Raw genomic sequence first — 120046 nt, forward strand, 5'->3', positions numbered from 1 at the left:
AGACAGTTCTCTTTCTCTTTCTCTTGAAAAGGAAATCTTTTCCTTTGTCTGAAAATAGATCCAGCTTCACAGTGCATGAAACCTTCCAAACGATGAAGATAGTGGGGTTTATGGCGCTTTGTCTGTGCCTGTTGTTGCTGTTAGGAGAACTAAGAGCAGGAAAGAAACAGGAAAGAACAGACTAGATGAGTAATATCAGGAAAAGAAATTAGTCTTTGGAGCCTCATGGATCAAAACAGAAGCCATCCCTGGCAGCCCCCCACTGCCAAAACTCTGCTATGCAAACCCAATACAGTGGGTTCATTAAAAGGTCTGTCTTGGACCCCACAATATTAATTTACAAAATCGGTGTTAAAATTTCTCTATTTCAGGGAAGCCTGAGGTTCAGCAAACCGATTCTATTTTGGTAAAATATCAGGATTTAAGTCTGTTACACCCTAGGGCTTCCCACGATCTTCTAGTTAACTTTCATAATGTAGTCTTTGAACATTATCAGCTTTCTCTGCCAAAGGCCACTTGACATTGCTATTATCTATATGATCCTTCAACATCGTTAGCAGTAAGTCCCCTCTGTGATTTCAGTTAAAGTTGAAGGGCACCGCAGACTGCCTCTCATTTCTGGACTGCATGAATTAAACCATCGCAAATAGTAATATATTGAAAGATCACTGATTTTACATATTATATTTTCATACAAGTGTTCCATAATCCAGGAAGAGGCGTTAATTTAATTTACCAAAACAAACTGAACATGAATCTGTTCTACTTTGCAGAACGCAGGCATATTTACTGAATAATGTTTTAATTACCTTTACATTATTTGCGTATATTTGTTCTGCTTGAACTGCTAGTTGTATCATATTGTCTGGAAGTCAGCATCTTTCTAGACTTGTATTTGTCTGTAGTATGTATGTATGGGTTTTAAAAAGTTAATACAACAAACTCAATCATACAGCTACTGATGCAGTTCTAAATGCTTCGGCATTACTCTTAAAACTCAAGACCACTTCCTTCAGGTGGCATGCTGGCGTGTACAGAGCAGGAACTAGCTAAACTGTCTGTTTTGCACCTTCTTAATCTCTCATTGTGCAATGCAAAAGTCCCGTGCTGAAGATTTGCTCAGTTTGTTCACCTCCTTCAGAGTTAGCATTCTAATTCCCTCTCTCAAACTGGAGGAGAAAGAAAATCAACCAAGGAGAAACCTGAAAATGCCTGTTAAGAATGAATCTGGAGAATAAAGATAAGAGAAAATGGAAGGCAGGGACAAGTTTTCTTCATCTCTGCCTCCAGGCAATTACTTTTCAGTTCCACCCTTGAGAAAATTTGTCAGAAATTATAAGGGATTTGTCTTTTGTTGTAAAAAATTTTGGCCCATGGCTGTAATTTTTCAGTAATAATATATGAATTTTAGCCTAAATTTATATTTGGTCTAAATTCAGCCTGTGAATGTATTTATGTCTTATCTCTGAGGGAGAACTACTTAACTAAGTTATACTCATTTAGGGAAAATTAATCATGTTTGTGAAAGATATATAAGCTCTTTATAATTTTACTGTGTTATCACAATAAGCTGATCTTGATAAGAAAAGTTTTCCACAAGAAAAATTATGCCTACCATAGTTCTCCTACATCTTTCTAGTACATTTGTACTAAACAAGTGGCTCATTCATCAGAATGAAGTACTCAAATCCCGTAGAGATCATTTTGCTAATTTAGTGCTATCATGTGATTAATATTCAATGCTTCTTTTCCTAAATAAAGGATTTCACCTCTTCACACACCTTTTTATTACTTAAACATACATTTCAGGAATCACAGTTGACAATATCATTATTTTGCCTAGGGATCTAGCAGCATAAAATGAACTTGCATAGAAAGTTAAAATATTCATATTTCAATGAGCACATAAAGAAATGGAAATATGGTTTCTAAATGAAGAAGCAGAGAGTGGTAAAACCCCTTAACTTTAAACACAGTACATATCAATTTAAACACTTTAACTACTTGCACTAATTGTTTGTTTTGGTAGTCAACAAATGCACTCCCAGGAGACACAGAAGAACTTCTATTTATTTCAATCCTTTTGTGGCACACCTGAATAGACTCTATACTGGGAACAGCTTGTACCAGCAGTCAATATAGCAATACATATATTAGGATCAATAAGTATCTGTCTTGTAAAAAATGTTTATACTGTGCCTCACATCTGCAGCGCAGGAGTAGAGATACTCAAGATTTATGCGTAGGTAAGAGGCCAAGATAAATAATTGTTCTGATGAGAAAGTTGTCAATAAAATGACAGGTTTTGTAACAATTTTTATTTCTCATTGAGCACATTCATTTCAAGAAGGCTTGCTTTAGAAGGCTTCCTATTTACAGGGTGAATGGTTGGAGTAACAGGAGCCCAAGTTCACTGCTCACAGGGTGTAAATGGGACACAGAGGATTCACAGGTAGGTACCCAAGTTCAGAGTAGGGCCTTAAATCTGAGTCTCCCATATGCCATGAGATGGCTCCGACTACAGCATTATTGACTATTCTGACAAGAAGTTAGAGTAATTCTGCCTTAAAAATAAGCAAGATGAAATAAAACTGAAAAACCTCCAACTTTTTGTACTGGGTTTGGCTGGAGTTAACTTTCTTGACAACAACCTGTACAGTGCTGTGTTATGGATTTGTGATAACACACCAGTGTTTTGGCTACTGCTGAGCAGTGATTCACAGGATCAAGGTCTTCTCAGGTTTTCACTCGGCCCCTTCAAGTGAGTAAGCTGGGGCTGGGCAAGAGGCTGGGAGGGGGCACAGCCAAGACAGTTGACCTGAACTAGCCAAAGGCATATTCTGTATTTACTTATTAAACTGTCTTTAGCTTAACCCACAAGTTTGCCCACTTTGACTCTTCCTGTGCCCTCCCCTATTCCACAGGGAGCAGGCTGTGCTGGTGCTTCACTGCTGGCTGGGGTCAGCCCACCACACTTCTTTTCCTAACAGAATTCACTGAGTGGCTGAGACAAGAGTGACTAAATTTCTAATTCATCAGGTGATTAAAAAAGCAGCCTTAATTTGGCAGTTGAGGCAGAAGTGTGTTCAGTTCAGTCCTTGGAGAAGTCACCGAGTTTCTGCTTCACTCCCTTATCTGTTAGCCAGAGATAACACCACTTCCTATTACGTTCTGCTCCATCTAAAGTAGAGCCAAGCTCCCACAGGGGTGTGGGGCACAGGGCAGTACCAGATCAAAAGCAAGCAGGAGATCAGAAGCCCAGGCAGCAGGGTAAGCAGTACCATACAAAACTGAACACAAGCAGAGGAAGTGCATTTCCCTTTAACAATCATCAAAAGTACCTTCATATATTGAACAGAGCCTTGGGTGACATGGTTTAGTGTGAGGTGTCCCTGCCCATGCCACGGGGGTTGGAACTAGATGATTTTAAGGTCCTTTCCAATCCTAACTATTCTATGATTCTATATACCTCCCCCCTATAAGTACCTTCAGATTACCAGGCACACATACATCTGTCTAGGCACACATCAAGTACACATGATAATCTATTGATTAGTTCTCCATGCCTCACTCAAGTATGGGACCACCCCAGCTAATGGTTTTTGTTGGAGACTTATATACCTGATGTAAAGGAGATTTCACCTGTGCTGTCAGGTATGGGCAGTATCCATAGGTTGTTGTGCAGTTCTGTATGTGGCCAACAAGTGGCCATCTGATCCCAATTAGGAGACTTTTTTCTCCAAGATTTTTTTTCTTATTGCACTTTAAGATACATGGCTTTTCTCAGTTTTTTAAACTAAAAGGTTTTCCACCCATCCCAGTTTAAACCCTGCCAGCAACTAGGTACTGATAATTAACTCTATCCCAAACAAAATCAGGACACAACCAACAAGAGGTTTCTACTTTTACCCAAGCTAACTTACGTCAGCTGCAGCAGCACTAAGCCATGTATTTAATGCCTTGTCTTGCTCTATAGCTGTTTTCCCTCCAGTTCGCATTCAAATTAATCAAAAAGAAGCCATCTAAAGTTAGAGCTATAGTGTCTGGATTAATTTTGTAGCAGACCCCATAAAGATCAGAAAAGACAGTGGTAACTCAAGTGCACTTGAGTGGACTGCACAGATGTCACACCATCTCTTGCTGCAAACAAGACAGCTAAGCAGGCTCATCTTCAGCTTTGTAACTTTTTGACTTTCCAAGGCTGATAGGGCTTTAGCTGGTTATTGTACACATATGGCTAACATTAAAGAGACAGCTGAATACAAGTCAATATGAACTTCAGACTTTTAGAAAGACACGTAATAAAACAGACCTGTGTAGTTAGTTAACTATACCTAACCCTAGGACTGAATACATAGCTGTCAACTCTAGTAACCTCAACAGAAGATAGTGTCACAGTAAGATTACTGAAAATACTGAATGTTAAATGCAAAACAAGACTGGAGTTTTCAGAGCCAAAATCTTTTATTACTGAGGTGTTAAAATGCTAGTGGTTTATTTTATGCAAGTAGCTTATATGAAGCATGGAATATTTGATAGACACTTTGAGCAATTGCAGTAATGAGACAGCAGCATGAGCAGGACCTCTGGCATACAAGGATCTGGAGGAGGTGTCATGAGACTGTTTGCTGCTGTTGTATTTGACCTTATTTTTTCTTATTATTCTGACTCTTTGAGAACTCGGCCCTTGTTTTCCATGCAGCCTCCACTTCCTTGCCTAGAGATCAGGACTTTTTAAATAACAACGGTTTACATCTGCTTAAAGGCAGTTTTATTTGACTTTCTTGTATATCCTGGTTGACAAACAGTGTGTGATAAATCAAGTAATTCAGTAACATCTCTAACTGCTAACAGTTCTCTGTTACTGCTTATATTGATGAGAAGTGTTTTTCACTCCATGGCAGAAGACCTTCTGAAAAATAGAAAAAAATACAATATTGGTTTATAAATTTTATCTGAAATATCATTAATTTTAAGAAATCAGAGTTTTATATATACCTCTTAATGATATTCCTTGTATAAACACCACCACAACTACCCTTGGAAGAATGCAAAATATTATGAAGTAATAAACAGAATGTTAGAGTAAGTAAACAAAAAGGAGAGTAAAAACCCCAGCATGCTTACTTTTCTCATCTTGGGAACCACTATTTCTGATTACTTATTCTGGCTTTATTTTAACCCATGAACTAGGGGGGGGAAGGAGGAAAATCATCATTCATAGTAAAATTAGACTTATGAAAATTGGTATATGTCCTGGGTTCAGCAGTAGCAGTCATGTTTTTCCTTTGTGTTAGCTGGTGCAGTGCTGTGTTTTGACTTCCAGCCTGGGAACAGTGTTGGTGAAGCCGATGTTTTCGGTTGTTGCTAAGTGATGTTTACCCTGACCAAGGACTTTGTGAGGCTCATGCTCTGCCAGGGAGGAGGGCAAGCTGTGAGGAAGCAGAGATGGGGCACCTGACCTGGGCTAGCCAGGGAGGTATTCCATACCACAGCACGTCATGCCCGGGGTGGGGGGTGGAAGGACAGGGGCTTCCAGGTGGAACTCGTTTTCTTGGCCGGTGGTATCGTATTCTCTTCCCTTGCTATTTTCCCTGATCATTGTTGTAGTTGATAGTAGCGGTGGTGATTTGTGTTGTACATTGGTTGCTGGACTGTTCTTGTCTCAACCCGTAGGAGTTGCACTCTTTTGATCCTCCTCCCCGTTCCTCCGGGAGTGGGGAAGGGGAGAGCCCCGGGGGGGGGGGGACGGGACACGGACCTCGATTGTTGTCAGCTCGGCACCACTCACTGGGAGTGAGTGAACAAGTTACCTGACTGGGTTTAAACCACGACAGTTCTTTTTGGCGCCCAACGTGGGGCACGAGGGGTTGAGATAAGAACAGATCTGACTGGATTGATAGTCACTCGTCACAATGCTGATTTATTGGCTCTCAAGGTTGTTCCTCTTGATCTCACAGTTTCAGTCTATTGTATCTTACTTCCATCCGGTATTTGCTGTATTAGTGTTTTTCAAGTGTGGGGCTTGGGCTAAGGTTTTTGTCCCATTGTACTTTATGGTAATGACTTGTAATACAATAGAATCATTGATCATGAAACTGATCTGGCTTATGTTCCCAGTGTGGTCACCACCTTTATACTTTGGGAGGTATATGATGGATGTGCTTAGCAATTGCACATCTTTTTTCTCCTTCTCAGGTGCTCAACCTGTGAAGGAGACATCCTTTAACCCTCCCAGTCGTTCCCCCAGACCATTTACATTTGAGAGTTTTGAAGTTTTTGAATGGCCTTTTAATGCTGTTGAGACTTGTTTGCTGATGGTGATGGGAATCACCATGCTAACACGCATACAGAGTGTGTTTTACCCACTACTGATTTCAAGAGTTAAGCAGATTCAGGTTTGGGTCTTGTCTGGGGTCAAACGACGATGTAGGAGGACCGAGAGATTTTCCCTGAGGCTGGACAGCCATGAGTGGCAGGGTGTGTGGGATAGTATGGGCAAGTATCTAGGTCAGTGGGCCCCTCCAGTACTTTGGAATTTCACTACCAAACAACTGCAAAATCCAGAAGAATTAGTAAAACACTTAAATGAGGTGTGTGGTCATTCTGGCCATACCAGAGATGGACAAATCATGGCAACGTGCTGGGGCTTTGGCTATGCTTACAGGGCCTTGTTCAACACTATCCAGCACCTTCAAAAGGAAAAGAATGTCGGCGGATCTGAGGGCAAAGCGACAGTCACTACTCAAACTTTGGCTGCAATGAACAGCACAGCTACCCCAGCGGCAAGTACAGCAGCCGCTCAAACTTCAACTGCAACAGACAGGGCGGTTACCCCAGCTCCAAGCACAGCAGCTGCACCAACCCCAGCGACAAGTACAGTCGCTACTCAAACCACAGTGATAATCACTGCAGCCAAACCAGAGGACCAATTCGTACCAATATCGGTTGCCCCTGTACGCAAGAGAACAAGCAAAAAGGAGGCAAAAAGGGTGAAGCGAGATGAAGAACCAATGAATTCACCACCCAGTCCAGAATCTGATCAGGAGTCATCATCACATGACGAAGAAGAAGAAGAAGAGGTAACTTCTCGACCTCGGACCTCAACCGAGCTGCGGAATATGCGAAAAGATTTTACCCGTCAACCAGGGGAGCACATCATCATCTGGTTACTCCGATGCTGGGACAATGGGGCCGATGGTCACGAACTAGAAGGTACAGAAGCCAAGCAGCTGGGATCACTTGCTAGAGAAGGGGGAATTGACAAAGCAATTGCAAGAGAGAAAAAGTCCCTCAGCCTTTGGAGGAGGCTCTTGGCAGCTGTGAAAGAAAGGTTTCCGTACAAGGACGATGTTACGAGTCGTTCAGCCAAGTGGACTACTGTAGACAAAGGCATCCAGTCTCTGAGGGAATCAGCCATCGTAGAGATGATCTATCACATCAAGCCGAATAATGGGGATATACCCATAGATCCAGATGAAGTTGAATGTACACGACCCATGTGGCGAAAACTTACATGGAATGCACCGTCATCATATGCCCATTCATTGGCAACAGTAACCTGGAATGACATAGTACCACTAACAGTGGATGAAATGGTTCATAAACTCCGAGAGTTCGAAGACAATCTCACCCCTTCCATCATCTCAGCTGTGAAAAAACTGTCCCAGGACCTCGAACAATTGAGGGACGATCTATCTGATTTATCCAGCTCCTCACGTGTACCAACACACGTCTCAGCTATTAACAAAAGGCGTCCTATTGTTCAAGAGAGGAGATACAGGAGGTATACGCCACAGGGTACCCTATGGTTTTACCTGTGGGATCACGGAGAAGACATGACAAAGTGGGATGGAAAATCTACTTCAGCTTTGGAGGAACGGGTGAGTGAACTGAAGAGGGGAGCAAGGGCCAAGACTGATCGTCCCATGAGAGCTACGGCTTCAGTCTCTGGTGAGCAGTTTCCCAGATGGAATGGAAGAGCTGATTTTACTCCAGCTCCTGCGATAACGAAGAATAATCCCTTTCAACACAACTTAAGTGTCCAACACTGTGACGACCATTAGAGGGGCCCTGCCTCCAGCCAGGTGGAGGTAGGGGACAATCGGATTTACTGGACTGTGTGGATCAGATGGCCTGGCACATCAGTCCCACAGAAGTATAAGGCTCTAGTAGATACCGGTGCACAGTGTACCCTGATGCCATCAAGCTGTCAAGGGGTGGAACCCATCTGTATTTCTGGAGTAACAGGAGGATCCCAAGAGTTGACTGTGCTGGAGGCTGACATCAGCCTGACTGGGAGGGAATGGCAAAAGCACCCTATTGTGACTGGTCCAGAGGCTCCATGCATCCTCAGAATAGACTACCTCAAGAGAGGGTACTTCAAAGACCCAAAAGGGTACAGGTGGGCTTTTGGTATTGCTGCTTTGGAGACTGAGGAAATTGAGCAGCCGTCCACCTTGCCTGGTCTCTCAGAAGATCCCTCTGCTGTGGGGTTGCTGAAAGTTGAAGAACAACAAGTGCCAATTGCGACCACAACAGTGCACCGGCGGCAATATCGCACCAACCGAGACTCCCTGATTCCCATCCATCAGCTGATCCGTAGATCGGAGAGTCAGGGAGTGATCAGCAGGACCTGCTCGCCCTTTAATAGCCCCATATGGCCAGTGCGAAAGTCTAATGGAGAATGGAGACTCATAGTAGACTATCGTGGCCTGAATGAAGTCACACCACCATTGAGTGCTGCCGTACCGGACATTTTCAGTATGAACTAGAGTCAAAGGCAGCCAAGCGGTATGCCACGATTGATATTGCCAATGCATTTTTCTCCATTCCTTTGGCAGCAGAGTGCAGGCCACAGTTTGCTTTTACTTGGAGGGGTGTCCAGTTCACTTGGAACCGACTGCCCCAGGGGTGGAAACACAGCCCTACCATTTGCCATGGACTGATCCAGACTGCACTGGAACAGGGGCAAGCTCCAGAACACCTGCAATACATTGATGACATTGTTGTGTGGGGCGATACAACTGAAGAAGTCTTTGAGAAAGGGAGGAAAGTAATCCAAATCCTGCTGAAAGCCAGTTTTGCCATAAAACGGAGTAAGGTCAAGGGACCTGCACAGGAGATTCAATTTTTGGGAATAAAATGGCAAGATGGACGTAGACAGATCCCCACAGATGTGATCAACAAGATAACAGCAATGTCTCCACCAACTAATAAGAAAGAAACGCAAGCTTTCTTGGGTGCAGTGGGGTTCTGGAGAATGCACATCCCAAATTACAGTTCAATTGTAAGCCCTCTCTATCATGTGACCAGGAAGAAGAATGATTTTAAATGGGGCCCTGAGCAACAACAAGCCTTTGAGCAAATTAAACGCGAGATAGTTCATGCAGTAGCCCTTGGACAAGTCCGGACCGGGCCAGATGTAAAAAATGTACTGTACACTGCAGCTGAGGAGAACGGTCCTACCTGGAGCCTCTGGCAGAAAGCTCCAGGGGAGACTCGAGGTCGACCCCTTGGCTTTTGGAGTCGGGGATATAAAGGATCTGAGGCCAGCTATACCCCAACTGAGAAAGAGATACTGGCAGCCTATGAAGGGGTTCAAGCTGCTTCGGAAGTGATTGGCACTGAAGCACAGCTCCTCCTGGCACCCCAGTTGCCCGTGCTGGGCTGGATGTTCAAAGGCAGGGTCTCCTCTACACATCATGCAACCGATGCTACATGGAGTAAATGGGCTGCACTAATTACACAATGAACTCGAATAGGAAATCTCAGTTGTCCAGGCATTCTAGCAGTCATCATGGACTGGCCAGAGGGCAAAGATTTTGGAATGTCACCAGAGGAGGAGGTGATGCGTGCTGAAGAGGCCCCACCATATAATAAACTGTCAGAAAGTGAAAAGCAGTATGCCTTGTTTACTGATGGCTCTTGCCGTATTGTGGGAAAGCATCGGAGATGGAAGGCAGCTGTATGGAGTCCTGGACGACAAGTTGCAGAAACTGCTGACGGAGAGGGTGAACCGAGTCAGTTTGCCGAGGTGAAAGCCATCCAGCTGGCCCTGGACATTGCTGAACGAGAAAAGTGGCCAGTACTTTACCTCTATACTGACTCATGGATGGTGGCAAATGCCCTGTGGGGGTGGTTGAAGCAATGGAAGCAGAGCAACTGGCAACGCAGAGGTAAACCCATCTGGGCTGCTGCACTGTGGAAAGATATTGCTGCCAGGGTGCAGAACCTGGTGGTGAAGGTACGTCATGTAGATGCCCATGTACCCAAGAGTCAGGCCACTGAGGAACACCAGAACAACCAACAAGTGGATAAAGCGGCTAAGATTGAAGTGGCTCAGATGGACTCAGATTGGCAACATAAAGGTGAATTATTTTTGGCCCAGTGGGCCCATGGCACTTCAGGCCATCAGGGCAGAGATGCAACATATAGATGGGCCTGTGACCGAGGGGTGGACTTAACAATGGACACTATTGCCCAGGTTATTCATGAGTGTGAAACATGTGCTGCAATTAAACAAGCCAAGCGGTTAAAGCCTCTCTGGTATGGAGGACGATGGTTGAAGTATAAATATGGGGAGGCCTGGCAGATTGACTATATCACACTGCCACCAACCCGCCAAGGCAAGCGCCATGTGCTTACCATGGTGGAAGCAACCACCGGGTGGCTGGAAACATACTCTGTGCCCCATGCCACTGCCCGGAACACCATCCTGGGCCTTGAGAAACAGATTTTGTGGCGACACGGCACCCCAGAGAGAATTGAGTCAGACAATGGGACTCATTTCCGGAATAACCTTATAGATATTTGGGCCAAAGAGCATGGCATTGAGTGGGTATATCACATCCCCTACCATGCACCAGCCTCTGGGAAAATCGAACGGTACAATGGGCTGTTAAAAACTACACTGAGAGCAATGGGTGGGGGAACTTTCAAGCATTGGGATACACACTTACCAAAGGCCACCTGGTTGGTCAACACCAGAGGATCTGCCAACAGGGCTGGCCCAGCCCAGTCAGAACTTTTACATATTGTAGAGGGGGACAAAGTTCCCGTGGTGCATATGAAGAATTTGCTGGGGAAGACAGTCTGGGTTATTCCTGCTTCAGGTAAAGGCAAACCCACTCGTGGGATTGCTTTTGCTCAGGGACCTGGCTATACTTGGTGGGTAATGCGGGAAGATGGGGAGGTCCGATGTATACCTCAAGGGGATTTGATTTTAGGGGAAAACAGCCAGTGAACTCAATTGTATGCTGTTGCCTGCTGTGTAATACTTTTATAGCCCATCAACTAGATGTCTGCAGGTCACCAGCGACTGGCCCTGACTTCCCTCCAGCCATCATCCCAACAGAGAATGAACTTTGAACATCATGGGCTGAATGGACTCAGCAGCATTATAGGGATTGGTCCCTGCACTAAGAAAATGATCTTTTCCTCTTGGTCTGTATGTATATGGATGTATATATGTGGGAGATCGATGGTGTATTGAAAATGTGGGATCTGAGCACGATGTGAATGGTATGGAATAAGGGGTGGATAATGTCCTGGGTTCAGCAGTAGCAGTCATGTTTTTCCTTTGTGTTAGCTGGTGCAGTGCTGTGTTTTGACTTCCAGCCTGGGAACAGTGTTGGTGAAGCCGATGTTTTCGGTTGTTGCTAAGTGATGTTTACCCTGACCAAGGACTTTGTGAGGCTCATGCTCTGCCAGGGAGGAGGGCAAGCTGTGAGGAAGCAGAGATGGGGTGCCTGACCCGGGCTAGCCAGGGAGGTATTCCATACCACAGCACGTCATGCCCGGGGTGGGGGGTAACTGGGAGTTACCCGGAAGGACACAGGCTTCCGGGTGGAACTCGTTTTCTTGGCCGGTGGTATCGTATTCTCTTCCCTTGTTATTTTCCCTTATCATTGTTGTAGTTGATAGTAGCGGTGGTGATTTGTGTTGTACATTGGTTGCTGGACTGTTCTTGTCTCAACCCATAGGAGTTGCACTTTTTCGATCCTCCTCCCCGTTCCTCCAGGAGCGGGGAAGCGGAGAGCCCCGGCGGGGGGGGGGACACAGCTGTTGTCAGCTTGGCACCACTCACTGGGAGTGAGTGAACAAGTTACCTGACTGGGTTTAAACCACGACAGTATAAAAGACAAAACTAAGTCATGTTTGCCTGTCACGGGGCAGCTTAACAATTAGGAAATAGCCTCTACCCTTACTGCTTCAATGAGAAGCCTATTCTGATCCAGAATAATTTGCCAGCTGAGTAAGATCTGAGAACGCTTACGAAGAAAGAAGTAGTCTGGGATGGATTCACTTAAAGAGATGCCTTTATGCATTGTGGAAGTATGAAAGTATTTGGTGAAAGCATTACTCTTTTCGTCAAAACAACCACAAAGAATTTGGGTGAAACCTATTGTGTACAGGAAGCCATGCACAGAGCTGCTCCATCCCACTTAGTATCAAACACTATAAACATTTAATTACCTATTAAAGACCATCTAAAACTGTAATTTATTTACATATACCTTAACATTTTTACAGCAGTTGAAGTATTAAATAACTACTAATAAAATACATTCAAGATAAACATAGGAATTTTAAAAGATCTTATACCATAAAGTAGCCTGTTTAAAGTTCTTTGATTGAAAAGAGATCAGTGGAAACTCAGAGAAAAAAGTACCTGTTTGTGAGTTTCTAGAATACAGCGAAAACTGGATAAGCACTTTTCTTCTTCCAGTTAGACGCTACCAAAATCCTTTTTCTACACTGCAGAAATCCCCTTTTAGAGCAACATTCTTGTTACACGTTAGGATGCTTTCTAATGTAATCAGCAACACAACCAAGCCCCATATTTGTCTCAGCTGGAAACACCTGCTGACAAATATTGTAGGAGACATTTCTGAAAAAAATAAACATCTGTGGAAAGGAGCAGACAATTATGCAACAAATCAGATGAGCTTGCTTCTAAATAGTTGGTGAAGCTGATTTGGAAAACTGATCTTCATGCTTCATCACCATCTTATTGGCATCTTGTATACATTCTCCTCACAATCATCACCTGGCAGAAGAGCAGAGGAGTAACTTCAATTTCATTTTTCTTCTAAACTATATAAATTAAGGACTACTCTGCTTCACCATCATAAATATGGAAGTTACAGAAAAGACATATAACTTAGATCGATAGTTAAGTTCATGTATAACCTGACTGTAGTTTTACTTGCTTTCTGCTTATCTTGTAGAAGTCACTGTGCTGGAGAAAAAAACACACCTATTGGTATTCAAGAACCAGTTTTTATGGCTACTACAGGGAAGTCTACAGGTCAGCCTATAAAGAAACTAATTTTGGGATGCCCATATCATAGAAAAGTCACACCAAGTAGGAAGCCAGTATGAGCCAAAGAACTACTGAAGCAAAATGCAAGTTCATTCAAATCACAGATTAAAAAAAAAACAATAAAAAAATTCTAGACCAGAAGTTTAGGAGTTTTGAAGTGCTATTTAGCATGAAAATATTAAATACTATTCAGTAATGTGCAGCCCCAAAAGGTGGAGTAATGAAATTGTTCCTCGAGTTTCACATCAAACCCACTGACAATCAATCCTGTGAACTGCAGCAGTTTTCCAAAAACCTGTTTGTTCCAGATGATATTTTTCTTGTTTGCCTGAGAAAACATACTGAAGAACTTTGAAAGCATTAGTGACGTCAAAAATAATTCCGTTACTTCCCCTTTTATCCATGATTAGGACTGTTATCCTATCCTGCACAAGCAATAGTTTGAAATTAACTAAGAATTAAGTTCTCCAAAACCTTTAACTGGTTATAAATCCATATAATTGGTATCTTTCCAAGTAGAAAAGGAGGAAAATACTGTTGCCCTCTCTCTGGCTATCCCTCAGCTATTACCTTTCCACCTAAATCACACCCACCATTGCTATTCTCACCATATCCTTGCAGAGGCTTCTTCTTCAGCAAAACTGGTAGACAATTCTCCAATTGCCTGTTTAGATGAGAATGCTACTTTACCACATCTCCAGCTCTTTAGAAAGCCCCAAAGTCCTTCATGAGTCCATGGTGAAAACTGCTAATGTTTTTCCTATAGTTCCTCATTGATTACTGGCAGAAGTTGCTAACATAGTTCTCCATCTACTTGAGCATGAACATCAAGCTATTACAGCTCTAAGGAATTAGATACAATCAACTTACTTTTATCAAGGACTAACTGCATGAAAAAATTAACTGTCAATCTCAAAACAACTGTGAAGAACAAAGCAATCAATCAAAACAACTCTAATCCCTCATCATCGTTGTACTATCTATTAGCAACTGTTTTGTCATGAAAATGAGGCATACATTTTCCTTTGTCCTCCTTGTATTTTCCATGCATTTAGATAAACTTTTTCTGTTTTATGCTACAAGAATGTGAAAATTCCCATGCTTACAGAGCAAAGTGTGGAGAAGTGAAGGACATGATAACTGAACACAGATGAGGATGATTATGTGAGCTCTCTTAATCCACCATCTTAGACTAAAACAAATGTTTGTTACTGGGGGCTGTTGGCAGGGAAGTCGAACAGAGAATATGTTTCTCAAAGTGAAGCCCTTCATACTGGAAAATGGCTCCAGACAGCTTAGGAAAGACCAAAAATATGCTAAAAAGTAGATTAATGGAAGAAATGGGAAGTAGGATCAATATTTATGCTCACTGTATAAAGAGGAGCAAAGACCAGACAAGGAACCTATTCACATTACCCCAGACCTCTCGTACACTCAGATATTAAATCAGGAAGCTGAGACTCCCCTTGTCTGCTGGCAGTGCTGACCTGTTGCAGCAAAGACATCAAAACACATGAAAAAAAAACCCGAGCTGAGCTTGGAGGAATGGTGAAACCAACCAACAGAGGCAGGAAAGCAGCAGTTTGACCAGAGGACTCTTTCCTAAGACACACACAGTATCACCAGGTTTAATGTTAGAATTTTATGGTTTAACTTTAAATTAAAAAGAAAAAAAAAAACCCACCCCAAAAACACCTTATCCTGTCCCCTCTCTCTACATAGTACCAGCATAAGATAGAACAGAGTGACTGCTGTGTTAGATTTTTAACACTATGGAAACAATGGAAAAGGATCTTAAATAACCTTGCAGTTAGAAGTACAGCTGCTGGCATCTCACATTTTCCTCCCTGACCGGCAGAGATTTGACAGCAGCTTCTGTGCACAGGTAATAAAAGCAAGCTGGATAACCAGGCAGATAAAAATGTATTTACAGCCCCTTCCCATCAAATACCCATTTCCAAAAAGATTTAAACCAAGCTTATTTATCTTCACTGTATTTTGAAAGAATATTTCATTAGACTGAATTTACTCTTTTCTAACTTGTAAGAATTTTAGAAGAAATAAATCTTTCGAGGAAGAACTGGCAAATGGGTAAGTCATAACTGAATCATGTTATACAGAAATGTAAACAAGCTGACCAAAGGTGGTGAGTAGAATGCGGACGGTAAATGCTTCCTCCATTTGCACTTCTCTTCTGTATTTGTGTTACAATCACACATAAGTTTATTCAGTTCACCAAGTTTATTCAATTTCCTTGTGCTTGCTTTCAAGACATCCTTCCTTCACCAGCCTGCAGGGTAAGAAGCTGTCACATCTTAAACCCTCACCTCCAGATCTGAGTATTTTTGGTGGTAATTGCTGTGTGCTTTGATGTGCACAGTGTTTCTAGCAGCAAGCAGCTCGGAGTCATTTTCTAACACTACCAAATGCAGCCACAGAATACACAACCTGTGGAAAGAAAATGAACAGCTAAATAAGACAGTGTAAAAACTTACCTGTCAGTAGAAATTAGATACAAAGCTGGAAAATCCAGAGGTGTTGTTCCAAGCATTAACTCCAGAGCTAAAAATTAAGTATCCCCCAAAGGGCCCACTTACAGATACAATATCAGAGAACGCTACTTTTGATTGATTACAAATACTAGATAAGACTGTTTGTCAGCAAAAAGTTTTAATAGCAGCACTTTGAAAAGAAAGTATGAAGTATTTATTTTGTGAATGTTGATGGTCTGTGTGTATTGCTCCCTCTAGTGTAAAAATACAAAATCACAATCAGTAAACATTCAAAAATAATGAAGTTTGGTAACAGATACAAACTTTTGCAGGTTTTGCTTTTCATTCTCTACCAACATTTTTTTCCTAAATATTTATAACATGATTTCTCACATTTTAATACAAGAGATTACAGATTTCAACTTAAGTTTCAGCTTCTGATCCATGTCTCTGACACTTCATTAGCAGGAAATGATTATACCAGAGTGGAATAGTGCATATGCAAATCTACACCCTGTAGTTACTGCTGTAACACTCCCCAAGAAGTCAGCAAGGTATGATGCGGTGTCGCCCCCCTTTTTTTTTTCCCTTCACTAAAATAGTAATTTCCACTCCATGATTGTTTTACAGTTATTACTGGTGTCATAGAAGAGCTTGGTCTAAAAACTGCAGTGAAGCACATTCTGCTATACATTTACTCATTCTACTCGCACCTGGTTAGGACCTAGAATTTGGAAATAAAGCAGTTTTGGAACTTGGATTTACTTTCCCAAATAGGGAAGAAATCCCTTAAAAACACACAGGTCACACTGAAAACTGACAACTGCAAGAAATCATTTTAGACTTTACCTAATCTGAAGAGATTGGGTATGAGACAGCATGACAACAGCCACAGCCACTGCTGCAAGCTCCTCTCAGACAGCATCTGGGAGGACTTCCCAGGACAGGTAATACCACATACATGAAAGAAAAATAACAGCTTTTCATGCCAGTTTTATCAAAAGAACATGCAGTCTGGTTTGTCAGGATGCTTAACAGGTTCTTTTAATCAGTAAAGTTTTCCAGCTCAGAATTCTCTGAAGTGCACCTGTAAGATCAAGGCAGCAAATTCACCTTCTCTAAGAACTGATGGAGCTATCCCTAAAGATAAAAGCCAGAAAATGAAACTGCAAGTCAGAGCAAAATTCAAATGAAAGCTTATCCCGAGACTTGACTAAACAACCTGCTACAGAATAATATAATTAATGCTCTGCTCTTGTTTTCAAAAAAGGAGATAGTTTTTCCCTCTCCTGTTGCTACCATGAGAAGCAGCTGAGAACTTGGGAAGCCATCTAAAGGATCATTTTGCAGTTGTGTATACACCCAACTGTGATTTTATACTTGAGAGGTATCAAAATTCTCATCATACAAGTACCAAATCTTCCAACTCCTACTGTAATTGCAATTTTAGCTTTGTAAGGCCTGACAGATCCAAAAAAAACCCCATTTTCTCTGCCTGCCAGAATGAGGCTGTGAATCATTATTGTTTCACACACACCAAATTTGAGTATATTTGGTGGAATAAGTCTGAAATAAAATCTGATGCAGGCTATTTTTTGAACTCTTAACAGGCAGTCCTAACAGATGACAAATGGTTCTACTGTCTCAATATTGCACAAATTAAGCTTCATTCCCTTCAAAGATGAGCGTGGTTACCTGGCAGATACTTCAAGTCATTACATAGATATTCTACTTCAGACAAACCACAAAACTCGTTTTATTTTTCTACCTGAGGTGGCTGTTGCTTCAATCACAGAAGTGCGCCCCAATGACGGTCCTTACAGGATACCTGCCATCACTACTCCCCTAAAGCTGTGCTTACTGTCCAGACTATTTGCTTGATCATTTCTGAAATGTATCCAACTAATCTCTGATACAACATCCTCTAATTATGAGGAGTCCATTATAGGGAACTGGTCTCAGGTAGTGCAGCTAGCTACAATACCTACCATGCAGAGGGCTCATCAAGGATGATACTGCATGCCACAGCAAGAAAACAATCAGGCTCTTGAACTAGTGCCTCTGTACCAGCTCAGTCACGGAGTAAGAAAATGGGCACTACAGCAAAATCTCAGGGGCTAAATTCAGGACAAAATTAACAGTTGAGAAAGAAATTTTATTTCAAGCTTCTAAGGGGGTATTACAAACAATAGAGAATAAAAACATTAAAAACTATTTAAAAAGTAATTGTCCCTTTAAAATAAAGATTCAAGCAGGTTTAACAATGAAGTATGCTATTCAATGAAGTTTTAAAAAAAGATTTAAAAAGTATTGGTTTTGCTGTATTTGCTAATCCTTTATAAAAAAGCTGGGCATAAATACTTCGTGCATTCATATGCATTATATTTGGTGTTTCATATTATATAACTTGGTACAGTATTTAAGATATCACTGCAAAAGAGTTCAAACACAGTGCATTTATAAATAATGGAGTCATTATAAATCACATTGCAAACATACCTTGCCATTTTCATTGTTACAAATTCAGTATCTCAGTGAAGGTAGGAATAAAGTAGCTACAACAATCAATATCTTGACTTTTTTTCTTTTTAATATAAAAATGCAGTTCTGGAAACCCACCCTCCTTCTTCCCCCTGCCCAAACATAATGCTTTACTTCTTAAAAATAAAAATAAAGTACTAATTCTATATACATCACATGTACCATACAAAAATGTATCCAAAGTTTCTATTGCTACCAAAGTGTTCTAAATTAAAAGTTACATAAATCCCCTCATTGGAAACAGAAGATTACAAGTTACCAAAAAAACCGAATTACACACAAACCATCGAGTTTTTTTATACAATTTCCAATACATTTTTCTCCCAAACCAAGTTGTCTTCTCATATGCCTGTATAAAAATGCGTATCAATATATTTGTCAATTTTATTTTTCATTATAAAGCAAATTAATACATTTTCTACAATAAATAAAACACAGGGAGGCACAAATATAAACAAAATTAAACCAATGGGAGATAAATGGGATACGGCTTTGAAAGAAATAATGTGCTTGCAGGCTTTAAGCCAGGTTTGTTTAAAACAAAAACAATCAAGTTATTTTGGGCAACAATGGAGTGTTTTTGGTGATTTGCAAGTGATGTACATAGTATATTTTTTTTTGATGCCTTTCTCACAAAGTACCCTCCAAAATAATGCAAATTCCTTTCTTAAAATACATATTTGTAATTGTAAATTTACATCAATCTTAAATATGTGGTACTTTGTGCAAAGAGCAACGATTTACACAAACATTCAGAAGTCTTTTTCAGAAGCTACAGACCAAGGAAGAAATGATACAAAGCAGCACCATATTGTATATGATTTAGGCAAACATATATTTGATGCCATTTTGATATTAGGCTTGAAGATTCACTAAACACCTTCAGCTGGAAGATGGCGCTTAGGTAACTTAACCTCAGAAAGAAAGAAAGAAAAGTAAAAAGCACAGAAACAAAATCCAACTCCCTCCCCAGCAAAATTAAAAAAGGAATTAAAAGAGCTACTTCTAAAATCAGAATAAGTTAAGTGTTGAATATACATTTATGTACAATTATGAACACTATGAACAAGACATTTTAACAGGTTTAGTGGAAAATCCTCCGAACTACAACACGGTAAAATCATTAATCAATATGGCAATGGTGATTTAGGAGATTTACTCAACTATTTCAAGTTTGCAGAACTCAACCAACTGAGCCAACAATTAAGGGGTTGTATCTTCAATACATTCTTTTAGAAAAGGGGTTCATTAGTAGAGTTCAAGTCTGTGTGGTATGTTTCACGCCTTCATAGAATCTGTTAGTCAATATCACTGAAGTCACTGACTGGTTCTCCATGGACTCTACTCAGGTGATTCATAGCACGATCAAAAGCAATTCTTACTGCCTTTCGTATGCTTGAGTTACGTCCTTCCATCATTTTTAACTTGTCTATGGTCTCATCTATTCCAAGGGGAACCATTTTGGATTTGGGAAGCCACTGCCTGTAAGAAAAGGTAAAATCAGTGTGTTAAATATGGAGTAAAAGAAAAAAGTTTGTCCAGAAATGTCAGGGCTGCTATATTGCATTTTTCATATCACAGATCAGCTTTTACCATCTTCAATAAAGTTATAAAATTCCTTTTAAGATAGTACTTACTTGCCTTAAGTATTTTAAGAACACGAGATATTAAGCCTCTTCCATAAAACAACTAATACACTGCAATTCAGTGATAGTTAATGATTGCTATTAAGGGTGAACTGAAAAAAAAATAGCATGAAATACTGATGCAGTTTAAGTACAGGCAGAAGGATGTAACAATGAACAAAGCACAAGACTAATTTGACACAGTATTATGTTCTGTCACTTCCATTATTACCAGGAATTTGCAATGATTAATTTTTGTCTTTTTGCCTTAAGACATCTCAATTTGGATTTATGATGAAAGCTAAACTGTCAAGGAAGTTCTGCTTAGTATGCTTTTACCCTGCATCATGAAATCCTACTAACTTTTAATTTAATTAGGAGTACTTTCCTGGTTTAAGCTCTGTGAGTATCACTAATTACTGGGCATAGAGAAGTGATAATGAAAAAATCTCTGTACTCCTTCTAGTTAAAGCTTTCTAAATGTTTAATCAAAAAGTATGAAAAAAATAGGTAAACTAGTAAGTATCTATTAGAAGTATGTTATTGTAGCCTGCAACTGCAACCTTGCAAATGGCGTAAACTGTGTTACTGTTCAAAAACTTCAGTCTGGGAGTCCATTTGGAGCCAAACTAACCGCAAATCAGACAGTAAAGGCTGATATAAAACATTTTTTCAAAGTTTGCTTATTTTTTACCCAATAAAACTGTCTCTTGAAATACTATTTTTTAGTAAAGTACTCTAAACTACAACCCTGTTGTACTGAGCACACACACTGAAACCAAAATAACAAAGAGTCAGTACAAGGATATAGACAGAACAGTAAATAACAGTAACATCAGCATGGTAAGCAGCAGTCTAATCATTGTTAAGTTTTGCTACAGATCAGAGGGAAGTTTCAAAGAAGGTATTTTTAACAGAAAGCTTGGCAAATCCTTCAGATGCACGTGTCAAAGAAACAAATATGACTATTTAAAAAGGTAATCCACAGGTGATAGAAGCTGGTATCGTGGACTGAAGATGACCCTGCAAGTGAATGAAAATCATACACGTGGGTTGAGGAGTAGGAGAGACAGAACAAGAGTTAAGAGTGATGAGTACCAAAATGGCCAAAATAATGAGAATAAAAGAACCATTACCAAAAAAAAGTAGTGGGAGGGGAGGAGGTGAAAGGGGCTGGAAGAGCATTTAGCCTTTCCTGTCCATCTATGCTGAGTATCCATTAGAGACAGATCTGCACAGTATTTGCAAGATTTAGAACCACCTACATATGGCAATGAATCAGACAGGTTTAAGGTGCAGAGGACTCACAAGATCAAGTAGCAAACACAGGAATCATTAAGAAAGTGGCTAGGGGAGAGCATGCATTACACTTGTGATACCAGCAAGAGAATAATGAGAAACAGAATACTAAGTATGTTTAAACTTGGATGATCTCCATGAACAAATGCAGAAGAATGAAGAATTTCATGGAATCCTGCACAACTGAACAAGAAAGATCATTAAAAAGTACTAATAAAAAAAAAAATGAAGAATAAGCCAAAGAATACTGATTATGCCAAAGGACCTATGGAGACAGAAAAGCAAACCTCAGGCAAGAAATTATTTAGGTGTTAGAGTACTGGGGACAGAGAGAGTCAGGGAAACAGCAGCATTACTAGACATTTCATCAGCTGAAGAGGAAGATGGCATCTGAAGTTGTAAACAAATTCAAGAATAAAACTGAGATATAAAAAGATTTAAAGCTAGCTTAATCTGTGTGGAAACAGACTGAAGAGAGATTAAGAACACAGGAATGAAATACATAATTCGATGAAGGGAAGAAAAGAGAGTTGATGAAAAGCTTCCATATCTGGAGGGGGAAAAACCTAAACCAACAAACCCAGACAAACACACTCAAAAACGGAAACAGCAGCAACAAAAAAGGTAGCACAAGTGAAAGAATATTTTATTGTCTAAATTATCCCTTCAGGCCTCACACAGCATATTCCTGATACTGAAAGAAATTGAAGAAGGAAAGGTTTCAAGAAAAAAATTAAAAAGGGTCAAGAACTTCAAATGAGAGTGTTTATTAATAAAGGACTTTAGAGGTTAAGAATTTAAAGAAAATGCACTTGAGCAGACTGGGGGGGGGGAAAACTGGTGTCATTTGGGAAGCAATGATGAAGGCTGATACAGATAAATACTTTTACCTTTAAAAAAACTGTTTAGCCAAAGACACAATTTTATTGGGTCAGTAAGTGAAAACAGCTTGTGTATCAAACCAAAAGACTATTTAACAACTTATATTTTCTTCCGAACTGACCATAAAAAGGTATCTTTCATTAACGATATACCTTGGTCAAAGAATAGACTCAAATATGATTTTTTTCCTTTACAGTTGATACTTCTGTAGGAAAGATATCCATGAAACTATAATGTCTCAATTCTTTCGGGATAAAGGTACACGCTTTTAAAATTTTAAGTCACTACATCAAACAATACATTTCAATAACATACCAACTTCTTTTATTGTCAAAAAATAGCACTAAGAATAGTTTCTCATCAGATTTGGTCTGCATTTGTTCTCCGATTTTCAGTACATCCAGAGGTGGCACTGGTATAGTAACACCGTTGTGATGGCCAGCAACACGAGGCATCTTAGGGTCAATAATCTATGAAAGAGAATAAATGACAGTTCCTGATTTTTTTTAACTACATCATTTATTTTAAGGAGATATTACAAATAGTTAAGGGGAAAATAATCATAAACTGAGCAGCTACTGCATATAAATTGGCTTTGTTTTACACACATACCTTTTTGACATACACTGAACAGGTATATTTAACTGAAAAACCTGTCTCTACAGAAAATTTGGGGGTCTGAATTTCAGATACCTTAAAGAAACAAGCTTACCTTAAGGTATAAGTATCTGTTTCTGCAAAGTACAAACCCCACACTCAAAAATGGAGCAGAACACCTTAAAAAAGGGACAGACACCCCCCCCCCCCCCCAAAGGTATCTGAAGTAATTTCCAAATATATTGCATATCCAATTTAATGACTCCATTTTTAGCAAAACATGGAGTTATAGTCACAAATTCTTTCTAAACAAAGGTTAGAGGAGGGTGGAAGATGCCACTAACATTGAACTAATAATCACGCTAATGGAAAAACTCCTTTGTAGGCAGATCACAGCATAATTAAGTGCTCAGCTTCCACCAAAGAGGAGCTATGTTACTCCATGTTTGTTCCACCCACCTCCTACTCTCTAAACTTCCATTTTTTTTTCTGTCATCCAAACTGGCACCAACCTTAAACCATGGTAAACTGATTACGGGAATTAAATCAACAGAAAGCTAACACTGTGGAGAGTTTGTAGAAATCAGGAGAACTTTCTTCTCTTGACTGAGGTTTAATTCCCTGATCAACTCATCACACACAAGAGAAACACCAGTGCTGACACAAAGGAGTAGGCAGAAAAGGAGACCGTTAGTCATGATCAACTAAAATCTAATACTAAAGTGCTAACACCATTCAAGAGACAGCCAAATCATTAAATTTTCAGCATGACCCAAGAGTGTTCGAGTCACCCACTGAGAGCACTTAAGTGCTCTAAATCTCACCTCCACAGGTTTTAACCTGACCCTGTACAATTACATTTCCTGATGTTCCCAGCACTTCCTGATGTTCCCATCACACATTAGAAGTCGTAACTGTCCAGTCTATTAGAAAAATCAAGCCAGTGTATGCACTGTTTCTGTAACTCCAAACACCTGAAGCCAAACACTTTAACAACACTTTTCTGCAAGCTTTAATGTAAGTAGAACTCTCTATTTCTCCTAAAATAACACAGGCACAATAGCTTTCAGTTTCCAGCATGACATTCACAACTGGATACAATCATTCAATTTATTCCGAAGATAGCAAGCTTTCTGTTTCTTTAATGAACTGCTAAATCAGAGTATTTCTATACTCATTTTCCAACAGAAAATATCTTATAGCAACATCACCAACAAGATGTCTGTCAAATGCTTATTCAGTAGATACTTTAAAACAGTAATATATACTGCAGAAATAAAGACTACCAAGACACACGTGCTGGTTTTGGCTGGAGTTAATTTTCTTCATAGTGGCTGGTATGGGTCTCTTGTTTTGGATCTGTGCTGTAAACAGTGTTAATAACATAGGGATGTTTTCGTCGCTGCTGAGTAGTGCCTACACAAAGCCAAGGCCTCTTCTGCTCCTCACACCAGCCCCCCCGCGAGCAGGCTGGGGGTGCACAAGGAACTGGGAAGACACGCAGCCAGGACAGCTGACCCAACTGACCAAAAGGATATCCCATACCATATGATGTCATGCTCAGCATATAAAGCTGGGGGAGCAAGAAGGAAGGATAGGACGTTGGGAGTGATGGTGTTTGTCTTCCCAAGTAACCATTATGTGTGATAGAGCCCTGCTGTCCTGGAGATGGCTGAACACCTGCCTGCCATGGGAATTGGTGAATGAACGCCTTGTTTTGCTTTGCTTGTGCACACGGCTTTTGCCTCACCTGTTAAACTGTCTTTGTCTCAACACAGGAGTTTCCTCACTTCTACCCTTCCAATTCTCTCCACCATCCCAACGGGAGGGAGTGAACAAGCACCTGTATGGGGCTTAGTTGCTGACTGGGGTTAAATCACAACAGGCATTACGCATCTCAGATGATGGGTACGGAAGTAATTATTGACTCAACATCTCATATTGCAATAATTTTACAAATGATGCACAGTTAAGAGGGCAGAACAATCTACCTTTATTCAACCTGAATGGGAATTTATCAACTGGCTTAAGTTCACACATAAGTGTTTCCAGACCAGAAACAGTATCACTAGTGTACTGATGAGAAGCAGCTTACTTACCAGAGCTGGGTAAGAGGGATATCCACTGCATTTGGCCCATACTACTTTGAGAGGCTCAAGAACAGATGTTGCAGCATCAGTTGAAATCCACATACTGCTATGCCCAACTTCTAAGAATAAATAATAATTAAATATAATATTAAAATGTTAAAGAATGAAACCTCTGACCAATCTTCTGCACTTGTCATCAATATCTCATGATCATCAGAATCCAAGTATCAACACCACTTTCCATGCACATATAAAATAGCAATAAAAAGCAGATACATTCAAAATATCTCTTTAGATGATACTAATACTTTAATCCAAGCCTAAAGATAACTAAGTTTTCTGGAAACAGGCTATCTTAAACCACCTTAATTTTCAGAAAGCCAGTGTTCACCAACTTCTAATAATCCTTCCCCTTTGAAAAAAGCTCAAAAGAAAACATAAAGTTACGGTACTTCAAACAACCAGTGTTTTTTGAAACTACCACAATCCTGTCAAAGCCGCGATGGTACTGAAGATTCAAGTTGCATGGTGTGTTTCCAAAGTGCTGGATACCATAATAGGACTAGCACCTAGTAACATACAATCCCTGCCTGGTATACCTTTCTACTCTTACACAGAAGTTCCGTTCTGCATTTTAATTTTTATTCCTTTATTTATATTTAATTGGCCTGTCTCTTTGCCCAGCCCTTTCCTGCAGCAAAGTCAGAAAGACAAACAGGGTGGCAAGGAATCAGCTGCTGGTTTCTTCCTTCTCAGGAGGCAACAGAAAACTGAGTTTATATTACTTATTGCTTCTACCAGAATCCTCCATTTTCTTCTCTGTTGTCACCACTGGACTGAAGCATGAGAGAGGTTAAAGACTTTCAGTCAACCAGAACTGCAATTGGCCCCTACACACAAAGTGATATGGTCAAGAGATTGGGTGGAAGACAGTGAGTTATCCCATCAAGATGTAACTGGGGTGGATAAAGTAGGAAGAAGGCACTGAAAGTTCACAGGCTGTAAAGATGAGATGGCACTTCTTGTATACGTGGTACCGAGATTCAGTTCAAAGGTGGCAGTCGCAGGGTTTTTTAGCAGTAAGGCAATACTTGATAGAAGTAACTCTCTACTTGCCAAAATATGATTTCTTCCTCAATTCTTCCCCATCTGCTCCCATTTAAAATGGGCAATGCTTATTTACGATGAAATGGGGCATGCAGGTATAAGTTCTGCCTCAACATCACAAAAAAAAAGTACAGGAAAAAAAGTGGTTTGAGACCTTTTAAGAGCAGGAATAGCAAGGAAAAGGTGCTTTAGGTGATTACAAAAAAAAGAAAAAGGTCATTCTCCACAATATATTCTAGGGTAATTCTCAGCCATAGGCTAAATCAATTCAATTACAATTTATTTTTGATCTATAATCATGTGTTAGTTTTGTCTGGGATAACTTTCTTCACAGTAGCTAGTATGGGCCTGTGCTGTTAAGTATCATCTGCTCCTCCTTATAGGTGCCTATAGAATGTACCTGAGAACAGAATTAAAAGAGATCAAGAATTCTGAAAACAACAGGTATAGGAATTCTAAGTGGAAAGTGCTAAATGTAAGAATACCCAGGACAGAAAGTGGAAAAGGTAAAGTCCTGTGTAAGAGATTACCACGCAGATAATAAGGATCCTAAACGTGAGAGTAATGAAGCAGCAGCTGAATACAGATTAGCTGCAAGAAAGAAAAACAAAACTGATCATCTGGGGTCAAACGAACAGACTAAGGCAAACGAAGAGTCAGACAAAACCACTAGAAACACACAGAAGAGTCCTTGAACAAGGAACACTCAGCATGAGGGGTGAAGAGTTGTAAGGTCAGAAACTAAAGACAGGCCTGCTACATGGCTAGACGCTACAAGGCTGACACCTAACTTCAGCATGGGACTACTGCATTACACAAAGACAGTTCTACTTACGGAAGAGACGACCTACTTAAATCCTATCATGCAATTAAAATACTGAAACAGGTGGAAAATGTATCAACAGAATGTAGTTATTTCCTAAAATGTGGTAACTTACTATCCTCTACATCACTAGAAATTTACGCTTCTTTCCAATTTCAAATTTTTCCTGAATCAAAGCAGACTATGTCCTACCTGTCTGCCAACATATTTATGCAGAACAGTATCTGAAGACTAAACTCTACACCAAACATTCCAATGAAGAAAATTATCGAGAGAACCACAAACAGTATTTTAGGTAAAATTTTGCTTGTATTACTAAAGGAGCTTGATCACTTTAAATGCCACTTCTTAATAATAATAAAAATAATAAAGGATCAGGTACTATTTTCTCTTCAAAATCTTTAAAGAGTCAAAAGCAGAAACCAGTAATTTCTGCAATGCTATCAACACCACTTTCAGAATGCTCAAGGTATTTCACCGGCAAAAATCAGAATGTTGGAATCTGTCAAATAAATGGACAGAATTATTATTATACAATATTACAAAGAATACTGTTATTTATAGTTACCAGCTGCAATTCTTGCTGCTTTGGCATAGTTTCCATTTTCAATGCATGATATTAATTCACTTCGGTCTTCCAGTGTGTGCCTTCGTATAAGTGCAGGTTTACCTTTACCACACTTTGGTAGGCTGAAACTACAAAAGTATTATTAAAATCATTACTTGGTAATTAACATGGTTCACTATAACTCAAGACTTTGAAGAAGCATTTAAAATTCATCAGTACACAGTAAAATCAGAGCAGCAAGCTAACAAATTTTATGTAACAAAAACAACATAAAAGCCACAATCCCAGATTATTTTCATGCACAGAACTGCCTGGTTAACAGCAAAAGACAGTATGAAAATGCACCTCAGCTGCTGTACAGGTTGTACATGCACAAGTAAGATAAGCTGTTTTCTCTCCAGTGTTAAGAGTGGATACTGGCCAAATGAAAACATACTCCCTTTGCTCAGAGGAAACAATTCCACTATATAGGAAACATGACTATTTTCTCTTTCATTTTTCACTACAAATTCATGTCTTTCAATTGTGCAGTATCTATACGTGAAACAGGAAATGTTATCTGCAGACTTGAGTTTTCTCTAAGACATCACAGAATCTGAACAGAAATCAAATCTACTAGATCAAATCCTCAAAATACCACATTTATGAGAGATACAATATTAAGCTGTCTTTGTTTCTGAAAGCCTGTTTAACGTGAGTGAGCTAACACCTTTAAACAGTTCAGTGCCAATCTTGAACACATGAATAAAACCTTCCTTTGCCCCCCTGCGTAACAGATTGACCCTGTACTCCTGTTATGTCCCATCCTCATAGTCTAGGACTAGAGATCGTTACTACCTTTCATGCACAGATCAGAGTGCTTTTGGAAGATACGGATATCACCATTGGTGTGGAGAAAAATTTCAATGGTGGCAGAGGTGACCATTTTGACAGTTCTGTCTTTACCAACAGACTTCACAGAGACAGTCAATAGCTGGTATACAGCTACTATCATCACTGCAGTAAACAGCCAGTATTCCAAACCAGAGACTGATAAACTGCAGTTTCACAGCTACTGAATTTACATTCCCTTTGCACAAGGCTCTGCTTTGCAAACTGCTTCTCCCCTCTCCTCACTGAAATAAACACATTATTTTCAGTGATTGGGATTAGGAAGGTAAAACAAGACACTATATGCACAAACGTGTATGTATCTATACAGAGCAAGAGAAGCACAGTCAAGTGTAGCTGCCTAAATCTGCAGTAAGGGCCCTGGGTTCAACAGAAGAATCCAGCAAACCTGAAAGGTGTCTCTGATTTGACACACAACTGAGAAAATGGACATGTACTCCTTTTTTTCTCAAATTTATGCAATCCTCCAATGTGGGTCCACAAGCAGTACAGAAAACTGGCATTTTCAGTCTCAAATTGTATTTCAGGTTTACAGCTTTACCTTGAGTTACACAAAAGACTGTTACTAGATGAAATACTAGATTCTGATGCACAGCGGCGACGAGGTTCAACTTTTCTTCCAGGAGTATCATCTAATGCTCTCTCTTTACTTCCATCTCCAAAACCATTTGACAGACCTACAGTGTAACACAAAAATAAACTACATCAAACTTGAAACCACACCATTTTTACTAAAACTTTTCTGTATTCACACATTGCATCATTACTGTTCTGTACTTCAAGAATTTTGATGTGAAGAAATAACATAAGCATTCACCAAACATTTTGTTTCAGAACACAGTATTATAAATAGGAGGTTCCTGTAATCCAGATTTTAAAGACAGGATGAAAATAGGTAACATTAAAAAAAAGTGAAGATCATAATATGTGAAATGCCAAATTGAATATCACATCAGTGTCTGTATGTCATGTTTCCGACTACTGAGAGAGGCTGCAGAAGCCGAGTAAAAAAAACCCTCAAAACCAAAAGGAGGAAAAAAAAAAAGTTACAAACCAGTCAGATTTACCAAGTCAAGACAAGACTGCTTTGAATACAATGCTACAACCATAAGTCAAAAAATACTGAAAATCCATTTCAAACACTGGAAGAGTGGTAGGGATTCCCTCCTGATGTTATCTACTTCTTCCTGGAAGTCCTTCCAGTTTTGCAAATTCAAACTGACATTATGTCTTTTTTCTGTGATTAATAGCCAATAATATGTACATTACTATTTTTTATTATCCTTCCCCTGGCACAAGCTTAAGTACATCCAAGGCTACCGTATTTTAGTTTCATAGTTGCAATGAAAATGTAAAAATAAGGCTTTTATGATTACAAGATACTGATTTCATGGGCTGCCACCAACCCTGCTCTGGGTTTGCTAATTCACAAACAGTACAGTTCTTAAGCCATTCCCGTATCTGGTTAAAGAGACATATTAAGAGGTTTAAGATCACATTCTGAAGACTTTCCCAAGGAGGAGGGGAAGAGGTGTGGACATCAGAACTGAAAAAAAAAAGGAAGAATCCAACACAGACTTGAGAGTATTAACAGAAATGAACTGGGATAAAGGCAATGGCAGTAGCCTGCAATCAGCTACTGCAAGCTGTAGACTGCAAAGAAAACAAAATTTTAAGATGAATTCTCAGCACATTTGTTTCCTTACAACAAATAAAAGTTTTTACTTAAGGCTATGACCAGCAGCATGCTTCTAATACTGGAAGAAAGAGCAACCCATCCCAGATATCCTATCATCAGAGTCTTAAAGGTCATCATGATCATTGTTCATTCAGACACAGTCAAGCAAGCATATGTAACTTCATGTGTCTTTCTGTAGGGCATTATACTATAATTATGGCAGAACTCCCTTTATTAAGTTCTAATTCTTCCAGTCTGTTTGCTAGGAAGACCTCTGCAAAGAACACTGACAACTAAGGAACTTGAGCTTAGCAAGTTACTTTGTATGATCTAGTCATATTTCAGGGCATTTACCATACAGTGATTCAAGGGTTTTCCCACTAATGCCTAGGAGATCTTCCATTTGGATTATGAACACAGAATTAGATTTTTAAGAGAAAAGGGAGAAGCTATACAACAGTCTGAAAGATTTATAGAGAAGCATTCTCTTTTACTGTCAATTAGCTGACACTGAAAATATACATTTGTCTATTTTGTAACTCCTGTATATATTTGTATATACAAATTATATATTTGGAACTCCTGTAACTCCTATGAAAGAAAGAAAATGATAAATCTAGAGTTGTCTTGAGCATTCAAACCTCAAACTACATGGTATTGATTAATCTTGTTCTCATTCTCAGCAAGCCAGTACAAATAACTGTAAATTGAGGAGTTCAGTCCTAGACTATGCTGAAGGACCTGTCAGAACAGATTCTGCTTTATGAGAAAGCTTAAATTTGCCTACAAACTATCGCAGTACACTTCATAACGCATCTGACATGAAAAGCTGAAAAAACATTCTGCTAATACAAAAAGAAATCTCCTGCGTCTCTGCAAAACTATTTCTTATTCTCAGATACCCTGTCAGACCTATTTTTCAAGTGAGGTGTAGAAACTGCTCTGTTTTCAGCCTGCCACAAGCCAGAGACATGTTACTCAAGTTTCCATTCAGGCCCTTAGATAATATAAATCAGCTATCAGCAGAAACAAATTAGATCAGAGATTAAGTTTTAAAGAGAGATCAAACAATTACTGCTACCAGAACAAGAACACAGTGCACATTCCCAAAGGACTGAGGAAGTAGAAATACCTGTTCATTCTTTTAAGATGATGTATAAAAAGCCATAGGTATGCCAAATATGACATAGCTACATGTCTCTATGTACACTGTTCGGTATGTATATTCAGAGGAAAATAAATAAGTAAATAAAATTAAGGACTAGCTTCACATTTTGATTGGTTCCATCAGTTTGACTGTGCTGCTGCTGAAATGGACATTCTGGCACTCTCAAACCCCTGCCAATGGTTTCTTCTCGTCCTCACCATGTCAGTACCAAGAAATATGTATTCATGGTAATGAACTAGTTTTCAGCAATGCACTGGGAAAAGCAACCATGTGGTTGCTTTGATTGCTGATGTTGAGGAACAAGCAATGCAACAGAAACATGCAACTACAGCAATGGAGACACTACTCTCCAGTGGTAGTCCAGTCTTATATTAGTTTAAACATAACTTATGAGTGTCATTATTTCACTAATGTAGGATTTTAACATTACAGTAGGCAAAGTTTTTTTCAGTCTGTAGAATGGTTACTAACAGTGGTGTCCTGGTTTAGGCTGGGATAGTTAATTTTCCTTCTAGTACCTACTGCAGTGCCGTGTTTTGGATTTAGTATAGAAATAATGTTGATTTCACACCGATGTTTTAGTTGTTACTAAGTAGTGCTTATCCTAAATTAAGACTTTTGAATCTCTCATGCTCTCCCAGTAAGGAGGAGCACAAGAAGCCAGGAGGGAGAGGAGACAGGCCACCTGACTCAAGGTAGTCAAAGGGGCATCCCATACCACAGCACATCATGCCGAGTGTATAAACTGCTGAGAGTTAGCTGGGAGCCATGGATAGCTACTTGGGGATGGGCTGGGCATCAGTCAATGGGTGGTAGACAATTGTACTGTGCATCACTTGTCTTTCTTGGGTTTTATTCCTCTCTGTTATCTCCCCTTTCACACAATTATTATTACATTTTACTTAATTTCAACTATTAAACTGTTCTTACCTCAACCCACAGGTTTTACCTTTTTCTGATTCTCCTTCATATCCCACAGGGGGAGAAAAGTGAGCCAGTGGCTGCATGGCACTTAAGTTGTCAGCTAGAGTTAAACCATGATAAATGGGGTTAAAAAAAACCCAACTTTTTTGACAAATAAGGAATATTAAAACGAAAAAGGATCTAGAGCTGCTCAGACACATCTCTCTCTTGCTTGTGGAAGCATGAAAAACAAAGAACATGCAGGCTTATTAGCAGGAGTAATTTTTGTCAACAGCAAGCCCTGAATAACATGAGCTTATGCAATCCACGTGACTCAAGTTTATACAGTCCACTTTTCATAAATTATAAGCAACAGGCACTATTTTAAGAAAGAAAGATCTCAATGCTTATTTTAAGCAAAACACACTCATATCTACTCACAGATGCAGCAGCTCCCAAGCAACCACACAATGAAAAATGTAAGTGCTTTATGTTATCACCAGTGTGCAAAAAAAAAAAACACCCCAATATACTACATTTATATGCTAGAACTGGAAATCTGTTTTTTGGTTTTCAGATCATTAAAAACCTCTTCCCATGAATCATGAAACACCAAATCTCCTGTAGCTACTAGAATAAATGAGGTTAAAGAAGATCCCCATTTGCTTTACGGAATTTGCGTTTTATTGTCTCAACAGTTATTACTATTAAGGTCAAACAAAGAAAATCTGTACTAGAACTAACTCATCCTGTTTTTGCAGACAAGTAGCCTGGGTAAACTTGCAACAAACCTCTATGAGCAATATCCATTTTCCAAAAGCTCATGATTTTTAGATCTAATGAGCTTTCATTGCAATTGTGAGAGAAACTTTATTAGGCCAAGTACTGAATTTCTTACACATACTCAACACCCCTGATTGAGAACAACTTCCCTCGAAAAACAACCCCAAACATCAAACTTTTTCGTTATTTCAAACAGCAAAGTCTGCTATCAATCTTCAGCGCAGGGTTACTGCCATTTCCAATCTTCAGCTCTAGACTGCAATTTACAAAGCAAGTTTCCTGCCGTATCAATCATGGAACATAACACACATACCCATTTTAAAAATAAAGAAACACTAACAAATCAATGTAAACTTACGAAAAAAAGTACACCAAAGACGATCAGCTTGATGTCTTTTCACAGGTTTCTCACTGCCCTGAAAACGGTATTTATTGGGGAAAGTTTCAACTTTTTCTCAACAGAAACAGTTTGTTCTTAAACTGCAATCAGAACTTTCACTGACTACCTACCAAGCCAGTTAGAATCTTGTTGCCTACAACGAATTAAAGGAAACGGGAAATGGAAGAAAGACAGCAGAAGTTTGGAAAAAAAAAAATGACTGAAGAACAAAACTCAGGACAGTCCAAGAAGCAGAGTGCCCCATGAAAGCATAAAATGCTGCCACAGAACACAGAATTGTGCGCTGCAGACTGTAACTGCATCTTGCAGTTCTGCTGAAACAAAAATAAAGCAGAACTGTGTAAAATTATTCTAAAACAATTCAAACTTTATTATGCGTAGCTTGATGTAAAACTAAGTATTTCCAAATGTCAGATGAAGTGCTATATTAAAACCACAGCTGAAGAGCTGAGAAGTAATGAAAACCCCTAAATAATTTCAACCACTAGAAAAGTGGGAGCATTCAAAAATGACTGCACACAGCGCACCAGCACTCATATAACACTGTTTAGGCTTATTTTCCCAAGCAAGGACTAATCAAGTCTGACTTCTGCACTTACCCAGCACCAGTGACATTAGTCTTCATTAAAATATATATATATGCATATATAAAAAAATAAAATTTATTAAAACTACATAAATGCATAAAAATAGGTGAAACATTTTTGGTACGCTTTACTTCTCCAAGGAAGATTAAACTGCTTTTTGGGGAAAGGAAGAGGATGTAGATCAAACATTCTTGACTAATTTGCTCTCACAGAACAAGTTCTGGGAGTAAGAACACTGGGACTGGTAAAAATCTGCGACCAATTTGTCACATACACTACAATACGTATAACTTCATAACTTACGGAAATGGGGCAATATATTGAATGAAGAGCATAGTTTCATATATGTCAAAGACTTCCTCCAACAGTGTTCATATTTTTTTGTTTTGTTTTAAGGATGGCTGGTGTCTCCAACATGATCCAAAATAATTACTTCAAATGTAATTGTCTTTCTGCGCTCCAAAATGATCACTTAATTGAATTCCACTCCATGTTGAGGATAACAGAAAATAATTAGGATCCAAAGAGATAAATACCCAGCATGATATTAGTTAATATGAGAACCTGGAAGACAGTGAAAAAGCCATTAAGTCTCTCTGAAAGGAAACAGAGATTTCAAATCAATAAGCCATCCTTACAGCAGTGTCCAGAGACAGTAAGAACGACACAAGTGTTCCATGTATTCTAACAGTAGTACTCAGGAAAAGGTTCAAAAGGGGCAAAAGCCGATTAAAAGTTTCACTTTGATTCAGCCCTCTTTCTTGAAAAGGAAAATAAATGCAAGTCACTGAAAGTACAGAACACAACCTCCATGGGCATGATATGCAACAAGAACATGGTTTTGAAATGTATCTGAAAATCCCTCCAGTAAGAGTAAGTAGGAGGATGACCCTAATTTAAGAGGATTTGTATATACAGGTACGTACAGACAGGATAAAGGAATACTCTAAGGTAATAAATAATCAGAAGTAAATGCATTCTTAAATATGCAAACGTTTGAATGTGCATACTGCAGCGACAGAAAGGCACCTGCAAAGCTTTTAGAAAGTCAACCTTGGCGTAGCCCTATAAATGTCTACTTCCAACAGTAAATTCTGAAGTGCAGTAAGAATATTAGACACAAACCTTTTCAGAATACACAGATGAATATCTGAGCGCATCCAAGTTTACAGTTCTTAAAACAGTCTTCAATACGCAGACAAAACAGGAGGAAGTTAGTCACAAAAACATAAAAGTTTGGTGTGAAGAGTTCCCTTGGAAATAAAGCTTTTAAAGCCTGCTCAAAATGTGGTCATGGAAAAAGATAGCAAAGAAAACAGTGTGAGCCCACGACGTGGCACCTACACACTAAACAGCATCAGCTTTCAAGATACGAAAAACTTCATCTTTGTTGGCTGAAGTAACACATACTGAAAACAGTTTGGTGGCTCACCAAATAGTCAGCTTGACATATTTCAACAGAATGCCTAAGAATTCACACTGTAACTGTTAATTGTCCTTAAAATCTGGGAATAAGAAGTGTCTCTGGCTAATGAGAAGAGTCTTAAAACAGCTCAATCTGAATTGTACAACAGAAAGGAAAACCAATCAACTTGAAATAGCTACAGCTTCCACAAGATAAGGATAGTCCATTGCACTCCAAAAAGAGGATCACTGTATTGCAGGACAACTGTTTCAAGAGATTTTAAAATATACAAGTGGGAGGCAACACCAGTGGAGGAGTCTGAAAATATTCCAGAAATATCTGAAGGGAAAAAAAGTGCATACAAGCAGAAATATTTCTCAAAAAATCCCCACAACTTCTTCCAGAGAGCACCAGCTGTTCCGGTGGTACAGAAAAAAAACTGATTACAACAGCAGAATAGAAGAAAATACCATTAAAAAGTGCAAGAACAAAACTCGAGGAATCCAAAACTAGCTTTACAAACTGAATTCTTCAGTCAGCTCTAGTTTATATGATTTATGACATGTAAACCACACACAGGTGATTGTAAAATACAAGACTCGCATGCCTGCATTGCACACAGATCAGTGGTGTCATTGAGGATCCAAGGAATATGATTACTATAGAATGTCAGTAATACTTAGGACCATTTATTTCTAATTATCTTGTCAAAGACTACCGTTTTCCCAAAACATTTTTCCTAAACCATGCAGTGACACAAGCAGTGAAGATCCTTTAGAAAAATACTTTTACATTTTTCATTTGAAGATGTCTATTTTCTCACCCATCAAAACCTAATATAAATTAAAAGAAAGAAAATGAGTTATTAAAAACTTAAATCAGTAAAGACTGTTTTTGCTCTCAACTTATATAATGAAAAAGCATGATAATTATCTGTTATTGCATCAAAACCCTAGTGCCAAGCAGTCTTTCAGAGCAGCCCAGCAAGCCCTACAAAGGCAGGCTACTCCATTTCCTAAATAGAACTAACTTCTTTTTCTTAGTTCTCCTGTATTTGTGAGAACACACATACTGGGCATGGTATCTGAAAGAAAAGGAAACAGATGGAACGGTAAACTTCATAGCTCTTTCATATAAACATATTCAGCTATCCTACTCTCTGAAAAAGGAAACAATTTACCATTTGCCTTTTACAGCTATTTAGAAAAATTATTTTCTTATTTGTACCTCATTCTAGGGCAGAGAACAGAAATGGAAACTGAAGTTGCCAGCTAGAAAGAAAGATTAAGGAGATCTGCCACTGTTGAGATGACATTCAGGACAACACAGTAAAGTGCAAGTCCTTGAATTAGCAAGGACTGTAAATACAACTGCATTTTTGACCAAATTTCCAGACCCTTCATACCATGAGAGGTGTTTCGTATGGGAGATGAAAACTTCAAATAATTCAGTATAAAAGATCCAGTTCTTACTACAGCCATGGAACAGCCTCTTTCTATGACAGCTTGCACTGTACTTAAGGAAGTGCACGATCTGACTCCTTTTAGTGACTGTAACATCACACTAAATATTCATACCAGCCTAGCAAAAATTAACAGTGCTTACAGTCTTAAGACTGTCTTCCTGGATTCAATGAAAAGAATTGCAAAGACAAAACAAGATGTTTCACTGCTCATGCAGTCAACCTGCCAGTGCTTGAAGTGTTTCCAAATGAAGATAATCAAGTGCTATTAAACACCAGCCTGGCTTTGCTACCTTTAGACAGCACTGAACACAGTTAAAATAAGGCTGACTTTCAGTGTCACATCTTCATGGCTAATCAGATGAATCTGTAGAGAGGGTTTGTTTTTTTTTGTTTTTTTTTTTCCCCTTCAGAACTCAGATATTTATATCTTCAACAGAAAAGAAAAATAAAAAATTAGTCCTTAGAATCTGCTTTTGTCTCCATTTTTTTCCAATTACATGCTGTTAGAAAATAATTTCTGAGTAAGAGCTGCATTATTATAGCTTGGAAGGCAGGGGAAAAGGGAAAATAAAAGGAAGAAAAAAGAAACAAAAAGGAGGAAAGGAAGATGAAAGCAATGTTAGGATAGCATGGCCTGATAGTCCATGTGGCAGCATGACCAACAAACATTGTTTAGGTGGCAACAAAATAAAAGCAACTTTTTTCAAGTATTTTACCTATTCTTGGGTAATAGATGTTTCTTTATATGGGACATATGGGACACCTTCTTAATGCGCATATTTCCTCTATGCAAACTGAAGAAACTATGTCTGGGTACTATGAAGGAAAACACAGAAGAAAGCTATTAAATGTCCCAAAATACTGGGCTACATGTATGATATAGTAAAAGAACACATACTACCATAGTTATTCTTTACGAAGGACCTCCCTTGAAGCATGTAACTACATAATCTATTCTCATCTTCTCGTAGCAGAATAAGCCTTACGTCACCCGTACTTTTGATTGTCAGGTTCAGTGCCTTAAGTTAGCATTGGAGTCACTGGATCATTTTTATGATCATTCATCTCTTAAATCAGATTCGTGGGTGATTATGTGGGGGTTGTACTAGATGACCCTTAAAAGTCCATTCCAACCAAAACTCTTCTATGATTCCATGATATTGCAAACAGGGCAAACATACGGGTGATCTGATCAACCCTGGCTCCTTACTTACTGCATACAAGGGTCTTCATGATAGCCAAGCCTGTGAACTCGAAGGTAGGTCATCTACACTCGGTCCCAACACCACAACAAGTGTGTTCTTAATTTATAAGCATAATGTGGATCTCCTAATTCACTGGTTTTTTTAATACACTCAATAAATCCCACAATTCTGTTTACCATATGTACTACAAAGAAAAATTAGTGATAAATGTCACAGATGAAACAAACAGGGGACTCTGACATTTTATATTTTAGAAAGCCAAACCTGAGCCAGGAAATCAGCTAAGCATTCAAAAAAATGAAATGCCAATGAAATGCCAGTAAAAGACTCCACAATTCCTACAGATCAAGAAAAACAGAAGGGCATCTAGAAATATAATGTTACTATTACAGAAAATTGAGTTGTACTGATCTTAGAACAAACAGCAACTGTAAGTTGGGTGTTAATAATTAAATACCTTAAAACCAGCCCAAAAGATAGTACTTCCAATGGAAGGAACAGGTTTAATACCCAGCAAAAGTTTGTACAATACTGACACATACTAAAACTTATGCATGCACATACTTCACAAGCCTTGAAAAAGGACAAACCCATTTATCTAGTGCTTCACCAAGCTCCACCATTTTCAACTATGTTGCTCAAAACTCCTTCTATACTAATAATACAAACCAAGAAATATGTGAAGGATTTTAATGGTGAGGAAATTAAGATTCTTTAGAATCTTTAGATAAATCTTTACAAGTTCTTTAGATAAATAAAACCAAAAGGAAACTTCATTCTCTCAGATGCCATTGCAACTGCTGACTGGTATAAAAAAGTTTCCTTCCCCCTCTTTCTGCCTTTCACACTGATTTTATTCCACATATATTATAAAAATCCTCTGTTTCTCAAAATCTTTTCAAAAAATTAAATTGGCAAAAAGCTTTAGTAGAGCCGCCAGAATTCCTGTCTGAAGCTTGAGTAGGCTAAATGCAAATAAAGAAATGCAGCATTCACCTTTTTTTTCACCTTTATCTCCTTAATTTGCTTTATTTTCTTAGCAAATGGTCAAAGTTTCTCAGCTTTTATCATACCACTAAAAAACCCCCAAACAACCAACCTTGTCAAAACCGAACAAAAATGCCGTAAAGTCCCTCCCCAGTAATTTTGGTAGTGTTCTAATCAAACTTCCCTTTCTCATCCTCTTTGTACTTACAGGCTGCCATGCAGCCTGGTTTTATCTCACAACTTAAGTTCCTGTAGTCCCTGTGTCTCTACACTGACAAATTTAACTAGACAGGGTAATTCTTTTTAGGCCTTCACCATCTCCAATACTTTGTTTCCATACACACCTGAAAGTTCTACATTTTCAAACTTCCTGAAGGCAAGCAGCTGACATTTTGGACAAGTGCTTAAGTAATTAAATTTCACATCAGATTTTAAAGGAAACAAGAACCTAAAAACACACAAATAAAACCAAGCAGGAAGAATAGTTTCTAGAATGCTGCACACATGAAGCCTGACTTCTAATCAAACTGCCTGTGCTCCCAAAAGACAAAGATTTATTAGAAATCAAGTACTGATGAATTAAAAAAGAACTGTGTTCCATTTTACCCCAGATATGATCTCTATCCTTATCCAACCAAATAAAATTAAGTAAAATGGGTCATTACTACAATATTAAATTCTGTAAAAATGCAACTGGAATTCATACACAGGCTACTTGCAGACAGATCTTAAGTGATGTCAAATATTTTGTTGCAATGAGGCAGAAGTCAGCCCAACATTTACTAAGATATTCAATATGGGCTTGCTGTATACTGACAACTGCATGCACAATATATATTAAGAAATTATAAATTCATTTACCCCACCCAAAAAAATGGTGCTTTTTACTCTAATTCAGTGATTTGTGAGTTAAAACTGTTTAAATCTGTTTCAGTGCCTTAAGAAAATCTGTGTAGCTGGAAGCAAGAAAAATACTAGGTAAATGATGTTTGCTGAAATTGTCTGTTAGAAGGTATCAACACAGGAAATTTCTTAAGTTGATGAAAGTTTAAAGTGACTGATACAACCAAGAACATGTACATTTAATCTGAACCTAATTTAGCATTTTACAATGCTCAAAAGGTACCTTAAAACAGTAATTTGTTCCACGAGTTTGTCTTGCCTTTACACAACTGACAAGAGGCAAAATTTTAGATGGTTGATATGATCTACCTTTTATCCATTAATAAGTTTTATTTTTCTCAGATGTAGTAATTGCGCTGACTACTTTCCTGACAAAAACAATTAATTTCTGTAACAAAAGAGCAGGGGAAGTATACAATGGGTATTTTGAAAAGGTCATTGAACTTGTCACAGTTAAGATCTGGCATGCTTGAACTTAGCATCATAGAATCATAGAATAGTTAAGGTTGGATAGTACCTTAAGATCATCCAGTTTCAACCCCCCTGCCATGGGCAGGGACACCTCACACCAAGCCATGTCACCCAAGGCTCTGTCCAACCTGGCCCTGAACACCACCAGGGATGGAGCATTCACAGCTTCCTTGGGCAACCCATTCCAGTGCCTCACCATCCTTACAGAAAAGAATTTCCTCCTTATATTCAATCTAAACTTCACCTATTTAAGTTTGAACCCGTTACTCCTTGCCCTATCACTACAGTCCCTAATGAAGAGCCCCTCCTCAGCATCCTTATAAGCCCCCCTTCAGATACTGGAAGGCTGCTAGGTCGTCTCCACACAGCCTTCTCTTCTTCAGGCTGAACAGCCCCAACTTTCTCAGCCTGTCTTCACACAGGAGCCGCTCCAGTTCCCTGATCATCCGCGTGGCCCTCCTCTGGACTTGTTCCATGTCCTTTTTATGCTGAGGACACCAGAACTGTACACAATACTCCAGGTGAGGTCTTACAAGAGCAGAGGAGAGGGGAAGGATCACCTCCTTGGACCTGCTGGTCATGCTCCTTTTGATGCAGCCCAGGATACAGTTGGCTTTCTTGGCTGTGAACGCACACTGAAGCCAGCTCATGTTCAGCTTCTCACTGATCAACACCCCTAAGTCCTCCTCCACAGAGCTGCTCTGAATCTCTTTGCTGCCCAACCTGTAGCTGTGCTGGGACTGCTCCGACCCAGGTGTAGGACCTTGCACTTGGCATGGTTAAACTTCATGAGGTTGGCATCAGCCCACCTCACAAGCGTGTCAAGGTCCCTCTGGATGGCATTCCTTCCCTCCAGCCTTATTAACCGAATCACACAGCTTGGTGTCATCGGCAAACTTGCTGAGGGTGCACTCAATCCCACTGTCCATGTCAGCGACAAAGACGCTGAACAAGACCAGTCCTAACACCGATCCCTGAGGGACACCACTCATTACTGGCCTCCAGCTGGACACTGAGCCACTGACCACAACTCTCAGCGTGCACCCATGAGCCAGTTCTTCAAGAATCATACATCAATCTCTGACATGACCAAAATTTCCTCAGTAAAAACAACCTGTCTTCTTTTTGTAATTCCTAGATACCATATGCTGCAAAAGTAAAGATGTGTTATATATGTGCTAATGTAGCAGAACACTATGAAATTATATTTCAAGGTTACATTACACTACTGCTTCATATGTTTTAAGCAAAGATTCATATATAAAGGGAGGTCAGAGTATTAAAGTGAACTGCTTTCTGTCCTCCAGAAGGTTAAAGTCATGTTTTGGCACAGTCCCCTCTTTGGAAAAAAAAAAACACACCCCCCCTCCACTCCAAAAAAAAAAAAAAAACAAACCCATACCCCCCACAAAAAAACCTTCCAAAAATCAACCAACAAAACAGAAAAGCCAACCAACCAAAAAAACAAAAAAAAACAACCAACCCCCCATACTCCAAAACCAAACCCTAGTATTTTAATAACCAGTACCATATAGGATACCATACCTACTAAGTAGTATGCCAATGGATCACATATGTGTATTTCTCAAAGCTTAACTGGTGAGCACATGAACCTCAAATGTAATTCAAGAGAGTATAATAAAAGGCAGTCTATAAGAATAATGAAGTATCGACAAACTAGGTATGGTTTTACTTCCATAGGTAAGCTTTAGTCTTTCTTTGAATTTCTTCAGATAATACGTACGAGTGACGTGAAAGGGGGAATCACTGAGAAGACTGAGTAAGGTGAGGGACAAATCAACCAGGCATCCTTGAGTAACGGCAAAACCCCCACAGTGGTTATGAACAGGTAAGGAAATAAAAAAGATGTGAGAGAGCAGCTCTTACCACTTTAAAATTTCAATGCTTTGTCTGTTAAGCAAAGTTCTTATTATTTTTTCCTATTCCATTAGAATTGACAATACTTAGTATTCATACAAGTCAAAGAAAACTGCAATAATTCATTGTCAACTTCAGTGATTGCTCATAAAGTTGCTAACTCTAAGAAGGCTGAAGCATGCCTCTTCCATCATGGAACTGTTTAGGAGGGAAAAGTGCATGTCTGCTGAATTATTCTGAATAAAACCATTTCTTTTACCAGCAGAATGAAAATTTTCTGAAAATAACCAAATGGGGAAAAAATGTATTACTGTATACATAATTTGATTTATTTTTCTCACAATACAGACGTCTGCATGAACTGACACCGGCTTGCATATGCAAAACCAAAACACTTCAACTGGTTTTAAATCTTGGAAAGCGCCTGACGTTTCTGCTGATTTCCTGCTGAATAGTAGCTCAAAATAGCTGCCAACTGCAAACTGCTTGAGCTCAAATTGCTTGAACAAGTCCGAAAATAACACGCAGAATAAAATCTCCAGTGTGAAGCAAAATGTCTGGTAGCAAATGGAAAAAGAACCATGGGATAAGCCTGATAAGGTGACAAATCTGTATAAATCATATATGCCTAAACCCCCACGTATTATCAAAGAATAACTAGAACACTTTCAGATTAACTTAATTTAGCCAAAACGTTTCAATTCACATACAGAGTCTCTTCTGAACAGACAAATACAACACCCCCTAAGTATTACTTCTATATAAAATTAATTCTGTGCTAATCTTAAACTGGTCTCAGGAAGAGGCAATAGAATTTTAATTAAAACAAATTCTTTCAACTTATTGGATTTTATTACTATGTAACAGAAAAACACACACACACAAAAGAAAAGCCTAGAAATTCTAAAATGGGAAAATTCTAAAATTAGAAGAAACATGGATCCATAATAGTTTGGTTTTTCTGTTGTTTTTCTGAAGATAATAAAAAACATATTTGACCCACATACACCAATCCCAGAGACAGAAAAAGAACAAAATGATAGATTTTAAATGTATTCAGAAAACTGCTGGGTTTTCTGGGTTTTGGCAAAAAGTCAATTTTCCTGCACAGTAAAATACTTTTTCCCCAAAGAAACAATTCACATTGCTTAAGATAAAAATTTCTAGCAATTAGTACCAATTCCTGGTGTGATCTAACACAAAATGGTTCACACTGTGTGTGATAAAATGCAACCTGTATAAAAGTACAGAATGAAATCATCTAGGTAAAGACTCACAAATTGGAATTCCAAAGCTTTTTATATCATTAATGAAGATTAACTCTTTTCTATCATCACACTACATTCACATGATTCCTACTTCAGACCTGAAGTACCAGACTGAATCCACGTGCTCCTTCCAAGCTGTTAGGAAAAGGAATGGAAACTGGGGCTTTCCAATGAGGCGAAAGAAACAAAACAAAGTAATCAGCAAACTTGCTGAGGGTGCACTCAATCCCACTGTTTATGTCACTGACAAAGATGTTGAAAAGGATCAGTCCCAACACTGACCATGCCCATGGCAGGGAGTTTGGAACTAGATGAACTTAAGGTCCTTTCCAACCTGAACTATTCTATGATAAACAAGAAGCTGCCCCCACCGCCCCAATCTTACTTATCTTTTCTTATGCTACGATACCAGCATTAGAATAATCTACCTTCTCACATGATCATTAAAAAAAAACAACCAAGCAAACAAAAAATAAACCTAACAAAAAACCCCAACCAAACAAAATAAGCCTAAACCAACCACCCCACCACCTTCTCACTCAAACCACAAAACCCAGCACAAACACCACAAACAGCTTTTGGAGCACATGTTCACAATTTAAATTTATCTTTCATTCAAAGACACAAAACCCCACACACTCTTTTCACACCTGCAGATGGGTTATCAACATGACAGTGAAACAGAGTATTTCTTTCAAAGATAATATAAAAGTCATAGCAATGGCCATGGATAACATTAAGGAAATATACTTAAGTAATTTCCTTATGCTGCTGTTTCTCCTCAAAGAGGGTTTTATTCAAACTTCTCCAATAAACAGAACTATGGCTCACTAACAAAAGGTATAATTAATGTCTTCAGCTGGACTACAGCAATGTACCAAGATAACCTTTTTTTTGTTTTTGTTTTTTTTTTAGAGACGTCTCATTAAGAGCATAATCTCACACTTATATAATTCAACTTTATTTAAAATGCACAGACTAAAAACCAAAAGAAATGCAGGAAATGTTGTTATACTCTTGGAATTTAACACTTCCATAAAATACATGGGTATATAAAGCACCTTGTACACAGTCACCAATTTCGTAACAAGCAAATACGCTTGGAGTAACACTACAGCAAAATAAAGTCAGGCACGGAACAAGTTATTTTCCATGTTCCTCCTTACAAGAGTTCTAGTTTTGGCAACATATATGAAGTTTCCATGTAACTTCACCTGGCATTTCCAAAAAGCAGCTGATTCACCTTTCCTAATGGTTTCAACAAAAGGAAACAGAAAGCAGTTTAAGAAAAAAATCACCTACCCATATATATAAATGGAAGATTTCATAGTTTAAGTGTAAACTATGAAAAAGCACAACTTGGTTCACTAGATCTAATTGTATAGGGCCAACAAAAATGAATCAGTAATTTTCTGAACTGTAACTACTCAACTATGAGGAAAAGCTGTTCAGGTGCTAGAATCTGAAGATTTACAATGATGTCAAAATATTAACAGGTATCTTAAATTTTGAGAGGCATCCATTCAAGTAAGTTTTGTAACATTTACCTGTATCCAAGCGCTTTACAGGGGACTCATCATCAACCTCAGAATCTCCACATGCACTCCTTGATCTTTTCCTTGGGTGCAGAAGTGTCTCCAACCTTGGAAGGACTACAGACAAAAAGGTTTTGGTCCCTAGCTGTGGAGAAGTTGGCTGGGTTTCAGTGTTCTTTGCAGACTTTTGGGGGCTTATACTTTTCGATTTGCAGAAGAGAATGGATGTACGTCTGTTTACATCAGTTGATGACTCAGCTACAGCAGAAACAGTCGACTCATTGAGATTACTGTCAAGTAAGTGTTCTGGAGTGTGTCCATTTATTTCTTTCTGAATGGAAGTGCTATATAATTCATTATCAAATTTTACTCTTTTGTAAAGCTTACTCTGCTCTGGATTGAGTTCTACTGGTTTGAGGGTTGGTGGTTCTGAATTAGTCTCCAAGTTTGAAGGAAGAGGTAATGCATCTGATGGTTCAAGTTTAGGGGGAGATTTATCTCCTGAAAAAATTATAAATAGAGTGTGATTTTTGAAAACCTGTAGTTATAAAGTCTATTATAAAACTCACTACAAATGTGCAGCCCACCAAATAAATTGTTGTTTGGAAACAAAGCATAACATTTTAAAAACAAACCTTGTCTAGCAACAATCTGTCCTAGTTAGTAGTTTCTACTTTTATACTGGGAATGTAACAGGGATAGAAAAGTAGGTGTTTATAGCTGGTGTTAAAGAGTTTACACCTAGATAAGTACTTTTTTACTTCTCATGCAGTTATGTTAGTTTCATTAACTAAAAACTAAGAAATCTCTTCTTTTAACTAGAAAGCTGGGGTTGTGGATGGTTATCTGTTAAATGCAATTATACTGCCATTCAAGTACATTTTAATATACACCTTTATTTCACCTTAACAATATTCACTTTACCTGCCTAAGACACATTTTTATCAGATAAGCATAAACTCCACACCATATCTGTAACCTGATCTACGAGAATGAGCTAAAATGCATCATAAAATCTCCAGAAAGTCAAGACTTGAAAAGCTTTTCTACAGTTGTGGCTAGACGTTTTATCTAGCAAAAAGAGGGAGAAAAAAGGGGAGGAAAAACCCCACCACCTCCAAAGTCCTGCAGCTTCACTAGCCACTAGCTGGCAACTTGACAATGCAGACTTGATAGAAGAAGTCAGAAAAACCACCCTCTACCATTATTTCTCCTTCCCTCTCCCCCTCTTTTTTTAACATGATCACTGCCTGGTCAATTCCAGGATTTCAGTGCTGGGAAAAGACAATGGAGATATAACTGAGTGTAAAAAACTCGTTTTCAGTTTTCCATCGAAAGCGATGGGAGGACAAATACACATTCTACTGTTGTAGCAGTCCCAAATACAAGTTAAAGGGCTTCCTAACCCATCATTTCCAACTCAAAAAGATGTTACAACCTTCTTTCTAGCTTCCAAAAGAACCTTCTAAAATATAACTTAAGAAAGAAGATGCTTATTCTAAAGTAACTTTCTGAGACCAATGTAATATTTATGCCATCACATAAGATTTTAAAATTTAGTTAATTTTTCTATGCCACATGAAAAAAAAGGTGTAAAAACCCCAAGGGCTTAAGCCCTGTATCTGTAGTGGATTAAATACTATCTCTGTACTGCTTTGGGTCTGGCTCAGCAATGCTTACTTGAAATCAATGACTAAGTGCAGAAAAGTCTCTGCCCCACTGCTTAAGGTCTAATCAAACAAGAGCACAGTTCCTATTAAAAAGAATATTGTTAAAATGAAGTATTAACCATGCTCACATCTTTTGAAGGAACGTAAGTATTAGAATTGGTAAATAATATTTCAGGAAGGCATTCAGAATGAAATTTACAGTCAGATAAACAAATTTAAATACCACAAATTAAAAAAGCATGTAGTTTAGAATGTCCTAGGTGACTCTTCATTGTGAAGAAATTCTAATTTTCTTAAAATTATTTAGGAAATAGTCACAAAAATATTTAGGCATTCAAGCGCTAATTTGATATTAAACCCTAAATATCATAGAATAGTTAGGGTTGGAAAGGACCTTGAGATCATCCAGTTCCAACTCCCCTGCCATGGGCAGGGACACCTCACACTAAACCATGTCACCCAAGGCTTCATCCAGCCATTCATGGGGTTATTCGGGTACCAAATTTTTCACAGAATCACAACTGAAAACATAATCGCTAGAGGGAAATTCACAGCTCTTCTAAAGTCAGCTCCTGTAGAGATCTTGGGCACAGGAATCTACTTCTTTCCTCATCTTTCTTTTTGGCAAAGTGTTTTCTTGACTCCTTTAAGTACCTTCCACTTTCCAATCAGGATGTGAACTAATGACTGTTACTCTTCACTAGATCAGAACTGTAACAGCAATGCCAATCAACTCTGGATCATGCTCTTCTGTTTTAAAAAGCATACTGTCAATATAAGAAAACAGCTCCTGCTCATTTTTGGACTGTATCTTGCACAACAGCTGCAGTGAAAGGCTGTGTCACAGAAAAGCTAGAAGTAAAAACTTCAGTTATCTGCCTGAAACTACATTCCTAAAGAACTATATTCAGTAGCATCATCACTTGAAGATTAAAAATAAAATAAAATATAAATTTAAAAAATCATTAAATGTTTTAAGAATAGTTAGCGGCCTCAAGAACAAGGTAAATGTGTTGATTCACATACACTTCTACTGTTGTCATTCAAATCTCAAGCAACTTACACGTTTGAAAAGCATTCTCTTAGTCGCACTAAGAATTAAAATCCAAGTTGCTGTTTGAATGGCAGTTAAGGACAGTCATTTTATTGATTTGGCCTTTCAGAAATTTTGGGAACATCAAGCTCTACCAGACACAGACTGTTTTATTTATTACCATGCTTCCATTTTCCCTTGAGCTCTTTTGTCCTGCCATTCAAAGCACTTGAAATTCAATGCAAAATGAAACGTATCTCTAACTCTCCTAAAGAAAAATCAATTAGCTTTTTAGAGGCGAGCTGATCATGCAACAGACTCAAAAGAACTTTTTTTTTTTTGAGACTAGATTTTCTTGGCAACATTTAAAAATTAGCAATAAAGATCTCTGCAACTGATTTAAAACCTAAAAATACAAATATAATATTCAACTGAACTATAAAGTTAGGCCTTTCTAGTATACTGCTCTCATTGAAATAAATGGGAATTAGCCAAGAGTTGGTGCAGCTTCGAGACCAGTATTTTAAGGAGGAAGAAAAGCGTAAGGGGAAGGACTGGTTAGATATGGCTGACTTGGTTCTACAACATTAAGTCTGTTAAGTCCTAACAATAGCTAGATTAAAAAAAAACAACAAACAACCCAACAGAAAACACCCCCACCAAAAAAAAACAAACCCAAACAAACTAAATTGACAACCCAAACCTACCCTCCACTGTCCCCAAAGTATGAAGCAGAGAGTAAGAACAGCTACAAAAGACAGTAAAATGGTCAGAGTTTTCAGCATCACTGACCTAGGCTCACATGATCCCCAAAACAAATTTAGTTATTGAAGGGGATTTCTTAAAGTACAAAGATACTTTCCACTTGGGCATTTCCAATTTCTTCTTGTATGAGACTGTCTGTATTTTTGTTTCTTAACACCTAGATTTTTAAAAAGCCTTGCTACTTTGAAATATAATGTAGGGAGATTTTGATAAAAAATATCATTCTCATACTCTTCAAATATTTGTTGCGATTCAGTGGCTATTTGTCCATTGAAAAATTAAATATAATATTAATTTACTACACCTTAATAAACACTATTAAAGCACCTGACTGAAGAAGTTCAGAACAGTACTAGGTTAAACATGGTTTAAATTCTTACCTTCCTCTTCTCCATCTTGTTCTAATGCTGCACCTTCTTCTTCAAAACTTCCAATACCTGATTCTATTTGAGGAGCTTGGTTGTGTTGCTGACTAAGTTTGTTGCGAATAATGCTGATTTCTTTCTTTAACAGCTTTGCTCTTTTGCTCCTCGACCCACTGGATTTCATTGCACAGGTCAGATCAAGTTTTTCTAGCAACTCTCTCAACTGTTCTTCCAAGGACATATGCGCTCTGTTTGCAGGATTCAGTAACCTATCCACTAAAGTGAAAATACATATGATTGAAAATATGTTAGTGCTTTCCAGAATGTTTCCCAGAAAAGTAATCCTAAAAGGAGGAAAAAATAAAATTCACTTGCCACAACTAAAAACATCATAAAAAGCTACTCAGATTACAGTCTTAGTAGCTTCACCATCACCAGTGATGTTGAAATGAATTCCTACTACATAATTACCATTCTTCTTGATCAGCATTTTGCTCAAGAAAGCTAAATAGCAGAGCAAAGAATTAAAAGGTCAGAAGGAAGACATAATTAATCCTTCCCACCCTAACAGATTATTTTCTAATTGTCAAAGAGAAGGCAAGATTATGGTCATAAAAGTGTTAATTATTCTCCTTTATTGCCAAAACCTCAGAAAACTAATGTGTATGTCAAAAGAAGCTATTTTAATTCCTAGTATTACAAGCACATTTGATTTTTTAATTCAGTAGTTTATTTAAGAATGTGCTTAAATGTGTGTGTGTACTGGTAGTTGTTTTTCATGACTTACAAGCACATACAATCATGTGAAAGAAAGCACTCAATTTAAAAACCTTTTTCATGTATCTTGTTAAATTAGCCTCTTGCATTATCAAAATCAGAAACTGGACAATGCTTTTTAATAACAGATCTAGTAGAATAGAAACACTTGTATCTTTCAGGACATTTTTTAACTGGGAGGGAAGGGAGAAACCTACTCAGCAAACGGAACAGTAACAATCTTAAATCATCTGTATGGAATGTAAACACTGTGTGTAATGGAAAATGCAATTTTTAAAGATAATCCAAAAACATCTTACCATCTTCCCAAGAGAAAGGCTGGGGTGACTCAAGTTTAGGCCGTTCAGGTAAGTGCATTCCAGTTTCATTATTATAACCAATGCTTTCAGCATCTCGCCTAGCTTGCCTGAGAACTACACCTCCTTGATCTCGTAACCGCACTGCCGCTCTATAAAATATTGTATCTTTTGCATTGTATTTCATACAGTTATCTATGATAAGATTGAAGTCTTCTTCAAACTCACTGAGGTTTTTATAGCCTTGAGCCTCTAACCGTTTTCGCATGGTAGAGAAATCCATAGGATGTTTAATATGGTCCAAATAGTCTGGAACCTTTAAATAAACATTTAAAACACAAATGGGTAAAATTATCTTACTACAGACAAAATAACATTAGCTATTAAAAGATCCACATTTTAAAACATATTTTGAAACACCTCTAATAAAGAGCTTTGAAGTGTAGCTTATAAATGCACATCTTGATACTGCAATCATTCGCATACCAGCAAAAGTTTACATATTACAAGATTCTGCATCTCAGGTAACAAGTCAGAGCTCTAGTAACAGGTACTGAATTTACACGATTTTGTAATTCTATGGTTGTGTGTATACTATGCATGTATTTATGCATACACACATAAATGCATGCATACATATAATATACAGCTGTACATAGCATATGCAAACATACATACACAAAATAAACAGACATGTATACATGTCTACATGTTATTTATGCACACGTATAGAAGTATTGTGTATGTATGCATACACACACCTACATTCTATCTAGTTTCCCAGGGAATGGAATTTCACCTGAAAATAAGAACGCAGTATCTACATTTCTATTCTCAGTTTATCAACCTTATCACAAAAGATCAATATGAACCACATTATTCCATACATGTATGTCCTAGAAATTATTTTGGTATATGAGCATAAATATAACTTCCTGTTATGAAAGTCTAAGTCATAATGCAAATTAATCAGAATAGAGATTAAAAGGTATCCTGGGTTCAGCTTGTTTTTCTCCTTCCTAGTAGCTGGTGCAGTGCTGTGTTTGCAGCTTTAGTCTGAAAATGACACTGATAACACACCAATGTTTTCAGTCATTGCTAAGTAATGTTTACTCTGATCAAGGACTTTTTAGTCTCATGCTCTGCCAGCGAGGAAGGGCACAAGAAGCCGGGAGGAGGCAGAGACAGGACACCTGACCCAAACTAGCCAAAGGGGTATGCCATACAACAGCACGTCATGCCCAGTATATAAACTGGGGGAGTTATCTGGAAGGCCCATATCGCTGCTCAAGTCAGGCTGGGTATCGGTCAGTGGGTGATGAGCAACTGTATCATGCATCACTTGCGTTTATTGTTTTCTTTTCCTTTTCTCCTTTTAGTTTTATACTCTCTCCCCTTGTTATTTCCCTTAACATCATTATTATTGATGGTAGCAGTAGTGATTTGTGTTATGCCTTAGTTACTGGACTGTTCTTATCTCAACCCATGGGATTTAGATTCTTCTGATTCTCCTCCCCATCCCTAAGGGGAAGCAGGGGGAAGATGAGGGAGAGGAGTGAGCGAGCAGCTGCGTGGTTCTGAGTTACCAGCTGGGCTTAAACCACAAAAGGCAATGCTGCTTCCACCTCTGTGTGCAGTGATTTGCTTCTTGTATTTGTCACCAAGTCCTACATAAACACAAGGAAATACATCTTAAAACATACCTCCTTAAGGTTCACTGGCTGAGCAAATATCCGAGCAGAATCCTTTTCCTGCAGCTGATCCAGAACTGATCGCAAAAGTACAGTAAACGGAGTAAGCTGAAGTTCCAGAGCAACCTGCTCAATCTTGACCTATAGAAGTAGTAATTATCCAATTAAGCATTATTCCTTAAGATACCATTTTAAAGTTGCTTTGCAGCAATACTACAGTACTTCAGATATGAAACACCACAGATATATTTAACTAAATGAATTCAATGCTACTTTTAATATCATCAGTTCACATTTGTTTGACACGTATTTTCAGCTAATGACTTTGTAGGAAAACAAATATTCTCATCCCTTCATTTTAGACTCAACCAGCTTCTCAGAACTGAAATTTGTATTTCACCTATAAATCTATTTTGTTGCCATTTTTAACAGTATTTCTTTTGTTTGAAAAGATGTTACACAAGAACAGCTTCCTATTTCATCAACAATGCCAAGAATAACAATTGTAATACAGCTGTAATAACAAGAATTTAAAGGTAACATTAAATTTCAGTTGCAGTGCCATGTTCAAAATGTAAAAAGAGAATTTGCTGAACATCTGTTAAGTTACACCAGACCAAAACAAAGAGTAATTTCAAAGATGACGTGTTATATAAATTCCAAGAAAAAAATTTAGATAAACAGAATCAACATCTTCAAATACTTGCTCATCCTTCAGAACATTTGTTATTTTTTACAATATTACAACTCCTCTCCAGTTTTATTTTCAGCCTATTTAAAGTTATCAACATTGAAACAGTTTTGTTATAGCAAAAGTAAACTCTTAATGACACATTAACAGTGTGTGTACACATATAATAGAAACATGTAAACAAAGTATACACATACAAACACATGCATAAAATACATTTTTATAAATAACAACACATAATACATATGTATTGCAAGTGATATGTGAATGTTTAAGAATGATGCATGGAATTCCAGAAAGCACTCAAGAATTACAAACTACATTAGCTTGCAATGAACGTGTACAGCTTGCAAACAGTAAAAATGGAATGGTGTTTTTATAAGGACAATTAAAGACTTGTAAGTGTAAACATCTTGCTTTCATAGTTTTCATACAAAATACTATCTTTTTGAACCACCACTTCCTCAAGTCTCTTCTCCCAGCAATGTTAACTCAAGAATGTTGCAGGACACAGATGCAGGTTTAGGGATTAATTTTTTTTTCCATTGTTTTAGTGACACAAGAATAAAAGTGCTACTCAGTACAGGCACAAGTATTAGGAAAACATAAAGAGATGAAATTTTCTATACTTCTTCAGAAACCAAGCATATTTGCAAGTCTAACAGAATGCCTGTTAAACAATTTCTCTGCACAAATGCACACAGCACAGGCAACAAGCAGGAGAAGCTGGATGCCACTGTGATGCTAGAAAGCTATGACCTAGCTGTCACTACTGAAAAATGCTGGGATGAATCCCGTAGCTGGAGTGTGACTATCAGTGGCTACAGGCTGTTCACAAGGGACACTGCCCTGTTGCGTAGTGATGGGTTCAACAATGCAAGGGTCGAGTAATAAGAAGGGTTTCTACAGGTCTGTCAACCAGAAAAAGAAAGTCAAAGAAAGCATACCCCCCAGGAATGTGACTGGGAAACTGATAACAACGGATGAAGAGAAGGCTGAGGTAACCCACCAACTTTTTTGCCTCAGTCTTCACAGGCGCTCTGTCTTCCCACACCTCTCAAGTAGATGGACCTCGAGGAAAGGACTGGGAAAGTAAAGTCCCTCCCACTGTAAGAGATCTGGCTCAGGACCATTTGAGGAACCTGAATATGTGTAAGCCTATAGGAGCTGATGAGATGCATCTGAGAGTCCTGAGGGAACTGGCTGATGTGGTTGCCAAGGCACTCTAAGATATCTGAGAGTCATGGTGGTCAGGTGCAATCCTCAGAGACTGGAAAAGGGAAACACTGAATCCATTTTTAAAAAGGGGAGAAAGGAGGACCCTGGGAACTACTGACCTGTCAGCTTCTCCTCTGTACCTGGGCAAAAATAGGAACAGATCCTCCTAGAAGCTGTATTAAGGCCCTGCAGAGGATGAACTGGTGGCTGAAAAACTGGACACAGGCTGGCAGTGTGTGCCCATTCCTGAAAGGCCAACTATAGACCCGGCTGCTTTCAAAGAAGCATAACCAGCAGGTCAAGCGAGGTGATTCTGCCTCTCTACTCTGCTCTCATGACACTCAACTTGAAGTACTGTGTACAGTTGTAGGGCCTCCAACACAGAAAAGACATGGACCTGTTGGAGAGGGTCCAGAGGAGGACCAGAAAAATGATCAGAGGGTTGGAACACCTCTTCTACAAAGAAAACTAGGGTTGCTCAGGCTGGAGAAGAGAAGGCTTCAGGGAAACCTTACTACACCTTTCAATACTTAATGGGGGTTCACTAAAAAATATGGGGACAAACTTTCTAGTACAGCCTTTTGTAACAGGACAAAAGATAATGGTTGTAAACTAAACCAGGGTAGGTTTACGATACATGTAAGTAAGAAATTTTTTACGGTGATGGTGGTGAAACACTGGAGCAGGTTGGCCAGAGAAATGACAGATGCCGCATCCCTGGAAACATTCAAGGTCAGGTTGAACAGAACTCTGAACAACATGATCTAGTTGAAGATGTCCTTGTTGACTGCAGGGGCATTGGACCAGGAAGGTCCCTTCCAACCCAAACCATTCTGTGATTCTATGATAATTTTATGTATCTTAAACAGGCTGCATGAATGTGTGCATGCACTTTTCTTGACCCTATGTGAGGATTAGAAGACAAACACTGCAATCTTTCTATTGCAAAAACTGTGTGTTAGAATACTTAAACTATCTTTTCTTCAGAAAAGTTTCACCAAATTAAAAATTCCCTTTACCTGTTCTCTTTTTAATTTTTCACGCTTACGTATAAGTTCAATCAACAAACGTGCTCTTTCAAGATCATGGCGCAGCCTTTGCCAGTACTTCAATTTTTCTTTTAAGGCTTGCATTTCTTCATCATCTTCTCTCTAAGAAAAGAATCAAAAGGTTTTCATGACATAAGGAAAACTAACCTGTTTTTATAAGCTATGCTTTATGTAATTACAGAATGTATTTCCAGGAAAAGAGAAACTACTGTCTAATAGCTATGGTACTTGATCATAAGCTTCATGCTGCAACAAAAGAAAACCCCTGATCAGAATATCTTCTAGAGTTTCTCAGCCATCTAGCTGAAAACAAAACCTGTGAAAACCAGGAAGCAATCCTATGGTAAAGGCTATTTACATCAGAAAAAACAATACAGCAAATAGCAACGCAGCAATATAACAAGCTACAAAATAAGATTCAGTATTTTTACATTAAAATCCAAACCACGTGAAGATCATCAGCTTCTTCAGAAGTTCAAGCCTGTTAGAAACAAATTCTTCTTGTGCACAACACAGTCCACCTCCCCCACACCCAGAATTAGAGCACACTTGTAACAGAACAAAATCACTACAACGTCTGAGGACAGGAAATAAAAAGCAGGTTATAGTAACTTTATGTGGTACAGCAAATGGGTAATGCAGTAAACACAACATTTTTAGGAAGAAGTATTTGAATACTTGCAATATTTAGTTTGATTTGTACATACAGAAAACAGAGCCTTTCTTTTTTTTAATATTCTTCGTAAGGAAAAGGAGGATATTGGAATTCTACCTATAGTATTAAAACAGTATTGCTAATTCACGAGAAACAAGGCCATAACAAAGTAGGAGTCCTCATATTAGTACCATGTACACGAAAGAAATATCTGTTCTGGAAAACAAGTACGTTTAAAATTAATATTTTATAAAAGAATCTCAGAAAGAGATCTAAAAATTTGTATGCTTGCCTGTAACTAGCATAATGCAATATCCACTTGATAAGTAATCGTCAGATATTTTTTAAAACTAAAGCAAACAAATAAAAGATTCTCCAAGTTATAAGAAATAGAAAAGAATAAAGATGTCTGAGCACATGAACAAAACCCAGCATTACAAATTGTTACACTCTAAGGAGAAACCTCCTTAACAGAAGGATGATTTAGAAATATTATAGGCACATTAAAGGAAACTTGTGCAATTTTTCAGACGAAAGTTTCCCAAAAATAAAATCACAAAAATTGGCAGTTAAAAAAAGAATACTGAATAGCTTTGTAAGCGCTGTGAGTCTATGATCTGCATCATATTTTATTGCTTTATACACTTTGTAAAATAAAGGCAAGTATCCATGGAACCTATGTTAGTTTTACACAAATCTCTGACTTTAGTGAAGGTGAAAATCCTTAACTATCAACTATCTCTGTATTACAGTACAGCAACCTGGAAACAGCAGCTCGTTCCTCTTTTAAAAAAGTTTGAAAAATTGTAGCTAGAAAATTCTAGTTCCCTTTTCTAATGACAATTACTACTGACAGTTATAATTTCTCTTAAGGGGTTAAGTTTTGACTTAGACACACAATTTAACTGTTGATGCTAAGAACAGTTCAAAGTTCTGACAGAAAAAATAATACCCGTATTTTCAATTCCTTAACATTCTTAGACTGACTGAATTAGAAAGTCTACAGTGCCACTAATTGCTGTTCTCCTACATCCCTTCAGTTCTGAGTACAACTCCCATGTGTGGAAAAGCAACCTGTTAACTGACATTGCTATACAATTTTTCCATAGCTTTATTTTTTTTCAGGACCAGAATTAAGTTGTGGTTATTACTAAAAGTGGAAGACTTGCCCTTTGCTTGCAGCCAGTCAGAGTCCACTCTTTTGCCCTATGTAATTGCATAGTTCATGAAACTTGGGAATTGACCCTGCTCAAAGCTCAGTCAACAAAACCATGCTAGTTTTAGGATGGGTAAAGAAACCTAAATAAGCAAGGAAAAAAAAAGAACAGTTACTCTGTTACAGCAAGCCTTGGGGTAGTTCACTTTAGACTTCAGGATTTGACTACATTTGACGGTATAATTCTCTTAAAAAAAAAAAAAGAAAAGAAAAAAAAATCATTCCTTCAGTTGAACCAGTTGTTTAACCAATTTCATTCCATAAAATAGGCAGGCAGATGCCAATCTGCAGATGTGACTACTAAGAGCACCTTGCCTGCTTTTTGTATGCACATATACTCCCATCTTAAATGTCATTCCATCTTGGAGGTTAATAGTAAGCCTCCAATTTTCTGATACTTTTATGCAAATTAGTGTTGGCAGACACAGTTACAATTGCTGAGGTAAACCCTCTTCACCCTAACCTATTTATTATATATAGTTTAGTTAGATTAAAAGATCCAGGCAAACTGAAGAGAGCATGATGAACTGGTTTCCAATATCTAACTAGTAAAAACTTGGATAAAAATAGTTCCTTTTAAATTTTTTTAGTTTTCATAAGCTTTTTGGCAAGGAAAGTTCCTATTAACTTTCCCGGTAAAGAACTCTTCCAAATCTTTCTGTAACAAAGCCAGGAAGTTTCTTCTGGCAGACAACACAGAAAAATTTAGAAAGAAACTTTGTGGTGTTTTCTGATGGACTCAGTTCTTTCTGAACACCAAGTATTACCTAGGAAAAAAAGCTAAAACTGACACATTTATTAATACTGAGGGAAGAGGAAAATACTTCTATATCTACACACAGAACATGGATCAACTGAGAACCGGTCTTCAGCTTCAGCTCCCCCGATGAGTATGCTACCAGCCTCTGCCTACTAGTAGGAATACTGTCAGTGCACCAACAGACCATCCCTTCCCCCTGGATGTGAGTACTTAGGGACAGCCTCACCCCCTACATGGACTGTGACTGATATCAGCCAAACAAAAATATAATTGGAAACTCTATTTCCAATAGTGATGAAATTGGATCTTGATCAATACAATTAATTTTATGAAGACCCTCTGCTGGCACCTCTATGCCAGTCAAAACCATCTAGCAGCTGCAACTTGTGTTCTTACTGAAATCTTCAGTGCTGATATGACCCTAATCACCAGCACCTTCTACTTTGTTTCTCTCACAGCAGTTTATTATAAACTATAGTAACAGCAGCTTTAAAATCAATCTCATCACAGCAGTAACAAGCTACTATACTTAGATTGCATGCCTTACTTTTAGTCAACCATTCTTTAATTACAGAAAAAAAGGGATATAAATTTATTAGTGTATTTCCAATAGCCTTCCTGAATTTCTAGGTGGAGAGAGAAGTGACAATATAAACCATTCTTTCAGATGGTTCCTTTTTCCTGCAGATGGTGGGGTAGCATATAAGCCAAGATCTTCTTCCCTGGTTTAGAACTTTTAGTTGATAAAACATCACCTCTAAAAGCGTATCACAATTAAGATCTGAAAGACATTCATTAGGAAGCGACCATAAATCATGAACCCTTCTCCCCCCCTGCCAAATTCGTTCTAGTAAACGATATTTAGAGAGGGATCAAAGTCAACCTCCACTAAGCATCCAGAAACCATTTTCAGGGTTTTGGTTCCTCATAGTAATATTTCTTTTCAGTTTAAATAAATAAAATAAAAATAAAATAAATAGAAATCTTCTCTGAATCTGTATTACATCAGTGCTTATGTTCCCCTGACTGACTGAAAACCTATTCAGGTTTCTTGATGTTTTGACCTCTCACATAAAATGAGGTCAACAGAATTTTCCCATCTAGACTGAAATGAGTTACCATCTATATTTCAAAAATTTTGACGCATTCTCAAAACAGCCATGGCACTGCTGTTTATTAAAGTCTTCATTCTGGTTTGGTTTATAGTTGGAATAATGAAGATGACTAATGCATCAAATGCTTTACAGTTATGACTACTTTAATAGGCATTCCAAATACTTACTGAAGATGGTATGGGCAATGTCATACAATCCTGCCATGACACAGCATACTCACTACACTCACTGAAAAGCACTACCAATCTACATATTTTTCATCAATAGAATCATTTACTACTCAGCTCTGCTTGAAGATTGCGTTTTCTTTACAAAAGATAATGTTAATGTAAGTTTTTACAAATAAAGTTTCAGAACTACCCGCATTTTTAATAAACCAGTATAAATAGTTTCCAATTAATTTAGAAGATATTTTCTAAGGAATAGTTCATAGCTCTGAAAAGAAATAAACAGTGTTTGTACAGGAGTGAAAAAAAGGCAAACAGATTCTAAACAGCTCCTAATAGAATCATAGAATCATAATCCAACTTCAATAATAATTTTTTATTTTGGTAGCTACTATTTAAATATTTAGAAATGTCAGTCTCATTAGGCCATCTCAGTATGAAAAGTACTTCCCAGCTACCAACCTTACGTGTATTTTTTTCAGACACTAACTATAGCCTAGGTCTATACTGCCACATAACCCTCAAACTTTGGTGCTTGATTTTATTATTTTTAAGGACTCAAGCTCATTTAAAAAAAAACAACCCAGCAGTCTACTATCTGAATAAAATAATTTCTGCTATTATTAGCTAACTACCAGACACAACTCTTCAGAACAGAATCTTCTCATAAAGGATTATGAGAAAGTTGGGGCTGTTCAGCCTGGACAAGAGAAGGCTGCGTGGAGACCTCCTAGCAGCCTTCCAGTATCTGCAGGGGGGCTATAGGGATGCTGAGGAGGGACAAGGGGTAACGAGTTAAAACTTAAACAGGGGAAGATTAGATTGGATATAAAGAGGAAATTCTTTCCTGTTAGGGTGGTGAGGCACTGGAATAGGTTGCCCAGGGAGACTGTGAATGCTCCATCCCTGGCAGTGTTCCAGACCAGGTTGGACGAGGCCTTAGGTGACATGGTTTAGTGTGAGGTGTCCCTGCCCATGGCAGGGGGGTTGAAACGAGATGATCTTAAGGTCCTTTCCCACCCTAACTATTCTATGATTCTATGATTAAAATATTAGAAATTTAAAGTAGAATACAAAATATTTTACAGAAGTTACAGCACCCCAAAATAGTATTAAAATGGAGTAATGCAGAAGCAATGAAAGAAAGATGAACAAGTGGCCAATTTATATTCAAACTTAATGTCATCTAAAAGGAATCCACCTAAATTCCATGAAAAGGAAGTTGAGCATCTCAGCTCTGAGAAAATACTGAGAGAGATGGGACTGTTTAGCCTGGAAAAGAGGAAGCTCAGGGGGATCTCACCAATTTATGTAAGGGAGGGTGCAAAGAGGATGGAGTCAGGCTCTTTTCTGCCTGTGACAGGACCAGAGGCAGCACAAAGTGAAAAACAACAGGATCTCTCCAAACATCAGAAAGCACCAAGTGCGACCAAGCACTGGCACAGGTTGCTCAGGGAGGCTGTGGAGTCTGCACCCTTGAAGATACTCCAAAGCTGTCTTGATATAGTTCTGGGCAACCTAAGTAGCCCTGCTTGAAGGCCTCCAGAGGTCCCTTCCAACCTCAATTATTTTGGGAATTATTAATTAGGGTTTTTTTGTTGGTTTTTTTTTTCCCCATGAAAAGCTAAGAAACACACACAATGACAGATCAAATAATTAGCAGTACTGAACATGATGTTCTTATGACTACATCAATTAATGATTTAATCAGCAAACAGAAATGCAACTCAAGCAAAAATAATTTTTCGGCTTTAAAAGGGATGGGGGGGGAGCTCAATTTAATACAAGTAAATGATTATAAAATGCATTAAGTTCTAGAGGCTATTTAACAGGAACAGTTCCACTGGAAGTTAAACACCTGGAGAATGAAAAGAACCAAAGCAATAAAAGATCAACCAAAATCTCTAATGTCACTGAAGAACTGCTCGTATTACAAAAACAGGAAGCAGAGGTGTATCACTTTCTGCAAGACACACATCTGGAGTGCCTGTTTCACTGTTTTTCAGCAATTCTGACTGATAAATCCATACAACTTTAACCAGCCTAGATGTATTTTAGCTAGGATGAGTTTTACCTGAACAAAATACCAGCATAAATTTACACTTGTTTATAATTCCACTTAACTATGTCAAAACTAAGAGTGGAAACTGGTCTTTGAACTTCGTCGACAACTGGCTCTTTATCCTGTTACTACTGAACAAGGTGGGTAATAAGGATCTGAATTTGAAGACTGTAAACTAGAATGCCTAACCTCTACTCTGCAAAAATCCCTGGTTTTCTGAGCTGTAACTGTCAAAGATGACATTCACTTTGCACTTTTTAACGTATTTAATGTATTTAATACTAGATTTATTTTTATCTTAATAACTCACAGCACATTGATAAGTGAGTTACAAAAAACTACAATACTAATCAATGAACACTGATATCAGGATAGTTTCAGTGATCGTGTTTTTGTGAAACATTAAGCAAAACCCAACACATACACAAAAAAAAAACAACAAAAAAAAAACAAAACTCTGCAGAAATATTTTTCTTTTCACATCTCAAATTAAAAAGGATTAGATAATGCCCCATTTCCAATACGGGACATATTACTTAAAAATAATGTGAAGAATTTACTCAGTCCTGAATAAGAGAAAGTCTTCATTCTGCTATGTTTCCTGGTTAGTTCTTTTACTCTTTAGAATAAAGATTTTCTGATTTCTTCTTATTAGTAAAAAGTGTGTCACATACCTGTTGTGTGTTTCTTTGTGACTGTAAACTGGACTGCAGCCTTCTCAACAGAGGAACACCATTCCTAGACAGTCTTTTAAGCAACCAGTAACTGTGCACTCGTTCAACAAATTGCTTCTTCCGCTGAATGGCCACCTGATTCATAATCTTATTTAATCTAAAATACGGAAAAACTGATATTGTATTTTACACAGCAAAGCATAAGATGTATTTGTCTGTGGAAATTAAACATCAGATATAACATGAACGCATAACATCAGTGATCACCGTATTGTTCATTTCTTTCAACGACATCCCTTTCAGTACAACTGTTTCTGAGCAGTCAATTACAATCAAATGCATCTGCTCAACACTGCAATTTCTACTATGTACATTACTTTATAAAGCTGAAGTGTATTTTTTCATTATCATTATCCAAGAGCAATCCCAGATTAGGGCTGAGAATAAAGCTTCATGTAAGTTTCACAATAGTTTTCCTATTAAAATCAGAAATAAAACTAAATCCCTACGAAAGTTTTCAGATGATTCCTTGCTATCTTCACACAGAATTAGTAGTTTATCTTAAAGACAATGTACCTTTAAACATTTTACAAAAAAGCATGCAACAAAAAGCTTGTATTATTCATTTACAAATATTAATTTTTTGGTAAAGTGAACAAAAAATATAAACCAGAACACATTATTTTACTCCACACATACAAAGAAAATATCTACAAGAGAAGATGCAAGAGAGGATCATACGAACAGTTAAGCACTGTGTACTGATTAAATAATCAGTATTTTCTCCAAAGTTATTTTTTAAAACATGCAACTATTGTTTACATATACTGTTTACAAATACTCTAGCGAAGTACTGTAAGAAATTCACAACAACCTTGACTCTTAAACAATGACACACTGAATGAATAAGTCACACACAAACATCCCAAGACTTGCACTAAAAAATATGTTTATCTGAAACAGACCTTCAACCCCTGTGCCTGCAGTGTCTTGAAATGACATAAAATAATAATAATAAAAAAAAGTTAATGGCTGTAGAATGAAAAGGTTTTGTCTTTGTATGATATTGCAGGATTTGTCACTGTTGGCAGCACTTGCAAAATTAACACAAGATGTCCTAAGGCACCTACCCTGTTATTGTCAGGGGAATTGTTCATTCATTTTGGGGCAGGGGCGAGCTGGAGAGAGAAAAGGATTTCTCTGAGCTGGACTTAGTAACAGTTACAGAAAGGATAATATCAATGAACAGAATCTGTTAGCTCTTCACTCAGTGTATTACTGCCCACAGCAAAACTCTACAATGGAAGGTATACTTACCAGAGATTCTCCAATCAAATTTAATACCGAAATAGGAAAACTTAAATTCAAGAAGTGTCTCATTTGCAGAGCACTACCACAAGGCATTTAAATAAAAATCACAAATATATACGCATATTAGTACTGTTTTGCTTTTTCCCTTTTAACATTAGGAATAATGTAGTTTCACATGTAAATGGTAGAAGCAGTCAAACACCTTAACAGAATGTAATGCTAGAAGTAAATCTTAGCTATAACACGTTGTACAAATACCTGAAAAACCTGAATAACATTTTTTCAGACAGACACAAAAGTGAGTTCATCCCAAGTTCAAAGTTCACCTAGCCCTGGTTGGCTTTTTGGGGCTGCACGGAAGGTACAGTGCAATAGGTCTTCTCAGTGCTATGCTAACTAGCCACAGTGCTTTCAGCCATCACAGGGCAAAGGCAGAGCAAACACAGGTTTTCTTCAAAATACAGTGCCATTGTGTTCCTTGGTTCTTTAGTGCCATTATTTTTCAACTAGCAACTAAGCCAGTTAGGCATTTTACCTTAACTTAAAGCTTAGAAAGTCTGCAGATGAATTTAGGACTGTCTTGTAAGTCTTTCATTGAAGAGCACAGGCAGGCTCCACAAAGACTTACTCAATGCAAAACAGACCTCGATGTGACCATATTAAACTTCAAACATGACAGAATTAATTATAGAATGCAATCAAACTCAAATAATTAATTTCACATCTCTCTCTTGGAAACAGCAAAACCTACTGAACCGAGCCAAAAAAGCACAGCCAATATACACCTATTTGGAAAGACCAGAGAAACATAACTTGACATGAAGAAAGGTGCCTTGGCTTCATGCCCATCAGATGTGGCAAGACGAAACAAATATCTTTAATTACAGCTTTAAGTACATTTAAGTATATTTGCCCATTCACATTACAAACCATTCTATTCATAGATAATTATAATAATAAAGTGCAAGAATAAGCTTAGCAAAGATATCCACAGAAGATATTTTCAGATTCTCAAAATACAAAGAAGGTAATTTGGAGTGCAGAAATGACCTTACAAGGGGTAGGAATCTACTGCTCCCTCTAAATAAAACCAAATATTGGCTGTTAATATTTCATCTGGAAATCAATTTAGTGGCAATATAGCACTAATCACCCCTTAATTTCTCAAAATAGAGAGGTCAGCGGCTCTTCACAAGGCAAACTATGTACAGAACCTCCAACACTACGATCTTAGTGATATAATAAGGATGTTGTATCTGTTGCTAGCCCCTGAGAATCCACTAACTACAGTGCAGTTCTTTGATCACCTTTTTACTTAGATACTCCCATGTCGACTTTTACTGTTCGAAAAGCTTGAAATTTTGACAGACAATACAACCATTTTGGAGAAATACAACATGATTAACCTGCTGCTGTAGGACCCTTGAAGCAGCACAGACAGGGTATTGATCTGAAGCTCCCACTTTTGACAGTGCTACCGCATTGGGAAAGTGGTTCTCACTCACAAAGATTCACTCAGATGCAGGGAAGGCTGAATACAAGCATGAAATAAGGCACAAATGTATGCACCAGTCTTGAACAAACTCCCTTCTGCTTCCTTAGCTTGAACTAGATTTGTAAATGATGAAACTGAATTCCCTGAGGTCTTAGAAGAGTTTGCTGCACATTCCACTTCTTTTTTTCAAGAGATGTAATTAAAAAAAAATACTGAACTGTAAAAAACAAAAAGTGTGTATTTATGTATTTGAGGCAGGTAATGCAGAGCTGCTCAAAAACTTTATAGTTTTGCAATCCAGGATCTGACTTGCACAAGACACAATTAACCACTACACTACACCACCAAATCCCCCACGCAGAGGCAAGGTTTACACAACCTTGATCACTTCCCAAACTACACAAAACACCTCAGCAAAGGTATTGTTTTGCTAAACTTTGTCCACCTTTCAACATTTGTTAAGACAAAATTCCCAAGAAGCATCCTCAAACAGACCATGTTAAGTGCTAAATGCTTTTCTCTCAAAGCATTTAAGCAATTAACACAATTAAGCTAAACCTGTAGCAGAACAGTTCTTATACTGTCAGGTACTGCAGCCTGAACCATTATTCTGAGGCCTTAAGACAGAGCTCAGCCTGTCTCACAGAATGCTGCTTTTCCCCCAACTTACCAGTTACCTAAAATAAAGTAAACTGAAAGAAGAACTAAAAAATTCTTAAAAAGGTGGCCATGCTCCCACAAAATTCAGTAGCCGCTGTATGTATCTGGTCTCATGAAAGAAGCATTAGGCTTCGGGCTCATGATCACTGCACCGTTTCAATGTTTTGGCACCACCAGTCATGCTTCCTCTTGTTTTTCGGCTTTTTGGGGGCTACATTCCAAGACTACACAGATGTCAAAACATTTTTCATAACCATTTTATTTGTGCCACAGGCAAGTGAGGAAGCCTGTACTACCTCCCTTCCTCAGCTCTGCTGGTATCCAACTGTAAACCACTGTGACACCCACTAAAAACACCATATGGAGGTACCATACAATTCCATGCTTGTATTTAAACAGGCAGAGATCCCTCTTCAGCTGAACCTTTCAAATAGCACCTGCAGTACCCAGCCTCAAACCTTAGTTCAGGCAAAAGTGTAAATTACAGCATTAAAACACTGCATTTACAAAAGCAACAGAAGGATGAGGAGAGGAAACTGGCTCTTTTTGAAAGAGTAAGACAGATTCAAATAAATAAAATTAAAATTAAAGTTAACATGCAACAGCTTTGGTAAGGAACTGTCAGCTGCTCTAAGCTAACCCTCTCCTCAGAGACTTTTGATGGATAATCTACCCTGCAAAGAGTAATACTCCCAATGCACTGGTTAAAGCATTGAGAAAAAGCTGAGTGTTATTCCCTCATCTTCAGAGAAATACATAAAATAATTTTCACCAACATGAAGAGATGTGTTCTTGGCATATTAGCAATCTGACAGCTTTGTTGTTCCTCCTCACAACCCCCTTCCTCTCCCAGTTTCAGTTACAAGTCACTGTGGCAACTACAGCAACTGGTTGCAAGAGAAGTGAAAGCACTATTTCTAGTGACTAAGCTATGCGGCAGTTTAATGTCGGAAAGCCAGCAAAATATAATCAGCCATTTTTCTATTAATCATCACTAACCACTCCACAAACCCCACGCGCTTTCTAACCCCACAGATACCATTTCAGTATTACACTGTATCAAGACGTCTACAGGACCTCTCCATTCACAGGTTCCTGAAATATAAACTGGAAAGAAAACTTCCTTAAGCAAATACATGATTCTGCCAGTATTACAGTAATTTAGGCAGAAGGAACTGAACATGAGCATTTTATAGTTTAAGCAAGACCAAACACCCACTAAATCAAATCAGTTTTTAAACATGAACCAAACATAGTTTAATTACTATACTTGTCCTGAGCCTCCACTTTCATCAATTTCTTATTTTGCATCTTCCTTTACCAATACAGCTGTATTAAAAGCACATGTAAAAGACTAGAAAAACTAAATTATACTCTGTAACATGGTATTTAGTATCACTGAAGTACCAGTTTCTCTTGACCTATAATAATACCCATGAACAACCAAATGATGTTCCACTTCACTGGGCAAATAAAATATCCCTATTTTCCCCACACAGAGACTGCAGGTTAAGTTTTTAAAACCTGTCAGAACAAAACAAAAAAAATCCAAATTGAACAAATTGTAACAAAGTACACTAAATTTCAAGAACACTGTAATGTTCAAGCCTTGTTCAACAAAGTTCCACAGAACATGATGAGGTTCATAGGAAGCAAAAAAGACAAAAAGTACCTACAAACAATTATAGTAATTCCAATGAGACTAACTGGAAGAGAATAATTAGAGAAAAAACAAACAAACAAAAACCAACCAAAAACAACCAAAACCCCAAACCCTAAACAAACCAACCCAGAATAAAAAGCTATGGAAGTATCTATTTTGGGAAATGGAATTAATTTGGGGCCTTGCCAACTATTCCTCCCAGCTCCGTATTCAAAAACGTTAGCTTTCAAACATGAGAAAGCCTGCTTGGACAGATGAAACCCTACTCGTCCCACAGAGATCCTTTGGCAGCAGCTACTTATCAAACAGTATGTGTAAAACTCACCTTTCAACACAGTTTGTTTTTTTTTTTTAAGCAGTGGACAGTTTTGTTGCTGTGCATGTTTTTGTTACTCCCTCCCTCAATAAAAATACTGTTTACTGTATGATTTGTTAACTAAAAAAAAAAAAAAAAAAAAATAATCAAAAAAGCCCCAAACAAATCCTTTCCATCAGCTTTAAAGGCAACACCAGCAGATGAATAACTATATAAAACTGGAGTCCATTTGCATATCTTTAGTTCCTCTTCACAAAGGGTAATGGTAAGGTTTCTTTTATAACTAGCCAAAGTCAGTGGTGTACACAGCAGGGTACATATCAAGTACTGAAAAGGCTGACAGTGATTTCATTTAAACTTCTAAGCAACAGTCTGCAGAATCCTCATGTGACAAATACACACTTTCCTAATTGTAACTGCTTTCCAGATTTTGTATTGAAGATCTTAAAAAATAGGAATGTCCCATTATTGAATCCTTTCCCTCACTAGTCAAATGCAATGTTTAAACATCTTGCAGCTCCTCTTTTAAGTGGCATGTTTTAAAGTTCTAGCTGTTGAATTTGCTTTTCTCTGCTATGCTGAGAATCCAACAGTATATATTTTATCTACTGATACATCTTCTGAAGCCTAAAAGTCTCTCTAGGTCCCTGCTTTTTCTTCTGTATTTACTAGTACTGATAGAGTATTTGATTTTGACTGAACGTGTAGGACGTACTTTTTCTTGCTTCACGTGATTGTGACACCAGGCATGTATTTTTCACTGGATCAAGCAGCTTGTAAGATTTTTTTTGGATAGGAAAGTAGAACATTGAACTTCAGAGTTAAGAAAATGCTGTTATTTCAGTCAATTCTCCATTAGATATAGTAAGTGACTTTGTTCCTATTTTAGCAACTGAGTTTGTGGTCTTCCAAAACTTTGGATAAGGAAAAAATAAATCAAAATAAATGAATAAAAAAAGCAGAACAAAACCATTTTGTCACACTAGAAAACCTGCTTAGTCTTCTAAGAAAAATCGCATGCATAGATTTACTTCTGCCACTTTCTACATATAATACTGAGTCATAACTTTTCTTTAAAATTACCTAAAAGATATCTCTGTGCTTTTTTTGTAGCAGTCATAGCCATACCACATGCAATTTTGAAATGTCAGCTCAAAAGGCTAAATGCTCATCAGCAGAAGATAAAAGAAAGATTGCCTTTCTAATTTTTGTTCACTAATTTTTGTGCACTCTTAACTTGAATAAGAAACTACCAGGGACAGTTCTTCAGGCAAAGCATTCTGAAATGTTTTTTTGGTATGACACAAGATGCAATACCCTCTAACTGACAAATCTAATGAAAGTTCATACAACTAGTGAAACTCAAAAGTACTGAGAATTAGAAACGTGAATTTTTATCTTCGTAACTGCATAATTTCATATAAAATCATTGTGGAATGAAACCCTAGAGTGCGCACAAAAATACTCATGGTGTACCTTACAGAAGTAAGTACTAATTTCTGTTTTAAGCTTCTTTGACCTGCATATGCAAAATAAACAGCACACAGGGAGGAAAAAGAAAAACCACAAAAATGTACAGCGTATTCCTATATCCATTTTTGTACTTTCACATGATTTTGTGAAAGTATCCATACTTTTACATTCAAGGATAAACAGCTAACAGACATTAGTCTGGATTTATTTAGCTTTCAATTTTCTTTGCAATACTGGCTCTGGTAGTATTTTTCAATGTTTTTTTAATGCTGAATTTTAAGCAGCATTTCTTAGTCTCTTCCCTGACTTAAAAATTTTCTGAAGGCATTAGGCATTCAAAAAAACTCAGTACCCTAAAAACCATTAAAATAAATTCCCAAAAGAAACACACAAACCACATACATAATTAAGAAGCATCATCCATGAATGCATTCTGTAAGAGTCTCAAAGGCTTTATAAATACTCCTTTCCACTCATACTATGTTTCATCACTTTTCTGTTTATTTTTCTGATCCATACTTCATTTTAAATGCAGTCAAGGTCCCTGTGTTGAGATAACAAGACTATATTTAATTATTTGGCAAGAAAGTTCAGGACAATTCAATTGGATAAGTGATGAAAAAAAAAGGGAATACTGGTTCTGCCTTAAGGACATACAGTAACAGAAATCCAGTTTACTGCCAGGAGCAGTACACTTTCTAATAAAAAGATCAACACAGAAAAAACAGTTAATGTGCAGCACATTTGATTTCTAAAGCAGCTGGAAATATTCCAAGAATCTCAGCAGTTTTTGCTCTCAGTTACCTACTCACTACTTACCTACTTTCATAAGAATCTTAAATTCTCTTTCAGTAATATGATGCAACACAACTGATGCATACAGCATGGTAAACAAGTGTAACACCACATTACTTATTTTGAAAGTGAAGCTTTACTTATTTTTTTTTGCTCTCTGTACAAGTATTGCATTTTAAATGCTTTTTTCATTTCAGACACTACAAATATATCATGCAGAAACCGAAAGTAAAGGTGAAAGCAAGTATTATATATTTGAGAGTATTATATATTGAGAATATTTGCTTCCACTTAACAGAGCTATACTTCCATGGATGGCATTTCAATAAAGCAGATTACACTATCTCAGTATAAATTTTGAAAATACTGAAAATTAAGTATTTTACACCACATTCAATTTACCCCAAATATATAGCCACAGTAGCCTAGTTTCACACAATCTTTAAAGAACCCGAATATTGACACTGGCTTTCTTGTCATCAAGCAAACACATTTTAAATGCCTCTTTTGACACAGAAGATGAAGAGATTACAGCAAAACCATACTATTTGTACTAAAGAATCAAATACAAGAAAACAGTTTCCACAGCTAACACTGCAGGTCTTCTCCTGTGTGTATCCATCCTACTCAATGGATAAGGTAGCTGTTATAGAGGACAAGGATGAGCAGCAGCAGAGGGGAAAAAATAAATCCACAAGGAACAGATCACAGAGCCAGTATACGATACCTAACAGAGAAACTAGATTTAGATTGTCAAGTCAGTCCTAAGAGCTGGAATTTCGTAACTTGGAAATTCTGGGCCTGCAATCTAAATAACACAGTTCTAGTTATTTTATTGGGGAAAAAAAGAAATAAATTCTATACTAGGCAAAATTCAACCATCACACATCAGCGGAGTATGAACACTGCAAGACCTAATGTACCACTGTCTTCAGAAAAACTAACTGGTGGCAGCAGGTCACTTTTTAGATGACCATTTGCCAAGATGTGCAAGTGCCATCTGTCCCTCCCACACAAAGGTACAGTTTGAGAGTGTCCTGTCCCAGTCACCCCCCCAGCCTAACACTGGGGCTCTGGAACTTCCCAGAGACACAGAACTTTCAGTCTAAAACTCATTTATGCTTTAAAAAAAAAAAAAAGAGGGCAAGCTGATGGCTGATGAATGCAAGCAGTACTAATGTAAGCTATCTTCAACAATTTTATATTTCAAGAAATATTAAGTCGAATTTCTTAGTAAAGAGGTAATGCACTATCTGATGCAAATCATACATACCTAAGCAGCTCCCCAGTGGTCCCCCATATTATCCTAAGTGCAAAGCGAGTTATTAAGAAGTCAGCACTGACAACACTGGAAACTGAAGTCACCCTAAGGCTCTAACATCACCTACTGCACCTCTGGAAGTGGATACTTAGGTACAGACTTTCTAAAAGATAGACAGGTGCCTGGCATTAAAAGATGATAGATGATAGATAGATAGATAGATAGATAGATAGATAGATAGATAGATAGATAGATAGATAGATAGATAGATAGAAAAAGAGACAGGAAGCAATCACCCATCTCCTATCATGGGTGGTTAACAACTTCTGATCCTACACTCTTGAATCAGCAATTCACAGATGATAGCCTGAGAAGCCATATAATTAGTTTACACATGACCTACAGAATGACAGTATCTATGTAGTTTAAGAGCAAAAAGCTTGGAGTATAACATCTGTGTAAGAAACTCTGATAACTGAAAAGGGCAGAGCTCTCAAAATCAGTGGTGTAGTGACCTGACCTACAGATACATAAATTAAGGAGCTACAGAAGTTGCAATTAAGAAAGTAAACCAAACACCTCCACATATGCCTGTTTCCAGAGATGTTGAAACCACATTATTTTCAAATTCTCTAGGAAAACAGCACTAGTGTTTAAACACTGAGCATATATGTTTCTTCTCTGATAACTTAAATAGCTTAATTGCTCTTCTTTGAGATGTCTGGAAAGGCAAATCATGTTTCAACTCCAAGGGAAAAAACACACTGAAAAACATTAAAGGGATCATTTAAATGAAGACTGCTATGAAATGGTCCACATCACTCATTGTTAGTTTATGGGTATATGCGTATTTAACTCACACATACATGACTTCTGCTTATGCTAAAAAGAACACCCAAAGAAAATCAGACAACTGAGATTTGGGTCTGCAGCACAATCCCTTCTGTTCTGCTTTTAATTCAGGTATCAGTTTTCCAAGACTAAGCACATTCACATTACAAAGAGTAGTCCTTCTCAGCTAAAGACCACCAATTTATAATAAAGCCCAACTTCAGAACAGTTTTAAACTGTGCCTATTTTTTTTTTTACACTTCTGACATAGAATACAGGAACTATACTTGTGTCCAACAAACAGGAAACTGAGCATAAACAGAAGCTGAATCTCTCTGCAGCCTTGAAAAGAAATCTAATCATTACTTAAAAAAAAAAAAAAAAGGAAAAAAAGGTCTTTATATTTCTGTTCCTGGCATCTAATGACACTTTAAAAAAAAATAAAACCAATTACATTACCCTTTTAGGATTTGGGGTTTTTTATGAAAGTTACCAATGGAAAGAACATACATTCCAATCCTCAACTCTCACGTAGGTCATATTCTTTCTTATGTGGTCTTAAAAAAGCAAAAACAGAACAAAAACACACTACACCCACCAATCACGACTGTCTTAATTAAGACAACGCCAAATTCTTAAATGTCAATCCCCCCCTCCCAAAGACAACAGTACCTATTTAGAAAACACTATTAGTTGCTTACTATCAATGTCAGCTTTTATGCAGTGCACCACTAAACAAGAATACCATTTTACCAAGTAAATCATAACAGACAACAGTCAATCAATCTGGTGTTTGTAAACACCACGGAGAACTAAAGGCTGTTTGTCAACATCAGTCAGTAAGTAGCTACTTACATTAACAAAACTTACTATGGGAAAGGACTGCAGTCTCAAGATACGCATTTATTTAGATTATTTTAACCAGCCTTAACTGTCCACAACCTGAGACTTGGAAGTCAGCTTTCAGAAAAGCATCGTTTGTGTTAAGAGCCCTCACTGTCTTAGCCTTCAGAGTCCTGTCAATCCAAACCATGAACCTGCACATGGAAGCAGTTCCTGTTTTGAGAAACTTTCTAAACTACTGTTCTCAAATCAGTAGTTGAATTCAAGGGGTACACAAACATACTGATGTTTTAAATGCTACCAACTAAAAAAATACTCCATAAGGACAAACTTGGCTTTAATCCCAATAATCCAATTCTGCACATCTTAGCCCAGTATATTATGTCCCAAATGCTCAGCAAAGCCAAAACTGTATCTTTCTACCACAGAGCTTTCCATCATTGCTAAAATCCCAGAAACACTGTTGAAATGCATCTCAGATTAACTGAAAGAAATCTGAAGAGATGCTACTGTTCCTTTAAATTAAGATACAGTTAAGATAATTGAAGTTCATGCTGAGCTTTTAAATTCCTGAAATAACGATATTAAGAACCTTCATTTTGCTCCAATTCTGTTATTACTTAGGAAAACATCACCTGAAACAGCACTGCTTTCTGATGTGCCACTTCACTAGCCTCACCAGATCTACAGCCATCTACCAGCCCCCCAATCACCACTGTTAAAATACAGTAATATGGCATGTTACATGTAAAGAGCAATTTCAGTTCTGGTGCCCATGCTTTAAACTTGCACTCATGTAACAAAAGCTCCTGCAAGAACTGTGAAAGACACACTAATATAAAAATCATATTAAACAGAACTTCTTATAAAGTGTAACTCTTTGTAAGCAAATACAGATTAGGATTAAAACTCTTTGTCACATGCATTCATTTTGTTCTAATAACATTTGGTTATTGGGCAGATATTTGATAGCCCTGTAACTCTATTTCATTTGATTTATTTCAGGCTCTAACGTGACACTAAGCAACTAATTTACAGTCACTTACTTGCTAACTTTAAAAAAAAAAAAATAAATCTGCAAGGTACCAAATTCACCCAAGCCTTGGTCAGCACTACCGCATTTACAAAAGGCAAAATGCAGATTCAGAAAAAAAAACTTCTAAGAAGTTTCTGTGCCTGACAAGGGCAATAGTTGCTGTAGCAATTTTTTATGCTACTTAAAGTTTATACCTAACTTAGGGGAGATTGGCATGATTCGTATCTTACATATGCAAACTTAATTTCCATTTGGGGGCTCTTAAACTCAGAAGAAGTTCAGATGCCCAAATTCCGAATACAGATAACCTTGAGCTTGGCTGTTTTTTTGTTTTTTTTTTATCTGAAGGTCAACTCCACATGCCCTTATGAATTCACTGGTTAATTCTCAACATACAGTGATGACAACAACTGAACACACAACATGATTTGGTCTGACAAAAAATAAAATGGTTTCCAAGGAAATGACAGACCACTTGACCACTTACTGATTTCTCTGGGGATTATACTGCATTTTTAATGCAATTTCACAAAAGTAAAATGTATGCAACAAACATTAATCCTCTGAGTATGGCCTTTAAGCAAAGCATATAAGTAACGCACAGAAACTTCAAATTGTTTTGTGAAATCACTGGTTTAAAATTAAACAGGTAAATAAGTAAGGGTTTCTCTCAGATAGTTTGCTTACCTCTGGGGGGGGATATAAGGAGCAGATACCGTTGGCATAACTGTACAGGGTTCAACCACGGTTTTCTTGGCTTTTTTTGTCTTTTTTCTGACTTTTGATGTAGACCTAGCAGTTCTGACAGATCCCTCCTTTCTACAAACACCATTTTTTATTTCAGCTTCTCCATAAATATTTAGAGGTCTCCGTGTGCAACCTGGTGGAGTATGTACATCGCAATAGGCAGTCTTTTTTACAGAGAATGTTGTCCCACTGCCAGTTAGTTCTTTCACAGGTTCCATTTTCATATATAGACCGGCCTTTTGAGCACACGTCACATGGAATGCAGTATAGCAGTTTGCTTTGTGGCACTGGATGCAGGCACCAACACCTTTCTGTTTACAGAGGTAGCATGTTAACTTCCATCTGGCTGGGGGAATGTTCCTGACACCATCAATTGGTTCAATAAAAACTGTATTGGCAAATCCAACCTCTGGAATCCACAAAGCACACACCACGTGTCCCCAACGATCATCATCTGTCTTTTTAAAGGCACCTCCCTTGTTTGGGCACAGCACACAGTCTACAGGCCGAGAACGGGACTGCAGACAGTGTCTGCAGAGCCACTGGCCCTCAGGTATATATGGCACCCCATAGCATTCCTGATGTACTGCTAAATTACACATATCACAAAACAGGATTACATTGCTGTTCTGACATTCACCATCCATGCATATACAACACACCGCATCTTCATCAATTAAAGACTGATGATCACCCTGTTTTTGGTTCTCACAATAAGACTCTTTTTCAAACCTATCCATAAGGAATTCAAACATATTTTGTGAAACAACTGACACTCCATCGCTTTTCCGCTTCTCATTTATTATTTCTAACCATGCATAATCTTCTTCATCCATGTCATACTCAACTTCATTATCAAGTTCTTCTGCTGACTTCTCAATGAATTTGTAATAAACTGGAGGTCTCCGTGGAGCTGAAGGGGGACTGTACTCAACAATCCGTACTTTTGGTTCTGGAAGAGGAGTTGCTGTAGCAGGTATACCGTGTGAGCTCGGGAGAGCTTCATTTTTCTTTTTCACTTTGTTATTTTTATGCCGTTTGCTTCTTAGACATACTGGTGGTCTTTCACTATTTTCTTTATTGCTGTTGCATTCACTCATCTCCTGGGCTGTAAGATCATCTTCTAATATAATCTCTAAAGGATCAAAGATACTGATCCTATGCAGGCGACCTTCAATTTCTATTTCAACCATTCTTTGAGCTTGAGCGTATGTCAAGGTTTCTCGCGTGGGGGAGTGCTTAATACTGCATGGGGAAGAAGAATGCCTTGCAGCTGATACCCGATGACATCTTCCTTTTCTCCTCATTTGGTAATGTTTACCTAAAATTAGAGCAGCAGTTAATATTATGAACTCTAAACAATCATATTAAAATACTATTTTTTTTTTATAGCAATGAAAAAAACCTTTGGTTCTATAGCCCTCAGCCTATTTACTCATTAAAAATAAAAATGCTGTTACCCTTACTTAATAGAGCTGCTCACACTGGTTTGTCCAAATTTAACCTAATGATAAACAGTTCTCCCTAATAACACCTTCTGTAAGTAAACACAACTATACAAAACCCTTCATACTGATAGGTCTCCTGTAGGAGATTTGTAAGGCCTCTGCACGAGAAAAAACATTTCAGAAGTGCCACACAAAAAAGTCCACATTAGGTACACTGTAAGAAAAACTTAAATATAATCATTTCTAATACCTTAAGTGTGTCTGCAGTCTGATTTTTTTTCCCCAACAGCAACAGATTACTTTCTCCAGATGCCCCCCCAAAACAAGTAACATAATTGTGAAAAGAAAAACAAGTCTTCCCCTATTTTTTTTCCTAGCACAATGTGAAACAGTCACATTAACAACTCAATTCCTACAGTGATACTTAAAGCTAAAAAAATGGGCATACTTCCAAATTTGGCAAGTACGCAGTTTGACAGCTCTTTACTTTTTCACTTTTCTCCATTCTTAGCCAGCCTATCATTCATTACAAAATGACAAGAACACAATTAACATGCAGTGCACCGTAACTGCAACAAGGAAATATCCCACCTCTAAAACAGACTGGACTTACAGCAAAAACACACTCCTGCACGTCAGTGTGTGTGAACATGCACCTTTCTCCTTTTAAGAAATTCTTCAAGAGTTCTGCTTCTCAGAGGAACTGGGGCAGATAAAAATTTCCCTGTCTTTAAATCCAACCCCAAGCTCTTTAATGTAATTTTAAAGTTTATCACCTACTGGAAAAAGATCATTCCACTACCATACAAAAAGACAGCTCCCATCCCCAAAGTAACATGACTAGGACAAGCATGCATTTGGATCACAAAATCTTCCATACTTATGTCTTTTGGCATTTTAAAGTTGTTTGTTGGTTTGTTTCTTCCTATGAAGGCTGAAAATATTGTAAAACCAATACCAACTGATAAGGTCAAGTTTAAAAGTTCTATTCCTTTCCTTCTTTCTTCCTAATAAATCATTAATAAACAGCAAAATTCAGTGTCAGCCACAGAACAAACTCTTGATATTTAATCACGGGTCTAAAGTATTATTAGGGCTTCACCGTTTCAATCCTACACTTCCAAGTCAGTGTCATGCATTATTAGAATAATGCAACTAGTGTTAGCATGTACTACCAAAATAGCAGAGAAATAGAGATCAAAACACAACTACTGTTGAAGACTAGGGTATCTGTTTCAAGAAGAAATAGCAAGGACTGGAACAATTATACATAAACTACTCCATGTAGCCTGCCTTTTGTTTAGTCTGTGATGCCAGTTTCTAAAGGTGCACCTTCAAAGCGCTGAAGGAACTCCTTTTACAGGAAGGCTAAATAATTTAGGCAGCTAGTGTAAAGACTAATTCTCGAGAGGGTCCTATCTACTTGCTCCCACAAACTGATCTTGTTTTCCCAATCTAAAATGTTTTTATTATTCATGTGAGAACTGTGTTGCTCACAGATCTGACTTTTACACCCTTAACTCTTATTACTTGTTTTTATGGCACAAGCACAGACAACAGTCGGTGTTTAATCATGACAGACCTCTGATCTGTTCCATATAAACAACAGATGAATAAAAAAGGCTCCACTTCTTCAAACAAGTTTGACAGAAATATTTAATGATTTAATCCTGTAAAACAACATACTCATTTCTTAACTGCAGAGAAACTTTAAAGCACTAACACTGCTACAGAAGGTCCAATAACTAGAAAAAAAGGCATACTAATAGTTTAACTGAAATTAAAAGTTAGTTCTCAGTTTCACAACACATTTTATAATTCAGAGACCAAAGATCACACAATGGCCCCGATTTCTGTTTATTGTTGTGAACAAATAATGAGGGCACAGATGAGAGATAACCTTCAGAAATCAAAAAAAACCCGTGCAACTTGTCTCCACTTCGCTATTGAACTTAACCCAGTACCACAAAAACACACACTAATGCTAGGTTTCCAAACTCTTCATCCCTCCTCTGCTCAAGAGATTCTCAAGCATGGCTGCAAGCAGGCAATGAAAAGAGGAAGAAAATATTCAAAAGCACAAGTGTTCCTGCTTAAGGACTTAGGGCTACTATTGTAAAAGTCAAACTGTTCGATCAAGAATGATAAAAAATGATGAACTAACATCTAAGCATCTCCCCTATAACACTTATCTGTTAATAAAGCTATATTAGGAAGCAATTTACAGTCACAGTTAAGCGCAGAACGGATACCCTACAAATATGATGCAATGCACAGAGTTATGACTGGTAGCACTCTGACCAAATTTCTTAGAAACTGAGTGCAAATACCTTAAATGCCTGGAAAGCTAAAGTACTGTTTTGTTTTCTTTCTGCAAAATTCTTCTGTTTGCAAACGTCCTATAAATATTCTGGGTGAAGACAGGATTTCCGCATAACAAATTCATGACTGGCAATTGGTTTGCTTTTCCCAGTTAATGACCAAGTATCTTTCTTCCCTTCCCCCTGCAGTACCTTGCAGATCGACAGGAATGAAGACCATGGATCCAGATTCGGAAAAGAGTAAACCGAGATAATTTCCATTCAGCATGAAAAAAGATACCACACTGACACCAAAACGAAATTACTTTAATGTATTTTTCTGCCTCTTACAACAACTCAAAAGGCTGCAGGAGATAAACTGGGAAAGTTATCCACAGCTTTCCTCTAGGAATTACATCAGCTGCTTGGGAAGAAAGTCACCAGCACATGCTTCCCCTCACAACAGAAATACACCAAAATTGCTGCTTGTCTGGAATACACGGCATGAGGCAAAAAATACTTCGTACCAAGGAGCAGGGAAGCTAAAACGAACAGGAACGTGTACTTTTTGATTACAAATTCCTTTCACAAACTGTCCTAGTTACCTTCCTCCTCCTCAAATAAACTGCCTTTGGTCCCTGGATCCCCTGCTCAATGGAAAAGGAAATTCCATTCTCAATGGACACTTTCATGCAAACCATTAAAAAGATAAAGACACTGGAATGCTCTTTAGCCCCAAACAATGACGGGGGTGAGCAAACAGGGCTTACAAGCATACACGGCAGACACCACCCACAACTTCAACCGCGGGGCAGCATAAATCCCTTCAGGGCAACGCCAGGAGCTGGGGCGCACGCAGCATCACCTGAGCCGAGTCGGGCCGAGCCCCTCCCGCTACCGGCATGGCCCCCGCCCAGCGCGGAGCCCGCCCGCGGCCTCGGGCCCGCCCTCTCCGGTCCTGCGCGAGCACTTCCTGCCCACGCCCAGGGAGCCTCCACCGCGCTCACACCCCTCCGCGCCAATGGTTCCTGCCCGGCCCCGGCGTTCCCCCCTGCCGGCCCCCCGGAGGATGGTTCCTGCCCGAGCCCATCATCTCCAGCCCTTCCCAGCAGCCACCTCCCTCCCCTCCGCGAAAATACTCGGCCCACAATATGGCGGCTGACAAAACACCTCGAGCGGCGCCCTGCCCCCGACTGCCGCGCTCCGCTCTCCCCCGCGCAGCCTCCGCGCCCGCCCGCCTCGCCCCTCGGCCGCCTCTCCCCCACCGCCGCCGTGCCCAGTCCTCCCTGCCCTCCCCTTCCCTCCGCCGGTCTCCTGTCTCCCCGCGACGGGACCTACCGGCTCCCAGCCCCGCAGCCCCCACCCGCCCGCCGGCCGCCGCCGCCCGCCTGGCTTCACTCACGCTGTGGGAGCCGCCGAAGCGCGGCTGACAGACCTCCCTCTCCGCCGCTGCGGCCGACGCTGCGGCCGGTTTAATGGCGGAGGTCCCGCCGGCACTGCCGCCTGGTCCCGCGTCCGGCAGCCGCGGGCGGCCGAGCGGGCGCTGAGGGAACCGCGCTGCCGGCGGCTACCCGGCGCTGGGTGCAGGGCTGCTGCTGCAGCCGGGCGCGGCGCATTCGTGAGGCGCGGCGCAGGTCGCGGTCCGGCTGCGGGCTCGGCGCTCAGCTCCCGGGGCTGAGAAGCTCCCCTCCCCCCTCGGCACAAACAATGCGGCTTCACCACAGCGCTGCGCCGACGGGGGGGAGGGAGGGTAGAGAGAGGGAGGGAGGGAGGGAGGAGAGAAGGGAGCGAAGGGACGTGAGGGCGCCAGGCACCGCCCAGCCCCGCCGCCACCGCGGGGCGGGACCTGCGCACAGCCGCTCCTCCGGCCCCGAATGGCGGATCGCTGCACGGGGCGCTGCGGCGGTGCGAGCCGGGCCTCACCTCGGGGGACAAGGCGAGAACGCGGCGGGCAGAGAGGCGCGTTCCCGCCCAGCGAGAACGCTGAAACGGCCGAGCGCGGGAAGCGGCGCGGGGAGGGGCGGCAGGGCGGGACGCGGCTGGTTACAAAACCGCGGCTCAGAACTACAAGCGAGTGGTATTTATTATTTCGTTGGGGGAAGTCCAAGCTCGAGGTTCGCACACAGAAAATCTGATTGAAAGTTAGCTCTTGCGCGCCCTCGGGGTCAGGCGGCTGCTAGTAAACTCACCGGTAATAGCCGTACGTTTTGCCAAAAGCAAGACAAGTTATTTCTGTCTCTCCCTATAAAGGACACCCTTTGTTATGTATTAGACAGCCATTACGGCCGTACTCGAGATGTAGAGGATTTTGCTGCAATATACTGCGAGGCAGCTGCACCCACATGCTTAAAAGCAACTTTCAGCCAGCCCAGCCCAAGACAAACACTTGCCTTTGCCAATTATGCAGAACAAGTCCTGGGTGCAGTAAGCAGCAAAGTGTCAGGAGCAGGTATGATTCTCTTTGCCCATCTGTAATAGCTGTAGACTAAGTGAAGCCTTCTTCAGAACACCTTACCAATTAATTTTTACATTTTCTCTACTGTGCTGCTTGCCTCAAACAGCAGTTGGTCCTACAAAAAAATATAGGACTAGGAAATCAGAAATAGATACACCTGTCATTACTTGTAAAGAGTGAGTGAAGGTCCATAAAACTTCAGAAACTTTGCTAATGAAATCCTGTAGAATGGGCACTTTCCAACTCCTTTTTCCCCGTCAGGGACTATCCAGCACACTGACCTCTTAACAAACCAGAAGCTATTAAAACCTGAGTGCAGCGCACTCAGTGTAGAAACAGACCTTTAGGATCAGATAGGCCCAGTAACTTCAAATTCCAATATAAAAAAAGACTATATGAACTGCAGAGGCCATCTGGTTATTTGTGTAGTTGCCTGTGAGGAATTGCTCTCTGACAGTATCACTTAAGTGATCCTACCACCAGTCTCAGAAGTCTGATTTAAGTTACCAGTGTTGCTCTGGAATTCAGCTCTATGGCAGAAAGTATTAAAGATAGAGCAGCATGCTAAATCATATACCTTTAGTTCACAAAGTATAAAAATGACTAGAAATTATGAATGTTGTCAAGAAGCTAATAATATCTATGATAGCAAACATGTTATCTTTTAAGTGATAATCCATGTGTGTATCTGCCCTGCAGCGGTACAAATGCTTTAGAACTAGAGACAGGTTTTCCACAGGGCACTTGACGGTGTCCATACTCTCACATATCTGATGCGCAACTAAGTCTGGTGCCTTTCCAGTTCCTTTTTTCTGTCAGGTGGACTACAGGACTCTCTTCTGGAGCTGGACATCCCTCTGATAATGCAGTGTTCCTTATTGGTATTTGCATTATTTAATCATCTTTATGTAGTTTAAATTCATTTTTTATTCTCTCTAGTAAGCTCTACTTACATGACTTTTTCTTGAGATTCACCTTCCAGCTCTGCCTGCTGTGAACACAGGGCACATCTGGCAAAAGCACTCCATCCATAAGGTATAAGGTCTTGACCTTCATGCCGATAAAACCAGGAAGCGGCAGTTCCAAAATTATTTCATTAAAAAGACAGTGGCTGCATCAGATTCCCACAACCTGTTGACCAAGGACTCATAGCACAGCCTTAGCAATCACAGCAGCATGGTACAGTGCCAGAACCTGACCTCCTAATAGATTTGAGATAAAAAGTTTCTGATCCACGTAGGCCTCCCTGCTCCTCAGATTTCTACAGAGCTTCGAAGAACTGCTGAGCTTCATTTCCTGGTTCCCATACTGAAGATGATGTCTCCACCTCAGATTATTAACATGCACGCACGGTTCATCAGTGTTCTAGATCCTCTCAATTATTCTCAGTAAGAAGGAGAGGAGTTTTTGCTACAGATGGTTCAGGCTCTGGCACAGAACAGATGTCACGCCTTGATACGGAACTTCAGACCAATGGCACAAAGATCAGGGCAGGCTCAACACATAGTTCTGTATCAGGAGCCTTACGCTTTCAAATCATTTCTCATTGACCTTATGACAGGCTACCAGATTAGGATCCTCAACCTCTCCTCATTAAATATTAGTATGTTAGTCTGAATTATTTTAAAATTTCAGAACATAGCAGCATCTGGGGCATTTTACCAGTCCTCAGCACACGCTTCTATAATCTGAAGGATACTTTTCCTTTGCCTTCTCCATCTCACAGGTAAGACATGGTGCCTCGAAATAGAGTTCTTTCTACTTTTGGTCAAGGAAGAAATAATTATATTGGGATACCATACAATTTCAAGAAAAATAAATAACTGTCCCTCTGAACCACAGTTTGCTGGCAGCAGGACCCTCACTACCTTTTGTGGCACTAGCTCAACATGAGCATGTGGCTTCAGGCTCTGTCCATCAGAATCTTCTCACCCCTACTTGGCAGAGTCAAGTTTTCATTCAAACTGCCACTGCTGAGTCACCCTGCATGGAAGACTTCTACAGAAGGAGAATCTTCTGCCTACCAGCTTTCACTTGCACTAGTTATCAAATTCTCAAAAGAAATGCTTCAAGAAGTACAGATCATTAAAAAAAAAACCCAAATACTATTTAACTGTTTCAGCATCCTCCTCTTTCCTTGCAGTATTAAACTTCACACACATTTCTAAAGTGTATCACCTACGTATTATCACCTTTGTTTTACAGATTAGTAAAGATCAACTGAGTCTTGCTGCAGCACTTAAACACGGGCAGTGGTGTTTATCTTCCTTGAATGGAACTCTGTATCCCTCTCCTGGTCAGAACAGCTGGCTGGTGAAGGAACAAGCAAGTGGCAGAGCCCACTCCACATATGCTTTAGAACCTGCAAGAGACTTTCCATTTCAAGACAGGTTCTAGACTGCCACAACATACGTGTGTTGGTCTTCTTCCTATCGCAATGACAGATCTGCCTAACCTTGCTAAGTCATATGATGCCTCAAGCCAATCTATTTTCAAGTCACTGAACATCTTACACCTTGAAACTCCTCTATGCATGATTTATATTCCCCTCCAAAATACTGTCTCATGATATAGAACATTACCATGGTCCTTTCATCCTGCAAGGGGATGCTTTTCGATCTCACCTCATCAATTGTGATATATGGCACTGGTGAAGTACTCACAGGCATGACTCTGCAAGGCTGGTTGTTCTCAAAGGAAGGGCTGTTCCCAAACCTCACAGAAGCCAGGACAGCATGCACTGTGGAAAAGATGCTGCAACCCTGTCAAAAGACACATAAGAGCAGTATGTTGACAGAAAAAATCACAGCTGTTTATCTTCACTCTGTCAGGTGGTGTAGTGTCTCTCCACCTCTTCTGGCTCATCTTTGTGAACTGCTGTATATAAAGACAAATCCATGTATCACTGATCAATCTCCTAGTCATCGTGGGTGCTTTGGCAGAAAGGCTGACTTCTTTTTTGTACTAGACTGAGTGGGATATATGGTCCAAATTCCTAGATGACAATTCCAGAACAGGGATCAATATTTTGGCTTCTAATATGGAAGAAAAGTGTTAGCGCTTTTTACCCTTACACATTTACTAAATATTTCCCTTGTTCTCTGGTTAGAAAGAATAGTCTGCATTTTCCTGTTCATTCCTCTGATCCTGGACTTTTAGCCGTATTATGACAAAAGGGTGATTATCAGTGTTCATCCATGTTCACCAGCTGGTAATGAATCAAAGATCCTTGCCTCATAACCTCACTCTTACTTCCTACACGTGCTATCTTTCTCATCCTCAGAATCAAAGTGTTTCTATAAGATGACCTTTTAGATCTCCAAAACCAGCTTGTGTTAATTCAAACAAAGGGTCTTCACTGAAAGAGGAGTTTTAAAATAGACTGCAGGCTGTGTCAATGCCTTTTATGGTACTGATAAAGACAGGGCCTTTTTATCATCAGAGCTCCACAAGAACTCAAGCAACATCAGTGTGCTTGCTAAGAAATACCTCTGTGAGTTGCATCTGCTAAGCAGTCCTATGGAATGTTATCTGTAGATAATACTTAAAGATCATTTGACAGAGTGGTCTTCAAGCTGTACAGCTGCTACTCAAAGCCCTCACCCCATTTCCATATAAGCATTTGTGGCAATTACTTCCTGGAGTCACCTACTGCAAGAAGAGGTATGCAGATTGTCACTTGCAGACAGAAAGATACATTAAGCACATCACTGAGATCACACAGTTGACAGGAAACTTACTTCCTGCCTTATTTACCCTTCCACTATCTAGCTTGAATCCTTTTAGCATCATGTACCTTTGGGATTTTGCAGTTACAAGATGCTCTCAACCAGATATGCTCCTAAATGTTGCAGAACAGAATGCAAGGCTTGAGCTCACCCCTATGGACACTGCAAAGATTTAAGAAAATAAATAAACAATGAAAACCTTCAGTATTAGGATATACATGAAAGCATATGTAAACTACAGTTCAATACAACAATGCCCAAATTACAAAATGCTGCAACAAAAGCACAAAACTTGCCCATGTACTCACCTGCAGATCTTCCAAATAGCAAAACTGCTATCTACTGGAGATTATTTTATCACACACAAACCCTTGGAGCAGAGTTATTTGCACTCTTATGTGTAATAACGTTGCTGTTTACAGAAGAGCAGAAAGCCATAAACAAGGGAACAGTATTCCCCTTTTCTCCTGTCATTGCCTCTTTGGCATTAATGATTCAATTCCTAGTGTTTACAGTTTGGCACCTTTATTGTGTTCTGCGTAGTAACTCCACCTGCAAAGGTCTTTATGGGAGGCTATTCCTGCCAAATGGTATCTGCCATCAGCATAACCCTTCATTAACAAGTCACCAAGCTTCTGTTTAGCTCCCAGAACTGCCTCCCTGTACAATCAGATGGAAACGACTGCCAGCACCAGGGAGGCATCAGGAAAATAAATCCAGGGTTTGAGAGTGCCCTTTCAGCATCCCTAGTTATTCACCATCATTAGTTTAGCTGACAGAAGAAGCTGCACGTTCAGAACTGGAATGTCTGTCAATTTACACAGCATAACTAACTGAGACAAGTTATGGGCAAAGACAAAATGTCAGGGGTAATGGGTAGGAATCAAGAAGCAGAACAGTAATTGTTATGTGAAAAGCTCTAAAAATATCATACTTGCCTACCAAAGAATTACAAAACACTGCGTCTAAACAATTTACATTGGATTTTGACTTCTTTTTATGCAAGACACACTGACAAAACCTTAGCAGCAGATAAAGACTGAATTTATAAAAAGTTTATGCAACAAATAAAAGCAGCCATGTGAATTGAAAATTTTTGCCAAAGGCAGCCACAGCGAGCGGAAACCAAAGTGCTCTCTATACAGATATCACAATATATTTCCCAAATCAAACATCCATTTCAGTATTTGTACTTCCAGTTTCTCCCTTTGGTTATCCTCATCAGGTATGGACTCATTTAGTACAAACACAGGTAACTTCTTAAGCCAGCATAACCCATGAAAACAACATTACTGCAAATGCATTATTACTCTTTCAGATAATCCTTTTCTATTCCCTGATCCTTTCCTCTTCACTGGAAAAGATCCCCTACACAGCCTTCATCCAGTCCAAGAAAAGTTACCACCTTCATGAAGTTGAACAATAGATAAGCCTTATTTTACTTACTAAATCTCTTTGAGAGATTTCTCTATTCTCAATTCCTTGCTGTCAATATCAAAACTTGCAAGTGTAATATGATGAAGTATAAACTGAGAGTGAAGTTGTTTTCCTAGTTAGGTCACTCAAAAGTATGTATCTCCAAGAAATGATCTCCAGTGTTTACCGTGAGTTAATACTTCAGCCTTAGTATAATTAAGTTAAAATTCAATCAGCAATGAGACACAAATCCAGTCTTAATTACTTTACTACCTCATCCTCATTCATTCTAGAGGACAAACCTGGTCTGCAGATGATTAAGGCGGTATGCAACAGAGGAAGCTTTGCTGTTAGAATCCCTAGTCATTTACTGCAAAAGAAATCCCAAAATAGATGGGCCCATTCAGAACTAAAACCTCATTTACATGGGGAAAGACTACATAGCAAGGTGACATCAAAATCAGGGGGGGAAGAACAGAGTGAAAAAGTAAGTCAGAAGCAAGACACAATACACGACATCCACAAAAAAACCCGAAACAAGAGAACTGGACACAGCTTGTAGCTTCCTCTGTTCAGAGACCCAACTCATATGTATCATTTAACAAACAGTAATGAGCTCTACATGTTTTCTTTGCTTTGTCTCAGACATGTCTACCACCTCAGTCAGTGCCTGATGCTGGCTAAAAAAAAAAAAAAAAGAGATCTTCCAAGCTCACACATAAGTAGATCAGTTCCGATATATAATCTGGCTTCACAATGCAGATAGAATCTCAACAGGCTCAAAAAATGCTAGAATAGGAACTTCAAACTGAGCATTCCTGAAAGACGTATTCCGGCACCATACTTGCTCCACATGAAGGGTGAGTAAGTCCTGTGAACATGCTATCATATGCTCAATTCCAAGTCAAAAACCAACAATGTACACCTCTGATGGGCTATAAATCCAGGACTATAAAGAGATTAGACACAATTGTGTTTGTAACAAATGAAATAATTATGTAAAAGTACAAAGGCATCACTGTTTTGGCAGTGAATGCTGCTTAAAGTTGCTCATAACTACTGTGTAATTGCTCGTTCTTTATTCGAGCACCCAACTTGACACCTTGGATCTGATAAGCAGAGCCAAGTGCCTGCTGAAGTTCATAGGGTATGTATGCTAAATATGTAACCACTCGCCTTTGTTAAGTGTTCTTAGAAATCATACCACTCTGATACTGAATTCAACATCCAAATTTAGTACTTCTGATCTCTATTTTAAGGTTTTGATCATTAAGTTGGCTGTGTCTAGATAGGGTCCTGGAAAAGGCTGGAGTCTATACAAGGAGGAAAAGAGATCATTTTAACTATATTACCTCAGCTTATATAAAAGGCAGCAACTCTTTGTGCTTAAGAACTATTACTTCTTGATATAGTTTTTGTCTTCATGATTTCATATAGAAAATGCACCACTGATGCTGAAGTCGCTAGAGGTGAAGCCAAAGGTTTGAGTGATTCAGTAAGGAAAATAAGCTTATCAGAGCAGGTCTGAAGATAAAGAGCAGCAAAATGGTTAGTACTGGTAGTATCAATATGCCATTGTAACATTTAATGTTTCCAAAGGTATATAAATTCAGAAAGACAGAACTACATTGATTTATTAATGCAATATCTGTGTTACCTTTACTATCAAGAAAGAAATGGATGGAAGGAAGCAAAAAAATCAGATTAAAATGTGACTCAGTGGCTGAAGAGACTCTGGGACCTCAGAACACAAAGCTGTGTCTGCATCAGCTAAACATCTACAATAATCACATAATATTGACAGAGAAATAGGTATATTTAAGGCACATTTTAAGTTCTGTCACACTAGGAAGGGATACAAGAATTTAATCTAGTTTCCAACTGGTTTTAAGCTCTCGTTATACCCTCCCTGGGAGCCTTCCGAGTTTAGTGCACACACCAATACTGAGAATGACAGAAAGTTGGATACTTACGGTTATTGCAGTGACATTTCCTTCTTCTCTGAGCCTGTAACACCTATTCTTCAGAGAACTCAGTTTCTTTAGGAGCATGCTCTCTTAGCTTTACAATAATCTACAAAACATAACAGGCTGTAGGGTGAGGTATCCCTGCCCATGGCATGGGACTGGAACTGGATGATCTTAAGGTTCCTTTCCAGTGCTAACTATTCTATGATTCTGTGACCCATGTACTGGAAGTTTGCTCCAGAGACTGGAGTGAGAAGTCACTTTGTTATATTCATTTAATGTCATATCACTTCTAATTCATACCAGTTTCAGTTAAACGTGCAAATAAAGATCTTATCCGTTTCAGATATTGTGAATAAACAAGTTTATAAAGGTGTAAATGGGAAAAAACACAGAAAAAAAATTACTCTTCTGAAGTTAAATAAAAACCATTTTTGTTTCTTTCTGTCAAGATACCTTGCACAAACTTTACTAGTATTTCTCTTGCCAAATGACCATGTACTTTCACATGTGTACACTTCAGACTGCATGCTTTATGGAGAATCTGTATCTTTAGACCATTCCTACACCAGCGTTGCTATATTCACCACAAGCCGGCAGCCTGGAGCCTTCTCTAGGAATTGCTGTTACTGTTTTCATTGCCTGTCACCAGATCAACATCAGCTCGTGAGTTTATTCTTCATATTACTTGGTTGTGAGAAGACTTTCTAGTCCCAGATTTACTCAGATTTTTAAGACCTAGTTTCTAAGTTTCCCGTGTATTTTTGCAAAATAAAAAAGTTCCACCTATTTCATTAAACTGTGATATAAAGCTACAGATTATACACTGAATCACTGATTGTTTTTCAACCCACTTAGAAGATCACTCAAAGAAACATTCAACTTTCATTAATCTCAAATATCAGTAACCATTAGGGAAATTTTCAGAATAAGATGTATGAAAAAATGAAGAGGTACAGATAGGTGCATACAGAGTGAACAACATGCAGTGGGAAAGCACAAAGTGAATTTCCAGGCTTTTTTAATTTCCTGTAAAATTTTCAACTGCAAATTGGGCAACTCTACCAAGGCACAGCTGTTAAAAAAGGGCAGTTAATAGAGCTATGTATTCTAGTATTATCAGGTTTCTGTGGTGTGGTAAGTGTAACCATGCCATTCCAGGTAAAAGTCAACATAATTGCTACAATTTTATAGCTCTCTAAAACATGCTTTATGAGATTATATATTTCTATTTATTATTATATTATTGCATGTTAAATAAGCACCATAATTTCCTGTCGTCAGACTAGTGATAGAGGTTTCTTAAGTAAGCTAGCACAGCTCTATTAGAGTCCAAACTTCGTTTTGAGGTAGTTGTAATCATATAAATGCACTTTCTAACAATGGAAACTGATCAAGTCATAGAATCATGGAATGATTTGGGTTGGAAGGGACCTTAAAGATCATCCAGTTCCAAACCCCCTGCCATGGGTAGAGACACCTCACACTGGAAAAAGTTGCTCAAACATCCAGCCTGGCCTTCAACACTGCCAGGGATGGGGCAGTCACAGCCTCTCTGGGCAACCTGCGCCAGTGCCTCAGTAGCATGCTCAGGGAAAAAAAAAAAACAACCAAAACTCAACCACCTGACATGAGATTTTCAAAGGAAGCATTAACCATAATAGATCACTTACTTTATGCTAACTGGCACCACCCATGTGGAAGACCACACCAGTACTATAGAAGTACAAACATACAAATACTGTAGAAGAATGTTCAAGAGCTCCATTAATCAAAACCAATCAACTGACTTCTTCATGTACTGCCATATATCAACTAAATTTGTTCAGTTAAAAAAAAATCAATTAACTGATGAAAACAATTCAGATCAAAACCCAAGTATACTTACTTCAGCTCTATTTCTCTCTTTAAACATTGTCCTAGTCTAAAGCTTAGCATTGCTTCCAAACCAGTGCTGTTGTAAAATGCAAGTTAGTATGACCAGCCGCTGCCACTGGGAATTATACGTGTCAGTCTCACCAGATCACGTCTTTACGCAGCTTTCTGTAGAAATTACACATATTAAAAAAAAAAAAATCCTCCCCCCCCAAAAAATCCACCCTACTTCACCCCCAACACCCAAAAAGCCTGACAACCATGACTAATCTTTCTCAAAGAAGGAAATTACCAACCCATCACTGAGCACCAAAACTGGAGGAGCCTTATCCAGAAATATTACAAGATCTCAAGCATACAGTGAGTCACTGTTTTTCTGAACTGACACAACGCACATCCTTCACCCCCAAACGACCTTCCCTGCGATGGCTATTCAGATCAGATCGAAGAGTCCCACGAAGCACCCGTTCCAAAGCAGATGGTGGCTGCAAATACAGCAAAACAGCGCCCAGAACCAAACCTAGCATGCAGTAGACCGCAAATACATAGCAAGGTGGATGCTTCAAAAACAAATATGCATAATGGAGGCTAAATTTCTGAGACGGTGAGGGCTGTGCTCGGAGCAGGGGAATGCCCACGCCCCAGCACCTATGAAAGCCTCTCCTGTGGGACTCGGCCGGGGGAGGCTGCGGCACCTCCTGAAGCTAAGGCCCCGCCACCCGCCACCCGCCATCCCCCAGCTCCCGGCACTGCCCGCCCGCTCCCGCTGCGAAGACGGGCACGGCCGCTCCTCTCGCAGCCTCCCTATGAAGGCACTGCCGCCCATATAGATGGTCCGGGAGGCCCTCGGGGCCTGGGGTGTCGCAAGAACCCTCAGGACGGCGTCGCCGCCTCTCTCAGCCGCCCCAGGAACGAAGCGGGCGGAGCAAGCAACCACTATGTCGCGCCTGTGCAGAGAAAGCTCGCTTCTCACCCCGGCCCCGCCAGCGGGCGGCGCAGCAGGGCAGCAGGACACCCGGCCACCCCCGGCCACCTGCGGCCATCCGCGACCGCCCCGGCCCGGGCACGGAACCGCCCCGCCACCACCTGCGCTTCGCGGTCCGGAGGCAGCCATTTTGCGGGCTGCTATGGGATGACATGTTGTGCGTCGTGCGTGCGGCCGCTCATTAGCGCCTCCCCCCGCGCCTGGCGCTTGCGCAGGACGCCGCGCGTTGGACCGAGCCGGGGCAGCCCGCTCAGCGCCGCGGCGACGGAGGCGGCTGCAGACAAAGCGCCCGGCTAATGAATGGGACGGTCTTGCTCGGCCTTTCCTTTTAACTCCTTCGGGCCCGGCCGGGCGGTGGCGATCTCTGGCTTCCCTTGCAGCGGCTGCCTGGGGAGGTGAGTGGCATCGTTCCGGCACCGGGAAGGGGCCGGGCAGGGCGGTCTGGCTCTCTCTCCTCCGATCCCCGCCGCCCCCTTCTTACCTGCCGCCGCTGGGTTCTACCTCAGCGGCGCCGGTTGCTTGCGCGGTCGTGGCCCTGGGCCCGGTGGTGTCCTGTCCCGCCCGGGAGCGCCCGCGGGACAGCGCCGCCAGGCCGGGGAGGGGGCGTGTGGCGGTGTGGCGGTGCAGGAAGCCGGGGACTAGGCCCATGGTGCTGGCTCTATTGTCTGCGAGGCCCCGGGAGGGGACCCGGCTGGCCCGACGGGCGGGGGTCGCCGGTCCCTGGGGCCTCGGCGCTGATTCGGACCGCCCGGCAGGGGTGGCCGCCAAGCCACCGGCCGCGCCCCGAGCCCGCCCGGCATTGTGCGCGGCGCGGGCCCGGGCCGGCGGGACCCGCCGGGCTCCGTGCCCGCTTCCACCTGGCGGGAGCAGTAACCATGTGGCCACTGCCATCCCGAGCAGAGGTGGCCCGGACAGCCCCGGGTTGGGGGAGGGCCCGCCGCCCCACGCAGCGGGCTGCCAAGGCTCCGCGGAGGGGACACGGTGCGGGCCGAGGTGCGTGGGGACCGGCGGGCGGGAGGGTTCCCTGGGCACAGGCTGGCTAGTCGAGCACCGGTGCTGAAAAGCCAAGGGAAGTCTAAAAAGCGTTTCCTCCTGAAAACGCGGGACACGAGAGGAGCAGGCGGCTATCACTGCATCCGTTATTGCGTGGGGTGAAGTGCTTAGCCCCGTCCCTCTTGAGCTGAGGCGCTCAGGAAAGTTGCTTATGGAAAAACTGCGGAGTTTAACATTTGTGGATTGCTTTTCTTGGTTCCTGCTTGGAATTCGGTATTTTGCTTAAAAATGTCTTCTGCAATTTCTAGATCCCTACTGAGACAGCTGCTGATGATAGAGGCTGGCTGCGTTAAAATGTTGGATTTTAGAGTGTCCACTACGGTTAAAGTTGTCTGCTGCACATACGGTCTGCTATGTATAAAAACATGTATTAATGCATTGAAAGGTAAAAGGCCTCTTTTGCATTAGTGGTGACTCCACTTACACTACTAAGTCTAGAAACGTTTGTCTTTGAAGTGTATAAAGAAGTCCTCTTTCCCTAATCTTTCTCCCTAGTGCTCATGTGTTAGAAGCAGCCATGTCTTGTTTCTGGGAGGTATCTTTGAGAGATTTCACTAACTCAGCGTAAGTTGTCACACTATGCCTGTAAATACCAAGTAGAGAAAGTTTTTCAAGCCCGCATAACATAAGCATACCTCTCAGTGTTGTCTCTATGGCCCACTACATATGTGCATGCCCTCTGCTTTTCAAGAGGGTGAGCGCAGTTATTTTCCTCCAAAGGTTATCTTCAGTAATGCAGCGTTTCACTTTAAGTCATGGATGTGCACCCCTGGGAGGATGTTCTTGGAGTACACACTGGGGGTAGTGAAGTGTGGAAGACCTATCAAGTATCCCCAGGATATGCCGCAGCTGGAAAGCCTGTATTTGTGCAAGTGCTGGGTAGGGGCATCCTGGTTATTACTTAGTGTAGAGATGGGTAGAGGAAAAAAATCCTGCATTTTTTCACTGTATATTAAAAGCAGCAGAAATTATTTTGTGCGCACTAGTAATTTGCTGTCTGCTGTCTTTAAGACCAACAGGCAATGTGCAGAAAGCTTTTATTTGGTTGGATGTCTCTACTTTTGTACTTGTGTTGCTAGTATGAACCTGAACAGCTGTTTTGAAATATATTCTGTAGAAATTCTCCAGAGTGGGCAAATGTAAGAATATTGACTGAGGATAAGTAAAATGAAAGAGCCAAACTGAGCATCTTGGAGAAGTTTTCTAAACATTGGTACTTTTGAATAACCATAACTCTTATAGTGTTACTCTATATACAGTAAAACTGTGACAGTACAGCATCCTTACTGATAATGTAAAAGGCAAAGTATATAATAGTGGAAGGCTAGGCAGGTGATGCTTTTACAGTAATGCTTATTTTCTTCTTGTTACCTTGTCTCCTCTGGTTGGCGTTTCCACCTGTCCTGGCCATTTTAAACCTAGACTGCAAACATCCCGAGCAAGAAGTGTTTTTGCAAAACAGTTTGTCTCGCAGGGTCTTGGATGGTCATTGCAGAGGGCATCTGCTTCTGTACACATAAGACATCACTAAGGCTTATAACAGATCCTTTGGAAACACAGGAGGGCAACTGAGTTTCACATGTTTGTTTAAAATTGTCTATACACATGAAGCAGAGTATCTTCTGCCCGTGATATATAAGAACTAGCTATTATAGATGGAAGTCCTGGAAAACTTTAAGTCATAGGAGATAGCTACCTGTTTGTGTGGCTTTTGAGCTTATTGTATCTTCTACTTCTCCCCTTTTTCTTGGAATTTATTCTCTTCTGATTTTTAGAACCCTAAATACAATAATTTCTTAAAGATTTCTTTTATGGCTCAGAAAGTTTGAGCTAAAGAATGCAGATTTATCTCCCAACACCTTGCTGTATTTTACCGCCATTAGCGGTGAAGACTGTATGAGAGAATTTTGTAAATTCTGTCTTTTGAATGCTCATTTTCAGTTTGTAGGAGTTCTCATCTTCAAAATGAGCATATTATGCTGTGGGGTTGCTGCTGTAATGTACAGTTAAAATAATTGTCTCTCTGTTGTTAGGTGTGATGATAAATGTATATTAGCTTACATGGAGATAGAAAGCAGTATTACAGAAACTTTAGTTGGAGGTTTTGCACAATGTAGATCATCACTCATTAGCATGACTGGTGCCTTTTTTTATTAAGTAGGGGAAATTATGTATTTTAGTAGTATAGACATAAATTAATGTCATTTAGTGTCATCTGTTCAAGTGTACACTTTCAAAACAGGTTGCACAGAAAGCTGTTCTCTTGCATGTGGCAGATGTGCATTGTTTTCTGTACAATTTCAGCTGTTTGTTTTGCACTTGCTACTGGCATCATCAATACCTGTCCATTCACAACTACAAGATTGTTTGATTTCAACCAAATATGAAAAAAATGAGTAGTTTCTGTGGCCTAAAGATAGTTTTCATGTGAAATTTAGGGTTTAAAAGCACATACTAAAAGTAAGAACAACTAAAGCTTTTACTGTTTACCCCCCACAGCGGAGGAACTTTTATCCTATGTTAGTGTGATACATAGTTTAACCATGTAGGATTGTTGTGGGGTTTCTTTTGGCGGGGGGGGGGGTGGTGGTTTTTTTGGTGAGACAAAGCATAATGTGATGGTCTGTGGAAGCAACAGGGAAATATTTTAAAGCTCTTATTTTCATTCAGGTGTGACAGAACAAATTGTTAATTTTCTTACATTGAACAGCATACTGGAAGGTGAAGTATCTGTCTTTCCCATAACCTGTGTAAGACTGGTTTTCCATGGATATTGGCGTAAGAAATATTACAATACTACCATAATCTTTATTTAAACTTGCAACCTGTGTGCTCTGTTTAGTTTTTACTGCACACTTGCCTCCCTTCCCTTTCTCGCCTCTTTCCCTTCCTCTTTGCTTTGTAATGACATGTAGGTTTGGACAATCCCTAGGGTTTGTTAGGGTTATAGGGTTACTAGTGCATTGTTATAGCTGCCCGAGAGCTTGTTGGGTTTTATTTTTCTCTTTCCTTTTGAGTGTGCTGGTTTACATTCATGAGGGTCATACAGATTTATTTCCCCTTGGTGTGTTAGAGTAATTTTTTTTCACTGAGTGCTCAGATTCTATGTTTAATAGAGAAGGTGATTCTGGAGTTCAGAAGTCAATAGCTTGAAAATTATGCCTGAAAATAGGCTTGGTTTAGCATCTGTGACATATTTTAGCACTACTCTCTTGCAATTCTTCACAAAATGTATGGAAAAAGGAATTTAAGATTAATAATATATTTGTCTCATCTGACAGTGATCAAAGAATTCGTTTGTTTTGCCCCAAATACATTCAAGTAGCATTTCAGTAATTATACTGTTTACCTGTTGCTGTAATTTCGTATGCTATTTTTTGAATCAGGATTTCCCTCTAAAGAAAATTAGCTCAGATCCAGCTAAAATGACTTCTTCTTTGTTGTTCTTCTCACTAAAACAGTCAAGAAAATACAAACATTAATTTGAATTGAATGAAATGTTTGGCCCAGCTTGAAGCTATTTTACAGTCAACTTTAACAAATGACAGAATGGTAAAATGGGAATGGCAGGGTTCTGGGGTTTTGAGGCTGTTTTTTTTTAAAGGCTTTGGGGAGGATAAATGCATTGTTTGTACTCTATTTTGACTGTAGTCTGGTGGCTCTGGCGCTTGTAAGGAATGTGGGAGAGCCAGGTTCACTTCCCTGCTTTGCCCGAGGAGTTGAATCCAGATCTCGGGAGAGTTCCTTAACTGCTCCTGCGGACAACCCTGTATCGGGTGGGTCTCCGTCTCCTTTGCTGATACCTTCCTTTTTGTATACATTATTTAAATGCTCGGTGCAGAAGGGATGGCTGAAATGTCTCATCTTAACAGTCAAAGCAGCCAGCTGCACAGCTCTGGAGATGTTTTCACTTGCTTAAGAGAGAGTATGGAAGTATTTTTAAATGAAATGTCAGTAAAAGAAGCATATAATTCATTCCATAATGCACAGTAAGCCAGTAGTCAGGACTTTCCGCCCTCTGAGAGGTGCTTTCTTTCTCAAGGAAAAAAAGCGTGTATATGTGTGTCTGCATCTTTTATCAGTCACCATCTTGCAGTCCAAGTAAGAGCAATAAGCACTGACATGCTTTGCTGATTTAATCTCTGTTGATGTTTGAGCTATATGAAGTTTAGAAAAGAGGCCAGAGCAGCATCCTGACCACAAAGCACTGCAGTCCAGTGTTTTCTGCATTTAGATTTGGAGTTAAAGTTCACTTTCCAGATATTCTAAGATGGCAAAAAGATTTTCTGGTTGGTTGGGGTTGTTTTTAGTATACTGACGCAGTGAGACAGCTGGTGCCTCTGCACAATGACACTCGTGTCTGTGTAATGGTCAGTGGGACTGAAAATGTGAAACTTCAGAAGTATGTCCTGTGATAGACTGTTTTGGTCTGTTTTGTTGCTAAGTCAGTTTATCTAACCTAATATGCTCCACTTGCAATCGTTACGTTCTCATATGTGGAGAATGATAATCTTGTGTTGCTCCAATGCTGTTGCGTGTTGATTAATACACGTGCTAGGTGCAGTGTGTGAGCAGTATGCTGAGCTAATAAAGAGGTGTAACAAGCTGCCAGATGAATCCTGTGGTGCATTGAAAGGTGTTGGCAAGCGCCTTTGAGATCTCATATGTAGTATAGGCTTGGTTTAATTCATCATGAGAGGTGGTCATCCCTAAGCATAAAAAAATGAAGCAGCATCAAGACTTTGACTTTTACTTTGAAATCCTTACAGTACTCACTGGGGGGATGAGGGGGCCTGTGTTTAGAATTTTTTTTCTCTGGAGTGCTAGGATTTTACATGTCCATTTTTTCTTGAATATGTCAGTTATGAGGGCTAGGGTGTTTGAAGAAGGTGAGAGCTAGTCATGCAAGTGCTACTGCTGGAGCTGTCATCTAAAGAGAAACTTGAGACATCCCATGACTTGCCACTGTGACAGTTAACAAGACTAAAAAATATATTAAAAGGAATTACTTTCTTCTTTTCCTTAGATACAATCATCATCACTAAGTTTGAGTAGCAAGTATTTAACCTCAAATGAAGCCGCCTGCATGCAGTGGATCAGATGTGTAAGTTTTTTTTGTTTGGGGTTTTGTTTTGTTTTGTTTTTCTGAATAAACTAGTGGGCAGCTTGTTTGTTTTGGATCTTGGATTGTTGTTATTAATTTAGAATAAGACAATAGATAAAGGTAATGAATAGTTGTATGCCTGTGTGTTGAGTTGAAGGGAGCTTAATAATTTAGGAGGAGGTTATTGTGAGTACCTGAGACTTAAAAATTAAGTTTGGAAGCTTGGGTATCTTTACAGTGTTATGGTAATGATAACTAGTTTATGATTTATGGGGCACTTCTTACTCTCTGCTAACAGCTGACATATATCTCTCCTTACCCTGCAGTTTACCCCTTAAAAAGGGGGAAGTAGTTTACATGGTACTTTCATCCTATACTCAGATTACACTAATCTTACTCAGATTTTCATGTCCCTGATGAAGCAAATTTTAGTATTTTCTTCTAGTGTTTTGTCTAAAACATTTTTTTTATTTTATTTTATGTATTCAGTATGAGCTGTTGAGTGTAGGTATTTTGGAAGCCTGTGATTCCCAACTAAGGTGCAATAGAAAAAAATTGTTCATATGCAGATCAGCATTTACATGTAGATTTACAATAAATGTTGTGTGTGTATAGTGTTTCAGAAGTTTCTGTTTATTTTTTCTTCCCTCCCTGAAACGGTTTATTTTTGAGATGCCTAGGTTATTGCTTAACATGCATGTTGGCAACAGATGAACAAAATGTTTAGGATAAATAAAATGTTGAGCTAGGAAGTCTTAGTTGAGTGATAGAATCATAGAATAGTTTGGGTTGTAAGGAACCTTCAATGCTCATCTAGTCCAGCCCCCCCCCTGAAATGAGCAGGGACATCTTCAACTAGACCAGGTTGCTCAGAACCACATCCAGCCTGGCCTTGAATGTCTCCAGGGATGACACATCCACCACTCTCTGGGCAACTTGTTCCCGTGTTTCATCACCATCATTGTAAAGAATATTCTCCTCACATCCGTCTTGTATCTCCCCTCTTCTAGTTCAAAACCATTACCCCATGTCTTATCACAATAGGCCGTACTAAAAAGTTTTCCTCCCATCTTTCTTATAAGCCCCTTTTAAGTACTGAAAGGACACAATAAGGTCTGCCTGTAGCCTTCTCTTCTTCAGGCTGAACAGCCCCAGCTCTCTTAAGCCTTTCCTTATAAGACTGGCCTCCATAGGAAAATAAGAATAAAAATACAATTCAGATTCATTTCTTGAAGTTAAGTTTTCCTAGGTGACACATACAGAAGGTGTGGGGGATTTTATTACATACCAAATCTGCTTGTGGATTGTTCTTCATCAGAGTCTAAGCAAAAATAAACTGCTCATTCTTTCCAAGTATGTAGCATAGCCAAAGAGCAGGAAAGAGTAATTGTCATTTGCAGCAGTCTTTTGAGTCACTTCTAGACCACTGTAAAGAAATCTGATAAAAGGGAAAATGTTGCTTTTGCTCCAAGATCCAAAAGCTCATTTTCATGTATTTAATGCTGAATTCTAGCGTACTTATCTTGGGGTCACTATGCTTTGCACCATTTCATTGCATGACATTGAGCACTGTAGCATTTTATAGTGCCTTTCTAATGTGACTTTCAAGTTAAAAGCTTTCAATCAAAATAACCCACTTCAGTACTACCTGTCTACTGAGAATGAATATCTGGTCTTAGTAGCTTCAAAAGCTATTTCTTGAATTGTAGTCCGAGATGAAACTGTTAACTGCAAGTTCAGTTGCTCTGATAGATAATAAAATCTGTAAGTGGTTAGTGTTAAAGACATTAAATGCCAATATGAACTCCAACAGAAAAGTGTATACATTTTATCACCTGTTTTTTGTCATATTCATGTGTTTCATTGAAATTCAGGTCTTAAGCACTCTGGAATAGAACTTAGATTATTTTAGCCAGCCTAGAAAATGCATTCATAGAACATATTTCTAATTCCTTGTGCCTTGGTTGTTTTGTTTTTTTTTTTTTTTTTGTTAACTATTTTGTTAAGGTTTCATAGAACACCGTCACTTTTACGTGTTTCTTTTGGGAAATATGAAATGTGAGGAATATATAAAATACATAATCTTTTAAGTGATCTCATACTGTTTCTTGGTGCCTTTTTTTCTTCATGGCATGGTAGTTAAAGGCTGACTTTGTTTTTCCCCTGTGTTACAGTGTATCAATATATACGTGATGTATTTACATACAGGTTGAATCATGCAGTGTAGAAGTTACAGAATCATAGAATAGTTTGGATTAGAAGGGACCTTCAAAGCTCATCTAGTCCAGCCCCCTGCAATGAGCAGGGACATACTCACCTATATCAGGTTGCTCAGAACCATGTCCAGCCTGTCTTTGAATGTCTCCATTATTGCATACTAACTCCTGGAGTCCAAGTACCGCAGTCCAGAGAGCTGGCATTTTGCAAATGTTCCTTCTGTCCATAGTGCTTTCTTCATTTGTGATTAAGAAGGCACTCTTTTGAGAATGGGTACCCTAAGAATGGGTACCTGTATGAGGCTGAGAACAAAGATGGGAATATACTGCTGTCCAGATTCTGTTATCTTCTCTTTTAAAATTTTAAGTTTTGGTAGGTAAGAAATATACAGACCTACATCCTTTAGCATCCACTGTAAGAATTAATGTGCATATGGTGTGCAGTAGCTTTTATGTGCAGTTTAGATGGTTGAAGAAAATCTAGTTCCTGATTAAAGGGATCTGATAGTGTTAGATATGCCATGAGGAGGTGGAAGAGGAAAGAGTAGTGTGGAAACTGCTTTCTGTTTATAACTCCCACCCAACTACTGGCTCCCAACTCATGTGGGCTTTCCTTATTTAGGATTTGGGACCACAAATCCTTGCTAAAATGGCATAGATAATGGCAGCCATATCATATTTTCTATTTTTACTCTGTGGTTCCCCTTCTTTCTTTTGCATTAAAGGTGGGAATGTGATATGCTTATAACTGTGGGAGCATATCTACAGATAGGAGGGAGGGGGGAACTGCCAGAAGACAGCAGGTAGTACCCATTAGATGAGAGGTTTTCACTTGTGACTTGGATTAGTAGCTGCTGAAGCAGTAGGAAGAGTGGGTCACCTTCCAGAGAGCCAGGGTGCAGATCATGCTGGTGGCAGCATCTTTGCTTTTGACACTGGGAAACAGGAGGAATGGAGTTCTGTTCTTTTAATTTCCTGGTGATGTTGATTTGTCTTCTGTGGCGTACTGTGCTGTGGGGAGATGATAATCTGTTTGTGAGAGGAAATTCAGTGATGCTTGTAAAGAACAGGGAGATTCCTGATCCTTCTTTTTTCTCTAAATATTTTTATTTATTTCCCTTTTTTTATACCTGTCAAAGTATTGGGTTAATTAAAATAAATATTTTGGCTTATGTAAAATAATAGAAATGAAGCAAATGGAAACAGCAAGGGCTATCCTTTTCTTTACCTTGTACTAAAAATATTGTGGATTCTGCTCTGAATAAAATGCCTGTGTAACCTTATTCTGTAAAATGTATTTAAGTTACGTGTTATGTTACATGAATTAAATCTCATGAACTGCACTGGTTAGAATAGGTACTACAAAAAGCTTTATTCTTAATTAAAATTCTTGGTGTATTTTTAGTTAGCTCCTTGAGCAAAACCTTATTTGCTCAAATTAAAATCTGTGTCTATGGCAGCAGGATGGTTCTCTTTTAAACCATTTCTTTTGTGGGAAGGTGACCTAGCTATTTGTTTGTTAGGGACAGGAGTATATCTTTGTACCTCCTGCTAATGTTTAGTGGGGTGCTAGTGGAAACAATGTCATCTTTCCTGTGTCAGCTGGGTCTTTGCTTGTGAGTCTCACCTTGTCTTGAAGGCAAAGAGAATGTGTCTCTAAAAGAGGTTGAGAGGGAGAAGACCCCTTGTCATGGAGGCTGGGGACAGGCTTCTTGACAAGTGAATGGGGAGATCCATACACTCGCTTATACCTCTTCTGAGTAGGAATGCTTGTTTTGAGAGGGACAGAGTTGAGGTCATTGTTTTGTAGACTGAGATATTGGGTGAAAATGTCAGATGAACATACAATTAACTTTGAAAATACCAAGTGTCAAAAAAAATGCTAGAAGGGGGCATAAGAAGTTCACTTCTACCATGGGCATGATTGATTATTCCTCTGTGCATGATATGGAAACTTGGCTTTAAAGTTACCAAGCTACCTGGTTGTTTTTGTTGTAGTTCTTGTGCTTGTTGTCAAGATAAACCGGAGCATTTCTGAAGTCCGTAAAAAGAATTTTGGATGGTATTGTTAATATTACTTTCTGTTATATTTAATATGCTTAGTAAAAAGATGGTCTTTTCCTTGCTTCAAGTAAAATCTAGCCCTACTTCTTCAAATGAGGAAGAAAGAATACCTGGTACAGAGAAGAAACTGACTTGGAGAATCATTTGTAGTTGAGTGTATCTTCTGTCTTCAGTATTTGTGACAAAAGAACAATTAAGCTTCACTGTAAAAAGTCACTTTGAAGCAGATAAACTACTGTTTATCCTCTTATATGTTTTTTGGTCTTTTCAGGGGCTACGAACTCCATTTTCTTTCTAACCTACCTTTTTGTGCACAAGCATTACAGTATACATAAGCATAGTACTATGTCATTTCACATGTATATGACTATGATATATGCAAATCATAGGAAACCTCTCCATAGCACAAGTGAAACTGAGAACGTGTAACTAACTGGCATCAATGTGAACACAGATTCGGATTAATGGGTATCTATAAAGGGCTTTTAAAATAGACCTCTTCAGACTTGATGTTATTAGTAACAAAATAGATACTAGTATATGATAGTCTTGGCAGCTCAACAGGTATCGTTCAATTTTTCTTTTTTTCTTTATTTTAGAAAAATTATAGCTGAAACAGGTCAGCATAATACTCCATTCTATAAAGGACCCTATTTACATTTTGTGAGATTTTTGTTCACTTCATGCTTACGTTGGTGTTTTCATTAAGAGTTCCAGCACAACTTACTGTACACAAGACATGATGTGCCTCCCCAACTGCATTTTCATTCTTCGTAATCCTACCTATTCAGCTTTGTAACCCTCAGCTTTCTCCTTTATAGGTGTCTAATTTTTAACTGTTTAAAATCATCCTTAAAGTCCTTAAGTTTCCACTCCTACTGAGTTTAAAGATAGACATTTAAAATAAAAACCAAACAAAGCCAAACCCACAAAAGCATATGTTGTCTAATATTTCACAAGCTAAGAAGGTGGGGATCAAGGGAAGAATAAGAATCTTCATGTCTTTAATCCTGTCCCCATTTACATTACTCAGCTGTAAACTGGAAGAGTAGTGGGCTAGGGAGAGCTGGGACAGAAATGATGAGTGGCATTGTTTGGGCTGAGGTGATCTTTCTGTTGTTGTTTTAGCTTTGCATTTTTATTCTACTGTTAGGATAAATGCTGTTTGTGTGGAATGGAGATTTCTTTGCTATGGATTTTATAATGTATAACAGTGCTGCTTAAGCCTAGGTGGTGGAGGATGATGTTTCAAATAGATACGTGCTTAATAAATTGTCAAATAAATTGTGAAGACTGATTTCTCCAGAAATAAGCTTGAATTTTGACTCCTACTCTGTATCAGACACCTGCTTTACTCTATATCAGATACCTGGTTTATTCTTAAACATGCTGAGCCATCAGCCTGTATCATTGGGGTCTGATGAAATGTTTGTGCACTGGGCATGTTCAGCAAATCTGGTTGGACACTAAATAGGGATGGCAGAACTAAATGTCAGCCAGATGTGAATAATCCACATGCTAGCAAAATGTCTTTATTTATAGCAGATTTCAAAAATAATAAATATATGTATTTAAAAAGTATTATCTCAATCTTTTAAGGAAGTTTTATGGTTGAGTTTTACTGGTGTAAAAGCTGAATTAAGAAGCAGATCCTCTTTAAAAAAAAACACGCAAAACCTCTCCCAAAACCCCAAACCATGAGTTTTTAAAATGAAATCTTACTTTATTTCTACTTTGTGTGTATTTTAAAAGTATTTTTTAATGATGCTAATCCATAAATCATGCTGTTTCTCAGCAGTTTTGTCATTTTTACAAATTATTTTCACTCCTTTTACACATCAGTTTAAGAGCCAGTGTAGTTTTGTGGGGGGGACCTGGTGCACATGCTTTCTTCCATGCACTGTGATGCAGATGATTTAGTGTTTGAGACAGAGGTATTTGCACAAAGCCGAGGCTTCCAGTTCTTGAATCTTTCCTGAGGTTTCAGGCATTATCTGAAAATGGTCAATAAACAGAGACTTTTTAATGTTTACAGTAGCAAGAGGAGAAAATAGATGTACAAAATAGCCCAGCTTTTAAGAGGCCAAGTTTAAGTTTGAGGAGTTTGAGTTTCTGCAGTGCTAGGTGTTTTCTGTGTGCTGGTTAGATTTTAACTGGACACTGTCCCTTTAACAGTAGTCTAAACCTGCCTCTTCTGAGCTGTGCTGTTGATTGTTATCTTCCTGCATCATTAAGTTGGTGGTGGTGAACCTAGAAGACACAAAAATCCAGAGACCCCTAAATCAAGGAAATATAATTTGGCACTAGCAGGTCTGTTTTACTGCCTAGTATGAAATAGCCCATGTTCACAGTAAAATTATGTGATGTTTTGAGGAACAGGAGGCAAGAAAGGGGGAGATATTTACATTTAGCTGGTAGTGTTTTTAACTTTTCAGGCTCTACTGTAGCTAAATTCCTGCATTTGCAATTAGGGTTGAGTAGCCAGAGTAATGATAGTTATGGCTATAATACTTATCTCTCCACACCTTGATTTTTTTCTGTCTGGAATGACTGATTTAGGCCCCAGCTCACACCACACGCAGGTTTTCAGCAACATGAAGAGGCATGAATGATCTTTGTACTTGGATAAATCGGAGGTGTCTGTGTCATGTCCTGGCAGGTCGTGTGAGCTCACTGGGGAGCTCACAATACCTTTCTTGGGGGGCTCTCATTATTCCTGCTTTGTCTCCCAAGCCTCTGAGCATGTACCTTTGTCCCATCACTTTCCAAAGCACGTTTTCCTTCCTTCCTTATGTGTTGCTCTGGATACGTTATGTTCTCTTTGGAATTTTTCCTGGGTTCTCTGCAGGGATGAGGGAGTTCAGGGCATCACCTAAGCCCTGCCAGGATGCTGCTACATTTCTTAAGCAGCTGAAGCCAAGCAGTTGTGGTACCCTTGAGAGCTGTCTGGTTCCTGCCTCCAGCCTGTCATAGGTCCCGCATGTGGCATCCTGCTTGTCTGGCCACACATCTGTGAAATGCTCCAGCCTTGGAGAAAATAATCTCCCCCATTTTTCTTTCCTTCCCACCACCAGCCCTAGTCCCGAGAGCTTTTTGTTTATTTTTTCATGTTTACACGAACATAAAATGTGTTCATAGATGTTCCCTGTTTGTAAACCAGGATTTTTCTAAATGTTTGTCTTACTCCAAAATGAAATTTAAAAAGTAATTACAGAAGCATTTTTTTCATTCTGCAAGTGTTTCAGAAGCCCTTAGGAGCCTTAGTGAGGGCAAGACCTTGGATAAGCTACATAGTGAAATGACCCTGCAGAACTAATGGCAGAATAGATAAAATATTGCAACTCTCCTAATTGGGAGTGGGTCATGGAGGGTGAAATCTAGACTTCTGCAAGACCAGTAGCTTGTGACAGAAGAGCTAACATAGATACTATTTCTCAGCCAGCATTAAAAAAGGTTGTATTTCTGTTACTTCTGTATGTTGCTTTTTTTAAGCTAGAAGTAGGGGAAAAAGCATACTAAATAATTGAAATTTTAAATAAAAATACTTTGTTTCTAACATCAGGACTTTCTTCTGCAGTAAAAGAGAGTACTTATAAAAGTAATTGTCTTTTTTTTCTCCTGTCTATATGTGCTTTTACATATTTTCTGTGAAGTACACAAATCTCTATAAACTTCAACTCTTTCATATAAAATTAATAAAAATGTCTAATATTACTTGTCCTAATTGTTACATCATTCTCTTCCAGTATTCGATTAGGGTGAAGACTATTCCCGTCATCGAGGAGCAGTGTACAGTATTGTTGGTGCTGCTTCCACACATTACTTTTTGGGGATTTTTTTTTTTATTTTTTCTTTTTTGTCCAGATCGATCATTTGTGTGTGTACATGAGAGGGTATTTTTCAAGTTGGAGAGAACACCTTTGTAAAACTACAGCAGTTAGTGGTTAATATAAGATCTGCCTTCTAGGTGACTGGAAAAGTAATGGAATAATAAAGGTGGCTTTACCTTCCTCCTCTCTCCTGTTGGTCCTCTACATGCACTGGGTCATGCTTACACATCTGTGCAGAGTCCTGTGAGCTTCAGTGAAACTCAAGCGTAGGACCCACCTCATGTCAGAGTGTGACTAACATTATAAATGTGCAGACTCTTCTAATACCATGTTTTAATGCTCAGTATCTTGCAAATATATGTTGTTTTTATGGGTGAACTGATACTTTGTTATAGGAAATTTCTATAGAGAGAAATATGTGACTGTTCTTAGTTTGCCTTAGAAGGATTTATAACTCTGAAAAGAGGTGAAGTTTATCTAGGCTGTTGGGTTGGGTTTTTTTTAAGCAAATATTCCTCAGTTAGCACAGTACCTGCCATTGAAATAGAAGCTAATAATAATTTCTCAGAATGTCTCCTCCTTATTCCTTGTACTTCTTATTTTTAGGGATTTTTCTTTTTCCTTTATGTTTTAAATGATGCCTGTACATTTCAAAAAATAAAAAACATAGCACTATTTATCCTGTAACTGACATCTGCTTGTGCAAATTGCTTTTAATGTGCTTTCACATACCTCCTGCATTCAGATTCTATCACTACTCTTATTTTTTTTTCTTTTTCAAGGTAGGCAATAGTTTTGCTTTCACTTTGTCTCCACATTTTGCATCCTTCTTAAAACAAGTACTCTTGCATTTTGCAGGTGTATTTGTATTTACACTGTATGCAGTTGTATAATAAAGTTCTTGCTGTTTTGTTTTTTTTTTCTTTCTTTTTTGTGGCTTAAACTACTTTTTCTAGACCATTACTGGCCCTAAGATTCTGTAGTATAATCAAGTTCAATATTATTATTACCTGGCTATTCAACCTAAAATTGTTTAAAGCTTACCAGCCACTATCTTCTTTACAAACAAATAATCTCTTTGTGGCTCAGTGTTCTTGCATACTTTTAGAATCATAGAATAGTTAGGGTTGCAAAGGATCTTAAGATCATCTTGTTCCAACCCCCCTGCCATGGGCAGGGACACTACACACTAAACCATGCCACCCAAGGCTTTGTCCAACCTGGCCTTGAACACTGCCAGGGATGGAGCACTCACAACCTCCCTGGGCAACCCATTCCAGTGCCTCACCACCCTAACAGGAAAGAATTTCCTCCTTATATCCAATCTAAACTTCCCCCGTTTGTTTGAGCCCGTTACCCCTTGTCCTATCACTACAGTCCCTAACGAAGAGTCCCTCCCCAGCATCCCTATAGGCGTCCTCCAGATACTGGAAGGCTGCTATGAGGTCTCCACACAGCCTTCTCTTCTCCAGGCTGAACAACCCCAACTTTCTCAGCCTGTTTTCATACAGGAGGTGCTCCAGTCCCCTGATCATCTTCGTGGCCCTCCTCTGGACTGGTTCCAACAGTTCCGTGTCCTTTTTATGTTGAGGACACTAAAACTGCACACAATACTCCAAGTGAGGTCTCATGAGAGCAGAGTAGAGGGGCAGGATCACCTCCTTCGACCTGCTGGTCACGCTCCTTTTGATGCAGCCCAGGATACGGTTGGCTTTCTGGGCTGCAAGTGCACACTGAAGCCGGCTCATGTTCAGTTTCTCATCAACCAACACCCCCAAGTCCTTTTCCACAGGGCTGCTCTGAATCTCTTCTCTGCCCAGCCTGTAGCTGTGCCTGGGATTGCTCTGACCCAGGTGTAGGACCTTGCACTTGGCATGGTTAAACTTCATGAGGTTGGCATCAGCCCACTTCACAAGCGTGTCAGGGTCCCTCTGGATGGCATTCCTTCCCTCCAGCGTATCAATTGAACCACACAGCTTGGTGTCATCAGCAAACTTACTGAGGACGCACTCAATCCCACTGTCCATGTCAGCGATGAAGATGTTAAACAAGACCAGTCCCAACACTGATCCCTGAGGGACACCACTCATTACTGGTCTCCAGCCGGACATTGAGCCATTGACCCCAACTCTTTGTGTGCGGCCATCCAGCCAGTTCTTTATCCACCGAGTGGTCCATCTACCAAATTGATGTCTCTTAAATTTAGCATCAAGGATGTTGTGTGGGACAGTGTCGAACGCTTTGCACAAGTCCAGGTAGATGATATCAACTGCTCTAACCCTGTCCATCAGTTCTGTAGCCCCATCATAGAAGGCCACCAAATTGGTCAGGCAGGATTTCCCTTAGTGAAGCCATGCTGGCTGTCACCAAGCACCTTGTTGATTTTCATGGGCCTTAGCATGCCTTCCAGGAGAATCTGCTCCAAGATTTTGCCAGGCACAGAGGTGAGACTGACTGGTCTGTAATTCCCCGGGTCATCCGTTTTCCCCTTCTTGAAAATGGGGGTTATATTTCCCTTTTTCCAGTCGTCGGGAACTTCACCTGACTGCCATGATTTTTCAGATATGATGGACAGTGACTTAGCAACTTCATTCGCCAGCTCCTTCAGGACCCATGGATGGATTTCATCAGGTCCCATGCACTTGTGTACGTTCAGGTTTTTAAGATGGTCTCAAACCAGATCCTCTCCTACAGTGGGCCCAAGGTCTTCATTCTCACAACATTTCATACTTCTCTGTTTTTATATCTGTCTCTGCACAAGACACCAGTGTTTTCTCTATTTTACCCCCTTCCTTCAGCAGTGATTTCTCCTGATCATGGCAGTCAGCTGTGCCACTATTTGCATCAGTAACATTCTCCTGACATCTCTTGTCAACCACCATACACTTTCAGTAATCCCGTTTTGAATGGAAAATCCTAAAAAATGTTTCTGCAGGCTTACTTACCAGAGCAAATCACTGGCTGGCTGCAGCCCCTCAGGAGCTAATATAGTAGTATGTTTAGGTAGATAATTGTTCTGTAGTTCCATTTATTTTCTTTGAATATTTTTATTGCAAGGTGACTCTTCATTCTCTTTGTTTCACTGCTTGTCTGTTCCTGGGGAGATTCCAAAGGCATAAATTTGGTTTTGAGCTGACTGCCTGTAGCCTTTTGTACTTTTGAAGACACTTCCCATCTCATTGAATAGCATGTTCATGTAGCATTAGTCTTTATCTTTGAGTAGCTTGTGTCCCAGGGTAAGTTAGTTATGTAAAGGTGGTCATAACCAAATTCATGCTTTGTTCTAGATTACTGTAAAAGTTTAAAATAGGATGGGCTGTTCTGGTTTTCTGTTGTGTTTGTCTGTTTTAAACAGATTGACTTACATAGAGTTGGTGTGGGAGAAGGTGATGAAAAACGTATCTGTTTTTCAAGCCCTGAGCGCTTCAGGGACTGTATTCTAAAAAAAAAAAAAAATCTGTTTTGAACCCCCAGAGGTGTTTGAAGGGAGGGAGTTTGCCTTAATTTTACAGTATAATGTAGTAACAACACTCAAAGCAGTAGAGATCATGCTTAGAAGTTTGGAGGGGGGATGACAGGACACAGCACATAGGAAAACCATCTGCAAAACCTTGTAAGAGGCATCCAACTTTGGGGATTTCCCAGGAAGTGATCTATCAGCCCTCACAAGTCTTCTCTGAGAATCTCAGTTATTCTGCATTACTAGAAGGCAGCAACAATGCCCAGAAAAATAGGTACTGTGTAGCCAGTGACCTGTTACAGCCATAAAGTGGACAAGATATAGTTAACGTTTTCTTGTCTTAAACTCAGTCGTGAGTTACACATGAAGTAGTGTAACTGGCCACAGGATATATTCTTAATGATCAGAGGGGTGGAATGCCTCTCCTGTGAGGGAAGGCTAAGAGAGCTGGGGTTGTTCAGCCTGGAGAGAAGACTCTGGGGAGACCTCATTACAGCCTTTCTGAACTTAAAAGGGGCCTGTAAGCAAAATGGTGAGGGACTTTTAACAAGGCCTGTTGCAATTGGATGAGGGGTAATGGTTTTGAACTAAAAGAGGGGAGATAGGGGCTGGATGTGACAAAAAATTCTTTACAATGAAGGTGATGAAATACTGGAACAGGCTGCCCAGGGAAGTGGTGGATGTGCCATCCCTGGAGCCATTCAAGGCCAGGCTGGGTCTGGTTCTGAGCAACCTGATCCACTTGATGTCCCTGCACATTGCAGGAGTTTGGACTAGATGAGCTTTGAAGGTCCCTTCTACTCCAAAGTATTTATGATCAATTTCTATGATGCCATAAGCACTTTGTAACACTGCTAATAGCTTAACCCTCCTAACACCACAGAAGAATTTTATGTCACAGCTAAGAGCAGGTATAGAAATAAGACATAGCTGCAAATCTAGACTATATTTAATTGCACAAATAGGGGACAGAGAAATATATGAATCAATTAAAGTATTAAAATCTGCAAGCAAAACAAAGGATGCAGAAAAGCAGGAAAGATTTCTGGTGGAACAAGAACAGTTTATGGTCTTAAAAAAAAAGTGGATAATGTCAGGAGCAGGTGAGGTTGCTTCCCACACCCTTTTTCAGTGGAGGAGATAATGAGCATTGAAACCGCACAACAGCATCAAGGACAAGCAGGGAAGAAAGAAGTCTACCTCCGAGTTTCCTGCTTCAGAGCCCAAACAGCTGCCTCACCTTTTCACCTCAGCTTCAGCAACTAAGACCATCAAGGACCATAGCCATCAGTATTTAAACTAGTGGCATCAGCTCAGTGTTATTGTGTGCTCAATGCTAATCTAGGAAAAGATGATTAGGGCATAACTGTTTGAATATGTACTGATAACGGCTGATAATGATTAGGAACTTAACCATTGTCAATGTGTACTGTTAATGAATGTCAATCTACTTAAGTGTTGTTAAGAACTTTGCAACTGGTCTCATTTATCAGGTTTCCAAATCTTCCCATCGCAGCTACCTTATGCTTAGCTGTGTTAAGCAGTAACTGCTTATCAGGACAGGGACAAGTGGAGCATCTCCATGGATTTTTGTTAAGAGCCTAGAACTGTTTCTGCATAGAAGAAATTACAGGAATTGCAGGCTAGAGATGTGATTACCCGTTTTGAGGAAAAGAAATAGTGCACAACTTTATCCAAACCTAATGGGAGTGGATGCATGCATGTATTTTGTGTGAATCTAGCTAGGAATCTGTAATGTGCTTACTGTAACTAGGCACGTGCATAATTTATGTACTGTAAGCTCTGAATGGAGTCACTTACTTGTGAGTCTTTCTATTCTGTGATCCTAAATCACAACAGCTTATTATATGTTCTTGTTTTTCCTGTTTGCAGTACAAGCTCCAAAATCACAGAGTAGATCAAAATAAAGATGAAAAAAAAAAAATCTATTGAAAATGTTAATTAACTTACACTTTCTTGCTTGTCCCAGAGGCACACACTTCCATTTCAGTACGTGTGTGATCACTAAGTTGTGATCACTCTGCTGCCAGAGGTCTTAGATGTGATTTCACAAACCCGTGGAAAGTACAGCGTAGTGGTTAAATTTCTTTTCCTTTTCTTCAAGCTTCTCCCTTCATTACAACTGATGTTCTTATGCTCAAACCTCTTGTCCTTTTGTGTCTGAAAATGCCTTTTTTTTTTTTTTTTTTTCCTAAGAGGGAGAAAGGCAGAGCACAAATACTAAAACTTTCACAGAAAGAGATCCAGAGTTACTGCCCTCCTCTTAGCGAGTTCTGACTTAAAATAGTTGCAATAAGCTGGTTGCATCTCCTTCCCCTGCACTGGAAAAGGAAGTTATTGCCATGATAGGCTTTCCAGAAACCTGAAATCCACAGGAAATAAGTGTTTCTGGTCACCTTTGCAAATAGATCTCAGAGAAATAAAATAGGTTTTAGTGGTAATATGGCATTGATCTTGAAACAGGGGAAAAGGCTGTGTGCGTACAATTTAGACTTTTGTGTGTGTGTCGTCTAGCTAATTTCACCTTTTGCCTGCTGAAATTCTTCTTTTCGAGTAGCAGGAAAATTGTGTGAAAAGTTATTAAAAAAATTGTTTCAAGTTTGTGTTTTATCTTCAGCTAGAGAGAAAGCCATAAAAGCCAGTGTGCACAAATTGGAGTGCACAGTCTAGCATCACCTGTGTGATCAAAACATGTTTGTTGTCTTGAATGAAAGTACCAATAACTTACATGAATGACACAAGAGAATAAGTCAGAAGGGGGTTGGCAAAATTTAGAATTCTGATAGAACTGTGGTAAAAAAAGTGGCTGACAAATGCAGACAGCTGCTTCTGGGGGAGGAGGTGTCTGATTTTGAGCCTGTTGTTGCCTGTGATGTATATGCAACCATAATTAAAAAAGTAACTCTTTGTATTGAAATTGTTTATGGGAGAAATCTTTACCCATGAGGGAAATGAGCTATCTCAGTGTAAATAGACTTCCTACCATAACCCTTGGGTAGGTGAGAAGCTTGAGCTGGCAGTGCTGCACTATGCACCAGCATACGCAGCTGTATGTAAATTTACTTCAAGTGATGTTGTTGTGCTTTTGGGAGACCTCAGTGTATATATGGCTATATACATAGCCCAGTTAGCCTAGATTAAGCATTTCAGGGCTTAATCTTCAAACTCCAAAAGTAGCTTTTTTTTCTATAGCATGCTGTTGCCTGGGAAGAATATGGCATGAATATAACCATGTGAGACTATGGTCAGAGGAAGAGAGGTTAGTGTGACAACACTGGACACCCTTACAGTGGTTTCTTGTAAAATGTTGTAGTTTTAAGTGTACAGGAGTATAATTTAACATTTTTATGTATTTCTACGTATTTTTGCGTATAATTTAACTATTTCACGTATTTCTGTGGTAACATGATTAAATACCTGCTTGTCTTCATATACATCTGTAGATAGATACCTATGTAGTACACATTTGTGTATGTGTATATACATATGTAGGATTATCCAGTTGTTGAATTGGGTTGTAGGATGAGGCATAGGTATGTCCAAGCAAATACAAAAGTGATTCTCAGACTCTAGATTTTGTCAAATCTGAACCAGAGCTGTGTGTGTAGAAATGTATTTACCCACAATAAATCTACTGAGTAGAAGTGGGGGTCTTCATCTTTTCAGTAGTACATTGGATTATTTATATATATAAAAAAAAACCACCCTACAGAATATTTAGTGCATGGTTTTAGTTCACCTTTACTGTAGTTATTTAAAGTGTATTAATCAACTTTTTTTTATTTCTAGATGGTGCAAAAGAATTGCACTTGCTCAGTCAAGATGAACAGAATGGCTTCCTTCAACAAGAAAATAGAACATTCATTTTTTAGGATTATGTCTACAACATGAAGCATCTAACAGTAGCTGTCTTTGAGAACATTCATCTATGACCTGAAATGCCCTGATCCTGGGAAAAAAAAAAAAAAAAAAAGAAAAGATATTCCATTAATTAAGTCTATAATTTTAAAATGCAATTTTATGTCTAATCATATTTGCTTACGCACGACACAGATACAGAATTCACAAACCAGAGATTTTAAAGCATACACACATTTGTGTTTTGCGTTCAGTATACAAGATACATCATTTAAATCAAATTTTAAATAATCTTTTAAGTTATACATATTTATTGCTAAATGAAGACTTGGCAAGAAGAATTTGTCATTCACAGACAAGAGTAAAGCAGGTTTCCCTAGAATGGATGGTAATTTTGTATTGGGTAAAATCAATACTTTAAAAGTAGAGCAAGAAGAAGATGGCATTAACTGTACTTTAGAAAGAATGGATATAAAGACAGAACAAGATGATTTCAAACATGTGGACAGCAGTGATGAACAGGAGGACAAAGAAAAGAACTTCATAACCAACAACCCTGGCAAATATTTATCTACAGAAAATGAAGATGACTACGGATCTCTTTTTTCTCAGTATAGTAGTACGCTGTATGATGTAGCAATGGAAGCTGTGACACAAAGCCTCCTTTCTAGCAGAAACATAAACTCCAGGAAAAAATCACCTGCTTGGAACCATTTTTTCATATCTCCTAGAGATAGCACTAAAGCAATATGTATGTACTGTATGAAAGAATTTAGCAGGGGTAAGAATGAAAAGGACCTGAGTACAAGCTGTCTTATGAGGCATGTGAGGAGAGCCCATCCCACTGTCCTAATTCAGGAGAATGGAAGTATGCCAGGTATCTCCTCCTTTTCTTCATCTACGTTATTACTGGCACCTCAGCCTGCAGATGTTGGAGATCTGAGTTCTATATTATCCCCCATAAAACTGGTCAAGAAAATGGCTTCTAAAATACCATCTCCAGATCGAATAATTGAGGAATCTGTTTCTATTGTTTCTACTGAGGAAATACCAGACCTTTCTGTTTCTGAGAAGTGCAGCAAAGAAGAAGTCATGGTTGGGTCATCTCCACAACTGCCCAACAACCAGTATGATGACACTGTAGAGAATGTAGCAGAAAAAGCTGTTGTAATTCCAAAGAGCACATCAGGTTCCAGGAGGAGATCTGCTGTCTGGAAACACTTCTATTTGTCACCTCTAGATAATTCTAAAGCTGTTTGCATCCACTGCATGAATGAGTTCAGTAGAGGAAAAAATGGAAAAGACCTGGGAACGAGTTGTTTAATAAGACACATGTGGAGAGCGCATCGTTCCATTGTCCTGCAAGAGAACGGAGGTGGTACCAGCATACCACCTCTCTACACTGCACCTCCAACTCTGTTGCCTTCTTTACTGCCCTCGGATAGTGATCTGAATTCTATGTCATCTTCTCCTGGGAAACTAATGAAAGAATCAACTTCTGTTTCCTCTTCTCCAGACAGAATCTCTGAGGAGATCCATACTACTCTCTCTTCTGGAGATGCCCTAGTGGAAGACTCAGTACTGTCATCATCCGATGATATAGGTGAAGTCTCCTTTGTTTCCTCTCCTGAGAAACAGTGTGAGGGACTGGGTCCACTAATATTTGAACCTACTGCTGTATTTCAGCAAAATAAAAGGATAATGAAAAGACTTAAATCAGAAGTTTGGCACCACTTTTCACTATCACCTGCAGACAGTCTGAAAGCAGTATGTAGATACTGCAGTTGTATGATAAGTCGTGGTAAGAAGGGAGATGTGGGCACAAGCTGCTTGATGAGACATCTATATAGACGCCATCCCGATGTAATTAGAAACCAAAAGAGCTTTCTCGATGTGAGCTTGGCAAATTCTCCTTATGCCACTTTGGCTTCTGCAGAATGTTCATCCTCAAAGTTGGCTGACTTGCCTACAATGGTTACACACGATAATCAAATTATATTTCCTGTTAACAGTAAGAAGACCTCAAAACTGTGGAATCACTTTTCAATTTGTTCTGCAGATTCAACAAAAGTAGTATGCATGCACTGTGGACGTACAATAAGTAGGGGGAAAAAGCCAACAAATCTAGGCACGAGTTGCCTTCTAAGACATTTGCAGCGGTTTCATAACAATGTTTTGAAAACTGATGTCTCAGAGACAGTATTGTCCTCATCGACGGATAATCACATGCCACTGAGCACTGAATTATTAGGGTCTTCAAATTTTGATGAAACCAATGACAAGTTTTGTGACTCTCACCCAGTTGCCAAAAAAATCACAAGTCTTGTAGCTGAAATGATTGCACTTGACCTTCAGCCATATTCTTTTGTAGACAACATTGGCTTTAACAGGCTGCTTGAATATTTGCAACCTCAGTATTCTTTACCTTCTCCATCTTACTTTTCTAGGACAGCAATTCCAGATATGTATGATAATGTAAAACAAATAATTATTTCTCATCTTAAAGAAGCTGAAAGTGGAGTGATCCATTTTACATCTGGAATATGGATGAGCAACCAAACACGAGAATATCTGACTTTGACAGCTCACTGGGTAACATTTGAGTCTTCATTTCGACCACAGTGTGAGGATTACCATTGTTCAGCCCTATTAAATGTATCACAGATTGATTGTGATTACAATGGAATCAGTATTCAAAAGCAGTTAGAGTACTGGTGGGAAACATGGATTACTTCCATTGGCCTGCAGATTGGGATTACTGTCACTGATAATCAGAGCATAGAGAAAACTTTAAATGAAGGTGATCATTCAAGTGTACAATGTTTTAGTCACACTGTTAATGTCATTGTAAATGAGGCTATTAAAAGCCAGAGAATGGTTCAGAATTTGCTTAGTATTGCAAGAAAGATCTGTGAACGTGTCCATCGGTCAGCAAAAGCAAAGGAGAAGTTAGCTGAGTTGCAAAAAGAGTATGAGTTGCCTCAGCATCAGCTAATACAAGATGTCCCATCTAAGTGGAATACATCATTTCATATGCTTGAACGTCTTATTGAACAGAAAAGAGCAATTGATGAAATGTCAATAGAGTGCAGCTTTCGGGAGCTGATAAGTTGTGATCAGTGGGAAGTCATGCAGTCGGTGTGTCATGCTCTCAAACCTTTTGAAGCCGCAAGCAGGGAGATGAGTACACACATGTCTACTCTAAGCCAAGTGATTCCAATGATTCATATACTTAACAGGAAAATAGAAATGCTATTTGAGGAAACAATGGGCATAGATACTATGCTAAAATCCTTGAAAGAAGCTATGGTGAGTAGGTTGTCCTCCACACTTCACGATCCAAGGTACATTTTTGCTACACTTCTGGATCCCCGGTATAAAACATCCTTATTCACAGAGGAGGAGGCTGAACAATATAAACAAGACTTAATCAGGGAGCTGGAAATAATGAGTTCTACCTCAGATGATGATAAACCTGTTTCCAATGGATGCGATTCAGGTTCACCATCTACAAATGCATATGGGGAAGATAATCTTTGGTCACTCATGGGTGACATGAAGAAAACAAAAGACCCAAAAGGAAGAACGAAGTTACCAGAGGAAATGGTGCTTTCTTACTTGGAGGAAGAAGTGCTTGAGCATAACTGTGATCCTCTAACTTACTGGAACTTTAAGAAGTCATCTTGGCCAGTACTGTCAAAATTGGCTGTCAGGTTCTTGGGTTGTCCACCAAGCATTGTTCCTTCAGAGAGATTGTTCAGTACATCCAATGAAAGCAACAACTTTAGTCAGTCAAGGTTAATGATTGAACACTTTGAAAAGCTTATCTTTTTGAAAGTGAATCTTCCTTTAATATACTTTCAGTATTGAAACTAATGAACAAACTGCTAGACTAAATCTTGTTGCTCACTGGATATTAACTATCTATAACTCAGATTTCTAAATTGCTCCAGTGGGGCCATGTATGACATCTAATCAGTGACTGTAATTCCAAATTTTAGTTTCATTTTTTTCAGCTTTCAATATGTCTACATGTGCCTTATTCATAGTACTTCAGGCCAGGTATTGTATATATGTTTTTTTAAAAATTCACACTAGAGATAGCCTGTCTTGTCAAATTATACAAAATTATGTAGGTTTTAATCCATAATTGTAAATGAACTTTAAAAAAACTCAGTCATTTGTTTTAATAGAATGGCAAAAAAAAAAAAAAACAGAAAAGGAAAAAAAAAAAGATGTACACAGTTCTATTCTGTAGTTTTTTATTCAATTATTATGTAAAAAACATAAACCAGGTACTGTATTTTAGTTGAACATTGCTTTAATTGCAAAGAAACAGCTTTTGTAGTTGTCAGAAGAAAGCTGTACACGAAAGATGGGGTTCAAGCTGTCTTTTTATCATGTGGTGTTTCTAACTGCAAGCCCTAAAGTACTTAAGGGATTAAGAAGATCTGTTGAGGAAGATGTGTTTACAGGAGACTTTTGACTTAATATCTGAAAATAAATCTTAAATTTGAGCTTATATGGAATGCCAGTTTTACAGGAATCTGTAGTAAAACTTCCCGTTCTGGGTTCTCCTGTTCAGGTTTTACATTTTAACTGAACTACAGAAATACTCTGCATATTTATAAAAGTCCTTTGGAAGTCTTATCAGAGTTTGTGAATTATGCTTGTTATTTAATGCCATGTACAAAGAAAAAAAGGCAGGAAACTTACCATGAAGACTCTAGTGTCATTCTAAAGCCTTTTCTAATCTTTAGTGCATCGAAATTATAAGGTTCCCTATTGTAAAAATTGAGCCCTTACTCCTAACGTAATTTCAGTTGTGTAGAACAGCCTGTCCTAAAGCTCCTAGTACAGAAATAAAGGATCTTCTGGTTTTCAGTAATAGCCTTATGGATATGGTGCACTGCTTAGAATTTTATGTAGTAGGGTTGATTCTTAACTGTTGGTGTCCATCAGGCAAATGGGATACAGAGTTCAAGATGGAAAAAAAAAAAAAAAATAGCCAGCATTTTAATTTGAAAGGACCGTTCTCCATGATTTAACTCTAGAAAGATTAATCTTCTCATTTCAGTTTTCATTCAATATGTTTTGGGAAACAAGTCATCATTTGCCTATGACCTTTTAGAAAAGTTGTAGCTTTGTTAAAATACTGTACCTATGCCTAATCTAATTTTGCATTTACTATGTTTTAGTGTATTTATAAATGGTGAACTCGGTTTCTGAAATTAAACAATTTATTTGCAATTTTCTAGTGGTAGTCAACACTGCCTTTTATTTCCAGATGGATATAAGACAACACTTGAATAAAAGTTAATTGATACAATTGTAATTGTCATAAATGTACCACATAACTTGCTGTGTGACAAGACTGGTTTTCCTCTTTGGACTTAAGCCTGGATTCTGGTGCTTTCCTTTTCACTCAAGCTATTCAACCTCAGGGAGATGTGTTGAATTCTGTCCCACATGGCTTTGGTTTCCACATGCCATTTCTATAAACATGTTATGGCTTCAGGTATTTCAGTTGTTCCATGAGTTATGTTTACACCTGTACTATTTAAGTAAATTATTATTCAGTGTACTTGGGAAAAACTAATACAGCATTTTGTCTCCAGGATTTTAAAAGGTAACTTTCAATTCTATCAACAGTCAACATTTCTGTGTTCTTCTGGGGTTAAATGAGAACAGCATGTGTGGGTTTTTTTTCTGCAGTAATAAAACAATTTGTTCTAGTTTATGTATAGTTGGAAGTAGGTGAGTTTGAAGCAGCTTATTGGGAAACATGTTTAAGTGGTTACTGGTTAATTATTATCTCAATTTTTTCCCTACATTTTAACTGTGAATATATAACCTTGACCTCTGTAAAGCAGATGTTTGATCCCCCCAAACCGGTAGGGGGGAGATGATGAAGAATGTTTTTCTTTTTGAACAAGTGATACAATTTTTCCTCAAGGCTGGAATGTAAATATGGCCTTTGGCTTAAAGCATTGCAGAGCCACAGCATCCCAGCAGGAATGCTGGCAGCCAACCAGCTTACCTGAGAATCCCAGTTCTCCAGAAACAAGCCTCTTGGCTCTTCTGAAGGCTGCCTTTGCTGTAGCTCCTGTGGAAAGCTGAAGAGATGGCACTTTGTAACCCCCAGTTTGCATCTTATTCATATGGGTACATAATTGCATGGTCATGCTTTTCATCAAAACTTTTCCTGAGAGCACAAGAACTAGTCACGAGTTCTAGAAGTAAAATTTTATCAGTTTGTCTGCTTTTATTTGTACCTGCAGTTTGATTTTGGTTTTGAAAGGCTCAGTTCTTAAGGCCACACTGTTTCAGTGTCAGCTTGGGTAAGACCTAGTAATAGGCTTGCATTAGAATATTTTAAAGATGAAGCCCAAAAAGGCTTTAAAGTAGAAACACACAATTCTGAAATAAAAATAGGAGAGACTAAAAGCATGAAGTTGATGGTTTCAGTTGTAAGCCTTGATCCTTCTATAGGAGTTACAGGAGCATCTCCACCTCCAGGTCAGGCACTGCTGCCTTTGAGGAAACAGTGACTTCCAAAGGAGGACTGAAAGCTTTCAGTGAAGTATTGACATAAGTCATTGAGTGGCTGGGGTTTGTGTTGGGTTTACTTTATTGTTTTTAATATAAATCTTAGGGATTGCTAAAAGTCTTGGTTCTTCCAACCCTCCTCATATCTGTAATGCCAAGGAAACTCCTGTGTTCTCGCATTACTCTCTCTGACTGCAATAAAGCACAAGCTATTAACAGTGGGGGTTTTCATCATGTTGTTTGTGCTGCACCAGCCCCTGCAGCAGCAGACGGCTCCCTAATGCATAGTGATGTGGTCCTGCAACAGTGATACTTATTCCATTTAAACCGTTCATTTCAGCACATTACAACCTTAGGAATAAATTTAGTAAGCAGACATTCTCCCTCTTAGCATAGATGACACTAAAGATGGTACTTGGTGTCCCCATAAGGATTTGCAGATTTTGTTTCTAAGAGTAAGCAGGTATAACTAATTACACACTGTAAAGAGAGATACTGTAGTTCTAAAGGTAGGAAGGGGAAGAAGTAGAGATCTGCAACAGCCTCTTCAACAAGCTTAAGTCTTGTGAAGAGAGTATTAGGGAAGGTATCCTCTGGGAGTTGTGTTAGGCTCTGGTAACCTGTGATAATGCCCCTCTGGCATTGCCCCTTTCCATTTGGCCTCCTTCCCTACTCACGAAGTAAAGGAAACCTGCTGGACTACATTAACTAGGAATCCTCCAGGCTTCTCCTTGCTCCCCAGGTGTTGCTTTTGAATTTGCAAAACCTGAAAACAAACATGTAGAGCATCTTATATTCCAGCACAAGGATGTGATTGATGAAATGTCTATCATCTAGATGACAAGCTCAAAGTAGTTGCTTATAGTTGGTGAGATCTGTGCCATAAAGTAACATATTTTTTCTGCCACTATACAGAGATGACTGTAACAAACTTGCATTTAGTTATCTCCAAACACCCATATAATTAGCAAATAACAATAAATTATTACAGATTAATAATTATAGATTATTTAGCTTTTATAAACTAAGCATTTTAGTCTTCCACAAATATATTCATCCTTTGCTTTAGTCTTGGTGACAAGAAAGTTTTAAAGAAAAAGATGGGTTCTATTTCAGAAGCATTTTTACCTTACACTTGACATATCTGAACACAGATCAAGCCTTGGTACAGAACCAAGGGCAGCTGCAGCTGCAGTGAAGTAGAACTGGTGAAAGACTGCCCCTGACAGTAAGATGTAGAATTTCAGAAGGAACACGGGTCTTGCTGTCACAAAGGTCTGAAACAGCCAACCAAAAGTGGTTGTAGTTGCTCATGTTTAAAGAACTGATCTAAAATAAGCAGTTGCATATAAAATGGATTAATTATGTTTAAGAATCACACCTATTTAAACAAAAACTGAAGAAAACCTTCCTGGAGGTGTTGTCATTTAACTTCAGGAATTTCTGCCACCATCCTTTTGATCACCTGTGTGGAGTGTTAAGCAGAAAGATCCATTTCATTGAGACGCTAAGTAGCTGAGAAGGCTGTGGCTGAACAATCCTGCTTGTATCAGTGACTAACTCAGCTTGTGGTGGTGGGCTTTCCTCACAAAGTGAAGTCATTTATACAAGGCAGACTCAATGCTAAGTTACAAGGAAAGCCCTGAGGGGAGAAGGGACTCTAAGCATGAGCACAGGTAGCAAAATGAAGAAAGCAAGAGCAGCACTAGACTTGTGTGTAATTGTTATTTATGGGAAAAAGGCTCTGGGGTGCAAGGGAACACACAATCCTGCATTGAAATCGAGATTCAGTGAACAAGTGCTTCAATCTTGTATTACCTTGCAAGCTCCTGAGTGTTATGGAGAGAACGAGGAGTAGTCGGGTAGATGGGAATGGTCCTAGAACAGTTGTAACCAAGCTGGGAGAGGCAGCATAATCACAACCTTGTTTGCCTGAATGTATAACCTGTCTCACTAAGGGGATGTGTGCAAGGGGAAGGAACAGAGAAGAAGGGGTGTATCAGTGTTTCAGTGTCTATAACCTTCTTACATTGCATTGAGGCTGTGTTCAGATGGCTAAAGTGAAAGGGAGGGCAAAGAGAAGACCCTCAGACAAGTTCTGGTTTTTCCCAGTGTTAAAGATTTTTTATGTTGGATGTTTTATGTTTGTTTATAATTAGTCAAAAGATTTTTCTTTTAATAACTTCAGTAGTCATCAGAAATGT

The 120046-nt window shown here is 39.1% G+C and overlaps 3 protein-coding genes across 14 annotated transcripts; 2 read left to right on the forward strand and 1 right to left on the reverse strand.

The window, feature by feature from the left end:
• Positions 1-17953: 17953 nt before the first annotated feature.
• Positions 17954-88145, reverse strand: BRD1 (bromodomain containing 1). 10 transcript variants are annotated; one of them, XM_062634193.1, is made up of 14 exons: positions 86834-88145; positions 82341-83606; positions 73454-74834; positions 61083-61239; positions 54404-54535; positions 51488-51616; positions 49788-50100; positions 48727-48987; positions 44891-45379; positions 28784-28919; positions 27352-27479; positions 24863-24972; positions 22482-22636; positions 17954-19842 (listed from the first exon to the last, which is right to left on the reverse strand). In XM_062634193.1, exons 3-14 carry the CDS (start codon positions 74818-74820, stop codon positions 19659-19661), a joined length of 3561 nt encoding a protein of 1186 aa, XP_062490177.1. In that variant the 5' UTR covers positions 74821-74834; positions 82341-83606; positions 86834-88145; the 3' UTR covers positions 17954-19658. The 10 variants fall into 10 exon arrangements, with proteins under 10 accessions (XP_062490177.1, XP_062490176.1, XP_062490179.1 ...); XM_062634192.1 differs by having other exon boundaries at positions 82341-82478; positions 83473-88145; XM_062634195.1 differs by lacking the exons at positions 82341-83606; positions 86834-88145 and adding an exon at positions 78664-78802 and having other exon boundaries at positions 44891-44995.
• LOC134171705 (uncharacterized) lies at positions 77940-78737 on the forward strand. Its single transcript, XM_062634182.1, has one exon. It carries the CDS (start codon positions 77940-77942, stop codon positions 78735-78737), a length of 798 nt encoding a protein of 265 aa, XP_062490166.1.
• Positions 88146-89849: 1704 nt separating the features above from the next.
• ZBED4 (zinc finger BED-type containing 4) lies at positions 89850-115655 on the forward strand. Of its 3 annotated transcripts, none has more exons than XM_062634202.1 (3): positions 89850-90082; positions 95767-95844; positions 111225-115655. In XM_062634202.1, the coding sequence occupies exon 3, from the start codon at positions 111675-111677 to the stop codon at positions 115161-115163; it is 3489 nt and encodes a 1162-aa protein (XP_062490186.1). In that variant the 5' UTR covers positions 89850-90082; positions 95767-95844; positions 111225-111674; the 3' UTR covers positions 115164-115655. The 3 variants fall into 3 exon arrangements, with proteins under 3 accessions (XP_062490186.1, XP_062490187.1, XP_062490188.1); XM_062634204.1 differs by lacking the exon at positions 89850-90082 and adding an exon at positions 90504-90668; XM_062634203.1 differs by lacking the exon at positions 95767-95844.
• The last annotated feature ends 4391 nt before the right edge of the window (positions 115656-120046 follow it).

This window comes from Pezoporus occidentalis, unplaced genomic scaffold, assembly GCF_034315485.1.
Source record: "Pezoporus occidentalis ecotype Australia unplaced genomic scaffold, CSIRO_AGI_Poc_V1 ctg42, whole genome shotgun sequence".
Classification (NCBI taxonomy): domain Eukaryota; kingdom Metazoa; phylum Chordata; class Aves; order Psittaciformes; family Psittacidae; genus Pezoporus; species Pezoporus occidentalis.

What these genes read in the sequence shown, in the direction of transcription:
- ZBED4 (XM_062634202.1), top strand. Translation starts at nt 111,675, where the DNA reads ATGGATGGTAATTTTGTATTGGGTAAAATCAATACTTTAAAAGTAGAG.
- BRD1 (XM_062634193.1), bottom strand. Translation starts at nt 74,820, where the DNA reads ATGAGGAGAAAAGGAAGATGTCATCGGGTATCAGCTGCAAGGCATTCT. An exon ending in CCTTATATCCCCCCCCAGAG is followed by an intron (nt 61,240 to 73,453) that starts GTAAGCAAACTA and finishes TCCGTATTTTAG; the next exon opens with ATTAAATAAGATTATGAATC. An exon ending in ATCCCTCTTACCCAGCTCTG is followed by an intron (nt 22,637 to 24,862) that starts GTAAGTAAGCTG and finishes TCTCTTTCATAG; the next exon opens with ATTATTGACCCTAAGATGCC.
- LOC134171705 (XM_062634182.1), top strand. Translation starts at nt 77,940, where the DNA reads ATGGACACTTTCATGCAAACCATTAAAAAGATAAAGACACTGGAATGC.